This window comes from Phlebotomus papatasi, chromosome 3, assembly GCF_024763615.1.
Source record: "Phlebotomus papatasi isolate M1 chromosome 3, Ppap_2.1, whole genome shotgun sequence".
Lineage (NCBI taxonomy): Eukaryota > Metazoa > Arthropoda > Insecta > Diptera > Psychodidae > Phlebotomus > Phlebotomus papatasi.
In genome coordinates this window covers 51,169,338-51,311,053 of record NC_077224.1, presented here as the reverse complement: position 1 = coordinate 51,311,053, position 141,716 = coordinate 51,169,338, and the positions used below count along the sequence as shown (strand labels likewise).

Here is a 141,716-nt window from a genome sequence, read left to right as displayed (position 1 = left end):
GTAAAAGATTTATGTACATTCCGGTTCGGATTTCGAAATATCGTTTTGAGAAAAATCTACACAATGAGATTCATAATATCAATTGCAACAACTATTTCTCCAACCTTCATTTTCGAAATCCATTTCGAATTTTCGAACATTAAAAACGCTTCGTGCAGCGTTATTACACATATGAATATAACTTGTCTTTCTATTAGTGCTACCTCAAATTTTTGCGTTTAGTATGAAAATATCCTTGAATCATTCTTAATAACGATTTGAGAAGGTCAAAAAAAGGGAAATCTTTCGTGAAGGTACTTTTAAATTCCCGACAAGTCTTAGCGGCCTGAACCGAATCCGACTAGTTATAAATCGATAATTATTTTATATTTAATAAACGTTTATTCCGAGTTTTTTACTTGGAACACTAGTTGGCGCTAGTAGCGCAAATTTCTAACATAACCTTAAAAAATCCTTCAAAAGTTGCAAGGGAATTGGTAAAAATAAATATGAGAAATTCAATAAAAGAATAAATTTGGAACTTTTGTGTGCAGAGAATTAAATCAGAATTACGTCCCTTTGTGTATTTTTGATAGCATCAGTGAATATTGCTATTCTCAAGAGATTACAACTCATCATATTAATCTCTCACACAATTATTCCAAATTATAAAAATTTGATAAATAAACAAGAATCGTTTTCGGAATAAAAGCGAATATTACATTTTCTGGAGAATAGATCAATATTTTTATATTTTACAAAGATATTTTTTTTGACATTTTATAGCAGTATACGAGACCTAGTTCTAGCTGTCTTCCGCTTTTGAAAGTACATCAAAAAGATAAAAGAGAACCCATTTAAAGAGAGTTAAATGGAAATGGACCCTACTTTGCTACTCACAAGTGAGTCATGGAAAATCTCCCCTATTGGTTCATTTCTGAAATAAAATCTGTTATAATCCCTTCACGTGTGTCTCGGCTAAAACAGCAATTTTGTCATTCTTCTTTCGTTTCGAAAGGCTTTGAAATTGTGTGGAGAGTTTTCACACAAAAATTTCAAATTTAAAAATTTAATTGTTTAAATTGCTTGAATTGATAGCAAGTAACTCCTTAAAAAATAGAACTTCTGAATTATTTTTCATACAATGAAATTTAGGTAAAAATTATTCAGATGAAGAGCAGAATCACATTGATACTAAAATGTTCGCCGTATTTCGTTAATTTACGCATTTTCATTGCAATTCATACGCAAATTCTCAATTACCGTATTACCGTAATAAATAAAGCGAAAATGCGATAAACGGTAAGCAAAACAAAAAATTGTACGAATAATTTCTCTTACAGTTTTTTTAGCTCACCGTTTATCGGATTTTCGTTTTAGTTCTTCAATTTTCTTTAATTATTTTCACCTAGTGCCATCGAGTATAAGATAAGGTAATACGGTAATGGAAAATTTGCGTAAGAATTGCAATGAAAATGCGTAAATTAACGAAATACGGTGAGGCTACGGCGAACATTTTATTGTCAATGTGATTCTGCCCCAAAGCTTAGTGGGGATTATTATTTCGAAAAGGACATTTCGAAATAAACTAACTTTATTTAAATGCGTATAGTTGGAAAAAATTGTAGGTAAGTGTGTAAAATTTCGGCATAGTTGAATGCAAGCGTCAGTCTCAAGTTTGAAATGTAATCTTTTTAATATAATTTGTTTTTTTTTAAATTACTTTTTAAGGAGTGTTGCTTGAAACCTTGTAGACAGTTTATCGTCTTTATTTTCTCTAAAATCATTCTTCATAAATTTTAAAATGAATAGAAATGGAGACGTAGCTTTGGTGGCTTATTTCGGACACCTTCATTCTCATAGTTTACGGTCCTTCTAAAGTTCTTCCAATGTCTTTTTCACATCATATCATTTGTCGAAGTGACAATATTTGTTACTTTTTTGCATTGTATTATCTCTAGAGTATGCAAAAACTAGAAATTTATGGAAATTCGAGAGTGTCCGGAATTGCAAGCTAGCCGAAATTTGGTACACTGTTTAGGGGACAGCGCGCTACCTTCGGACGAATCATGCTTGACACAAATCATTTTTTTCACTGTTTTATAAATGAATTTGGCCCATTATAATATTAAATTTTAATAGTCAGTCCAATGGCCCAAATTTCCAGAAAATAGCAATGGGTGAAACCCAAAAGGAACATAGAGAAAAAATTGAATTGTCCGAAGCCTGATTCGTCCGAAGTATAAATATATAAAATAAAAAATTAAAAGTAATAAAATCAGATCTCAAAAAAATTCAAATACCTGAAAATTTATTGGTTAATCACATATTAAAGCCATCAATGTGTATTTTCATCAAAGAGCAAAATCTTTTGTGCAAAAAAATGTGCTTAAAAACAATTTAAAGATTGTTCTTTATGAAGAACAACTGGGAAGTGCTTCAGAAAACCCCTTCAAATAAATTTATTTTATAATATACAAAAATTTATGAGCTGTATTCACTCATGAAGAATTCCAATTCTTCACACGATTTTCTCTCATAGAAGCAATAAATTGTTTATAGAGGCATCCAAAAATGTTCTTCCTCTTCACAAAACAAAAAATCATTAATAAGATTTTGTATATAAAATTCTTATGTACAATAAACCCGTAAATATTTACAGTCACAAGGTGTTAGGAGGGCAAAAGAAAATCGTGTCTTAATATAAGAAGCATTTGAAGACGTTAGTAAAACTTACTTTAACTTTTCTTGTAGTATTTTGCCATTTTTCCCTTGTACCAATTTTACGTGCAACTGGTGGTACATTTGGGATTTTCACAGAAATCTGCTGACCGAATTTTGTGCCATTCTCCAGCTGACCAAATACCCCACCAGCTTTTCTTTTAATATCCTAACACCATTCATACTTCAAGTTAATTATCACACGAATATTTTTAGAGCTTCATTTTCTCTTCTCAAAAAAAGAAGAACCATTTTAATTTTTACCAAAATGGAGGAAGGGGAAGGAAAATAAAAGGGAAACCAAAAAATGTTTGTATAATGTCTCATTAGAATTTACGCTACGAAAAAGAAAAATACAAACGGAAAGGGAAATTAGAGTGAATGAAAATAAACATTGATTTCAAGTCTACCGTTTGAAAGAGTGAAAGAAAAATATATACTCCAAATAAAAAACCCATCGAGTCAATACCATTCAATTGTTAGTTCAAAAAGTCAAACAGAAATAAATAATAAAAATAAAATCCAAAATGCATCAATTAATTCAGTGAAGCATTGCACATTTACCTTTTGTCTCAGTATCATTGTCGATGAGATTGCCAATGTGTAGAAGCACAGAAGAATAATGATTGGATTGAGAATTGCATCAATTGGTGCATCTGTGTTAAATTTTACAATTCGGATATCATTAACGTATGTTCCATTTGAGGTATCATTATTTGAACTATCACATGTTGAATTAAAAAGTGGCACAAATCCCAAGAGTCTGTGACAACAACAACAAAAAATTACCAATCAGTAAACAATTCTTCAATAAATCAATTAGCTAAAATATAGTGAAAATTTCACCTTGGCAATAAATTATCACTTGGAAAAAATTCCTGTGGCCACGGTGTTTGATACATCATAAATGCAATAATATGAATGCTAAGGAAGAGCATCATCACACGGGACACAATGGCAAAACCCCTGCAAAAGATAACAATAACAGGCCATCCTATTAATTTCCCTTTGCTCAATAGTCATTTGATTAATGATTTGACAGACAAAGGGCTAATAATTCACTGCAACTGCAGACCAATTCGATAAATAATTCTAGTAACCTTATTTGATAACATAGTAAACTTTTATTCCGAGTTTTTCACTTGGAACACTAGTTGGCGCTAGTAGCGCAAATTTCTAACATAACCTTAAAAAAATCCTTCAAAAGTTGCGAGCGAATTACTAAAAATAAATATAAAAGTTTCTAAAAAAAGAATAAATTTGGAATTTTTATGTGAAGAGAATTAAATCAGAATTACGTCCCTTTGTGTATTTTTGATAGCATCAGTGAATATTGCTATTCTCAAGAGATTACGACTCATCATATTAATCTCTCACACAATTATTTCAAATATAAAAGTTTGACGAATGAGGAATACATAAATAATTTAATATTTTGCATAGATATTTTTTGATATTTTATTACTGTATACGAGACCTAGTTTAAGTTGTCTTGCTCATTCACTTATGCAGCTTTAATGAAAAAAAATTTAAAAAAAAAAACCTTTTAAAAGGAGCATAATCAAAAAAGTTTAATTTGCTAAGTATAAGTGAGTCTTGGTAAATCTCTAGTGGTTCATTTCTGAAATAAAATCTGTTATAATCCCTCCAAGTGTGTCTCGGCTGAAATATAAAGTCAGGTAAACTTTCTGTATAATATCAGAACGTTTTGGAGGATTTCATACCCCAGAATTTAAATTGAAGCATTGAGGCCATTTACACCACCGCATTGGATTGAGATTGAATTGTTCCAAAATCGGATTTTAGGAAAATTCAGTCTGAATCTAATCGTAAAAGAATCATTCAAAAATCGGTACTTAACCGATTCATTGCCGATAAACATCGATCCAGATGGGTTTGAAATTTCAATACCTTTCCAAAAAATCCAAATTTAACCACATCGGTTGAAAAATGAGCTCTCCAAAGCGATTAACCTTTGACCTTCAATAATTCAACATGGAGAATTTTCCGGTTATACGTAAGTTTGGACGAAGAGTTCGTCTGGACGACCTCTAAAACATAACCGAAAATCATTGAAAAAGCTTGGGCCAATTTTGAGAAAAACTGAAAAAACATGGTTTCGGAGGGATTGGAAAGAAAGTTTGGAGATATTATTTTTTTATTGAGGTTCACCGAAGACTGGCAGTTGATATCTTTTACCGTTTAAGCTCCAAATCGGTGACAAGTTGAAAATAAGAGTCGATCATATAACTGCTCTCTCTTTGACTACGAGCAGTAAAATATGAATTAGAAGGCATATAAAAATTCATTGATATTTCAAGGAAGTAATTCAAATATATTATTCACAAAAAATCTAAAACCAAGATCAAGATCAAAATAAAGGAATATTTCTTATTTTAGTGTTCTGAAATAAATAAATAAATCAAAATAAAAAAAATCTACGAATGTTTTGAACTTTCATATCCAACCAAGACACAAACCACGGATATTTCAAAATTGCATAACGTTAATTTTTTTTTTTTTAAAGTTTGTTTTGAAAGTGAACCTGGAAGACTTAAATTTTGAAAGCAAAATTACTAATATTGTATGTCATCCAAGACGACTGCAAAATTATCATTTGAAATGTTTGAAGCTTGGGGATTTATCAGTGTTTATTAGTTTTCACTGTTTTCATTTTTATTCTCAATATTTAGGATTGCAATTTAATATGACTTTTTTAAAAGAACTTTGGCAATTTTGATAGACAAAAATTCAGCAAAATTCTCACAAAAAAAATTTGTGAGAAGTGACATTTCGCTAAATGCTTCTTTATCTTTACCTTTCACAATCTACGTCAAAAACTGCTTTTTTTCTTCCAATGCATAGAGGTCTTAAGCACGAATAATTTTTTAGCTGAGATACAAACTTGTCGTAGCTAAGACACAAACTTATTGTTGTTAATTTTTTCTTAAAGTAAGTTTTATATGAAAAAAAATCTGTCAAATGGAGAATAACATGCTCTAGACAAAGTTTAAAAAACAATACAGTTTCCCACATTAAAAACATTATTTTTAAAAGTAGGAAATTTACAGTGCTGTCTCTCTATATGCACACTCTCTATATGCACAGCTTTTGTGTCGGTTACATTCAAAATCAATTTGTTTACATTTTGACAAAGTAATAAAGAAAATTATTTTCTTGGTAACTAATTTTTCTTGTTTTTAATTTTCTTAATTTTATTTTTTCTGTTTCATATTATATTTAAAATAACACGGGAAATTCTAGAACAATAAAAAAATGATTTTATTAAAAGAAAGAAAAAAACCGTTGAGAATTTCAAAAAAAAGTTGTGCATATTCAGAGAGAGAACTGTCAAAAAAAGTACCCAAATTGTGCATATAGCGAGACAGCACTGTATTGATAAAGTAATGATTTATTTAAAAATATTTTCTACATTTGAATTAGGCTGAGAAATGCATTAGGACATCTAAAAATTGTGAGAAATTATCAAATTTTAAAATGGACAATTTCATTGAGGATTTCTTATTACGCGAGTGAATTATTTTGAACATCATAACCTCAATATTTTACACATAACCTTGAAAAACAAATCATGCACATTCTTGGAAAGAATTGACATTTCTTTCATTTTAACTTTAAATTCTTTTCACAAGATAAGATATTCTCTAACATTTAACTTTTTAAAAAACGCCAAATTTATTATGGTTTCTTAATTATAACCTGCAATAACCTCAAAGGTCAGAAATCATAAACATATTTTAAGGTATTGAAGTATATTTTTTTGACTTTGACTTCAATTAAACATGATTTTTGGTTTTATGCTGCAAGTTCATGGTTTAGAATATTTAAAAAGGTAGAGCAATCCACAAAACTTTCACTAGATAAAACAATTTAAACCATAACCTCAAAATTTATTACTAAAGTTATATTGTCTCTAGTTTAATTTATTGTTTGATTTTGAAGCTTCTTTGAAATATCATAAATATCTATGCTATTTACCTGACATACTTGAAAGGAAACATCGAAGCATCCCTAAATTAGCCAACAAATTATTGTCATAACCTCAAATTATTATTAAGTCAAATTAAGTTTTTTTTTTGCAATTATTTAACTTAATTTAAAGCCTTTCTTGCTCTATAATTGAAGAGCATTATTTATCTTTGGTAAAACTACTTTAGAAATATTAAAATCGTAAAACAACGCAGAACATAACCCCAAAAAATATCCAAATATTCCAAATTTTAAAATAAAACTGCAATATATTTTTTCATTTTGAACTAAAAACTCTCACATTGAGATTTTTAATTGATAAATAAAATTTGTGATTTGAAAAATTTGAACGCGAAAAATGAAATTACGCGAAAATTCCATTAGTTATCAACCCCTTTGTGGATAATTGATGAATTGAGCTTACCTTTCGAGCTTCCCGTAGCACGCCCACCAAGTTGCCAGAGCCAGAAACATGAGGAAGTAGACGCCACTGGGCACTGATGGACGCATCACAGAAGCCAGAAGGAGTGCCGCCATCGACAGAATCTTGGCCGCTGTACAAATGACATTGTACTTTTCAACAGTGTAAAATGGTTCATCAGTAACCTCCTCATTTTGACCACTGTCATCTGCAGCTTCCTCTGGCGTCGAATGTCCATTGGCCATCATCTTCAGGATGAAGTAGACGCCAATGGACGCCAGAAGAAGCACTAATTCCGGTGCAATCCATACGATCACATTGAGAGCTCTGAGAACATACGGAAATACTTAAAATTTTCCCCCTAAATTCCGGAATTTGTTATTTTTTTTGTGTAAATTCTTCAGGTTTCACAGCTTATTTTTAGTACCACGACATAAAAATAGTCAAAGAAATTTTATCTAGATGTTGCAACATTCTTTAGAAAAGAATGAAAATGAGGGTATATCAAAATAGAATGTTCTGTATTTTTAATTTATCGTAACAATAAAGTGATATAAAATCGTTATTCATTGATTTCTTTCAAAATCAATCTTTTATTTATTGATAAATAAAAAGCTCTGCAATTTTTATGACTAATATACTTCAGAAAAAAATCATTTTCCTTATCTTCAATTGGTATTTAAGTTAATAAAAACAAAACGTAGAAACTTGATAAGAGTATGATTTCATAAAATATTAATAAGCGCAATCGCCAATTAAAAACTGGAACTTTTGCGTGTTTTTGTTCCAAATTCTCTTCTTTTTTTTTGGTTAATCATTTTCCAAACTAAAAGGTCAAATGTTTTATTGAATGTTAGAGCAATAAACCAACTGGATACAAGAAAAAAATGTTGTTTGTAAACTAGTTAAATACTCACGATAAATCACTTAAGCGAATAAATCCTATGTGCCTGAGTATCTTCTCAGTCAATCCACAAAACTCCAATTTGTCGTATCCAATTGATAAGAGAACACTCTCAAACACTCCATGTGATATACTTGTGAGTGTTGACACAAGAATAAGTATTTTAAAGTAGGTGCCAGTGCGACCTAAAAGAGCACATATTTGGTCAGATGAATGTTCCAAAACAGAGAACTTTAACACTTTTTTTTTCAAAGCTAAACTTCTAACCTTTTATCGTGGCTGGAGTTGCGACAGGTACAAAAGGAAGCAAAAAGAGGAAGAGAAGATAGAGCAGCGATAGTGCTACTGGCCTAAATAAACAACCTGGAATTTTAAAGAATAAAAAAAAACATTGGAATTTGTTCGCAAATGGAGCTATTTGTTCAAAGAAATTGATAAACTTCTGAATTACTAGCGGTAGAAATACAATCATCATAAAAATGGTGAAAAATGTTTAAATAAAATTTTGAAATGATAGTGAAAATTTTAATTAAAAAATTCGCAACGTAGGAATTCATTTATGTTTTTATTAGATAAATAACTAATTTATGTTAGGTTTATTATTCTGTTTTTCCTGATAGTTGATTTATTTTTATATCAATTTGCTGAAACGTTAATTTATTCAATAGGGCAATTCCGTAACAATATGACAATGTCACATGACAAATTTTCGTGGGAAATTCGGGAACAGGACAACATTAAAGATCAGTGACTATAGAATTACAAGAAACTCTGCCAAAAATTTTAGTAACTAATATGAATCGGATTTTTGATTAGTTCTTCCGAAGTTACCCCATAAAAAAGTTTAAATTTATCATATGATATTGCCATACAGAATCCTCTACAGGACATACCGTTTTCGACGCTTTTTGGTACTAAACGGATCGTAATTCTAAATCTATTACAGTGATTTTGAAACTTTATATTTGACACTCGGTCAATAGATGAATTCAAATAAAAAGAGACGGATTTTGATCTGGATCCTTTTCTTTCTTTATTACTCCAGCAACGTTTCGGAGCTTGAGGAAAAACCAACAAGCTCCGAACCATTGTTAGAGTAATAAAGGAGAATAATCCAGGCAGAGCCGTAGCTAGAGTTGAATTTAAGATAGGGCATCAGTAGTTAAAGCTAGGGCGGTAGTCAAAATTTTGATTGATCTGCTTTGGTTAATCGATTTCCATCCCACTTAACTTGAATGGAAGTGAATGAGATAAAACAAAAAACATATTCCAAAAGAAGAATTTTTAAAATAGAACATATTACTCTGATTCCTCGACACATATACTTAAGGGGTTACGTGGGTCAAAATTGGCAAAAAAAGCATATTTTGTTCTAATTTCTTTTCAACAAAATAAAAAATATAATTAATTGAAGTTCTTAGGCATATAAAAGTACAACATTCAAAGTCTACTTTCTGAAATTTTTATTTAAAAGTTTATCCTGTGGGACTTGATTTTTGGAGACATTTTTTTTTTTACTAAAAACAGTTTACTTATAATATTATCTTAGTTTCTGGCTTTTAAGGTAGGGACTTGGAAGTTTTAAGGTAGGGCATTGCCCCTTAATGCCTACTCCCCAGCGCTACGGCCCTGGATCCAGGTCAAAATCCGTGTATTTTTATCTGAACCTTCATACACAGAAATTTGAAGGTCTTCAAATGACCACATTAGTGAAGTTAAATTAAGTTAAAACCAAAATTAGTTAAGTTTATTAAAGAGGGAGTGTCAATTGTGAGATCGAAAGTCATTTATATTTTTCTATTGCTTAAATCAACATATAAATTATCTAAGAATATACCATACAAATTTCAGAAGCTAATTAGAATTATTTCCGAAAAGACGAAAGCAAAGGAGGGCCGAGTTTCAAGCGTTTGAGTGAACATCCAAAACTTTGAAGAGTATTTTCTTCCACTTCTCATTTTGATAATTCCTTCGAATTTGCGGGAATATTAAAAAAAAAAACTTATGGGTCGATTGCAATAAATAAAAACTCATTGTCTTCCTTAAGCATCGAATTTTCTTCTAGTTGAACTAAAAGAATTGTTGAGAATCTATTTTTCTATTTTTTACAACATGTCAAAGTCAAGCTTTTGATGGCCTTGTTCCTTCATGGAATGTTGCGCCAGCATTATTATTATTATTAAATGGTCGTTTCCTTCTCTTCCAAAAAAAAAAAAAAAAAAACGCGAAAAAACTGTTAACTTTTGGATTCCAAATTCACCATTTTTAATGTTTAAACGTAAAATAGATTAAGGTTAATCAAACAGTAAAACTGAGGCTAAATTTTAGATTCTCGGTTTAGAAATTCCGACACTTGGCTTGATGAATGAATAAGAAAAATCAAAATGAGCCTATAGATATATTATAGATTATAATCAAATATATATGAAAAGGAAGAGTAAGTAACAATGGTACAACAAATTTAAGTTTCTTTCTAACAAATTTAATAAATAACTGCTCATATTACAATGCCGAAAAAATCATGCCAAATTAAGTACTGTTTTGGACGTTTTGGAATACAGAATTGAAAAAAAAAATGTTAAACCTGGCGACTTTAATTTTGGAATACCGCTAAACAATGGTTCAAACTAAAGCTATACTTTTATTGTAATCCAACCGTAAATGTTTAATTTCAATTTTAAAACAAAGGAAAAATCTGATGATCGTCGGCTGGTAGGAGGTTCAGTCCACAATCATTTTTTTTTCTTTTCAGAATTTTCGGTGTTCTACACACCTTCTCCACTGGCTGAAGTGGTGAATTTATTCAATATTAAACAATTTTCTTTTACAAAAAAAATCTCTTTACTCGATAATGTTAGGTCTTTTCTGGGTCTTCGTCTTGCTTAGGGACAATGATGATGTCTTTCTTCGAGATAACTGAGTTTACACACTTTTCGATACTACAGCAAATTGCAAAAACTTTCTACAACAAAATCAATTTGTTAGGCCAAATATTTTTCTTGGATTATTTCACCTCTTCAGTTACTGAAGGTGCATAGAGTACCGAAAAAAAATTGGGATATAGATCCTCCTCCCATCCGACGATTATCAGATTTTTTCTTTGAATTAATATCGACGACTCCTTATGCAGAAAATAGACCTCTTAAGTTAAATCCTCTAAAATTTCACTAGATCTCGTGAATTTAGAAGCTCAGTTTAATTCCCCAAATTTTGAGCTGATCCCTGAGTGCATTGACATCAATCCTCATTTTTCGAGCTGATCCCTAAGTCGAAACCTGTGTCTATTTCGAGCTTTACATTCTAAATAAATTTTTAAGTTTCACTTTTTCAGATTTAAATTGAAAAATTGTCCACAAATTTATAACGTTCTACGTCCATCTGCATAATCTTATCAAAAAAGGGATAGTCAAGCATCCGAGGTTTTGCAAGCTGCCGCCCGAACTCCCAAGATGAAAATTTGCAAAATTCTTTTTCTTAAATTTTTAGGATGAATATAGGATAAATGTCGATTTCATTTTGTTTATAAATCATCAAAAAGTTCGAGCAGATAAAAATTATTCAGTTATACTTTTCAAAACCTTAATATTAGCCTTTTAAAAACGATTGGAATACTACTCTGGTATCCCAAAACTTTGTTTCTAATGGCCTTCTAAAGTTACGTTTTGCCCCAAGAAGTCAAAAAAGTGATTTTTTCTAACCCCTTTTTGACCCTCTCGTCCTTAAAGCCTTATAACACTCTCCATATCGTGTCAGTCGGACGCAAAGGTTTTATCGGCTAATGAACTTCAGAAGTAAGAATATAGATGTCCTAAAATCCCAAAACAGTTCGACTGTTTCGATCTGCGATGGTTGTTCAAGCCGGTAACGTATAAAATTCAATGCTCAAAGCATATCGATCCCTCAGAATATAATCCGAACAATTCGATTTTTGCAAAATTCGTTTTTTGTTTTTTTGCTTTTCGGATAATACTTGACACCCTGGACACCCTTTAACTTCCCCGTGAATATTATACCGAAAAGTTAATTATTCCCAAAGTTATATGGGTTCCAAATCTTAAAAATTCTATGATCAGCATGTAAAATCTCAGCTTTAAATCGCTCTCCTGAAAAGTTGGCCATTCACGAGTTGTTCGGTTTATATTCTGAGGGCTCAATATAAGGAATTTCTTTTCTAATACAAAAAAAAATCCAAATAAAAGTTAAGAAAAAAATCTTATCAATGTTATAAGGCCTTGTTTTCGTGAACTTTAAATGATAACAAATTTTGCAAAATTTCATTACGAATTTGGCTCAGTAACACTTCAAAAATTGCCGGCAAATTACATTTGGGTTTTGTTGAATACCTCGCCTAATTATCACATTTTCGGTTCAAGCAGATTTCATCGCAACTTTGAATGACTCTTCTGTGTGACATCGTTCTTGTGAGAATTTGAGATTTTACCCAAATGAAAAAAAAAACATTATTCACATCTTCTGCGAAAATTCAGTAAATTTTTCAGTTGAACGAATCACTTTTACTTTGCAAATTCTGACATCAACAAATCAATATAAATTTATCCACGGTGATTCATTGAAATTGATTGAAAGACCTATTTAGACGTTCTGTTTTGTACTACCCTCAGGCCATTGATCCAATTTTATTCGTTTCTTCTTCTTTCTTTTTTTTTGCCCCAAATGAAAAAGTCAAGGCACAGGATCTGTGTCAACGACTTGCAATGTCTCTATCCATTTTCCAAAGGCGAAAAGTAACGTGTTATCACTTTTTATGACCCACTTTCATCACTATCCCTCTTCATTCAAAGCCCATTGTTGATATTTTCGGTTGCACGTGTTTTTTTTCACTTGGTGGGGGTTCTGGGGAATTGTCCATTCTCAAAACACCACAACCACACCTTAATTGGCCATTGGCTCTTGAAACAAGAGAAAAAAAATCCTTTCACGCACATTTTCCCTTCATTCTTAATTTTTCTCTCTTTCTTCTTTCTCGACCACTTGGAAAATCGCACTTGGTAGACGCATAAAAAATTGATTTTTCTTCTAGTTCACAAGAAAGAAGCCAGCAAAAAAAGGTTCATTGAGAACGAGAAATTCCATAAAAAGATAAACTCGTCCAATTTTCTCTTGGACATCAAAATAAAAGGGAAAAGTTTTTTTTTGTCAATTATTTCTTTTTCAGCTATTATGTCCAATATGATTATTAAAATGATTTTTTTTTTGTTGTAACTTACAAGCTGCTAAAAGCGTTGGAAACAGCAAACGCTGCACTAACATACATCCATAGTACTTTGCCATCGTGTCCTTCTTCAATTAATATCTCCCCTTCATGCAAATGAGCCTCTGAAAAAGACACGACACCGACACACACAATAATTAATAAATTTCGCATGAAAACGATAAGAGTCACCAACTAAACTCCAAAAAAAAAAAAAAAAACTAAATGGCAAAACCTTTTTTTCTTCCACAAAGCTTAGAGAAACTCACACATGAAAATTTAAAAGTGATGAGAACTCGCCTTGGAGGCGAGAACAACCTAAACAATTGGAATTGTACAAAGTATTGGGAGGATTTGTGAGATAAACCCAAATAATACAACACACATGTTTAACTGTTTGATATTTAAATTCTCTCTTTTTTTTTACTTTTGCGAAATAATCAAGAGAGAATAGAATTCCGTGGCAATTTTGCCACCCACTTGGCCAAATGCCAACCCAGAGGAAATTCTTGTGGTGCCTTTTTTTTCCTCTAATAAAAACACTAATTTTTAGTTGTTAGAAAAAAAAGGGCAATAGTTCACTAAATTATGACTTCACTCATCACTCAAAATTCTATCCCGAACAAAACACTCTATTGTATTTAAGATAATTTGACTGTTGAGAAATTTGGCACAAAAAAAAACAAGATAATATTCAGATTCACTGATTGAGGTAACTTTTCGCGCCAACGAATCCTACCATGAGTGTATTTCCCGCGAGAGCTCAGACAGAACTGAAAGAACCGCGAGAGAGAGACTCAAGCTCAAAAGGCAACTCCAAGAGCGCGTATTTTATACATAAAATATATAGCTATAGACAGTGCCTATGATTAATTAAGGAACACCTCTATTTTATTTTTTTTTTGAAAAACATTGAGAATCAATGAATTTATTTGTTTGTAAACAGAACTAAAATAAAGCCCTCTCCCGGCTTTATGATAAACTAGAACACGTGATTCTGATGCTATATTCCGGAATGAAGTTTGTAGTGTTAGATCCGTCAGGAAATCTGTGAACACGCCTTAAAGCCATCGTCTTGACGAGCGCCTCAGCCGCCAGAAGGTTCTCCAGAACCTACTGCGTTCCTCCTAACAATATATTCCCGACAACGATCCAAACATGAACTACCTGTCAATGCTAATCCGCTCTACGACACCTCTACTGGAGGGTAACTCACAGGCTAATGTCCTAGACACACTTACGACTTAAGTCGAAGGACTCATTTTTCTAGTGAAAAATGATTCAAATTAAGTTTAACCATTATGTCAAATATAATTACGCTAAGTAGTCTCTCAGATAATCCTCAGGTCTGTCAAGGCCCTAACACTAGAAATGTTCTTATGAGAAATCGACGCCGCTCGGAGAGACAACTATGAGGGGGGTAGCCACTTATTTTTTCTATATGGACTTTCATGAAAAACAGGTCAAAGTACTTCTGAAAGAGAGAAAGACTCTGGAAGACATATCGACCATCTCACTCTCTGTGTAAGATATTGGAAAATTATTTTATTTTATATAAATAAATTATTAATTTTCAAAGCAAAGATTGTGAAAAGTTAGTTAATTGAAAGTATAAATTCGACCATAAGTGCAATAATTTCAGCGGAAAAAACTAGAAAAAATACGATGAAATTGTTGTCCTGAAAGTAAATAATTTTGTATATGTAGAAGTGCTTGAGGATTTTTTCTAAAGAGTTTTGAACCATATAATAAATGTACATTGAAAGTGGCTTTTTTAAGCTTTCTAAAATGGTGTATCTTATGGTATCCCTAGAAATTAAAAAAGAATTTATATCAAATATTTTGTGTGAATCGAAAAGAAAAGTGTAACTCAGCGAAAGTTATTACTTGAAGACAAAGCGTTATCCAATTCAAATCGACCGAATTGAACCGTTTTATTAGACCTTTTTATTTCAATAAGAGACGAGCAAAGAAAATCAACATTTTAACTGTGAAGAGGCGATTACTGTCAGCGGAACTCCATGGTGAATTGCATTGGAAAAACCTTTGTTAAGGCCTCCGAAAAAGATAATGAGACTTATTTGGGCCAAATTACACGTATCATGGACGAAAATTCAGTGGAAAGGGGTTATGATAGACGAGGCAAAGTTTGATATCTTTGGTGCAAACTTCAATGAAATCGGCTGTAAGTTCAGGGACTGTAAGTCACCAACTTCGTATGCTATGTATAGCAGTTATCTTATCGGGTTCAGTTTTCGGTTGCTGAAACCATCAGTTTTCTTGAAAATCTTGATGGCACTCTCAACAGCGCCTTTGGAAACTTTTGATTTTTGTGCAATATTACCGATGGATTCATTTTCTTTGTGCAAATAAACGATGTTACTGCGTTTAGCAGGTGACTGACACCGTTTTATACCCATTTTGAATTAATATTCCATGAAATTTTAAACAAAGTGTTCATGTTTCTTATTTCACTATTCTTTCCCCTAATAACTGTTTTTATTATTATTTTATATAAAAATAAGCAAACGTATGTTGGTATAAACAAAATGAAAATACTTAATGGAATGTTAGTATCTGTTTTTGATGATTTTGGATATAAGTATCTAAACTGGCTACAGTGCGACCAACTGTCAAAAGAAGGTAAAACTAAATTAGATATGGATTTTCAGATGGTGCTAGTTGAAATTTATACTTGTTTTAAAGGTTATGAAGGTTTAAAGGTTATATGATTATGCATATGATTAGATTGTGCAAGTACATAGTACACTTATGCATTTTTGCCTGCCATTAGGAGCTCATTTGTGAAACCATTTTGGGAATACCCCTAAATGTAAATTTGATATGCGTAACTTTATGAATATTTGGCGCTGAAAATAGCCCAAAAAATTGGCGCCAATAATATTTTCCATATTTTACAGCGTTTCTCTAACTTATTCAGAAGAAGTCTCCTGAGAGTATGCAAAAATTCTGCATACATAAAGCATTTTCGCGTGCTTTTTCTCGGTCCCAAAAATATCCATAATCCCGGGACGCCCTGTACTATTTTTTAGTTCTGGTAGCTGCATTTAAAAAAGAATGTTGATTTTTTTCACGTTTGCTAGCGGTTGACGAATGAAGCAAATAAATTCAAATTGGCTGTCGATTTTCTTAGCTATTTTGCAATTTTTTTATATTAATGCATTTTTGTGGAATTTCAGAAATTAATTATGATTATATAAATTTAATATGAGGTTTAAATTAACAAAAAATTGTTGAGTTTTTTGTTTAAAAAAGATCCAAAACGCTAGAAGGGAATGTGTCTCGGATAAAAAAAGAAATGGTGTAGTTTATGAGATAGCTATAGTACGTGGACTCCGTGGCTAACCTCTTTTTTCTATTGAGTTATCGCTGAGAAATTAGACATAGAGGAAACTGGGGCAGTATTAAACACGGAGTAGTTGTAAAAACTGGTATTTCTGTCTGCACTACTTGGACTTATGTCAACTATTTGTTCAGGCAACAAAGATCACTATACTATTTATAAATTCAAATAGGTCTCGTCCTTTGAAATTCAATATTCAATTAAAAATATCGCAGTGTTTACTACTACCCCGTGTTTACTACTGCCCCAATTTGAGCTAGTAGTAATCAGTTACAAACCAGCTTTATATGGGCTTGCGAATTCTACCTTTGATTTATGTAAAAATTTCAATAATAATAAAGGAATGTTCTTATCAGTTCTTTACGTTTGCATATATGAAGTGTTCCTAATCGAATGAAAGGCACTGTAACTAAACCACCAACAACGTTGGACTCTCTCTCTGGCTCTCATGGAAAAATGTGCCAAAAATAGCCCGTGGCTCGCGAGGAGAAAGAAAGGGAGTGATAATCACGCAATCGGTGATGTCCTGAAGGTGCCCCAGAGAGATTTCTACCCCCGATAGCGTCTCTGGAGGAGCGTGAGGAGCCTTTCCCACCGGAAAAGTGCCATTGGCAAATTGACCACTGCCCCAATTCGCGCTCCCCTTTTTTGGATATTCACGCAAAAACCGGCTCTGTCATCAGCAAAAATATTGGCAAATGACTTCAGCGGATTTTTTTAAACTTTTTTTCTGCAATTTACGACCGGCAGATAAAGTGAGCTCCCACTGTTTTTTTTCTTTCATTCTCTTGGCTATCAACGAAAGTGGAGACTACATCAAAATCCGGCTTAAAACGGAGTCTCCAAAGTCTGTTTAGCATTTTGTCGCAATAAAACCCAAATGAATACTTACAGAAGAACAATATTTCCTTCACGCTCAGTGATTTCCTTTGCCTTTTTGCCTGCAAATTTGACTAACACGAGGCGACCATTCGGCTAAAATTTTCAACACAATTTTCACCACTTTTTCACTCGAAAACAATTGTTTTTCCATTGAAAAACCTTTGCAAACACTAGTATTGCCATTCAGGATGAAAATTATTACACTTTCAGGTCATTTTATAAGCTTTTCTAAGAGATATTCCCGTGGAAAAATTGATAACAAACCGAAGCGCACTTATCACACCTTGCACCAACTCGAATTTTCTACAAAACATCTCTACTCAAAGCCGCATATGTTCGACGCACTTTGAAGTTTCAACTGAAAATTTCCTTACAGACTTCGTCGAAAAAATTCCGAAAAAGCTCTTCTTCATTTTGAATTTCGTCTAAAGTTAACGGTTTCGTGATTTTCTTCAAAATAAAATCATTTCTTTTTTATGTTTATGCTCGATAAGCTTGATAATATTTTTCATAAATTTAATAAAATGTTTGTACTGCAGTAAATGAAATTTTATTTTTTGGAGTTCCATCATTTTGTGGTTTAATAAATCTTGATAACCTCTTGCAAATAAATAGCAATTTTAACGATAATTTTCATTTTATGTTTTATAATTTTATTTCTCAGTTACTGGTTTGTAATGTCGGCTTCAGACCGGAGGTTTAGTCCAGTTCCCGAAGATCTCAAAAATCTCAAATAACAAGCAATTTTTTTTTTATTTTTCAAAATCTAATGAATCATTTGCCCTTAATATTCAATCCTAAACAACAATTTCATTAAAAATTATGCTTGATGAGGAATTAGAGGTCTGAAGCCCCTATAACTCTTGTTATCCAAACCAAACCATTTCTATGCTTACGTGTGTTACCTCACTCTTAGAAAAGTTTAGACGTGATTACTAATGAAAATTAGTTGTTCGGGCGATTATTATCAAATCTATTTAAAATAGTTCTTATATTCTTAAAACATTATATTCATAATAAATTTATTAGTAGTGAGAATATAAGATAATATTTACGTGGATAAGTTGCGGCAATTATTTCATAATGCTTTCATACAATTATATTTGCTTGTGTTAATTAAATGAAATCATTATCCCAACTAATATTGGTCACTAATTCCTTTTAGTTCTCACAACCAATGTAAATAGATGGGCCTATATTTTCATAAAGTTATGATTACTTTTCCAATAGTAAAGAGTGGTTTTTATTTTAGTAATGCGTTGAAGCTCTTTCGAATTTTAAGCAACTAATAAGAAATATGCATCACAATGAATGCTATATAGTAACCACAACTAATATAATATAGTTATTACAGCCAATAAGATGGGTATCAACCCCATTTATTTAGTAATTGGAACTAATATGTTATAGTACCCATTACTATTTTGATTTAGTTGTGATAACTAAATGAAAAGGATACTTTAACTAACTGTGGTCAACTATTTCATTTAGTTACCCAAACTAAATATATAGTTGGGTCTATATTTACTATATTTTATAGTTCTAATAACTGCATATGAGCTTGTACGAACTAATTTTTTCTAAGAGTGCTGTAATAGGAAGAATAAACGTTTCTTTGTTTAGTAGAATTAATATTTTGTTCAGTAAACGATTCACAATATAAAAGTTATCAGAAATAACTTTAATTTAAACTTAAGTTGGCAAGATAGTTCATAACTTTTTTAATATCTTCATTACCAAGAACGATATTTCTTTTGCAATGGATTTGGGCCATGACACGCCTGAGCTAAAAGAAAAGCCGAAGAGAATTTGGTGGTGTCAGTTAGGATTCTTCAAAATGCCGCGAAAATTCACGTATAGAAAATAAGAGGTTTTTAATGTGAAAATCGTTTAATTCCTTAGAGTTAAGTCATTTTCACAAGAAAATCCTTTTTATAATTGTGTTGAATACAGTTATTTGAGTTAATTGTGAATAATTGCCGATTTTACAACAAAAACATTGGGATGAAATTTTGAGCTGGAAGACTCATATTCTTTTGAGCTGTCCCAAGATTCAGGATAGGTTTGAGAAAAACCCTTTTGTACAACACTATTTTGGTTAATACGGAATGCAAAAGTACATATTACAAGAAGGGAAACGACCTGCTAATAAGGATAAAATAGAGCAGAAAATATTTTGTCGCATTTCTGAGATTTTTTTGCAACCGCAGCGCCGCCAGGCGTTTGTCAAGTGAGTTATTTGTGTCTCTATCTCTCTCTCACAGTTGAATTGCGCGCGTTTAAGAAACTTTTTTTTGAAGTGATATTTGCATTTAATTTCTTTGTATTTCTTCAAAATTCAAGTAAAAGGATGTGTAGTGAACAGCTATCCGTCTTCCGACAAAGATATCAAGAAGACAATATCATTCTATATGAGTTTTTATTTCTATTATGTATTTTTGGCGCAAAAATATTTATCATGGCACCGTGAATGAGCGGGATTAGTGTTACCAATATGGCTATCTGTAGTTTCCATTAAAATTATCAACACAAAATTTCCGATATTACACGATTTTTAACGAGCACAGGTCTGAGATAACAATTGTCATTTTGATAATTTTAAATAATATTAAAAAAGTATAGAGACATTTACAAGTGAGAGAAAAGCTTTATACAATGCCCGCTCTCTAATCCGGATCGGCGTAATCCGAACGAGTTCTAGACGGTTACATATAAAATAATTTTGAGGTTATGCATGCATGTCTGTTCACCAATGAAAATGAATTATCTTGTGAAGTTTTTGTCTAATAAATGAAGTATAATAGCATAAAATTCTCTAATTATGTCTTTTTAATTTTCTTTAAAACTTTTATACTAATTCTACAAAAAAAACCTTGTATTATATTTTCAAGACGTTGAACAAATTCAAAAAATCCATCCGGATGAAGCGGATATCTGTTATATTATCTCCCAATTATCTGGATTACAAAGCGGGCACTGTATTATAAGTTAACTTCACAATTTTCAAAATAACTTAAAAAATATTCAAAGATAATTGCGACTTTAAAATAATTTTAGTATAATTAAAGATATTTATCAGGAAATACACTCATCAATTTTTTAATGCTCATTTATAGTTCAAATATTAAATATTTGTATAAATATTATCCATATCCAATTACATATTAATTGACCTCATAAAATGTTTTAGTGCTATCGGATTCTGTAATTGGCTAGAGATTAAAAGCTATTCAAAGCATTCAATTGATTACTCCAATTAATGAAACTCAAATATTTTACGAAAAATATATATTTAATTATATGTAAATTGCTTTAATTAAATATGTAATAATATTAATAAAGACTAGAAAAAGATTCCCCAGAAAAGCTATGCAAACCATTGTGAGTAGGCGTCGACCTTGGGGCAGACCTAGAACAAGGTAACTGACTCTAATTCAGGATATTGTCTTGAAGTAAAGGTTATAAAAGGTTGTCAATCAGTTTCGAATCGGTTCATAATCGATAACTAATTTTTATTCGAAATTGAATTATATCAGTCCTAATTTATTTTGGGTAATGTTTTGAGTGATTTATAAATCCGTTCAAAATCTGCTGTGAACTGATAATGAACCGGTTATGAACCGATAAGTAATTTTTGTCCGAAAATCAATTTTATTACTCTTTAAAATTATTTTGTGGGATCTTTCGAGTGATTTACAAATCGGTTTAAATCGGTTGAGAACTGGTAAACGGTAAATGATGCGAAAATACTTTTCAGGGATAGCATCTTAAGTCATGAGTTAGAGCACTTCGCAAAGCCTGGGACGCTTTGCCACCCCTTTTTAATTATAATGTTTTATGCTCCGTGGTGCTAGTTACCCAACAAAGAAGGTAACTCAATAAACGAATATGTCTAAAACGTTTTTTATTAAATAAAATATTATTTTTTTATAATATAAAACTTTACCAATAAGGAACTTAAATATTTAATCCTGAAGTACCTGTCTGCATCTTTTCTGATTAGCTAAGAGTCTAAATGGTTTTAAAGTTTTTAAAGTTAATACTTAAATACATTATAGGCAATGCATTTAACTTACATTGTGGGTCCGAATCGGTTCAAATTCATAAGATTGATTGAAGAAAGATACTTAATAAACGACCAGACAAATAAATAAAATAAACACATTTTTTCTAAAACTCTTTATTATGTTTCATCGGTTGTAATTAAATCCTCGCAAATTGGGAAACTTTCAAAATTTTAAATAATTTTACAGTTTTGTCTCAATTTTCAATTTGACTTTTACGTGTCTAAGTTTTAATTAAGATTCCAACGTTTTTTTTTAAGCATTTTGGCAGGAATTTATTTTTATTCTCCTTTTTTTTATTATAATAAAATTCATATCGATAATTTGAATTATATACGACTTTTTCTCCTGAAATTTTTCATACTACTATTCTCACCTAAAAATCAAGCCTTTTTCCTACCATCTTAATCCCAATTCTTTCAATAATTTCTTCAGCGAGTATTTTCTCATAAATATTATTGACTTTTCTATTCAAGTTCCATCTCTTAAAATCTTGGTATTTTTTTTCATTAAGTACTGTGGATTTTTTAAGCACATGCTGAATTTTTTTTAAAGGATTTACTTTTGAAATATTCTTTCGGATTTTTTTATTAAAGTAATTCCTTCACTCGCTTTTTTTTATCTCAACATACACAACGCATAAAGGCACAGGATATTGGAAGAGTTTCGCATTTCAACAATAAATTTTCTTTTTTTTATATTTGACAATTAATTAGAAAAATAAAATAATTGGTAAATAGGAGTTGATAAATACAGGATATAATATATACGGAAATTCCGTTCTAGAAAAAATGATTACTGTTTTTTTTTCTGATAAACATTAGTATAGAACAACGTTTGGAATTCGATTTTCCGTCTAAATTGAAAAAACATGTCAAGTATAATCGTAAAATACTTAAAAATTCGTATTATGATGTGTTTTATAGTTCATCAAGTTGATATTCTCATTTTTTTTACTGTTTTTAAGTACATTTTCACTCTTTTTTTTATAATGTTATATACATTTTAAGTAATTGGTATTCCTCTTATCTCAATCTCAGTGAAAAGAGCTGCAAAAATTTCTTTTTAATTCTTCATTTACTTCTAATTAAAGATCTAAAATTATTGTCTCATTCAATAGTTCTTTTTTTTTATTTTGTATTTTTCTAATTTGTTTTTCAAGATCCTTCATATTGATTTTCGGTATATTTTTTATAAGTAACAGATCGTTTATAAAGTATATAGTGCTGCGCCTGCGCGGCCTAACATTCTTTTCTACTTATTTTGTAATTCACTCAGCAATTAACCTGTAATTATAATTTTCTAAATACTTTCAATTGAAGTTGTATTTAGAAAATTTCACTACAGATAAGTTTATTTGATTTCTACTTAAAAAAAAACTGTTTTAAAAATTCTCTCTGTTTAAGTCATTTAACATTGATATAAGATTAATGAGTCATAAATTATCCAATTAATATCGGACCTTTCGATTATGCGACTTGTTGATTTTCTTTTATTTATTTTTAGATTTTTTTTCTATAATATTAAACAGTATGATTTTTAAGGGTATATTTCTTTTGCTAATTTCTCTCATTTTGTATGATTTTGTGGTCAAAAACATTGCATTGCAATGAGGATACTTCTTTTAATTAGTTATCTTTTTCTTTGATCTACTATTCAACAAATACTTTTTTATGTTTTAATAATTTGAAGAGGTTTATAAAGGATTAAATAATTTGGCACTTTTATTAGAGATAGAAGAATAAAACTTTGAAAATATAGTTACTCTAATATTCCAACAAAAATATTATTGTAACTTTCCAGGATCACTGACGTTAGAAGGATTTAAAAATTATTTTTCTGCTTTTCTTTTTTTGTAAAAATAGTCACATCTTCATTAATTCATGACAATTTGTCTTATAAATATATTTCCATTTTTTTTTATCTTCACATTTTCGATCTTTTATTCTACGTATAATAATCGTTTATTCGTTTTTAAAGTTATTATTGTCATAAATTTCAACAGCAAATAGATTTTTTTTCTTTATTTTATTGAATATTGTCCCTTTATATTTTCATAATGTAAGTTTTTTTTTTAATTTTTTGTTCATTTAAAAATGAATGTGCTTTATCTCATTTATTTTTCTAATATATTTTCTTGAAATATGCTCCACATGGTTCTGTTATAAATACATTCTCTACCTCAAGTTTCCTCAACATCTAAAGCTATTAGTTTCAATATTTTCATTTTTTTTTTCAATACTTTTTTTTCATCTGCATATTACAACACTTTCTTATAATGCATGTTTTATATGACGATTAATCACTTGGCAAAACTGATTTCTAAAAATTGTACAAATTCTTTCGGATTTGCTTTAGCTACTCCTTTCTCACAATATTGATTTCCATTTTTTCAATTTTTTTTATTCTCATTATTTAATGTTTTATTTATAAAATAATTGAACTTGACATAAGCGTGTTTCACTCTAAAAAAGTCTATTTTGAGTTTCTTTTAGATGCCTAATATTTTCACCGTACGATTTGTTTTTTCTTTTTTTTAGTTAGAAGCTTCTAGTGATTTCTACAACTGCTTTTACTACATTTAAAAAAAAATAGAAGAGAAAGAACACTTTTTAGAATCGTTGCAAGAAAAGAGATTTTTTTTAGACCTAAGAGTTTTTTATCCACAGCATTGGTTTTTTGTAATTTCAATTTTCGAAAAATCAATTTTCGAAATTACAAAATCCAAATATTAAGAGAAGATTTTCTGAAGCTGAGATAAAACTAAAAAAAAACTGCAATCATTCTAATCTCTCGATGTCAAAATTGTAAAGACTGAGCAATGGAAAGAAGACAATATTTCCTTAAGATCTATACTTGAAAGCTATATTTTTGATTCTAAATTTAGAAATATTAGCAAAGCTTGTCAGAATTTTCTTTTCTCACGATAATGCCTAAATCGCAATACTACGCGCTATACTAAATATTCTACGTGGGTACCCATATCTCATCGATTTATAGTCAACGTTTGAACCAATTTGGGGTTCATCTCATCGAGGTCCTTTCCCTTAGTCTCCGGAACGAACGTTACGATGAAGCAAAGGCCGATACAGGAAATGCAAGCGTACAGCCAAAATGCACCATGAAGACCAAAGATTTCCTAATTACCAAAAATTATTGATTAAAAACAACTTTTCTAAACAAACTATTTATCCTATTTATATAAAATGCTAATTACCTGGAAATCTACAAAGGTTTTAACTCCAAGGAAAGCACAGAAGTAACCAAAACTCGTGGCAATTGAGCTTCCGATACCACGAAATTCCAATGGAAATAGTTCACCAACGAGAAGAGAAGATATTGGTGAGATTCCTGCAATAAGAGTCAAAAGTTTCATCATGGAATTCCAGTCAGTTAATGTTGACATTTACTCACCAAGTTGAAATGCAATTGTGAAAACTGAAATGGAAGACAAGATTCTTTAGTCACACATTTAAATTCTAATGTTTCACAGGGAATAATAAAATAAGGAAGAGGAAGACAGAATTTATGGACAGATCTGGAAAGTTTTTTTTATAGAACAAGTAGAATTTAACTAAAAGAATTTGGTTCTTAATTCTAACGGCTTCCAAAAGCCGTTAGAATTTACAACGACAAATTTGATTTTGAATGTTGACGTTTAAAACTAGGCAAAACGTATTTCGCAGTAATTATTCATATTTCAAGTGGATCGGTGGCAGCCAAAATCCCGAAAACCAAAATCTCGAAAGTCAAAATCCCGAACGCCAAAATCTCAAAAAGGCCAAAATCCCGAAAGCCAAAATTGCGAAAGCCAAAATCCCGAATTTTCAAAATCCTGAAAGGGATGAAATTATATGGAGGAAAATGTTTAGAACAATTTCCTAAGACACAGAAGATTTCCCTTTCTCCCGAAAGCCAAATCCCTTTCGAGATTTTGGTTTTCGGGATTTTGGCGTTCGGGATTTCGACCGGGACCCAAATGGATATATTAACTTTAGATACAAGTAAAGATAAAATCACGGAAACTCTAAATATGCAAAATCATCTTTTAGGGAAGTATTACTAAACACAAGATAATATTGAATTTTCCGAGTACGTTCTATCCTTGTATAATTTTAGGTCACGCCCCTTTACTTAATTTGCATATTGAAATTTTTACAATTTTCATATTTGAATATAAGAATGCTAAACCTCATCTAAAATACTACTACCATTATTGCTGCGCGAACTCAAAGAGAGAGCAGTTATATAATCGTTTTTTTTTTAACTTCTCACCGTCCTAAAGCTTAAATGGTTAAAGATATCAACCTCCGATCTTGGATGACCCCCCATAAAAACAACGACAAAACCATGTTTTTTTAGTTTTTCACAAAATTGACCCAAGCGTTCTTAACGATTTTTGGATGTATTTTAGATGTAGTCCAGGAAAACATTTCGTCCAAACATATCTGTAACCGGAAAATTCGCATTTTGAATTATTAAAGGTCAAAGGTTAATCGCTTTGAAGAGCTCATTTTTCAACCAATTTGGTTAAATTTGGATTTTTTGTAAAGGTATTGAAATTTCGAACCCAACAACATCGGACTTAATCGGTCATGAGTCGGTATAGTACTCGAAAATGATTTACCTTTTTCGCATTTACTCTTTGTTTGTTCGAAATCTTGTTACTCATGCTAAAATATTTTGAAACCTGTTTTTGTTAAGAAATTTCTTATTTTGGAACGAGTTTCTTAAATTTATCAATCATGTTAATCGATATACACCCAAAAAGCATGCGAAAAGTTAATACACGAGTAGCACTTTCTCGAGAGTGTGAACACTCCGCAAAACTAGAACGCTTTTCCAAATTTCCGCTTTTTAAAATATGCAATCAGACTTAATGAGAGTGAATATTGTAACCTTGACTACGTCCTGAAGCTTTTGAGAACGAGGAGTCGTCGGTGAGCCAATAAAATAATTTTTCCGCCTATTTAGACGAACAACAATTAATTTTTAAGATTTTTAAATAAAAAATTCAGAAAATATAGTTGAATTATGTAATTTTAAATGCTTAAAATGATAAATAAAAATAAAAATTTATTATATTGGAAAAAACATGCGAGATAATTATGATGTTCTCAGTCTTTTTGGCCCACATAACCCCTTATTGAGCATTTAGAGGTACAACTTTGAAAATATATTTTCTAAAATTTTTATTGAAAAATTTTATAAATTCAGCCGTTAGGACCTGATTTTCAGAGACTTTCTTCGTAAAAACTTTCTTTGCTGTAGTCATGATTACTCAGAGTAGGTTCATTAGAAATTTAAGATGAAAATATTTCCTGTTTGAAGATATGTTAAATTCGTACTTGAGCGACAAATTTTTTATTTCCTTGATTACAACTCATTTTAAAAGGCAAAACGTGATGTAAAATACGACTAATTTTATTTTATAAAAATAATAATATAGGGGAGACTGGGGCAAAAAGTCACAAATCGAAAATTTCAAAATTCAGTATCTTCCAAGATAAATAAGATAACGGCTTAAAATTTTTAACACAGATAGCTTCCGTAAACCTTCTTCGATGTTGTATGTTTCTTAGAATTCGAACAAGGAATTTAGAAAATAAAAGATATCAAAATTTTTGAAATATTTTTCTTGTAGAATATATCAATTATTACCTACTTATTATTCAAAATTTATGCAATAATGGTTATTTCCTAAATGACTTGGATTCGTTGAATACGAAGTCGCTATCTATTTTATAATTTTACAAAGATTCTTCTCTCAAGAAATCTTTTTATTAAAATCGACAACTTGGGGTAAAAAGTAACAAAAGGTATGGAGCAAAAAGTAATAAAAACCGAAACAATTTATAATGTCTCACGGCAAAAAAAAAAACGTCAGTGCCATGTGTCGCCGCTTGTTGTTTGCATCGTTTGCATTGGTCAAACGATTTGCAGTCGTTTGTGTGTTTTTTCTAAAATAGATAAAATAGCTTGAAAAGCGTTTCTATCATTCTGTTAGAAAAAATGGTGTTTTACAAAGGTGTAGAGGAATAAATTTCCTATGAAAATATGTTTTATAGGTATTATTCTAAAATTGCGGAATCCCGTAACAAAGTAAATCAAAATATGATAATATCCCATGCCTGATACTATTTGCCCCAGCATTTTTAAGAATGGTTACAAAATTACCTTTTAGAAAACGGCTCGATAAACGTATTTCCTTACAAAATGGAGGAAAATTACTTCCACAAAGTTGTAGAGCAGTAAATTTCCTAGAAAACTGTGTTAATTAGAAATTTCTGGGGCGTTCGAGTAGTTTGTAAAAAAAATAAAAAATCCGTTTTGTGACTTTTTGCCCCAGTCTCCCCTAATAATTTTGTTTTCTTGATTTATGATGAGGCTATTCTAAGTTATCGTGACTACCGTAAAGTAAGCTTTTTAAAAAAAGCTTTCTGAAAATTAGGTCACAAAGACTGAATTTCTAAAATTCTTATTGAAAATTTCAGAAAATATTTCTTAAATATTGTAGGGGAAAGTAAAATACTCTCTCTTTGATCGTTCATGCCTTCGAATAATGTGAATTTTCTTTTATTTTTCCCAAGAAACTTACACATTTCTAAGAAATATTATTTGGCTTATTATCAATTATTGATAATTATATGAAAATTTTGTGTAAGTCTATTAGGAAAAATAAAAGAAATTCACATTTTTCGAAGGCATGAACGTTCGAAGGGAGAGTACTTTCCCCTACTTTTATATTGTTAAGAGCTTATCTAAAAAACATTTATTCACAAAATAATAAAATCAATGACTTTTTGTGGTATTTTCCGTACAATATAAAAAAAAATCTTTCAGAATGTTTAAAAAATTTTAAATACTGAAATTTTCTTAGTTTTATAAGAAAGGTAGAGTCTTCTAACATAAAATCTGGTTGATATTTTGAATTTTTCCGATTAAGAAACTGTTACAGTTTATTAAAATGAAGTTATTGAAAACTTAAAACAATTATCTTCAGTTGGTTATTGTTCGCAAAATTATAAAGCAAGTGGGCGTGGCTTAAATTCACAAATTTTCGAAGCTTACTCAAAATGTTATATATATTTTTTAATAATTTATATTCCACTATTCTTTTAAATATTTAATTATTGATTTTAATATTTTTCAAAAAAATGCATAATGATTTTTAGTAAGGTAATATCAATATCACCGGTTAAATTTAAGAAGGAAATTATAATTGTTGCTCGTCTTTTCTCTGCAGTTTCAGACTTTTTATAATAACAAGTTAATTAAATAATCCTTTAGAAAAACTCCCATTGCAACAGCTTATATTCAAATTAATCAGCACTCACCTAGAACACATAGGAGAGGGATCCAATCGTTGTTGTATGCAGTGTCGACTTCAAAATTATTCGTAGCAATTAATTTATTCGTTTCTTCATAATACACGTAGGATCCAAAGCTGGCGAGTGCAAGTGACATGAAGACACTGCTCGTAATTAATAGTGGAATTCTGCCCACCCTGTCAATTAATAAGCCGGACAACATCGACGCCAGCAACTGGACAAACCCCACTGACACTGCGCCTCCATGAGGATTCATTCCGGCGAATGTCTTCCTGAAGATTCTCACTGCATAGAAACCGAATGAGTTGGCACCTGGATAAGAAAGAAAAAAACAGAAAGAGCCATTACCATGCAAGATTTTAATCGATAGAAATCTCACGAGATTGTCTCTCACTTCTTATGCTAATCGCTTACAATTCGACAGATTCATTAGGGAATAAATACAGGAAGATTACATTTATGATTTCACACCATTGAGAAGGTTCATTGATCATTTATTTTAGTGCTCTTCCACTCTCTCAGTGTTAGGTCCATGAGCAACAATTAAGAGATGTTGATGCTCATATATCATAACAAGATATATTCAAATTTTATGTAAGGAGGAGGGCCAAAAGGGAAGGATTTTTTGAATAAAATAACAAACAGCTTAATGAATAAATTAGACATTAGAGATTCTCATCGGGTCCATTAACTTTGAGAGGAAGAGCAATTTATACAAGACTTCCAATTTATATCACTTTTCACCAGAAGAATTTGACTTTTTTGACTTAACAGTAACTTTTGAGGAAATTTAAATACGACCATTTTTCTCTTTTTAAGCCCTTTTGGAGTATAAATTAAAGTCAGTCAATAAATAAATTTTTATCAAATTATTCTCAAATTTCCATTGTATTGTTATCCAACCGCTTAATAAAATTTACATGGAATATTGATGGTGAGATTTAATTAAAATTGGTGGTTTGCAGATAATAGCATATTTTATAGCTGCTACTTTTACCAGGAACTTTGTGCGGCCCTAAACTCTAACCTTTTGGGTTTGTAAATCTTCTCTAAAATGTAATGAAGAAATTAGTTGAGGTTTTTTAACAACATCACCTATTGTTATGGTAACAACATTTTATGTCCTCGGATTTATCTCAAACATTGCCATAGCCTTACTCGCAATCTCCAACGAGGAACTATTATGCTTTGAATTCTCGGATAATCCTTTAGAAACTTTTGCAAATCGTCATACTTGCACAATATAGGGTGAGGTGGGGCTACTTTGAGCCGTGCGGCTACATTGTTATACAATTTTTCGCATATGTCACGTACATGTTTCATTTGACGTTTATTCGGTTTCAATGGTTCTTGCACTCCTCTGATTTAAATAAAATAATTGTAAGGCCTAGATTCATTTAGAAATAGGCGAAAAAGTCGTATAACAATCTAGCTCCACACTTAAAAGTAGCCCCACCTCCCAATACTCAAATGAAAAAACTATATAGGTATTCAATGTTTTCCCAATACTAAATTGTATATTAGAGTCTTATATAGATTCATTCAGATAAATAGATAGATAGACACATAGATTCAAGGCCTGTATGGGTCCCTTATGTAAACCTATTTCCAATTAATTAAATACGTTTGCAAAAATCCTCACTGTTATAAAGCGTGTCCACGATAAAATTGTTCCCAAGAATAATGCTTTAATAATGAAGTCTACATAATATTAAAAAAATGAAAAATATTTTTTGAAACTTTAATCCACTGTAGATTTATTAGATATATTAGTTTTTTTTTATTCAAGTATTTGATTGGCGAAATCTCGAATCTTCTTCTTGAGTCCTCTCCCATCAAGTTCTGTACAAGATCATCACCGCGGTTCTTGGTTGTTTCATTCCACTTTTTCTTGAAGTCTTCGATGTTCTCGACGCATTTAGCCTTCTTCTTCAGATCGTATTTGATAATAGCCCAATATCTTTCAACGGGACGAAGATTTAAAGTGTTCGGCGGATTCATCTCATTGGGTACATAACGAACGTCGTTCTCCTCGTACCATTCTTTGGTTGCTTTTGAGTAATGGCACGACGCCAAATCTGGCAAGAAGATCGGGGGTATGTTATGGCATCTGTACAGAGGCCATGACAAGTACAGACGTTTTTGGATGCATTCCGTGAAGTTTATGGACAGTGGTTTCACTGCCGAAGAATCGAAGAATCACCCTCCGGACGGTCTGACGTGAGGTATTTGTGAGTTTTCCAAGGTCTGCGTAATAGATTCCAGTATTTTTTTGATACGTGTACACGATCAGTTCTCTTCTCTTTTCCATTATTATTTCGTATTTCAGTGAAAAATGAATAGAATTTGATGAGAGTTTCACCAAAAGAAAGGTAAAAACACGTGCTACAATGATTACATACAACGAAAATGCGGAGCTAGTGACATCTGTCATAAAAATATCAAATCATTTGGAACAATTTTATCGTGGACACGCTTTAAACGTTACTATTCAAATCCGTTCCTGGGTTGCTTTTAAGCCGTTGCGGTGTCATTGCCTTCTTGGTCTTACTGTACCTATAAGTTGGAAAGCCGAAAGAGGAGTCTGGTCTAGAACGTCAGAGAAGAAAAAGATGTGGACTTGGGTCTCTCTTGCGAATCCGGCTGGATGCTTCCTTCTCAAACCTTCCAATCTAAGAATAGTGACACCGGTGTCCCAAAAAAATGTTTTTGTCCTACAGCCTTCTAAAGTTATGTTCTGCTCTAAGCAAGTTAGAAAAGTGATTTTTTCTGATCCCAGACTTTTGACCCTCTCGTCCTTAAAGGGTTGAACCCCCAATACGGTAAACCTGCTGTATATCACAGTGCTCTGTGTGCGTTTTGTGGAACCAGCCACAGTTTGTGGATCTGGGCAGTGAATTATCCGCTATAGGGGAAACTGAGACACCACCTAGCACTGCCATTTTTTAAATCAGATATTCAACTTCAGAGGACAATACTTATAAAAATTTATAGGCGTTATAGATATGCTTGTCCACTGAAGAAATGGTCGAGTTATTCCAAGTAGTTTAGAAATAAAAATTAATGTTTAGTGCAACCCCATGTTTGGTGGTGCCCCCGTTTACCCTATCACAGTGCTCAGGCACGCAATGTAGTTCGATTTCGCGCAGTTAAGTGAGACCGCTTCTAACATTTTCCGACATTCTAGCACCCGTTAAGAGCAGGGATTGGTTTCTCATTTGAAAAGTAAACAGTGCTGCTATAAATGAATATGTTTATTATCCTGCCAGAAACGCTAGACACAGTTAGGCTCCCAATCCTTAGAATTTTTGTGATCTAGGCCTAGAATGAAGTGGTATACCAACCGAGTGATACTGATCCACTAAGTTCGAGTTCCGGACAGTGGTACCCGGCTCCAGAGGAGCACTTAATGGCTTAATGGAAAATGATGGAAATGAAGTTTAAACATTATTTCGAATATAATTATGCTAAGCTTTCTCTCGGCTAATCCTCAGGTCTGTTAAGGCCCTTATATTTTAAACAAATTATGAAGTATTTTTCTTAATTCAACGACCTCTGGTGTTATTCTTTTATGTTTAGTGATAGGTTTAAGTAACATTTACTTCTGGGTATTAATATTTTAATACCAGGGGCCTCTCGACATTTCATTTTTCTATACGTTTCTGCATAGAGGCACTGAAGACTATTGGCAGGTTTTTTCCTAAGTAGAACTGACATATCAATCTAATATATTTCGAAAACGTGCATTAAAAGCTATCTAAAAATACATATTTCATAATGTTCGCCAAAATAATACAAGAACTACGAGCAAATTTGTTTAAGTCGCGGTGCAATATCTGCAAAATTTTTACAAGGAAAAGTAAAAAATAGCTTCACTTTTCATGAGGCTTGATAGGCCCCTGCTTAATACATTAAATATAACTTTAGTTATAATGGCAGACTTATTAGTTTCGACTAACGCTCTCTATTATTTTTTATATTAAAATTCCGATATTATAAACATGTCGAGCACTATGATGATGTATCCACTGTATCCATATTTGAGATTTTGGTGTATTAATTAAAAGTTATCACAGGTTCTTGAGGGTATATGGGGCTTTGACCTGTGGGGTTCCATTGATATACGTTTTTTCACATATTTCTAAAGGAAACTGGTCTAAAACGTAATGTAATATAGCCTTACATAATTACTATTAAACTATTATATCAAATAATTGTAAGGTCCAGAAAAGAGAATCATTCACACTGACCTACTCCAGCACGACCGAACTATTGTCGCACAAATACGAGAAAACATAAGGCATTGTCCGTTGCAATTAACAGAGACTTAACATATTCTCCATTAATTGAGACTATTTCATCAGCCTGATTTTAATCCCAAAACCGCAGATTTAATATTACTCCGAATTCTTTTACGATATGAATCCTACCTATCAGAAGTTCATATAGCTTTACCATTGATTGTCTCTGGTGCATCTTTAGTTTGTATCTTCCGTATAATGAGACCAATGAGACAAATATTTGAGGTGATATCTTCTATTAATGTCTTACCTGTAAATCGTTGAAAAATCATAAGGCCGCAGGTTATTGAGACAGGTTTTATGAGACGTGCATTCTTCAGAGCTGATTTAATATTGGCCAAGATGATTCTTATAGATGCACTCGACAGTAGATTTGTGGTGTTTACCTTTGGCAGGATTGCAATATTTGTCTTCACTGCCCGTATATTTGACCTGATAGTTTCCAATTCCAATTCTACATTTCTATTTGGACCTCGAAGCCACAGAAGAGATCTATTGAATTATATAGAAAATGATTTTAGAGGAATTCACAATAGGTGAACAATTTTTCGTTCTTTTTTTGTTTGGTATTAGGTATAATCTCACCGATAGGCGTCCTCATCACGTCCCTTCAACACTAAATAACTCGGAGTTTCTGGTACATAAATCACAGTTAGAAAAAGCATAATTGGAGCCACTGACACCAGCATAGCAAGTTGTCGCCAGTCGAGATATGCGCCCAGGGAGAATGATATCAGGAATCCCAAGTGACCGGCTATTTTCTGAATGGCACTCAAAAATCCCCGGATATCAGGTGAAGAAATTTCACTGATGTAGACCTTTTTAGGAAGAAAAACAGAAAAAAAGAGAGGCAGATGCATTTGATTGGAAATATTGGATGTGTAATAAATTCAAATATTACTTGAGTCACCATGGAGATGATGGAGCAGCAGAAGCCCCCGAAAAAAGCAGTCATAAACATCGTTTCCACTGACTTGGCAAACACTGTGATTATCCACGATAGCGAAAAGGGTAGAGACATAAAAGCTAGAATTCTCTTGCGGCCGTACTGCATGGCCAGACCGCCAAATAAGCCACCAAACAGGGCACCTGCACGAAATTATTGTAATTTATTTGCATTAGATTCGGGGGAGATTCAGGACTGACTAAGAAGTTTATGGTTTCCTCCTGCTACCTCCCACACTCAGAAAAATATTTTGTCAAAACAGCAAAAAGTTGTGCTTGAATTAATTCATTAACCCATCAACATCCCGACGTAGGTCTACTTAATATTTTCTATTTTGTTGCAAAAAGTAAGTAAAATTTTGATGATGGTGCTATTGAAATGAAAAATGAACATGTTTTTTTTTAGCATCTACAGTAGAGCCCCGCTATAGGCCATCGCTCTATAGTCCACAATTTATCGATCGTTGATTTCAAAACACTGATTTTAAGTTAGGTTATGTTTTTTAGTACGCGACATGCAATGTTGTCATAATTATTTTAATATTTTTGGCAAACTTTATTGAGTAGTTGTCATAATTGTGATCCATAGTGGACTATAGTGCGACCCAAGAGTCAAATCAGGAATCAAATATGGACTACAGCGAAACTCTACTGTAACTGTTCTTAAGTGCTTCTGAATTATCGAGTTTTCCTTGTATCGATTCCTGTCACGACTATTTGGTGGTTTTAGAACAGCGCAAAGACTGGTTAAAACAGTCGAGACAGGAACCAATACAAGGAAATGTCAATAATTCAGAAGCACTTTAGAACAGTAAAATGCTAAGAAAAATTCATTTTGGATTAGGAACTATTGGATAGGTCCATTTGAATAGAAACATGATACCCTATTAATAACAAATTATTACAAAAGAAAAGTTTGGTAAATTTTCTTTGAAGTAATATTGTAAGATTTCGTGATTTTTTCTAAAATTTCAAAAATGAAAACTTCAAAAGTTAAAATAACATTCTAGAAATGTTAATTTTACCTTGCAGTATTGATCCGAAATCGGTGTAAATATTATGCTTTTTAGGTGTATAAGAACCTAAAGTTACCCTTTTTCATGCTAATTTAACCCTTAAAAAAGTGTAAAATTAAAATTAAAAAATGTTGATATATTTTTACACCTGAAAAGTGTTAAAATTATAAGGAAAAATAGTTAATCGCACTCCCATTTTTTTCTCAGTGTAGTAACCTCTCACTAATTCGGTTATTTAAAGATCGGAAAATTTCTAGTTTTTTTTACACTGAGAAAAAAACGGGGGTGCGATTAACTTTTTTTCCTCATAACTTTAACACTTTTTGGGTGTAAAAATATATCAACATTTTTTAATGTTAATTTTACACCTTTTAAGGGTAAAATTAACACGAAAAAGGATCACTTTTACCCCTAATACACCTAAAAAGGGTAATATTTACACCGATTTCGGATCAATAATGCAGGGTAAAATTAACATTTCCGGAATGTTATTTTGACTTTTTCGGATTTCTCTCAGTGTAGTTTCTCTTGTGATTTTTCATAGGATTCACAATAATATGAGTATTTAAATTTAATATGGACGTAATTGAACAAATATCGTTGGATTTAAAATCGTTCCACGACCGATTTTTTTTATAATTCGGATGACATCTCGGTCCCAAATGCCCGGATTTCAAATAATCTACTGTAGTACTCAAAAATTTAAGAAAAATGTAATAAAAAATCGAAAATTTAGAAATGATAGCCGATCAAACCGTCTGCTAAGATTTTTAAGATAAGCCGTGACACACACCAAAACGTTTTAGATATATTTCACAGCTTATTAATTTTAATAGCTTTACATTAATCAGAACGCATAAAATAATTATTATATCCTGAGGTCAAATTCTTGAACGTAACTAGTCACAACTGATTACTGGGTACCCTCTATTTCGTTTGCCGATTGCCTGTTTAATCGGAAATTGAGCCATAGCCAAAACCAATTATCTCATACAACACTCCACTGTGTATTATCTCAAACACTTTCCCTTATGATTTAGTGAGTTTTAGAATTTGCAAATTAATGAATAAATAATTTTGAATCAGCGACAGAGAATTTATTAAATTTTATCTGAAAATACCTTAGAATCAATACACCTTTTTGGTTTCAAAATTGATCCCATAAAAATATTCCTTAATCTATTTTTCGAGAAATGTTCAAGTCGTAGAGAATAAATTAATGACAATAATTATTTTCTTGCAAAAAATAATGCAAAAAATAATCCCCGAAACTAATTATGAAATTAAACTTATCGTGATTTTATTTAGAGGGAAGTGGGGCACCTTTAAATTGGAGTACCTTTGAAAATGGATTTCCTTCTATTTTTAAATATAACTGAACCTTATTATGATATAATTCAGCACTACAAAATTCTCAATTCGATTTTAAAATAGGAGGAAAAAAAACAATTTCAAAGCTGCCCCATTTCCCCCTATTGATTTTTATCGGGCGTCTTGGCTTATCATATTTTAATTTAGACGGTTAAGGAGTTTTTGTCCTAAAGTGCAGACTATATTTTATAATTTTTTTCTCCTAACTAATTAGTTCAAAATCTATAATGCATTGATATTCCAGAATATCTTTAAATTGGGCTTCAAAGCAAACTAAATGGCTGTTACAAAATATTTTCTCGCAGTGCATCCAAAGAACATCATTCTTAATATCTTTCCCTACCTAGAAGTGTTAGACTGGCCACCCAACTGGCTTGTTGATCGCTGACGGAGAATGTTGTGTAATTTCCTCGGGGTTTGATTTGTAACTCCTGTAGACTGTCGATGGCAGGACTAGCATAACCTTTGCCCAAGCCTGCAGCCAATGGACCCAGAGAGATTGCCAGAGCGGCTACAATCTGAAAGCAAAGACGAGAGACAAATGAGCAATAGATAAAAGGCTGACTTATTCAATCGTTTATCTCGTCAATCGATTTAACTGAACTATTCCTCCGGTATTCCCTCATTTCTCTTATGTCCTCCAATCTTGGTGATTCCACCCCTTTCGCCCTATCAAATATCATGTTATACAAGAAGTTGAACAGTGTTTAAATGACTGATTGGGACAAGTGATAAATGATTTAAAATCTCAGAAGAGAAGAAAACCTCAAGCAGTCATGTGGATAATTTACGTAGGTGTGAAGGATTTGTATGCAAAGCTGCGATTGCCAATAAAGCTGCAAATCTTTAAACGTGTCAGCAACAATAAGATCTCTCACAATGGAGGGTAAAAAATATGGAGTTAAGTGGAGATTTTCTCTTCCCTGGGATTATGAATAGCACACACAATGCATTTTGATCAATTTCACTCCGATTTCTCCCATCAAATAAACCAATTTGCAACAATATGATGGAGATATTGGCGCCAAATGATCGACAAATAACATGCAATTCCTTTTAAAGCCACCTTCTTGGCGAGACGCTCAAGAGGAAATCCAACGTATTGTTTTCATGTTGCAATGCCAAGATTGATAACACAGTCAAGGATTTAATACCGGAATAATATATTTCAGACACTGTCAGGAAAATTTAGTTAGCTCAAATAAATCAGTATAGTTCTCTGTAAAACTCAAGGGTTAAGGGCGAGGTTATAGATGAGTACAATATGAACAAATGAGCGTTTGAATAACGTTTTCTCCGTTTTAAATTTATCTTACCTACTACTATATCACTATAAAAGTTTTAACAAAATTGTTTTGTTCATAGTTTGCACAGATAACATAATATTATAAAGGGCGTGGTCTTTTTATTCTAAGCCAAGACAGTTTAGATCCCGCCCAGAGGTAAATTTCTGATTTTAAATAAAAAAAAATATCAGCTTTAGTGTAATGTAGTATCTGATCCTAAAGTACCACAACAATTAATAGTATTTATCCGATATATAAAGCGATTAAAAGATATTAAATTTGTGGTTTTAATGGAATGTAAAAGGTTTATGGAAAAGAGGAAAATGTCTACCTCGATCATCCGGGTCATCGATTACCAAAAGTTGATATCACATACCGTTTGACCTCTAGCTTATCGAAAAAGATAAAATTATTTCCGTTACTTAATCAACCTGTTACCAATTTGGACTGATGCAGCCGACTTATCAATTTCAAGATATTCTAAAAATAATCCAAAATTAAGCAATTCAATTGAGAATCGAGGTACTAGCCCAAGAAGCAAAATAGCTGCCTTATTGAACCAAGTATTAGACAAGTCTTTTAGTGCACTTTTAAAAGACTTAAAGTGAAAATTTTCTGTTGAAATTCCCAGAGCGTCTCTTAAGATCCTTAAGAGTGCGCCACTTTACTCATAGTAATCTCAGTGATGGAAGCAAGAGCGTTATAAGTAAATAAATAGATTTTTGGTTCTATAGTGCCTTTCTTAGGGATTTCTACAAGACTATTTTAAGAAAAAATTGCTGCTTGGGAGATCTAGAGTAGTCAAATTGTGACCTTAAAATACAAAATTCACTTCCCAACAGCTTTGACAATGCACTCTACATATTAGTGGGATCCAACTGAAACAGCTGGAGAAGTCCAAGTATCTTGGGGTCCTATTTACGAGTGATGATAGGATGGATGCAGAGCTCTGCTCTTAAATTGGTGAAGCTTCTGCAGTAATAAAAAAGCTTGGCAGAAGCGCAGGGCCGTAGCGCTAGGGGGGCATTGAGGGGCAATGCCCTACCTTAAAACTTCCAATGCCCTACCTTAAAAACCAGAAACTAAGATAATGTTCTAAGTAAACTGTTCGTAGTATATGGTTGAGAAGAAATTAATCTCCTATTAAATAGCCTGATACGTCTAATTTAATAGAGTTATAGATTGAAGTGCTTAATGCAATTGGTTAAAATCGTATGGAAAATCGAACGATAGTTTTGTGAAAAATTTAAATATTTTCACAAACATCTTTAAAAAAAATAAAATAGAGTATTTATCCATGAATTTGGCATTGTTATTAATGAGTTGAAATTGCAATTGTTTGATGATTAATTAAATGAAATAAAGTTTTTCAATAAAGTTTTTTTCCTTTTCTTATTTACGCATTCTCAAGATACTTAAGGGGTTACGTGGATCAAGAAGACTGTAAAAATATACATAATTTCTCAACTTTTTTCAGCATATTAAAAAAAAATTAATTTAAGCTCTTAAGCATATAAAAGTACAACATTAACATAACATATATTTTCTAAATTTTTCATTTAAAATTTTTAAAAATTTAGTCATTGAAACCATATTTTGGAGTTTTTTTTGGAAAAAAACATACTTTTCGGTGAAGAAGTTTCCTCGGAATTGGTCCATCTAAAGTCTAAAAATCAAATATTTCCTGTTAGCTGATAAGTCAAACTAATCCTTAAATGAAAGATTTTATGTTCACTTGATTATAACGTATTCTACACAAGACAAAACATTTTTTTTGTTTTACCTCATTCACTTACATTCAAGTGAAGTGGACGGCAATAGACTAACCAAAATAGATCAATGAAACATTTTGATTAATGCTCTACCTTTAACTACTGATGCCCTACCTTAAATTCAATTCTAGCTACGGCCCTGCAGAAGCGTGGTGAGGAAGTCGTTCAAATTATTTGGTCGGTGGTAAAATTATTAATTTGGTCGTTCAAATTATCGGTTTGAAAAGCTGTTTGATTCCTATTCTCAACTATGGTCATGAGATTTGGGTAGTGACCGAAAGAATAGCATCTGTATTGCAAGCTACCGAGCTGAGCGGTTAAGGGTATCATTCGCCAAGATCAAGTGAGGAACATAACCGTTCATAAGAAGAGTCGAGGACCTCCTTCTTCGACTCTTCGAATGAAGAAATATTCAGACCTAGAACAAGGTGGCTGCATGAAATTATGGATCTTGATTTGGAACGCTTTTCGATCGAACACAAACATCATCCTGATGTGGCGAACGATTGGCAGTCGTAGGCTACTAACCTGGATATCCTAGGTCCGCAATAGGGACACAATAGGGATAACCGGTAGAAAATGATAATGATGATGAAGGGGTAATATTTAGGTCATAGATATATATAAAGTATAGACAAAATGTTCGGCTGGCCTACATTTAAAACCTATCCAAAACTTATTGAAAAAACCTACGTCAATTTTGAGAAAAACCATAAAATTGTACTTTTAGAAGGAAACATTAGGGGAAAAGAAAAATCATTTGAATATAATGTTTCTTTTTATGACGGGTCATCGAAGACCCGAAGTCAATATCTCTTACCGTTTGAGCTTAAGATCAGTGACAAATTTGAAAAAAATAAACAGAATATATGGAATGCTTTCTCTTTAAGTTCGAGACAGTAACACGCGACGTTGTTTATCCGTCCATCTGTTTGGTCGGTACTAGAGTTAGAAGCCAGACGGTTAAAGATAGCAACTTGGGATTTTTGGATAACCATCACTTTATAAATGTAATTCTTGAACGATCAATGCTACGTAGATCCTATGGATCAATTTAAAAGGTATTTAGTGAATCTCTGTGATATGTAATTTTTAAGTATATTCATTAGTTTTCCAGAAGTCCGTAATAGGATCGCACGAAAAGGGTAACAAGATTAACTTTGCACGCCTGTCGACCCTTTACAACTTTAGTATGGTTCTCGGAATTGATTCTAAGAGATTTCTGAGTAAGATCCTGAATTGGCTTCAGCTACTTTTGCCTATAAGTCTGGCCCGATGTCAACGTTCTTTCATAATGTTTTACAAAACTTTTGTCAGCAATGTTTTATTTTGTGGTAGAATATCTTGTTGAAGACATTTAGGACATAACAATAAAAATATTAATGGACATTTTATTTTTATGTAACGTGGGTGGTTTATTGTTTTTTCTCAATTAGAGAATATTTTCATCAAGTTCAAGTATGCTATCTCGTTATAATATCATTTCCAACAAAATGTTTTTCTTCTACATCAGTTACTCGGGAAAAAAGATAACGCCCTATTCCAGACATTTCATCCTCTTAAAAGTGTGAACTGAAGGTCTGAAATATGATACAAAACGCCAAGTTAAACATTAATAGTCCGAGATTGTACAATGATGATTGCAACAATAGAATTGTTTAGTGTAACATTCTTCTAGGAAATTTAGTAAATTGCAAATCTGTCTCGCCTTTCATATCATAGGGAAATGGGAGTGGAAGAGAGAATAACATACCCAACATTCCACAAAATATTCTCCTCTCTTTCCCATTTCTCGGAATGACTTGAAATTTACCCTCAATAAAATGATTACGCAATTTAACAACCCTTTCAATTTGGAAAATCAGAGAAAATTCACGAATTCCTCTTTTGCCGAGTCATTTCGCGTCAAAAGAGGAAGAATCAATTAAACTAATGAAATTCTCACATTCATTTCCAAATGAATTTCAAAATTCACTTTTAATATCCGTTCATTATTAATTTACATACGCTGTAAATAAGTTATTTTTAATGGGCATCGCGGGTATTGCCATAGCTCAAATAAAATGAACAAAGAAATTTTATGTATAGAATTAACATGTTATATATTTTGTCAAATATGTCATATATGCGTAAATTTACGAGGTGAATGAAAGACATGCATTTACCATTTTCATTCACATTTTCATCTTTTTGTTTGTTGTGAGAGAAGCATCATCAAATTGTATGAAGCAGACATAAATTTTGAGAAACAAAAACGAATTATTTCCTGAAAGAACAACCATCAAGAACACGCACTTTATATTGTTTTATATTAAATATAATCTTTCAATCTTTAAGTGTTTCACATGTTTCTGTCACCACTAAATTTATTAATTTCCTACGCGAGGGATTTGTCTATGTCTGCTCTTAAGAATCATTCTTTACCAAATTCATTAAATATGCAAGACATTTTACAAGCAAATTTGTCTATTGAAATTAAAATGTAGATATTTTTTGATATAGTCCCAAATTGTTGTACTCCGACAGGAGCATGAACTGTATAATAAATAAATAAATAAAATAAAATAAAAAAAAATATTTTATATCATTTACTCATATTTTAAATTTTTTTTAGAATTAATAAATATAATTTATTACTCTTTCCAATTGCCAAATACAGAAAGTGTTCACAGTCTTGTTGTTTTCATCTTTCTATGTTTATATAAATTAATATAATAATTCAAAATATTTTAAATTTTACTAATCTCCAATATCATCCAAATTCATAAGAAAATATTAAAAAAAAAACGTATAAAGGAAGGGACAATTTGTAATGCTTCCGAAAGTATGAAAAAGGCAAAAATCAAACGAGCAGTAAAAAATTCAAAATGAGCAGTAAAAAATTAAAAATGAACAGTAAAATATCTAATTATCGTCAGTAAAAAACTTAAATGGGGCACTAAATGGGTCAAGCGGTACAGCACTCGCTCTATGATGCAAGTGTCCCGGGTTCGAATCCCCTTTAGGTCACCAGGAATTTTTCTGGCGTTAAAGGTGTTCGGATTGCATCCAGTGAGCTTCACTGCACTTGATTCCACGGGCATGGGACTGATAACCTCATCCCGTACAAGAAAAAAATAATAATGCATGTCATAGAAATCCTCTTGTAGAAAGACCTTGTTCCTTCATGGAATAATGTGTCAGCATTATTATATTATTAATATTTAAAAAAAAAACTTAAATGTTTACAAAAATGGGTTTAATTATTTAACATTTAAAATTGTTGAAGTCCTTTATTTTGCCTTTGCTACAATTTGGACGATAATATCACTGTTTCATTTTTTTTGTTACTGCTTAATTTTAATTGTGCGAATAAGACGACGTTAATTGCAAATCAATAATTGGGAATTCCGGAAGTCGTCGGGAAGTGGCAATCACTCAGGGAAACACATCAACTATTTCCAGAGCTTTCGGCTCGGTCTCCAGTCTCCAAGCCTTTAGCAGTGTGCAAGTCTTGCAATTTTTTCACTGAGACTCGTTCAGGGTTTTGGTCAGGATTACAACAGGGCATGAGAGGGAACGGAGGCACTATTCTTACACTGTCTTTTTTTAATTTTTTGTAATATTTGACACAATTTTTGGGTTTTCTTCTTCATCTTGTGTGTTGCAGGGTCTAACATATTAGGTCCATACAGCCCATTCTCTCCTTGCTCCTGGGGGGTCAATTCTAGTCTGGGGGATTCATTCATTGTGGGAATAAGCCGACGTTAATTGCAATCAATAATAGGAAAATCCGGAAGTCGTCGGGAAGAGACAGACCAAGCAAGACACAAGACGAAGAAGAAAACCCAAAAATTGTGCCAAATATTACAAAAAATTAAAAAGACTGTGTAAGAATAGTGACCCCGTGCCCTCTCATGCTCTGTTGTAATCCTGACCAAAACCCTGAACGAGTCTCAGTGAAAAAATTGCAAGACTTAACCACTGATGAAGGCTTGGAGACCGAGCCGAAAGCTCTGGAGATAGTTGATGTGTTTCCCTGAGTGATTGTCTCTTCCCGACGACTTCGGGATTTCCCTATTATTGCTTAATTTTAACTTTTTACTGCTCATTTCTACAGTCTCTACGAAAAATAGCCTTTTCATAAAATCGTTGAATCGTAAAATTTGCGATTTGATGGCACTTTAATCTAATAACATCGAATGCAAAAAATACAAAACATCGAATTGGATAATACCGATATCGCCTTCATGGGGAAATACTTTATCGCAAAGTAATTTGAATCGAGAAATAAAAAGAGATGGCAAAGCATGCCAGCTTTGCGGAATGCTCAAACTCACGTTAGAAGTCTCCGTGAATTATTTTTTCACATGGTCTTTTGGTGCTTATTGGTCTACTAGCGATTAAATTGATTAATAAATCACAAAAACATTTAAAAATCTAAAATTGGTAAAAAAAACGATCATTCTATATGTTCTGGCTTGATTTACAAGCATAGGTACAAACCAAAAATGTTAATGCGAGAAAGATAAGTCATTCCAAAAAATCCAAATTTAACTAAATCGGTTAAAAAATAGGCCCTCTAGACTGATTAAACTTTGACCTGTTAAAATCCAAGACACGGATTTTTTAGGTCATGGGTAGGTTTAGACGAAATTTTCACCTGAACTACGTCCAAAACATATCCAAAAATAAAATAAAATCATTGGAGCTGTTTTCTAAATAAACCAAAAAATATGTTTTTTTTTAGCAATGGAGGAAGGTGGGGTAAAATAAAACTCATAATAATGATTCTTGGGTCGATTTATGAGGGGGAGGGTATCTCGAAAACCGGATATTCGTATCTCTTACTGTGTAGCCTCTATGGGTTACAAGTTACAAGTTAACAAACAGAAAAAGAAAATTTAAAAAATAGGTCATTTAGAGGGTACTTTAGGGATTGTGATTGATGCTGTCGAGCTGGAAATTTCAAGGCCTTTCTGAAAAATTCAAATTTATCCAAATCGTTTGAAAAATAAACCCTCTAAACTGGTAAAATCAATGGGGTCCGGAAATCGTCGGAAGTGAAAAATGCATCAACTTTTTCCAGAGCTTTCGGCTCAATCTCCAAGCCCTCATCAGTGGTCAAGTCTTTAAGTTCTTCTGTGAGTTTCGTTCAACTTGGTCAGACTTATTTGAACCGGGCACATGTAGAGAATGGTGACACTTTCTTTAAATTTAACAATTTTCACTACTCTAGGCAATAACAAATTTTATATTTTCCTTTTTTCTCGGGATTTTTGTGGTATCAGGGAGTCAATCTTTGTTTGCACAAGTGTTCGCTTAATAAAAATGGATTAAAAGTAATGTATATACGTTAAAGTACCCGTTAATAATGTAGTAATTTTAATTACATCAAAATTAGGGATTTTGTCGAGGCTCTAATTTGGAAGATTACATAATTCTGAGGATTCGTTCTCATTCTCTTAAAAATAACATGACAAACATTCGCAACAACGCACAATAACTTTTGTTTTGTAAACATGTTTTTGACATTTTAATGAGAGCGAGAGAGATCTAGATCTAGTCATCTCGCTCACTCTCATAGGAAATTATGAAAACATGTTTACAAACAAAAGTTATTGTGTTTTGGCCATTATAGCAAAGAAAACATATTTTCCAAATAAATATCAACATAAAATTTGAATTAAATTTTCTTATTAATTTTAATTCTTCTGTGATTAATTTACTTTTGGCTTGGCTTTTGTCACAAATCAAATTCAAATAATACGGATATTGCTCATTTAGCTCTTAAATACGAAATGGAACTAAAACGTATACAAACTTTCACATTGAAAAATCATTTACAATTTAAAGTTTCTGTTTAACTTTCTTTCACCTCAAGAGCAACTAATTGACATCAGAGATCCTAAAATAAATGCCCCGTGCGAAGTAATTTGTTGATGTTGAATAAATCGATCAAGAACCGCCTCGTTCTTTCCCCGTGAAATTTAATATAGTAATTGCGTAGAAATCAGTGAGAAGTAATTTGCAAAAATCAAAACAGGCACAAGATCCTCTTCTCAAGACGTTTTCCTAAATAAATTTAAGTGCAAATAAACAGATGGGAAAAGAAGTGAGAAAAAAATGCCATGGATGAAAATTTTCTGAATTCTTCCCATGGTAAACGAGGATGTTAAAAGTTTGATCTTGCTGTATGAGTTTTGCATATACAAGAGAATCTACACAATTTTAATTTTACAGCAGATATTGTAAATGTGTTATAACAATTGCAACGATCTGTCGTCTGGTATTTACATTTCAGCTCCTCGAGACGCCTTTTGGATGTGGTTTGGGTAAATAAATTGACTTTTCCTTCGGATAGACTCTACTTGGCTAAAAATACACCAATTTTGCACATCTCCTATTTGCATGATCTTTATTCAGCATAAATGGCTTTCGGGACAAAAGGACTGAATGAATATCAAAGGCAATGTCTTGTGGTTAGTAGAAAAAAAAACCATGATTTTCTCACTTTGTCTCCGAGTCAATGCCAAGAAAATCTAGCTCCTTCTGCACATTTTCTCTATCATATTGTGACATGGATATGGCAAAATGCAGACAGGAGAAATGTTGAAAATAAAATAGATGTGATATTATCATAAGTAAATATTAAATAAAATTTTGCAATATTGTAATTAAAATTTGATACACTCGTAATTACATAATTCTTAGTAATCTTCACGATTTTATGTTAATTTCCTTTTAATTCATTTTTATACCGAATGATTTATTATCAATGTAATTATATAAGAAAGATTATCAATATTCATTATTGCGCATTTCATTCTTTTATATACGATAAAATACCTTGAAAAATTGTTAAAGGAATAAATGTCAAGATCCTGTTTTAAGCACTATTTTATCTATTTTTATCTTTCTACAACTATATTACACGGAAGAAAATGAAAATGAAAATTACTTTATCGCGGTTATGACCAGTTTTAACCCTTTATAGACTTATATGATACTATGTTGTTTCTCTTTCTTTTTTTCGAAAGGAATATAGTACTGTAGAACCGCTAATTCAAGGATAGGGCACCTTTGAAATTCGGATTTTTCACCAATTTTTAAATAAAATTGAGCCTTATCGTAATATAATTCAGATGCACAAACAGATTGAGAAGCTAAATTACATTATGATATGGCTCAGTTCCACTTAAACATGGGAGAAAAATCCTAATTTCAAAGGTGCCCCACTTCCCTCTAAATAATTATACTATTCTTGACAAACTGAAAATAATTACCATGATTCTTTTTCATGAAAAAAGATTTTAACAAATGATTCTATGCTCACAGTAAGACCTAATTTTCTCTTATTTACTCCCCTTGTTCCTAAAAGGTCGTACATTCTTCCATATAAAATGTACTAGCAAACGTATGACTTATTTAAGAACGATGTTTAGACTGAATAAAGCACATTAAAATTCTTAAATAGCTGTCAATCGTTATACTGTGGAGGTTGGTCAATACCAATGATAGCGCTGAGTGGTAACTTAATACAGTACGACTCCAAAGTATAGAAATTTTAAACGTAAATTTAAAACAAAAAATATGTAAAATTTCAGCATAAATATAAAATAAAAGAAACTAAGAACATAAGACAGCTTTTAAAAACTGAACTAGTAATTTTAGCAGTTAATATACTTGGAAAACTATGAATATATTAGAACTAAACTCGTTAACACAATTGGAGTCGCACTGTTAACACTAAACCTATCGACCGTTTTTTGTCGATTTTCGTACTGCGCTCGGTCAAATGACAGACCGTGATTAGGTAGCATACTCCACAAATTTTAATTGGAAAAGAAGAAAAATTAAAATTTAAAAACTGAAAAGTATATTACATGCATATTTTAGGAAATTTATAAAGTTTGAATGCGATCTTGTACCGTTTAAATATTTGTTAATTTTAAAAGGTTTTTAAACCGGTCAATTTGACCGGTCTTGGTAAGTTTAGTGTTAAGGTGGAGTCATCACCTATGGACGTTATTCACTTATGGACAGCTTGCAAAAATCTTAAATTCTTGCTCAAAACTGGGGTGACATGATAACTTACTTTCGATACTATCTACTGTCGCTTCTGAAAATTTTAAACGACAGCAGGATCTTCTGTAACTAATATAGATATTTTTTTTTTTTTTGCCCACCCTACCTTAGGTCTTATTGGCGAATGCCTATATATGACCGCAGACTTATGTTTTTAAGACTAACTTTACAAAAAAGGTACAGAAAAAACAACAAGACAATATAGATATTTATCAACAGTCACAATCTTTTAAGAAAATCAAAATGAATGGCCCAACAATGCGTAAAATATTGGCATTCACTTAAACTAACAGATATAGATTTATCGACACTATCGATTCGATAATGTTGAAAAGTTATCATTCCACCCCAGATTTCGAAAAATAACAAAATTTTTAATCACATCATAAAATGTTAATTCTATGATTTTTTGAAATCTGTTTTAGGTAAAAAATCAAGATTTTTGCACGCTGTCCATAAGTGTATAACATCCATAAGTGATGACCCCACCCTATATATAATTCTTCTCATGCTAGCTTTATTACTATTATTATAATTTATTTTTATCAAACTAATAGGGTTCTGCCCTTCTACGACGTTTGTAAAAAAAGAAAAATTTTCTTTTAATTTCAAGGGAACGCTTTTGTAATAAAATTTTGGAATTTTTTAATTTCCTAACTTTCAAATTTTGTAAAGTACTTACGATTTTCATGGAAACAATTTTCATCAAATTTCAGTATAAAAAATCATTAAAATCATAAAAAACTCTTATCTACGCATTATTCGAGTACTTATGACTTAAAAAAAAACAGAATGTCTTTTTTCGTAATTGACTTGTCTGATTCGTTGTTATCAGTGTTTTATCCCGAGTATTTTTTATTTTCAATGTCCTACACAGTAAAAAATAAGTACCACTATAATAGTAGGTAATTTTTGACATCTCTATTATAGTGGTAATTTTGGGAATAGTGTAATTTTTAAAACGTGTAATCTTGTGCGTGTAAACTTTTTTGCGTGTAATTTGGAAAATGTAATATTGAGAAATGTGTAAATTTGAGTGTGTAAAATAGAAAAACATGTAATTTCAAATGTGTAATTTTTATTTCCTTGTAATTTTTTACATTATTTCTATAATTTGTTATTCACATTATTTTTACAATTTGTTTAGTCTTATGGGCATTATTCCTTTATGTAAATGACCTCATCAGGATGGTAAATCTGTAAATAAAAAAAGATATGTCAGTCATTTTAGTAGAGGGAAGAATAAAAGTAAAAATTGACTATTCCGGGAACATATTCGTGATTTAAAAAAAATCAAAGACGAATATAATACCTCTAACTTTGAGGTCTATTTACTCCTTTGCAAATTCCTCTATTCCACCAGTAACTCCTTCATCTCGTTCCTGCTATTTAGCCTTCTGTATCTGAAGCTCTGTTGTATCTGGTTGAGTATCTCCTCTCCTAGATCCAATATGCTCTGTAAATGAAAAGAAACTAAGTTATATAAAACGGGATTGAATTGGAAATCTCCACGGATAGCTGAGTGCCCTATTGACAGCGCCCTGATTGAAATTATCTATTCCCGGAACATCATAACCCTCAATAGTAGGAAGTTCAACAGGGCAAAACGTGCTTTGAAATCTCACTGGCACTTTTGTGGAACATTGAGGGTGTGAAGGATAGATTGGGAATCTAGTGAAAGTACGGAGGGGCCCCGTGCAGCAGAACACTGCGCTAAATTGACTGTTCCGGGAACAGGAGTTATTGCAAAATTTTATGGTAACAATGTGCTAATTTTGACATCACAATGATTCAGAGTTTCCATTGGAACTTTCAATGATCTCTGAAATATCGATTTAGAATGCACAAAGAAACGGCAAAGGGCCCCAAGGCGCAGAACACTGAGAGAAAATCGACTGTTTCAGGAATCACATTCGTAAATCAAGGCCCTTCCAAAATAAATGAAGATTTTCACACAATATTCTTTCTCAATTTCACTGAAAGCTTGATCATCATAAAGGGGGCTACTATGGGGGCCACCACCGATCAAAAACTGCGCTTTGAGACAGAAAACTTAGACAAAAAGACGGACAGAGAAGTTCAAAGTCACGCCACGAGTCACGACAATTTCACAGATGTTTTTTTTTTTTGCAAATTCTCGCAATGAAACTCGAAAACCCACTGTGAGGAGATGCATTTCACTATTTTCCTTTTGGAATTTGGTTATTCTAAACAAATAGGGTGTGAAAAATCAGAAAACAAAGGAAAATACTCACCGAGGTGGATGCTTCCTACAGCTGTCAAACTGTAATGGCGAATTTACATGTTTTCGATTACACGCACAAAATTTTACACGCAGTGGAATATTTACCACTTTTTTAGTGACACTGTTACACTTGAATAGTGGTAAAAATTACATTTTTGAATTACACGCAGAAAATTTTTACACAAATTATTTTTTACACAAAATTTACCATTTTTATAGTGGTAAAAATTAAAATTTACAATTTTTCAAGTGGTAATTTGGAAATTACACGTTATTTTTTTTACACGATTTTTAACTGTGTAGCTGGAATAAGCACAATGTAAAAATGTTTTTCCTTGCGCAAATTTACTAATTTTATAAAAAAAAATAATTTTGATTTTTAAGTAAGGTCTTTGTTGCCTGAATCATGTAATTGGTAATTTAAAAGTTTGAATTAAATTCTGCGAGAGGCTTTATATTTTATTTTTAATCCTTAAAGATAATCCTCACAATCTTCAAAATAATTACTATTAAATTCAATTTTCAGTAAAGGATATTTAAATTTTAACGATATTCGTAAGGACTGAGCACGCCTTCTCACAATGACTTCACACGTTTTTTATTTAATCGAATTACTTACAAATTTTGAGATGAATTTTATAAAAAAGATTAGAGACCAATTTTCAAAACCAACTGTTTAATTTCGCAAGCAAGATAATAGTTCAATTTTTAAAGAATTTCGAATTCTCAAACAATTTCCTTTTCGAATTTCGAAAAATCTCAAGATATGTTAACAATAATAGTCTCAGCGTTGTATTAAGAAAAATCGAAAAGGTTTGAAAGTTTGAAGATATTATAGGTAAAATTTGAATAGTCTGAATTTCACTAAATTGAAAAGGTGTGCCAGCCCAAAGATTGAAAATTTGAAATTCAGTTTGATTTTTCGAATCAATGACTTTTTGTGCAAATAATAAATTGTTTTTGTGCTCACAACCGAAGTTTAATTTTCTAAAAGTATGTGAACAAGCAAAATCTTACCATCCACAAGTAAATCTTGAGAAATTCGAAAATATATTTAAAGATCCAAAAAAGAGACTTTCTTACTTCTTGATAATTCCGCGAGGTGGCTGAAGTACATCCTATTCGAATTTCGAAGAGCTCAAGTGTCAAAATGTGGCGGTCTTCACTTTTTTTTGAGGAAAAACATAAAGCAACGACATTTATTCTTTCTGTCCCATTATTTAATCACTCCATAATCACTGAGTAACTCTTTTGCCAGATTTTTAGTGTGATATTTGATTAATTTTCCCCACTTTGTTTGAAAATTTATTATGAAAATTCGAAATTGAATTTTAATTCTTCGAACATCAACGACTTTTTGTGCAAATAGAGTTCCATTTACCTTTTATCCAAGACACTATTGGAGAATCAAAATCTACTTCTGTTTACACCCAATTTTTATTTTAGCGAAGACACTTTTAGCTAATCCAACTTCAGCTTTGTTAAATAAATTTTCGGATTACTTTTAATTCCGATCAACGAATTTTGAAATATCTCGAGTATTGTTTATTGTAATATTTCCATTTAAAAAATATATGAAAAAATTAGTTTGAGTGTTTAAAATTCATTTCAATTTTTGAATTTCAAGAACGTTTTGTCCAAATAGAATGCCATTAACCTTCACAGAGAGAAATCCGATAAAGTTAAAATAACATTCCGGAAATGTTAATTTTACCCTGTAGTATTGATCCGAAATCGGTGTAAATATTACCCTTTTTAGGTGTATTAGGGGTTAAAGGTACCCTTTTTCATGTTGATTTTACCCTCAAAAGGTGTCAAATTAACATTAAAAAAAGGTTGATATATTTTTACACCCAAAAAGTGTTAAAGTTATGACGAAAAAAAAGTAAATCGTAGCCTCTTTTTTCTCAGTGTTTTATCTACACTGAGAAGAAAAGAGGGTGCGATTAACTTTTTTCTCATAACTTTAACACTTTTTAGGTGTAAAAATATATCAACATTTTTTAATGTTAATTTTACACCTTTTTAAGGGTAAAATTAACATAAAAGAGGGTAACTTTAACTTTCAATGCACCTAAAAAGGGTAATATTTACACCGATTTCGGTTCAATAATGCAGGGTAAAATTAAGATTTCCGGAATGTTGTTTTAACTTTTTCGGATTTCTCTCTCAGTGTACAACTGCAATGCTTTTAATATCTTAAATACGGTTATGAGAAAGTGAAATATATAGATTCGGTAATGTCTACATGGAATCATTTCTTTGTATTGTAATAATTTTATTAAAGAAATTTTGTTATTTAGAAATTTAGAATTATCTAGAAACAGGTTAATAAATTCAATCGGAAGATCGTATAACGAAGCAAATCTGCTTTTGGATAAAATTATATCTCTTTAGGACTTTACAAATAAAATTCTTAAAAGTTTCAATTTATTGTGGTCGTATTATGCAGAAATGGTAAAAGTTTTGAATGAGATATTTCTAAATTTTGAAATATTCTGGAATTATGACCCACACGGTATTCGGTATGAAAGTTTAATTTCATGAAATGAATTCAGGAATCCTCCTCTAATTACCTGAGTGTAGTGATGAGATCTGTACATGAAATTGCCATTAATTCGTGTGGCAGTTGGTGCCTGAATTTCACCATCTCTCACTAATTGGCTGTGCTCTATTATAACTTCTTGGCGTTGCATTATGACTGGTGCATCGAAGTGTGGATAGAAATTGTCGTAGTACTTCCAGCCAATATTATTATCATTTGAATACTGTCTAACTTCGTATGTGAGATGCTCCTCGGGATCGTAGAATCGATGACGATACTGATGTTCCTGATATTTTAATTGTTGCCGCCGAAGATACTCCTGACGTTGGAGGTGGCTGTGATACTGTGCCAACAACTATAAAGATACCAAAGATAGAAAAAGAAAAAAGAGGATGAGTTTAACTTTTATGTACACACCACTCGAGAAAGCAGAAATTCTCCAGTAAATATTCATAAACTAACATGTCATTGAGAATAGAATAAAATTACAATTTATGCTTGTGAAATTTTGTTCTGTATGTCTGGAACATGAACCCCATAGATATGTTTCATCCAAGTTTTGCATGGTGACATTATTTCTGTTAGAGCCATGCCTTTATTCTCTATATTTGAGAAAATCCTCGACAGTTGCAATTTTCTCGAGTGGAAAAACTCTTCATGTTATTTGTGACCTCACTTAACCCAACGCCTCTCACTTCTCACCCTCCCTATTTTCTCCACCAATGTCGAAAAATATTCAAAGGATGTTTTGCTATTTAGTCTGGAGAAGGTCGTTTCCACCAAGAACATCATAAAGTATTCTTAAGTCTATTAATTTTCCTTATATTCCAATTTTTTCAGAAGATATTTTGATGTAAAATAAACTAGAAACTACGCTTGATTTTCCCATAAGAAAAATGACTATAATTTTCATTTCTAATTAAAAGGATTGAAATTAAAAAAGTCATATCTTTTGCAATATCTGAAAATTACCTAGCGCAAAAATATAATTTTTTTTTCGACTTAGGAACAAAATTATAAGTTACTTATTTTCAGTAATTTTAAATAATTCATCTAGGGTAAGTGTGCCAAATTTCAGCATAGTTGCATGCAAGCGTCAAAGTCTCAAGTTTGAAATGTGACATTTTTAATACAAATTCATTTTTTCATTCCTTCTTTTTAAGGCGTATTGCTTGGAACCTTGTAGACTGTTTATCGTCTTTATTTACTCTAAAATCATTCTTAATAAATTTTAAAATGAATAAAAATGTAGACATTGCATTGGTGGCCTATTTCGGCTACCTTCATTCTCATAGTTCCTTGCACTTCGGGAACTCTTCTAATGTCTTTGTCATATCATCTGGTTTGTCAAAGCTACATTTTTTGTTATTCTTTTGTATTGTATAATCTTTAGAGTAAGTAAAAATTAAAAATTCATGGAAATTCGAGGAACAAAATAGGTGGCCGGAATTGCAAGCTGGCCGAAATTTGGCACACTTACCCTACATCATTTTAATAAAATGATATTCATTTAATATTCTAAAATGAAATCAGTTTTAACGATAAAGAATTGCTTAAAAAATTTTCTAATGGCACCAGCGCCCCTTTTAGATTAGGAAAATTTCATGAAGTCGAAATTCACATTTCTTTCATTCTTACAGCTTTGCATGTCTATCTCAATTTTCTTCTTAGTTTTTATGTCACAAGAAATTCAATTTCTCTCAATCGCATTTAGAGTGAGTAAGAATGAGATAGACATATGCTAAAAGTGTGAGAAAGTAAGGCATGCAAAATTTGATTTCATGAAATTTTCCTGACCTAAATGTGTCCCGGAGACATAATGGTTCCAGCACACCTTTTAGATTAGGAAGATTACATAAAATCGAAATTCACATCCTTTTCTTTCTCAAACATTTTCAATGTGTATATTTCAGTCTGTAAAATTTCAAATTAGATTGAACTAAATTGAATTTCGTACGACGTTTAGGAGAAGAGTCCAAAAGTATGGAATAGACTTATCCAAAAGGACTGAGAAAGAAAGGGAAGTGAATTTTGATTTCATGAAATTTTCCTTTTCTAAAAGGTGAACCAGAGCCATAAAAATCGAATTTGCTTCTTTATGCCTCTGGCACATCCATATATTAGATCAGGAACATTTCGTGAAATCCAAATATCCATCCCTTTCTCTCTCAAATATATTGTATAGTCTCTCTCACTTATTTGCACTCTTCTTCTTCTTTTAAACGTCAAAACAAATTCAAATTAGATTTAATTTTGGAAGAGTGGGGTAGATATGAGTAAAATGTTTAAGACAGAAAGAGATGTAAAATTAAATTCACGAAATTTTCTTGATCTAATTGGTATCAGAGGCATTATTGGCTTCAAAATTCTGAAAAATACCGCTCAGTCAGTGTGCTGTAGATTTTTAGCAAAAAAAGCAAATGAACAGTAAAAAAAATTAAATAATGAGGATAATAAAACAATATTTGGTCAATAAAATTTTAATAGATCATTAAAAAGTTTTTTTTCAGTAAAATATTAAATTTCCTTACTACTCAACATTTACTAAAATAGATATAGTTCAATATTTAATAAAATCTATTTTAATAAAAAAATAAAAATGATGAAAATTTCTCAGAAAAATTAGATTTTGTCATTTATGGTTCCAGCACACAGGGTATAATTTCATGAAATCAAAATTCGCGTTCCTTTTTCTGAAAAAAAAATCATAACTAACCCATTCTTTCGACTTTAAAATTAGATTGAACCGAACTGAATTTGATATGATGTTCAACTAAAGAAGAAGAGTGCGAAATAATGAGACATACATATGCAAAGCGTGTGAGAAAGAAAGGGATGTAAATTTTGATAGCATGAAATTTTCCCAATTTAAAAGATGTGCACGTAAAACTATGGCTCCATCACACCTTTTAGATTAGAAAAATTTCATGAACTCAAAATTCATATCCCTTTCTTTCTCACATGTTTTGCATATTTTTATCTCATTCTTTCGCACTTCAAATTCGATTGAACTAAATTGACCTCGTTGTGATGTTTAAAAGAAGAAGAAGAGTTCGAAAGAATGAGATAGATGCAAAGCGCATGAGAAAGAAAGAGATTTGAATTTTTAATTCGTGAAATTTTCCTGATCCAAAAGGTGTGGCAGAGCCATTACAATTTAGAATCTGATACCTTTTGCCATACTTATCATAATTTTGAGGTTCATGAATTTCATATAACGAAAACAATTTTGGGTATATTTTAATTTACAAATTAAAACGAAAATTTAACCAAAGATTATTAACAAAACTAACAATTAAAGTGTAACACGCATAAAATAATTGTTCATATTAGAAGATGTAGAACGAAAAGTCGAAATTTTAATATTTTCAATTAATCTTCCAAGATAAAAGATATCGAAGCAATACTTAAAATTACAAAGGCCTTAAGGCCTCTACACATTGGGAGCAATTTTCGTCAAAAATTGCATTTTTGACAGAATTTTGACGTTTCCACGTACAGCATTGCAAGCAATTTTCTTCAAAAAGGCGATTTTTGACGAAAATTGCTCTCAATGTGTAGAGGCCTTTAAGGAATCCGAGCAAAAATCATGTAGGGTAAGTGTGCCAAATTTCGACATAGTTGCATGCAAGCGCCAAAGTCTCAAGTTTGAAATGTAATATTTTTAGTAGAAATTGAATTTTTTGCTACTTTTTTTATAAGGAGTGTTCCTTGGAAGCTTGTAGACACTCTATCGTCTTTATTTTCTCTAAATTCTTTCCTAATACATTTTAAAATGAATAAAAATGTAGACATAGCATTTGTTGCCTATTCCGGCCACCTTCACTCTCATAGTTTCTTGCCTTTCCGGAATTCTCCAATGTCTTTTTCAGATCATTTTGTTCATGGAATCGACATTTTTTGTTATTTTTTGAATTGTATAATCTCTAGAGTGTGAAAACTAAAAATTCATGGAAATTCGAGTAACAAAAACTGTGGCTGAAATTGCAAGCTGGCCGGATATCTATAAATAGATAAATAGATAGGCCGGATATAGATCTAAATATGCAGAAAAATTCATTTTTGACTCTAATTTTCAGGAGACTTCAATTTTGGTTTCTATTTCCCAAAATTTTTTCACTGGTAAATTTTTACAGAATATTAGATACATGTTCTAATGTGTTCTTGGAAAGGAAAATATTATTGATAGGTGAATAATAATGGAAGGTGGGGCTACATTGAACTGGGGCTACATTGAAAACGTTTTGAAGCTGAATTGTTTTATCAATTTGAATTACACTATGTTAAAGTCTAAATTCCTTTTTGAAATATGGTAAAAATAGTGTTTTCAATGTAACCCAGCTCAGTGTAGCCCCACACCCCCCTACGAAGTCCAGCAAATTAATTTAATTTCAAAAATTCATTAAAATTCAAGTTTTAATTATAATATGTTGCAATATGTATAATATCTCAATGCACGTATCAAACAATCCTGTCTTCCCCTACGAAATACCATGAATCGAAATTATTTTTAATAATTTTTTCAGCAATTAAATTCTTATTGCAGGGCTCATCTGCATTGTGTGGGTGATTTAACAAAAAAAAAAGATACAATATGCGCCCTACCTTAAAATACAAGTTATGAATCAACAAAATTCACCATTCTTATGTTTGAAGATTGAGATAAATAAAGTGAAAACTGAATTTATTATTCTATACAGAGATAGAACCACAAATAAAATAGGAGCAAAAGAATAAGAAGAACTTGAGAATTATTAAATTTTAGTGACTCTCACGCGCACTTGGAAAATTACAAACATTCTTGGGAAAATGAGAAAATTCATCGTGATGATTCATGGGGGGGCTTTCAGTCCAGACCAACTCTCGTGTAGCTAGACCCACGACAAATATAATTAATATTAAATACATATTACTTTTTAATTTGAAAAAGGAAAAATAAATGAATATTTCAGCTCTCATCTGTGATGGTTTGGAAGCAATTATTTATTTGTGGACATGTTCATGGGTGTCATCTGCAAATTGCTGAAAAAATGAGGACAATCTTGGTGATGGGTATTTGCAAGAAAAAGCAGTTTACGCTGAAAAGCTAATAAATTCAAAGCAATCAATCATTTGCGGAGGAGACTATTAAAAGTTTATGGTATCTCTTGGCCCATTCATTTTCAGTCTCCTTTTCATCTTCATTCTGATAGTTATTCTTCTTTTCGATGTGATGAAAAAAAGAAGATAATGATAAGGAGTGAATATTTGTCTTTTATAATTATTGTGCATGATGTTGTCGAAGGCGTCAACAGAAGAAGCATCAACGGTGTGCCCCTTTGGTAACATCTTACACTTTGATCGTAAATACCGATCAACAAATTTGCTCACTCTTCCGCCGTTTTCTCCAATCCCGTGGAATAATTTCATAAATAATATGATAATCGTGCTATTTATTTGAGCAAGTGTGCAAAATGGCTAGTAAATTGTTGCAATTTCATATAAACAAATTAGCGAACTTGTTTCCAGCTGGAGACGAAAATTTGCTGCAACATAGCATTTTTATCCGACTGAAGATAAATTTATTGAACTACTTTTGAACTTTTGACCATAATGCAAAAATTCCTGTATCCCAATGCAAAGAGCTTGAATTTTCTTGTTCAATTTGCTTAACATTCGAAAGAAAATCTCTATCTAGCAACCAGAATAGCCAGTTCAATTGGATAGTAAAAAAAATCATTTAATACTTTTCAGTGGCAAGTACCTCAAAGCATTTCAATTTTATGCATTTATGATCACATTATTGACTATACTTCTTTAGCGCCTATCTTCGTGGTTTATAAATTTTTATTTTTATGATAGTGAAAATATTATGGAAAGACACCTCGTTCAATTGTCATTGGCTTTTTCCTCTTCAGCACCTTCAAAACCTCTTATGGTTGCTCTATATCGCAACCTTAAAGAAGATAAGTGACGTTTTCAGTTAATTCTTGAATACTTTAAATTTCTTATTAAGGATTTTTATTTCTTCTTTGAAAGTTGAGATAATTTCTAATTAATTATTATTTTTTTTAAATAAACAGTGAAGGCTTTCAGGCTTCGCACACACTCTGGCTTCGAATACTTCATATTCTTTCAATATTCTTTTCATGAATCTGACCTATTTTTTCAGGAAATAAGCGACTTAAGACTAGATATTAAGATGGGCAAGATTCATTAAAAGGATGTAAAAAAAAAAATTAAGTGTTCGAAGCCAGAATATGTGCGAAGCCTGAAAGACTTCCCCTACTGATACGTAATTAGGTTCAGCAAAAAAAAGTCAAAATTTTACAAAAATTGATCTAGGGTCGAAGGTACACCTAGGTAGGAACCGGTTCATAACCTATAACTAATTTTTCCTCGTAAGTAAATTATATTATTCCTGGGGTGTATTTTGAGCAATCTTTTGAGTGATTTATATAGTGACTTAGATCGGCTGTGAACCGGTAGGGTAAGTGTGCCAAATTCCGGCCAGCTTACAATTTCGGCCACCTTTTTTGGTCCTCGAATTTCCATGAATTTTCAGTTTTTACATACTCTAGAGATTATACAATGCAAAAGAATAACAAAAAATGTAGCTTCGACAAACGAGATGACGTGAAAAAGGCATTGAAAGAATTCCTAAAGAGCAAAGAACTGTGAGAATGCAGGTGGCCGAAATAGGGCACCAAAGCTATGTCTACATTTTTATTCATTTTAAAATATATTAAGAATATTTTTCAGTGTAAATAAAGACGATAAACTGTCTACAAAGTTCTAAGCAACACTCCTTAAGTAGAAGGAATAAAAAATCAATTTCTATTAAAGATATTACATTTCAAACTTGAGACTTTGGCGCTTGCATGCAACTATGCCGAAATTTGGCACACTTACCCTAAGCGGTAAAAAATAATGCAAAAGTACTTTTGAAAGGTGCAGCATCTAGGTCACGAGTTGGAGCACGTTGCAAAGCCTGTAATGCTTTGCTCTCCATTTTTTCCCTTGATCTCAACGAATTTTACAAGATATAATGTGGTACATGCATAGGGGAAAGTGCCCATGCTTTACACGGTCCCAAGCTTTATAAAGACTGAATTTTTCCTATGTCTCTGAATAAATATGACTCCGCAACATATTTTAAAAGCAGGACACTGTACCCTAGTTCTTAAAATATTAGTGCAATGAATCACATTAATTGGAAAACATAAGAAAAATTTAGTTATTATAAAGCTTGGGTCCGTGTAAAGCATGGGAACTTTCACCTACTACCCCGAAAATTATACTTTTTTGAAGAGGATTCTGTGAAAAATTCAAATTTCATTTTAAAACAAAAATTATCTTTCAAATACGGAGTTTAACTCATCATTTGACAGAAAATATTAAGTTTTTTTTTGACGTGAGATAAATATAAGGGAAGAGCATCAGCGATCGGCAGTGTTTCTCAGATCGTCAGGTTATTATCAGATTGTCGCACCAATTCAAATGAATTTTTAAAAATTATTAACTACTTTTTACCATTTAACTCTCATAAGAATGAAGTACATTAGTTTAGATTTAATTTTTAAAACCAATTTTTAGTAAGACACCTGATTAAATTTGCGATGATCCGAGGTACAGAGTACATGATTACATCTATTTTTTAATAATTTATTCTTTAAATATAAATTCAAATGCGCAGATATAGTTAAATGAATCACTAGTATACCGGTTAGCAGACACAAAAATACCAAATAGTATTTTGAGGCTTATATTTTCAATTAAAAATCGAGCATGTCTCTTAACATTCTGATCCGGGGTACTCTTTCCTTACTCTGAGAAATATTGTCAACCGAAAAGTATGTTTTTTCAAAAATGCTCTCTGAAAATCAGATCTCAACTACTGAACTTTTAAGATTTTTGTAAATGAATATTTCGGAATATATAGTTTAAATGTTGTATTTTAACATGCTTAATAACTTGGATTAATAAAAATATCATGTTGAAAAATCAATTAGAGAAAACATGGTATATTCCTTTTTTGACTCACGTAATCCCTTAAAGAAATTAAAAGTTCAATATCCTAAAACATATACATATATTTTGAGAAATATTTAGTCATAACTATATTACCTTCACGATATTACAATTTCTAAGATTCTTTTGTTAAGGAGATATTATTTGATTTTCAGAGTAAGACCTTTCCATAAATAAATTTAGACAAGGTCTTTTTAGAATTAACGATCAATTAAAGATGAAATTTTTGAATTTTTATTACAGTTCTGTGGATCAGTTAGATAATGCTCAATTGTCCAATATAAATTCCCTTAACTAATCCAATTGGCAAACTAGAGAGAAAATTTGCTATAATAAGCTAGCAAAAGATTTAAAATAGCAATAGGGTAAGTGTACCAAATTTCGGCCAGCTTGCAATTCCGGCCACTTTTTTGTTTCTCGAATTAATATGAATTTTTAGTTTTTGCACTCTTGAGATTATACAATGCAAAAAATAACAAAAAATGTCGCTTCGACTAACGAGATGATGGGAAAAAGACATTGGAAAAATTCCAGAAGAGCAAGGAACTATGAGAACTCAGGTGGCCGAAATATGCTACCAAGCTATGTCTACATTTTTATTCATTTTAAAATGTATTAAGTATGATTTTAGAGAAAATAAAGACGATAAATTGTCTATAAGGTCCAAGCAACGCTCCCCAAACTTGAGACTTTGGCGCTTGCATGCAACTATGCCGAAATTTGGCGCACTTACCCTATAATCTTAAAAATTCATTTAAAAAGCCTGGGACTTAAGCCTGGGACCAAGGTGATACTTGGTAAAGGATTAAAAAATTCAAAGATTTATGTCAATCACCTTACGGAATAAGACAGAGTACAGAGACTAGGGTTAAAGATTTGCTGCGTACCAAAAACTCAAATTGAATAAATGTGTACTTTTTACACAAAAATTACACTTTTTTGTGTAAAAATTAAACGCAATTTTCGTACACAATTCAGACATTAGATTGTTATCTGTATCAATTTCGCACAATACATGTTTGTGTGAAAATACACAAAAAGTTACACAAAAGTGATGCGCTTGTGTACCATAACCGTGGTAATTGTGTAAAAACTTTGTGTAACTGTCAATATTTTTTTCTATTCTCAAAATTTTGATAAATCACATGCAAGATCTTATGAACAGATTAAACTTTCTACAATGAAACAGATCGATCATTCTGCAAATTCTTACACCTTCTAGCATCAATGTCAGCCACTTTCCAGTCTGCATAAATGTTTATTCTGGGGGGATAGTAAAATAAAAAGAGCGCAGGAGAGACATGTCACATCTCCACGATCTCAATAAGCAAATTCATCATGTTTTAGATGTTGTCTGTTTTTATTATACTGCAATCGCTTACTTTTTTTTATCTTCCTCCCATGATCTTGTGTGATGATTTAAAATTTCAGTAACCTGAACCTTTGCAGCATGTTCTCTCACTTTCAGTACCAGATTGGCTTAAAAAATCAATTTTATAACGACTGTCTTGTGGTCTATTTCAACTGAAAACAGCTCTTTTCTTTCGAATATGAATGAGACTCATGGCAAGAAAAACAAGTTCGCAGGTAAGGTACATTATAGAAGTGGTAGATATGGAAAAATGTTCAATGATATATTGCAGAGTGTATTCTGTGGAGATCTCATGAAAGAATCTGTCGCTTGCATCATTTGGCATTCATAAAGTCAGCACTGCGGGAAGTTTCATTTTTGCCTTCTGCCCCAAACTTTTTCTGCCAACCACGAAAATGGATTTTCTCTTAAATCGAAAATTCAGAGCTTTCCCAAATGGTAAAAAAATATATATCTCATTTACACTCCCATTGAGAAAAAAAAAGATTCACAATAAATTCTTATGCTGCGAATACGAAGGATTTTCTGATTGCGGATTTTTCCATTTCCACCCTCAATAGGGGAGAGTGGGGCAATTTTACTAAGAAACAATTTTGATTTTTGTTTTTTTTTTAATTTCTTTTAATGAAGTAACGAAAAAGTCTCATTTTACTGAGACAGTGACTAACTTGTAATTGCTTTAAATATTTAATATAAATAATTTACCTATTGTAGTCTTATAATAATAAATGGAATTGTAACTATTTTTTACTGCTCTAACTCCACGGAGAGAGAAGTATCTATAATCCCTCTAATTCTTCACCCCCCCCCCCCAAACTTCCCCCCTTCCAGCCAACGGAGACCACTTTTGTCAACAAATCTTCACGTTTCAGACGATTTCTTAGAAATCTCGTACGCTGGCTGTTTGTCCGTCTGTCCGCTTGTTCGCCCAGCTGTTGCCAGCTCTAGAGGCCAAACGGATAGAGATAGTGACTTGGGGCCTAAGGCGACCCCCCCCATAAGTCAAGGATCGTTAACATGCCCTTCATTTTCTTTCCACTCCTTACCTTTTTTCCAAAAATATGTTTTTTTTTTAATTGTTGAAAAGCACGTTGTGAAATTTTTTTTCATTTTTGGATATATTTTAGAGATTACCTAATCGGACAATTGACCATGTGTGAAAATACCGTTGAATTATTCCTAATAACGATTTTTCAAGGTCAAGGGTTAATAGAGGCACTAGAGAGCGCATTTATCAGTCAAATGAGGTCATGTTTGCGCTCTTTGGTAAGGTTTTGGAATTTCCTATAAAAGTGAACCGGTTCCAATCTGTTCTGAACCTGTAATGAACCGGTTCGTAGCCGATAAATAATTTTTATCCGTAAATCAATTCTACTGCTTTTTAAACAATTTTGGAAAATCTTTTGAATGATTTATGAATCGGTTCGAATCGATTGGGAACCGTTAAATGGTAAATGATGCGAAAGTAGTTTTAAGGTATATAGCATCTTAGTCACGAGTTCGAGCATTTCGCAAAGTCTAGGACGCTTTGCCACTCCTTTTAGTTATAAAAAGCAATTTTGGGCTTATTACTCATTCAGTTATGACATTCAGTTTATTCAGTTATGACATAACTGAACCGGTTCCAATTGGTTTTGAACCAGTACTGAACCGATTCATAACCGATAACTAATTTTTACTAGAAATTCAAATAAATTGGTCCTAAGTTATTTTGGGCAATTTTCTGAATGATTTATAATTCCGTTCAAATCGGTTATAAACCGGTAATGAACCGGTTGTGGTCCGATAAATAATTTTTATCTGAAAATCAATTTACTACAAATCGGTTTAAATCATTTGAGAACCGGTAAACGGTAAATGATGCGAAAGTACTTTTCAGGGATAGCGTCACGAGTACGAGCACTTCGCAAAGCCTAGGACGCTTTGCTACCCCTTTAGGCAAAAAATATGATAAAAAATTAAATTTTTGGACCAACAAATGTAATTTGATCAGTGGTCTATTCAAGAACTTTAAAAACCAGTTTAAATCATGTCAATTGTAGTTAAAAAAAAAACTTCTTGTACCATCTTAAATAGCTCCATTAAGAAACTTCGAGCTATTTTCATTAAAAAAAATCGGCTTTTAGTCAGCAAAATTCAATAAATTAACCTTTCAATTCTGAGATAAAGAGAGCTTAAATAAATATTTAAATTAAATATTTAGTGCCAATTCTCACAATATTCAGAGGTAAAGGTCAATGATGCTCCTATATATGGACATCTTCTTGACATTTTCATTTCAACTTTTTATTATGAAGCTTGATGCGTTTCAGCTTCGAGCCTCTTGATACTTTTAGTAAATTAAAAATCCCAGTAGGAAAATACGAACTTGATTTTGAAATTTTTTAAAAGAAATATATTTTTAAAAATACAGTAGAGTCTCGCTATAAGCCATCGCTCTATAGTCCACAATTTATCGACCGTTGATTTCAAAACACTGATTTTAAGTTAGGTTATGTTTTTTAGTATGCGACATGCATAATTATTTTAATATTTTTGGCAAACTTTATTAAGTAGTTGTGATAATTGTGATTTATAATGAAGAGAGCAAGGACAAGTACCACAATCGCAAAGAAAGTGGAAGTCGTCGAGCAATTTCAATACTAAAAATCGTTGATAATTTTAAAAAATTACATGGACTATAGTGCGACCCTAGTGTCAAATTTGAAACCAAATATGGACTATAGCGAGACTCTACTGTATATTTTATACTGTTTTATTAGAGCGTTATCCACACAGTAAAAAAAATTACAAGGATAATCGTTGGTTTGCTTTTTTACCACGATTATTTTTGTAAAGTTACAAAAAATAATGTATTTCAGCAAAATGTGTAATATGAAAATGTGTGATTTAAATTTGATGTAATTGTAAACCATGTAATAAATTGCGAATGATTACACAATTGTGTACATTTTCTTACATATTTCGTGTAAAATTACACAATTTTCAAATAAAATGTGTACAAACTACACAGTTTTCAGACAAAATGTGTACAAATTACACAAATGTGTATGAGTGCACACGGTTGCATGTTTAATGTAAAATTTACAATGAACATCATGGTGCTTTACCATGATTTTCATTGTAATTTTTTACTGTGCAACTAAATATATTGACTTATATAAAAGTGTTGCTTTTGTTGAGGTACGCGAAATTACCCCATCTTTCCCTATACGCTCGGGGGATGTTCTCCTAACAAAAACCCATCTCTTTTCGTATTGATGTGGCCCAGTTAGATTAAATTGAGTGATAATAGAATGGTTTTCAGAGCAACAAACACACAAATCTCATATCACACCATCATAACCATTGTAAATATTACATGTGACGATGGATAAAAAAGGGGTTAGATATCGTCTGGAATCTCATTGTCACCCTCCCCAAAAACTCGACCACCGAATGATGCGCATGTTTTCTCCCGCACAAGTCCCTCCGTCAAATAAAATGCAATATCTGTTTGTTGGTTGAACGGAACTAATATCACAACAATATTTCCGCGTCTTTTCATCCCCCATTTCCCATCATCTTCATCACCACGGCTAAAAGGATAAGCAAACACGGCGGTCGCAACCGGAAGTTGAGCTTCTGTTGAGCTTCATTGTCACCCTTCTAAACGAACATCCCATAAAAATGTCGTCCAATCTTTTTCGTCTCGTTTGACAAAATAAATAAATTGACTATCATGAAAATTTGCCAAACATCTTTTCCATTCATCTACCACTATCGAAAGTTTGTAGGAAAAATTCATCTAGAGTTGAGCTTCAGTACACAAAAGCCCTGATGGTATATCTATGTTGGCTCTTCGATTTTCTCAAACTACTATTGGACTTGTGCTTTAGGGGCTTTCCGCTTTCAAAATTGGATAATATGCGTCCATTTCACTAGAACTCACTGATTTGATACCAAGGCTCATATTTAAATTCTCCATACATTCTATATACCCAGATATTCTAATTTTACAAATAGTTTTTGTACTTAAGAACCTTAAGAACATTTAACAAGAGATTTCATTTTTTTCCAGATTCCTCTTGGTCTCAAACTATTAAGGACGAATTTGTGCAAAGATAACAAAAAGCTAAGCAAGTTCTTCTTACCTATTTTGATATTTGAATAGAAACACTTTGTCAACTTTGAGTTAAGACTTCTTGACTGAAAACTTTCTTTATGATAAATTGTCAGGTACCGTCCTTTATTCTTATTTAAACAATGAAGTTCCTAAATCGTCTGCTATATATAATAGTATGACGACAAAAGTTCTGTATGTATAATATTATTCTTCAAGTATTTGAGTGGGAGAGAGAGAGAGAGATTAAGTGAAAGCTAATATCGTTTAGACAAAATTGTGAAAATATTGAGCATAACTTTGTATTCACAGATGGTTCGATAAAATAGGTTTTTATGCAAACTATAACAAAACTTTGGATGTAACCTTCAAACAAGCAAGTCTAATGTATTTTGACGGTATATTTAGAGTAGATAAGTGAAAATTTTATTCCATTGAACGTCATTGTTTTACACATTAGACTGAGAACATTTTAATTCACCTAAAAATATACCAGAAAATTTCTAAAATACACGGGATTAACATAAGTTAAAAGTAAAACAGATAAGATTAGATTCTGAATCTGTATATGTACAAGATTGATTGTAATGAATTTTTACTGTATCGACCTTTTGTTAATCTGACTAATTATTTTATTTAGATCTTTATCGTAATTGTAGCTCCTTTTCAAGCTTAGCACCGTTATTTGTTGTATAGACCAATATGGCTTAATTCGAGAGACAGCTAACGTAATTATAATCAAAATAATGATTAGACTACATTCACATCAGTTTCCCACTAATAAGCTGTTTCTCGGCTTAAGCAGTAAGTCTGTCTAGGGTGTAACTTATTTTTGGCGGTATAACGTATTGCGCTTAGGGGTAAGTGGGCCACCTTTGAAATGGAGCAGCTTTAAATGTGGGTTTTAGAGCATATCATGATGTAATTTATTTTCACAATGGGTTTGTGGAGCTAAATAATATCACAGTAAAGCCCAGTTCCATTTAAAAAAAAACGATTTTTAAAGCTGTCTCATTTCAAAGGTGCCCCAGTTCCAACGAAAAATAGAATCAAAATTAATATTATTAGTAAACATGTAAAGCAATAAGACATAAAAATATGATTTTTTCACTATTCGCAAATAGTCAAATGATATTACTTGATTAATAAATTTTTAAAACCTAAAAAACCTTCTTATTCATTTTTTATAGTAATTATATGGATTATTTTTAATGATTTTAATAAAATGGTACCTAAAAGAATTTGGGATTTGGTATATTTGCAATAATTGCAATGCAAATTTAATATACAGTGATATATAATATTTTCTAATTTTTTTATCATCATTTAATCAGAATTTAAAGCTAAAACAGTGTTTCAAATAAAAGAGTTGATGAAGAATTATTTAACTGTTTTTGTATATTTAAGAAAACCAATTAAAACTCCTGAAGTGCAGGAAAAATTAAGGATTTTGTGTTCTTAATACAAAGGGGTTAAACACAGTACGCAAAGAATTAAGTAAAAATATATATTTTTAAACTTCAATAAAAACGATCATAATTGTGCATAAAACGCGCACAGCTTAAGTTAAAAAAAGGCTGTCATAGAACCGCCACTGCTTCGGCATAAAACGGTTAATATTGTTTTCATATTGCGCGCAATTTAAGCTTAAAATGATTTCACTTGTATGTAAAGCACTCATAGCTTCAACACGAAAAGAATAAATTACAAATAAAAAGCGCACAGCTTCAGCATAAGACGGTTAAAATTGAATATAAAATTGTCACAGCTTCCGAACGAAACCTTTAGCAATTTTGATCGCTTTACTCGGATTCTGTGCAGATTTTGTTAAAATCGATACAATATCGTAATATTTGTATGAATTTTTGTTTAATACATTAGTTTCAGTTTAATAATAAAACACGATGGTTTCTAGAACATTTAAAAAATATTTTTGTAAAGATTCATTACTACAGAATCAGTGTTAGGAAGAAGAGACTGATTCTCTTCATGAACATTGTTTTCTGGGATGTGATGTACTGGATAAGGTATATAGCAAAATCAAAAAAAAATTATCGTTAAGAAGAAAAAAAGAAATAAATCTTAATTTGAATGATTTTCACAATATTGATGAATAACGGAAACCACAGAACAATTGGAAAACGCCCTGAGCATGTAGGTTAAAAACTTAAGTGTGATTTATATGGTTTATATTATATTTATACGGATAGAGGAAAATTTAAAATGGGGTTGCCAGTAAATTTCACCATGCATTTTCGACGACAAGCTTTACGGCAAAAAGCCGCAAAATATTTTACTGATTATAGAGAAATCTTTGATTGAGTGAAAAACAAAATTTTTAATTTTAAATTTGATGCATATAAATCACTTTTACATTTTTTACATTTCAACTTTGCATGTTAAAAGTTTTTTTACTATGTTAAAAATGATGTAAAATGTAAAAAATTCGCCCAACCCTGCTAATTATTTAAATTTCCAAAAATTAATTAAGTTAATGTTTAATAGGCGTTCCTAATGATGAAAAAAGTAAATAATAAGACAAATGAAGCAATTAGAGTTCAACAGACTTGATAGAATTCACCTCTATTGACTTCTCTATTTTAGTTAAACTTTTATTAATACCTTCATTAAATTTTTGCAAATTTGTATAACAGGTTTTTAGAAAATAAATTTAATCCTATCTTTTAGAGGAACCAAAACGATTTGAAAGGATACAAATGAGTAACCAAAAATGTTAAACAACTAATTGAACAGAATCTTTTGTGTTTGATTTTATTTTCAGAAGATATATAAAAATTCTGGGTTTGCAGATTAGCATTTTGAAAATTTAGTAACAATAAATACTTTTCATTGGATTAATATTTCATTTTGTTTGGTAGTAAACCATCACTAAAATATTCTAATGCGGTTCATAAATCATTTAAATATCTTGTAGTACCTAAAATATATTTTTCTATTTCACATCTAATTTTTGATCTTGAAGTAATGGGGGTTAAAAAACAAATCAAAATAAATGAGAAAAGAACAATAAACAACAATTAACTAAATAATTAAGAAATAAATAAATTAATTGAATAAAATAAATAAATAATTAACAATTTCAAACATATTTATATTTTTAAACCAAAAATTATCAATTTTATTTCAAGTTATACTCAGTAATTAATTTAAAGTTCAATATCGAAATTAAACAAATCGTCGCTTGTATCGACTGTTGCGCTATCGTTTTGTATCAGCATTAGGAGCAAACGACAATACATACGTTACCTCTTCCATCAAATCCCGGCATTAAAGAAATACAGATACCACAACGATTGATACAACCGACTAAATAATTTTCTTTTCTAATTAAAAATAAAATTTTTAGTAAAATATAGGAGACACCTTATTTAAGTAAAGAAATCTAAGAAAAAATTCTGTAAGGAAACGCAAAAAAATTAATAAAAACTATGCACTTTATTCAGGAGAATAAGAAGAGTTTGAATTTGCGTCAGGAAATATTCTAAATAAAGTAATAGTTCTATAGTTGGATACCTAATCATTTTATACTGTCCTAAAGTTTTAAAAATGGTTCATAACTTTTTAATTTCTCCTTTACATATTGCTAGTTTATTTTCCATTGGATTATTTATATTTCTACTTTAATAATCTTTTTACAAAATTTGGCTTCTAGGACTTGGCATAGTTCACAATTTCTGTGCCATTTAGTTTCAATGGTTTAAGTAGCAATGGACTATATTCCAGAATGAACCAGAAGTTTTTCGGGCCTTTTGGATGCCGGTTCAACGCTGAAGTATCAGATCATCCGAATTTGATTTTTACTGAAGTAATTTAATTTTTTTTACTGGTCATATCTCTCAAAAATAATGCTTAACCTTTTAGCGACGAGACACTTTTTACGGACTAAAAATCAACAATAAAAATTAAACTGAGAAACATAATCAATGATAAGTCTTACATCTAACCTTGGAAAGTCCAACAGAGTCTGATTCGGTGCATTTTGTGCTTCTATGAACGATAGGGACAAAAATAGCCCAAAAATTTAAGTAATTTTTCTGAAAATACCAATGAATAATAATTTTCGTTTTAATGAAAAATATTACGTATGAGTATTGTAGTTTTTATTGCCAAAAAGGTTTTGTTTTTAAAAAAAATTGGAAATATAAAAAATAAATAAAATCAATTATGAATTTAAGAATTCAAAAATTCGCCATTTTTGAGCTTAAATATTTACTACATAGCAAATAGCTAGGAGCTTGCAAAAAATATTCTAGATTCCTTCAACCTTCTACTTTACAATTATGTACAGACATAAGGAAAAAATATCTTTAGGTAGTCAGGGAAAATTATTTTCTTTATGGAACACCGGTGTTCCAATCGTCCTTAAAGGGTTAATATGCTGCAGACTTTTTTGCCGCCTAAGGCAAAAAAATATTATTTAAAATATTGCACAGTTAAGTGAAACTTTATTAAAACGATAGAGAATAATAAGGAAATTAGCAAGTATGTGCTTTATATTACAGATATCTCTACGTTTTCAATTGGGGGAAAGCGCGATACCTTCGGACGACTCAAGCTTCAAAAAGTTCATTTTTTTTCAATGTGTTTTAAATTAATGTGGCCCATTAAAATAGGATGTTTTAATAGCTAGTCCAATGCCTCATATTCCCAAGAAAGAGCTATAGGTGAAATCCGTAAGGAACATAAAAAAATGAGTTGTCCGAAGTTAGCGTGTTTTCCCCTACTGTTATTCCAGATCCTTTTATTTTCGGAAAAAAATCCGAATTTGATAATCCGTATGCTAATTTTTCAGAGGTTTTCCACAACAATCGTATTGCTTAATTGAATCTCGACAGCATAATCTTACTCATTCACACTCCACAAATAGAATTAGTGAAAATTTGGTACATTAGTTGCTCCGGTTAGTTTATAAACACCATGAACCCTATGCAATTGTACGTACCTAATTAATAAAGTTTCGGCTGAGTTATTTTTGGCTTTTGACGATGTTAAATCCAGTTGTATTGAAATTTTTCCCTCTATTGCTTACAAATAGGAATTCCCAGAAGGAAATTGGAGTAAAGTTTTATTTATACACCATTAATAATATTCACACCCGGAGGATCACACACGATCACTATAATGTTCCTTTTAATAAATTAGGAAAAATATTTATGTGACACAGTAATTAAAGTGAAATGAAAGTTAGTAATTTTCCAAGAAAATTTTCAAAATTATCATTTGCACGAAGGAAGATCGCAAATTCGAACGTATTAGACGTAACTGACGATCCGGGAAAAGAATACGATCATGATCACGGTGCAGTGTCTCGAGTGCGACTGAATTTGGATCGTTGTTGTTACAGGCGTATAAGATTGGACACAGCATTTCACTCTAACTTCACCCTTGTTCTTTCACCTCGTCTCATGCCATCCACGGGCTAGTCAGCCACTCATTCACTCTTTCGCAGTGGAAGATCCACTCGAGGGAAGGAGATGAAAGAAGTGCGTGAGGAGTGAATGATCGATGATGGGATTAAATACACAAGAGAGCATAAGAACTACATTGAATATATGCATTGAGCATAATTTTAAATAGACCACACAATAAACCCATCTGTTCAGCTTAAGTGCTATCTCAATTGTATCGAATTAATTGGACTTGGGATTTTCTCTGGTTAGCAGAAATATAACAACAAATAAAAATCGCGATCAAATTCAGCTTAAAATTACTTCTCACATAAATGAGAAATGTTTTTGGTGACAAGATGGAAAATTGGCGATAACAGCGTTTTTGTCATGTTTCACAATTCCCCTTACGTTAGTTAAATTCTTGTAGGTACATAGCACGGTAACTCATTTAAACATAAATCAAGGCACATGTCAATAAATATGTACCAAAAAACCCACACCATTAGAAGCATTAAATTGCAACTCAATAACTCACAAATTTCTTTCAGCATTAGAGATTAAATGAATTTGTTCGGTTTCAGCAAATCCTCTTGTATCCACTCTCAAAGCTCATTCACTGAATGCCTTCCGCATCACTTATGGCTTGAGATTCCAACATTGGCCACTTCATGATCAATTAAATGGATCAATCAGTTTGGCCTCACTCGCGCTGTTGGGTTCTTTTGAAGAACGAAGGCACTTAAGTGGCGCATATCATGTATTAAACTTTCCATACGCCAAAGTAGCTAAATATGCATCTATTTCTGTTTATTTATCCAAATGAATGCTCTCGAGACATCCCAAAAAAAAAGAAAGGAAAACTTTTCCTCATGATGCAACTCCATTACTTTGGAGGATTATACATATTACATCCCGCAAGATTCACTATAATTTTTCATTAAAAACTCTTCTTCACAACATCCAATAAATCACTCATATGTCTAGCTTATACTCCCTCGCTATTTAGCTTCTTTTGGGCTGAATTATAAACAAATACAATTTTGTAATCAAATTTTGTTGGGTGTACTTTATAAACAGCCAAATACAAAATGTATAAAATAGTTCAATTATCAATAAAATCTCAATATCGACATACTTTTCAAACAAATTTTCAAACAGTACTGTGTAAAGAGGTCAGTACGGCAGTTAACACAGAAATCTAGAAAAGGATTTGCAATGTTTTTATTGTACAAATCTTATTATTGTAAGGTAGGTATGCTCCATGGGGTTACATGGTGGGTTCCGAAAGCTAAAAACAGCATGTTTTTTTCTATTTAAAAAAATACTAACAGACTTCATTTATTGTTTTAAAGTATATAAATAATATTTTAATAATGTTTTCTGAAATGTACATTTTGATGTTTATAAAAATCAAACTTTTGGATTTTATTTTCAAAGATAACTAACTCCGAAAAATTTTCCCTAAAGTGGCCAAAATAATTTTTCACAGATTTAATGAGAATAAAAATAAAAAGCTACTGATTCTACAAATTTTTTGAATTTTCGTCAGGTTATATAGAGTAAGATGGGGTAATTTGAAATCATGCCTAATTTGGAACTTTCAGATTTTTTAACAGTTTTATATGGCAAAAGGATAAAAGCAACGAAGAAGTATTCTCGAATATAAAGTCTTGTACTTCTTCGTGGTTCTCATTTTCTTTTTGGCCATCTTAAAAAGAGAGAAAATCTCAAAATTTCGAAGTAGATATGATTCCAAATTACCCCAACTTACCATGCAATATTGGTCAATTTTCGATAAAATTTACAACACATTTTGCCTTGAACAACAAATTACCTTTTAATAAATCTTCTAGTCTAGTTTATCTTTAGTTATAAGTACGTAGAAAGAATGTGTGTAAAATCGATTTGTGCATGTAATGTAAACGTTTTTTTATATCTCACCTTTCATGCAGCCATCGTCGTCTTAGTGTTAATCCCAACCCTCGAAATCAAACCGTGTGGGAAATCGATTTTGCTTTTCGTTAAAACGTTTCAACCGACGCAAATGTTTTTGAGTTGATTAAAGAAAAGGCAATTCATTGGACAATTCAAAATAAACTCAAATTGCAATAAAAAAATCTAGTTTACTAAAAAACTTCATAGATTAGTAAGATAGTAAAATTCTTTAAGAACTAAAACAAACTGCAGATTATGTCGTGAATCAGCAGTGAGATAAAAAAAACTGTTAAAGAATATAAAGGAAAATGGGCAAAATGGTCCAATGGGTCCAATCTTTTGCCAAGAATGAGACCTGTACCATCAAATAGTTATTCGCAAAGGTAATAACTTTTGTTCCGTGACCAACCCAAAAAATATGTAGGAAAAGCACTAGAACATTATGTATGAAAATTATGACCATATTTTTTTGCAAAACTTCTTTTATACAAAAATGATTCGTCTTATGTTTGTCGTTTCAAGAAACAATTTGTAATAATAAATTCAAAGTAAAAGACATTGCAAAGCGTCCCAGCTTAGCCATGCTTTTTGGATACATATCACTTTATTGCTGATTAAATTGATTGATAAATTTAAAAAGTCATTCCGCAATAAGAAATTCCATAAGAAAAGTATGTCTAAGAAACTTTTAGCATAAGTAACAAGTTTCGAACAAATAAAACTTAAATCCGAGAAAAGTAAATCATTTACTTTACGAGTAGTATACCAACTCATGACCGATTAAGTCCGATGCAGGTTGGAAATTTCAAGATCTTTCAAAAAATTCCCAAAATTAAACAAATCGGTTGAAAAATAGGCCTTCTAAAGTGGTTATACTTTGATCTTAGAAAATTCGATATAGAAATGGTTTTCGAACATACAATGGCGGCCAAAATGAATCAGTTCCGCAAAGACCACTATTTTACCTTTAGTATTTTTAATTATTCCAATTCGTTAAAATAATTTCTATATAGAAAAGTTTAAATAATTACCTTACGTCAAATAAGTATTGTTTTGGCCGTTAGAAGTCTCTGTTTTTCACAGAATACATCAATAGTGAAATTTGATTTGAAGAACACGATAGGACCACTTCCATTTAAATTAAAGAATGTGGTCCATAAATGGAATAAGTTTATATAAAGCCATACTGAGAAACTATAAATTCCAGTTTCCCAATTTTTCTGGTCCAACTGAATTTCACTATCGACGTATTCTGTGTAAAATAGAGACCTCCAGCGGCCAAAACAACCCTTATTCTACGATTCTAATAATTTGAAAATTTCTACTTCAGAACTATGTCAACAAATTGGGAAAAAATATTATACAAAAGTCAAAAAAATATAAGCTTTGCAAAGTGATTGGATTATTTTGGCCGCCACTGTAGGTGATCAAGGACGAAATATTCGCCCTGACTACCTCTAAAACATATTCGAAAATGAAATAAATCGCAGGAGGTGTTTTAGAAATAAATCAAAAAAACATGGTTTTTAGGAGAAGGAGAGTGGTTTGGGGAAAAGAAAAAAAGACTGTTCTAATGTCATCTTATGGGGAATTTGTCGAAGACCGTAAGTCGATATCTCTTGCCGTTTGGCCTCTAGCCGTATCACAAGTTGAAAAAAGTGAATTATATAACTGCTCTCTCTTTGAATTCGAGCAGTAAAATATTTCAATTGAGCCATTATGCTCTGAACCTTTTGTTAAACTTTTTTTTGGCAACGATAGCTTTTCAATCCTATGAATTTCAGAAGTCCTAGCAGCATTTTTAAGGACAATTCTTCTGTAAAGAAGACAAAAAGACGCAATACTTTTAATGGAATTAGAGGAAAATCTGGATTAAAAGGAAAATGAAGAAATAGAGATATGGTTTTTTTCTAGGAGAATGTTTCTTGAGTTCTTCTTCAGAACTAATTCTTTGGCAACAACAACTTACGATACACCGTTATTGAGAAAAAGCAAGTTTCATAAAATAATTCTATTCATTTTTTAAGAACTTTTTACTGTAAGGTACCGTCGTTGCGGGTGACTTTGCACTCGGGGGGTGACTTTGCACTCTGCTGTTTGTGAGACTTTGAATAATTCTAGCACTTATTGATAGTCTTCGCCGATCCGGTCTACCATGTCAAAGTATATAGGGATTTGTTAAGTACCAAGTAAGGTACAATGATCCTCAAAAGGATTCTTGTAGTTTCAGTAATAGTCAATGAAATCCTAGTATAGGTATTTTGTCAAAAAACGACTCCGCGAAAAAGTTATCTGAAGATCCAATTCCAAAATCGATTTTAGAGAAGTAAATTGCCCAAATCTATTCTAAATTTATCTGGCTAGAATAATCCACTTCGATTTTGTTCATTATTTTTATTAAAATACTTTATTTTCACTATAATTTTCCTAAGAACGCATGATTTATATTATAAAATTGCATGTAATGGGCTTTCTTAAGCTTTATTATAGAAGTATTTGGCTAAAAATTATCCAATTTTTTGATAATTTAAGATAAAATGACCGAGATCTACAAGATGGTGTGGTCGCCATCTTGATTTGACGTTTCTGTCCGCCATTTTGAATAACTGTCAAAACAAAAAACTTATCCGATTGAGCTGAAATTTTAGTATGTTTTGGCTGATGTCAAGACCTTTTCAGAACATATATAAAATAAGACCTAGGTCAAGCGATTGTCTGGATACTGGGGCTCTAAGTTCAAATTTTTGACATTTTCATAAATACAGAACTACGGAGAGCTTCTTTTATCGTAACCATCACAATAAAAGAACAAACAAAAAGAAATGTAATATTTCTCTTTATAACAGCATGTTATTTGGAGATCTGAAAAACTTTTTTTTTGCAAATATGAAAAAATAAAATAAATAAATAAATGCACTTTTCATTTTTTTTTAATTATGTAAGGGTAAATAAATATATAAAATAAAAGCCTCAGCCATTTTTAATAGTTATTGAGGCATTTCGTTTAGGTTTTAAAATTCAGGATTAGAAAATAAAGGTCGACAATATATGAATATTTCAAAATTTTAAACTTTGAGCCTCTGTATCTAGGTGAATACTTGACGTAGACTGAAACATAGATACGTTCTGAAAAGGTCTTGATATCACCTACAACATACTAAAATTTCAACCCAATCGGACGAGTTTTAGGTTTTGACAGTTATTCAAAATGGCGGACAGAAACGTCAAATCAAGATGGCGATCATGTCATCTTGTAGATCTCGTGCATCTTAACCTTAGATGTGAAGATTTTCATTGCCGTTTATTATCAGAAATTGTTGATTTTTTAGTATTTATTAAAAAGTGCAAAGTCACCCGCACCTTATCCCCAGTGCAAGCCCTTTTTCTTGATTTTTTTAAACATAGTAAAATTTTATAAAATTAATACTAGTGGCACAAAATCCATTCATTAACAACTGAATACAAATAATTTTACTCAAAAACCCCCCTCCCTTCACTTTAACTATCCACTTTTAGAGGGCAAAGTTGAAAAACAGCGAAAAAACGTGCAAAGTCACCCGCAACGACGGTATCATAAAAACTTAACGTGATGGACTATAAGTTTCTTCGGCAGATATGTTCAAGATACACCAAGGACTCCCAATACACCTGTCGTTTGCCATCACACTAGAAAAGTTTTCATCTTGTTACCCTGGTTTTAAAACACGACTAGTTTTTTTAAATGCTACCAAATTGATTAGTCAGATGGAAAATCTAAAAATATTTATTTAAAGATTAAGTCATGCATCGACTTTGACCCAAATTGATTAAAGATTGGTTAAGCCATTTCTTAATTTTTAGAAGAACATCGTTAATTTCCCAAGGACTGATCGTCCTTTTTGATTTGGGTTTCGGTACTTTTTAAGTCATACACCAAAACTTACAAAATGGGTCCAGTACGATCTGTGGCAAAGGGTTGAACTGGCTTCAATACATTTCTGCCCATTGTCCTTTAATTTAAAATAACAAAAGCGTTTTGAAAAAATAATTGGTATGCAATGAAGACATTCTTAAAAGAAATCAATTGATAAAAAATGTAAAACATTCGAAATTTTATTTTCCAATTAAAAACTCTTTATCTTTAACATACCGAAGGTATTAAGAAAAAATGATTTGTAAATAAATTTCTTTGAAGATATTCGGATAATGGATTTTTAAGCAAAATTTAAGTTTCACAAATTATTGGAAGCATTATTTGGGACACGATCCGGTCGATGATAGATTGAATTTATGACCAAAAGAACTGATTAAATTTTTGAGGACGAGAGGGTCAATGGTTAATAATTTACATTGAAAACATACGTAACTTTCGATGATTGGAGTATCATTTTTGGATCGCTTCTTTAATTTGTATTCTCGGTCTTTTGTGGATAATTTGGAGTCAAGAAACACGGTATAGACCTTTTTTAAAAACTTCTCTATTTCCTCCTTCTACGACGTTTCGGAGATTGGTTGTCTCCTTCCTGAGGTATGAGTAGGTATGGGGAAGCTCTTATCAGGTTTTTGGGGAATCACTGGGACTTCATAAAACACTTTCTGGGATGATGTCACCATGTAATTGTCCAAGTGATTCCCCCAAAAACCTGATAAGAGCTTCCCCATACCTACCCATACCTAAGGAAGGAGGCAACCAATCTCCGAAACGTCGTAGAAGGAGGAAATAGAGAAGTTTTTAAAAAAGGTCTATACCGTGTTTCATGACTCCACTTTTTATTAGATATTAATCGTGTCGTAGCCTAAATTTAAGTTTGTCTTTTCCATACTCAATTTAATCCTCGTGGTGGAAAGATCAATCAGTCCGCGGAGACTGTCCAGGAACATTTAGTTTAGTTCCGATTTAGTCCCAATTAAAGCCTTAAACACGCGTGAAGGTTCCTTCCTTGCTCTCTTTGGGTCACTAATAGTGACCCTTTCAATTAAAGTGATAGTAACAAGAATAATAAAATTTGTTATAAATATGTGTTTTGCGCTCATTCAAGAACCTTAACATTAAAAAATATATAATCAATAAAGATTATAAAAAGATAAAACATTCATTCCATTTTCAAATTACCGAAAAATATTAAAAAAATAATGTAAATGAATTTTCTTTTAAACAAAAGGTGAACTATAAATATTATATTATAAAATTACCCAAGTCTCTCCTATAAAATCATAGAAATTAGCATTTAATCTTCAGTGCAAAAGTTCACATAATTGGAAACTTTGCAACACCCCCAAAAGTCAAAACAATTTAAAGAGAATAATAAGGCAAAACTATTTTATATTGATGAACTTAATTTTCCGAATTAATTTCCATAATCCAAATATAATCACAAAATGTTCTATGGTAGGTTAACTTCTGTCAATCACTGTTCTTCCCAACTTCCTACATAGTTTATTGCCATCGGAGAGAAATGTTGTTAAAATAGAGAAAAAAATGAGATAATAAATATTTACGAAGAGAAGGATATATGAGGATTATGTTTTATGAATAAGAAGTGAGATGGGTAAGGATGGAGGAAAAAATACACTGAAAATATTATAATAGGCTTCAGGATATTGGTTGTTCACATCTGTTTCCAATATGTGTCTCACAACGAGAGAATTGAGGAGAAAATTTGGTTTTAAAATCTCACCATAAATTAGCATATTATTGTATGGAAATTTAATTTAATTGCAATAAATTGTGCTCTCATTTGGGTTGAGGGGGGAGGATGGGATGTACTTTTCGTTAGGAAAGTTCTGTTGAAACAATTCTGTGAACCACATTGAGAATCCTCTTTTCAGTTCAACCACAACTTTTTGGTTTGATGGAGAGAAATGTAGCAATTTTAAAGTTTGCCCCTTTTAAAGTTTTCACTTTCGGAAAATAGTGGGTGTATTGAGGGAAAAAGTCCATAATTTGCACTAACAAAGTGACTCTCGGTGGTGGCACAAAAGTTTTGACTATCAAGAGATTGAGTGTTGACTCTCTCGGAAAAGTTAATTCTATTTCCACGTGGTTTATCAATGGAAAATCATTTCGTGCTTATCCTTGTGATTTTCATCACGTGGAAAATTTCATCTTATGTCATTTATCATGAGCCTCTCATACCACGCCAAAGGATATGCCATTCACGTCTTCGCCATATCTCATCCTCGGCATCTTTTCATCCGTTTTTGAGGAGATAATAAAACAATAAATTTAAATTTTGTACATGACCCTGAACATGGAGAATTTCTCAACATTTCATGAAACTCCCAGAGATATATACAATAATGATTATATTGAGAATTTATGGATTGCTCATGATAATGACTATGAGCAAAATTCTTGTGGAGAGAACCAAAATTAATTTATTCATGGCATCGCACTGGCAATTATCATTGAATTTTAGATTAAGAAACTTTATCATATAAAAATTGATATCTTTCCCTCCTTGGACCAATATGTCTGGCTGTTCTTTTTATTCTCTTAATTCAAACAAGAAAAATACACAAAATTATCATGAAACTCCTCTCACAACTCAATAAATTCTTTCAATATTGAAAAGTTATTTCTTAACTTTCTTCCATAAAACTTCTTTTCACATTATTCGTGGGGTATCTGCACTTCAGAACGATGAAGTGATAATAAATTAATGAAATGTCCCTTCTGACAACTTTTGAGAAATTTTCTTGAGACTTTGAATGGCCTTTTGACGACCAAGAGACATGATGTGGAGTGATAGTAAATGGAATTGTCAAGGAAATTGAGAAGAATGTTGCATGCATAAAATTAAAATATCGTGAATAATGCCATTCATTCTACACGAAAAATTCTCTTTAATTATTCTTCCGTTTTTTTTATTATTCTTCATTTCGGAAAGAATCGTGACCAAATGTAATAGAAAACCACTTAAAATATCTGACAGGCCTATTTTTAACGCAATACACAACAATTCTTGGTTGATTTTACAAGAAATGCAATTGTGGCTTCCCCCGAAAATGCGTGTGAATTTTTTCCCCTTTAATCATCACCCAGCTCTTTGTCTCTAATTTCATCCTTAATTGATGAGAACCAAGTGGTCCAGAGAAATCCAATTTTAGGATGGCACAGACACTGTCTCAGCTTGGGGTTTCCCAAAAAAGAGTCCCACACTTCACATTTCAACCCTCTTCAAATTCATTGAACACGACTTTTTCATTCATTTCAACAAACTATTGACAGTTGTCCGTTATACGATCCCCTTCTCATATTTCCAATAAATTTTGCATCTAATGAAAACAAAGTTGAATAAATCTGAAACAGTTGATTAATTATGAAAAAAGCTTTAAATATTTTGAATGGAACACGAAAGTGATTTCATAAAACTTGTTTTAGAAAAGAACGGAATATGTGCGAGGAAAAGTGAATAGGGTAAATGTGCCAAATTCCGGCCAGCTTGCAATTCCGGCCACCTTCTTTGTTCCTCGAATTTCCATGAATTTTTAGTTTTTACATACTCTAGAGGTTATACAATGAAAAAGAATAACAAAAAATATAGCTTCGACTAACGAGATGACGTGAAAAAGATATTGGAAGAATTCCCGAAGGGCTAGGAACTATGAGAATGAAGGTGGCCGAAATAGAGCACTAAAGCTATGTCTATATTTTTATTCGTTTTAAAATGTATTAAGAATGATTTTAGAGTAAATAAAGACGGTAAACTCTTTACGAAGTTCCAAGCAACACTCTTACAAAAGAAAGAATAAAAAAATCAATTTGTATTTAAAATATTACATTTCAAACTTGAGACTTTGACGCTTGCATGCAACTATGCCGAAATTTGGCACACTTACCCTAACATTTTCATTTTATTTTATTTGTATTCAAAATTTGGCTACTTCATATACAGACAGTACAATACATTTTATTGGAAACTTCTTATCATTAAACAAAAAAAAACAGAAAAAGACAAACAGCAAGATGTCCTTTAAATTGAGCGAAATTAAGACAAAATGTGACTCTACGGAAGCGTGGAGAGTGATATGGATGAAGAAAAGATTATATATCGCACTTCAGCGATTTGAGCGGCATTTTGAGAATTTATCATTTTTTTTTATTTTTACAGAATGAGATAGAGAATTTTGTAAAACTTAAGGATCCAGTTTTATCTTAAAACTTGTATTGAAAATTTTTCGTAATTTTGGAATTTGAAAACCCTTGTCCGCTGTACAATAAACATTTTCAATATTTTCTTTAAAAAAAAAAGTAAAAAAGTACAATTTTTGCATAGTAGGGTGGAATCACCACTTCTCGCCACTTATATTGAAATCGCTATTTTTCGTGATTTGTGAAATAAATGAGCCTCAAAGATCTTTGTATTTTTACTGGTGCTACATATAGAGTCGAAAAATATTAATTATTCTTTTTGGATTTACGATGTTAAAGCATTTTTTAAGACCAATATGTTTAGCAAGTGCATTGAATCCAATATTTCTTACCAAATATAGTATGTGCCATCAAATTTTCACCAAGCAAAAAGTACCTTTTTGGATAAATGATTTGTCTATTGAATATTTAATTACACTTGTGGAATACATAAAATTTATATTTGGTTAATTAATATTTCATTTTATATAATTTTTATATAAAAATGAGGCATGGCGAAAAGCGGTTATTTTCTAGAATAGATTTTACCACCTGTCGCCATCCCTATTCAATATGCGACGCTAACTTCACTTCATAGATTCTCAGTTGTCGGATTTGCATTGTTTACTTTCTGCAATAGACCTATAATTTGATTTCTTAAAGAATAGTGGAAGAAAATCGTTTAAAGTGAGTAAAAATAAGCTGATCACGAGGAAAAAGTAATGCTGAATGTATTCTTTTTATAACATTGCCTAAAATAATCGACTTTGGACCTTTTCAAGTGGGTGGCGAGAAGTGGTTACATAACCGGCGAAAAGTGGTAAAAAGTTGCGACGAAGTGGTTATTTTTGCATTGTTAATAATAATCAGTTTTTTAAGTAGTCCAGCGTTAAATTCTAGGATTATTGTTTTCACAAATCTATAGTCACTACATCTAAGTAGTTTTGTTTTAAATTTGAGTTGTCTTGTAATAAGAGTTCAAATATTATAATAAAATGAATTCCTCTTTTTCCTTAACATGGCAATAAGTGGTTACTCTACCCTATACGACGCAGACGCTGCACACAATTCAAATAATGATAATAATATTATAATTAATCACAAAAATGTATTTCTTATAATAATAATTTATTACTAAAAATTGTTTCAGAATTAATTTATGCAATGCGTCACATTTGCGAAAAATCTGAGTTTGATCCCTTGAAATCTTAAGTGCAATAGTAGAGCGTTTTAAGAATAAGAACTACGTATAAGGCTAGAAAGAGACGTTTTGCCTCAAAATATCCAAGTTTCTCCTTGAAATTTTAAAAATTCTTCAAAATTTTATGTTTCTATACTGCAACAAGTGACTGGAATTAGGTTTACAAATTTAAACGGAAAATAAATATTTCAACACCGAAATTTATGTTAGTTGTTAGAATTTTCAATGTCTTACAACATATTATAAAAAGATACACATAGTACAACAAAATGAAAAAATTAAGATGGAAAACGATGAGTAATTTCCTTTTCTTTAGGTTCTCTTGAACATTTTTTTCCGAAAAAAACTTATAGTCCATAACATCAAAATCCTTAGATAACTTAAAATGGAGATCATCAATTAATTTTCCTAAAGCTAAAGCTAAAGCTAAAAAATTTTGCCACCTATAGTAGGCAATACATGAATTCCGCGACAGTAATACGGTCTTCAGACTTGAGGCTTAATCCAGTTTCCGAAAGACTCAAAGACCTAAACAGCGAAATGTGCTTCATTTTTTTTTAGAATCTAATTTCAATTATTATTATTATTCAACACTAAGTCAAAATTTTCGAAGAAATCTTAACAGAAAAGAATTTAGAGAAGTTAATCCATACAGATAAGCCTTAGGTTTGAAGTTTGAAGCTCTTATAATAGTAGTAGGACTGTTGAGTTAGGAGGAGTTGGAGGGAGAAAGTTCGTCCTGACGAAGACTCTTCTAAGCCAATGGTAGCAATCACTGTTCAGCTGGGGTAGTAGCTTTGAGGGGTACTATAACGATGAGTAACTTCAAGTTACGATATCGCTATAGTTACACTAGGTGGAATTGAGAGTGCTCGACGGGTTATTCCGAAAGCACAATCTAAACGGCTCCTCAGTCGATCTTCATCAGTGAAGCGAGGAGGACGCCAGATTCGCGCCAGATTGGAATGGGCAATGGGGGCTCACTCCTGAAGATAAGCGATGGAGGGTGCTCCAGCATGTTCTGGTGTGAGACCCGTAGCAATCTTACTACAATCATATGTTGTTAACAGGAATGCTCATAGACAGTTTTGTTCAAATTCACAAGCTTAAAGCATGATTACCCGTTGATCCCACCAAACGCAGAAAATTGACTTCTTTCCGAAGCCTTAGGCCATACTGTCAATTTTAATGCTTTGCCACGAAAAATACAAAGTTTTCAGTTTTAAACACGAGAACCACGTCAATTTCTCATCACCTGTACCCCTACATACTAATTTAGTAATAGGAACATTTTCTTTCATACCGGAAAAGAAAAATTTCTGAAGTGGATTTTTGCATTTTTGTTCCTCTTTCATTATTCTGTATGTGGTACCTATTTCCCTTCATTGTGATTTTTCTTAATGTATGTAAATGCTTGAATGTACCCTGACGAGCTAATTTTAATGCTGCTGTAAGTTAATCTTACCACCTTCTTTCAGTAACGCTTGGAGATAGGTACCATCAATTGTTTTTGGTCCTTTTGTTTTGGTCAATTGTTTTGGTCTAAATAAATGTTCTTGAAGCATCTAAAGAAATATTTACAGGTGATTCTCGACGGTGCATATTTGCCGTAAATCTCATCAAGCAAAAGATGTGCTTTAAATAATTTTTTGTTTAAGTTAAAGTGCTAAGTAGCACTTCCTGTAAATACAGTTTTTTTTGGTCCAAAATTCAACATCTTCGTTACAAGGAAAAAAATAGTTTTTTCTAGTGTCATTAGGACCACCTTTGTTTGAAAATCGGAGAATTACTTCATGACTTAGGATATAAGAAATTGGTAAAAATATTTTATGCAACTTGATTTATCTCAATAACGATACATTCTACGATCTCGGCGTCAAAGATCAATATTGTCTTAGAACTCACCCTTATCTCATTATTTTCCTTTAAATTTTTCATACTTTCCTCATACATATATCCCTAAATATCCTTTAAATCTATGAAAAGGATTCCAAGGGCGAATTGCATCTTTTCCAAAAATGTTCACATGGAAAAAAGACATAGGATCACTGAAGATCAGAGAATCGAAAAGGAAGACTGACAATATTTTTCTAATGAAAATTTTGCAGTTTTCTTTATAAATCCATAAATAATATCCCTCAAATCCAGGGTGAGCTGTGTTCTTCACTAAAATATTCTCTTCGAAAAAAAGAGCTAGGGGAAACTGGGGCACCACCAAACACGGGGTACCACCAAACACTGCGATTTTTTAATCGGATATTGGATATCAGAGGATAAGACCGATAGGAATTTATAGGCACTATAGGGATGCTTGTCCACTGAAGGAATGGTCGAGATAGTCCAAGCAGTTTAAAAATAAAAATTAGTGTTTGGTGGTACCCCGTGTTTGGTGGTGCCCCAGTTTCCCCTATGCCACTAAAAGCGCAAGGGTGCGATATGCTTAAATGTTATCGTATCATTGTTTTATTTATGTGATTGTTTTGAAATGTGTAACATATTTCGATTTTTTTTTTTAAAACTTAAAGAAACCTTGATTAAATCTTCATCTCCTTCATAGTTGAATCATAAAATAGTATGAATTAATTATTTCTTGTCTTTCGTACTGATATTTCTTTATAGTTTCTGAAATAAATTAATCAAATTGGTTAGAAATAATATGAAATGTGGTAAATTCAGTGGAATAATTTTATATGAAAAGTTTTTTTTTTGTTAATTTTCAGGAGGTTTAGCATGCAGATTATCCCCTCAATTTATAGGTAAATATTTAAATGTTAAATCATCCATAAAACGGCTTTTAAAAGCTGATTCGTATTTTCCGATAACGATCTTGTTTTTAGAGCGTTAAATTTCTTTCAGCCTTCAAGTTAAAATCTAACAAATACTACAATAATAAAGCTGTAATGTAAATCTTTAAGTCTTTGAGTATTCTTTCATAAAAAAGCTGATCTGTAAAACATTTTATATCTTTAAATACAGAAAATCTTGGGGCAAAAATTAGAATAGTTGAACCATCATTTGGGCTTTAACAGTGAGAGTGAGAGATATGCATTAATTTAATATTTTACAAGTCATGCCCACAATTACCATACATTATTACAATAATAAAACCTTCATAAAAATATTATAATCATTTTGTTTTAAATCGCTGTGTTTTTTAATTCAAATATTATACCCATCTAGAATGTATTTTAATTTAATTTTTCACAAAAAACATAATGTTCTATTATTTTTTTTTGTATTGGATCTTCTAAAAAAATGTAGGCATTTCACAACAGCATTTTGGATTGATGCCAGAGAAATATCACCCCCTAAACACTTTTTATGGATGGTTGCGTGGTATAATTTCTAATCAATATTCCTCACTGGACTCTTCCATTTTGCTTGCGCCTTGGATGCATTAATACCGTGGAAGAGAATAATAATATTCTTCATTTGAAATATGTTTGCTTTTCCAGTGAAATTGTACGGAATATCACTTGAGGCGTCTTTTTGTATATGTGTTAATAAGTATAAGAACAGCAACTTTAAAACAACTTGAAAAACACCTTAACGTTTATTTATTTGCTGCAAATTAATTCATATTAAATTGATTAAATTTCTCACAACATGGTGTTTGTTGCATAAGATGGCAATAAAATAATCTAGTTTATTTTCTGTCTACAAGAGACTTTTATATATATGTATTTAATACCTTCCTTACTACTTAGCAAAATCCATTCATCACGAAAGAGAAGCTTGCAGACGATCCTACAAGTTTTTATGCAATTAAAAAGACTTTTTTATTGGCACAAGTCTAATGAGAATTTCTCCTTCCGTGCCTTTTTGTAAGGTAAAGCTCCATTAAATGCAGTACATTTATTCTCTTTGATTTATTGATCTAATAAAAGAACTACTCTCTAGTTATTCTTCTTCGAATCACCCAAAAGTCTTAACAATTAATTCTCTGCGTGCCATAAAACATCCTGAGAAATTTTTGCTTGATTTGTAATTGAACATGAAAAAGAAACTTGAGGAATGTGAGAAAATGTGCAATGCCTTAACAAGTTGAGTTTTTTTTTCTTGATGACTTTGACTTTAGCTGCGTCTGATATTGAGAAATTAGTAAGAAATGACCAAGAAATTCTCTGTAATTGATCCAATTTTCCCATTAAGTCATTGAACGTTTTTTTGCAATAAACTGAAATATCAGCAGAAATAGAATAAAACCGACATTCTTGTCAAGTGTTGAGGATTTCCAGCACCAATATTTGCTTTTCCCAACTCTCCTTTTCATAACATGAAGATATTATGCAGAATATCTTAGTTTTCTGGAAATTAATGTCTCTCAGAGAAAGACAAACATACATGCAAGAACTGCAAATGCAGCAATTCAAAATTGGTCCCGTTTGATGCATATTTTGCTGAAAGAAACTTGTTCTGACTTTTCCAATAAATACTGTACATGGAAAATCTACATACAGCATTATTGAGGATGAAAAAGTTTGAAGAAACTTTTCATTTGCAGAGAAATTATTGGTTTTCCCACAAAGTTTTTCCAGCTGTGTTTTTTTTAATGTTAAAACATTTCTTTTATTGCATGGGAAATTATATGGTTTCTAAATTACAGTTGGTTGATGACGTTTAACGTCCATATTTCACTATCTAACTTTAAAATATTATTGCGTAGCATATTCAAAAATATTAAAAATGACGACTTGGTCTGTGAAAGATTTAATTAAAATACTTTGAAAATAAAATCAATATTTTGTGCAAAACACGAAAAGATAAAACTAAATATTCATCAATAGTAAAGAAAATTACACATTCATTGATTGGCTCAAGCTTAAAAGCACAGAAAGCTTTCAAAGCATAAGCAATCATTGAAAATGACCATATGAAAATATTTTATTGTGCTAAATATTTTAGAAATCTCTGTAAATAATATTTAGTCAGTAGGGGAAGTGCTTAAAATTTGGGACAGGGTGCATATAAGTAGCAGTTCCCAAAAGAAGTGCTATATTCAATTTTTCTGTTAATCCTTTTGCAGAAGCATTGTTTGGAACCTTGACGAGCAGTTTATCATCCTTGCTTTTTCTAAAATTAATCTTAATACGTTTAAAAGGAATTAAAATGTGGACATGAATTTGATTGTAATTTTGGACACCTTGCTTGTAATTTTGGACAGTTTGCTTGTAAATTTGGACAGTCAATCCATCTCAATTGGATTCACGTTGTTCTCCATTTCAAGAACCTATCTTACCAAGATCTAGCTGTAAGTAACCAACCAAAGTAACCGTAGGATGTCCCAAGGAACACAGAAACTTTCAATTTCAAAAGTTGACAGAAAATCTGTCATATTTCTTGTAATAAATCGCTTACACTGAAGTTTAAACAAAGCAATTTTTATTCAAATCATATTCAAAATTCAACGAATTTAGTGTTTTTATTTTCTAAAGAGAATACATATTCAGATAGAATATATATTATTCAATAGGGGAAACTGGGGCACCAACAAATACGGGGTAGCACCAAATACTGCGATTTTTTAATCAGGTATTCGACTTCAGAGGACAAGACTTATAGAAATTTATAGACATTATATGGATGCTTCTCCACTGATGAAATATTCGAGATAGTTCAAATAGTTGAGAAATAAAAATTAGTGTTTGGTGGTGCCCCAGTTTCCCATAAATATTAGAAGTAAAATCCATAATTTTTATAGATTTATTTATAGTGTCCAACTTTATTCTGAAGCATCAAAGTGTCCAAAATTATAAGATGTCCCAAATTACAAGTAGGGTAAGTGTGCCAAATTTCGGCATAGTTACTTACAAGCATCAATGTTGTAAGTTTTATATGCAATATTTTTTATCAAAATTGATTTTTTTGTTACCTTTTTAAGGAGTATTGCTTGGATCCTATGGACAGTTTATCGTCCTTTTTCTAAAATCATTCTTAATACATTCTAAAATGAATGAAAATGTAGACATAAATCTGGTGGCTTATTTCGGCCAGATTCATTCCTTCAAAGTCTTTTTCACATTATCTCGTTCGTCGAATCGACATTTTTTTGTTATTTTTTATATTGTATAATCTCTAGAGTCTAGAGTATGCAAAAAACTAAAAAAATCATGGAATTTTAAGGAACAAAAGAGGTGGCCGAAATTGCAATCTGTCCGAAATTTGGTACATTTACCCTAGTTACCTTATATAATTAAAAAGAAAATTCTAATTGACGTATAAAATAATTAAATGTTCTAGGTAGATGGAATGGCAAATTATTTTAAATAGGTTTGGGTTGCAAAAGCTTTCTTATAACTCTTAAGTTATTTTTTTTAATAAACTGCGAACTTGCTGTACAATACAATATTTAATTACAATTTGATATTTCAAAACGGACTTGTCTACATTATGTTAAAATAATTTCTATTCTTCCTACTTAATTTTATAGCTCAAAATATTTACTATTTATTCATTCGTTAGATCCAGGCAAAACTTTTGCTACTGATTTTTATTAAATTAAAAAACATAGCTCCATATATACTGAACCAATTTATTTTTTCATTAGGAAAAAGTTATAGAACTTGAAATAGTCGACGATTCTCTCTAGAATAAGAAGCTTGAAAACTCAAAACCGCAGGGGAGTTGTAATCTCAAATGTAAGAATTTATGGAAGAATCGATTTTCTTATAACAACTTTTAAAGGAAAATTCAAAGACCAAAACAGATTTTTACACATTTCCCTTCTACGTATTTGTTGATAATGTTGGCTGAGATTCTTTACGATGTCTAGTTCTAAAACTTTGTCAATACACATTTTGAGGATCGTAGATTACGACAGATATCCGCTAAAAATAGATTTTTGAGCTCGTTTGGTCTATCTATTCGATCGATCTGATATTGACAAGCAATTTGCGACAAAGGTTAAATGTCGATGGCTCCTATTCCAGTTGTAATAGTAATTCCAGAAAGTAATTCTATTCCATTACTTTATATTTAGAACATCCCTAGGTTTTGTATCTGTCTTAATAAAACGTATGACCTATAGTACGGAACCGTCTCAAAATTTAAGACTAAGAGTTTCCAGTCAGAGCAGTGAGTTTTTTTTTTTTTTTGTTAAGAAGGCCACTCTTAAGTCCCTATACATCACACGCTCCTACTTAATTGTCATTTATCCCAAAGACTTCATACCCGTTTACCCACAGCCCCCACAGCACAGGACCCGGCAATCCCGTACTCTGAAATTGGGTAGAGAGGTCTTTAGTTAAAGGGTTACCACCAAGAAGAACCCAAACTTTGTAGAAGGTATGTCTTTAATTAAAGTTGCAATGGTTTATAATTTGAAAGTGAAGAGATAGTTACCCCTATCTAAGAGGGGACGGAAAACAGTGTATTATGGGGAGAGGAGTCAGTCTTGTTTTCGATCGTGAGAACGGGAGCATGAAGGACCGTGTCATATACTATATTTTCAGATTTACGTCCCAAATTTGATTTTGGATTTTGGAAGCTTTTGTGTAAAATACCTCGAAAACTAGATGATCCATTTTAAATAAATTTAAATGTATTGTAGTTGATGTCCCGTTTCCTGGATCATTCCGTAGATCGTCAGGTGGACGGACAGTCTGATAAACCGTTCGTCAGATTATCTGGCATATCGTCCGATGAACCATTCCGAATTATTATCGAAAATTAAAGTTCATAATATTTTTACAAGTTCCTGTTAAGATCCCAAAATCCAAAATTCCGAATTGGTAAAAGCGTCATAGCTTTTCCATGATTGCACCCGCGCCTGTTGAAGGCAAAGGCAAATTTTCTCGTTTTGGAAAATTATTCTATACATTATCCTCCGTGTAATTTCGAGACTTTGAGAATTTTGATCATTCGGGTTTATGGTTATCGAAATTTTGATTTTTGAGACTGTGGGGACCTTTTGGGATTTTGGCATTCTTGATTTTGACTGAATTTTTATTTTAATATACTTTTTAAGATACTTTTTATTTTAATACAAAATGCAACGTTTTGCGTGTTTCATTGGTCTTTTCATGATTAATATCGGTCTTTTCTGTGAAGTAAGTTGTATTAAATTTTTGTGGTGGAAATTTTCCTTTTTTGCCCCTCTTCCTTCCCTTTCCCCTTTTGTAGGTCTAAAGCCATTCGGCTTATTATGACCAAGAACCATTTCTAAAAAAGCTAAAATGCTAAATAAATAAATAACAAATAACAAACAACACAAATAAATTACAATTTGTCTCCTTATAAAATGGACTCTCACACATTTAAGGCTGTCCCTGTAAATTTTCCTTTATTCGAATCTTTAAATGTGCTTTAGTAGCGACTCTTGACTTTTCTGCTACTTGAAATTTAATATAACGTTAGTTTTCTCACGATAAATTTAATTAGTATACTCGATTATGTGGAATAAAATGTCGAAAGCATACTCTACAAGAATTGTGTAGCAATTTTCATTGGATTTCTCTGAGTATTCTCTATTCACATACAACCAGAAGCCTAAAGTAAAGTGTTATGTAAATAGGTGCAAAGGTGATTACATACAATTGTTAAAACAATCAATTATACAAGTTTAATAGTAGATATTTGATTGGATTTTATTACACTGAGCGGTATAATAAACTTGTGCCTACTGGAAAATTGGTACGCCTCCAGTTTCTCATTTTATTTATTGATATTCAATTAACTTTAATAAAATAGTCAATCGATACGGCTCATGTTGAAGGTATAATTTTTCTTGTCTCTATGATCAATGCCTTTTGCTACCGCCTCAACCCATGGATCGATCTATTATTTATCGATATTTCCATATTTAAGCAATTCTTCATCTTTGGTACACCCATCGGTGTGACAGTAAATGTGTCGCTTTTGCATTCTCCCATGTCAAATAAATTGATATCAATTGGCACGTATATATATATATATATATAAAAGGGAGAAAATGCGACACAGATCTCACTTGATAATAATGTTATTAGATTACGTCAGCAGATTGGAGGTTTAGCTCGCAATTTGTGGGAGCAGAAGGATTTTCTCTTCGTATTTTTGGGGAGAGATTGAGCCGTTATTGCTTTTTTATATTTATATCTGCACCATAGCCAAATTTGGTGATATATATTATTATGATTGAGGCCACACATGGTGCCACTCTTCGCAATATCAAATGATGAGAAAAAAAGGGAACAAACAGTTGACCAATCCTTCGTCCTTTTCAAAACCCATTCACAGCAGACACATGGGAAATTCTTCCTTGCTCTTGAAAACTATATTCCTCCATCCGAAATTTCCAACATTGGCCCTTGGTATATTCGTATGAGACAACCCACCCCCGCATTAAACCAGCAAATGGCAACAATTTTCATCCCACCGCTTATTCTAATTTTTATATTAGGGCTGTAAGTAGGCAATTTCAGTTGGGGCTCGCACTTAATGTACCGCAACACATCTCCTCAAGATTATTTTTCCCTGGGAATTTGTCTCAAATTCCCCTAGGAAATGATTAATGAATCATCCTCAGCAGCCACACAATGACCCAAGATGAGGGTGGGGAAAAACAAGTAATCAGTGATAAGTTCTGTAAAGCTTATGGAAGCTGAGATTTTTTTTTATGAAAATTAAATATTTTCTAATTTTTTTAGGGTACATTGGGTCTTTAGAATATAGGAAAGGTATAATGGATATAATTATTATATTAACTCCAAGTTTATTTAAAAAAAAAAGAAGTTTCAGCAAAAAAAAAATCAATTAGGGTAAGTGTGCCGAATTCCGGCCAGCTTGCAATTCCGGCCACCTTTTTTGTTCCTCGAATTTCTATGAATTTTTAGTTTTTACATACTGTAGAGATTATACAATGCAAAAGAATAACAAAAAATGTGGCTTCGACAAACGAGATGACGTGAAAAAGTCATTGGAAGAATTCCCGAAGGGCAAGGAACTATGAGAATGAAGGTGGCCGAAATAGAGCGCCAAAGCTATGTCTACATTTATATTCATTTTAAAATGTATTAAGAATAATTTTGAAGTAAATAAAGACGATAAACTGTCTACAAGGTTCCAAGTAACACTCCTTAAAAAGAAGGAATAAAACATTCAATTTATATTAAAAATATTGGATTTCAAACTTGAGACTTTGGCGCTTGCATGCAACTATGCCGAAATTTGGCACACTTACCCTACCAGAAAAGCAAAAAGAAAAATTTAGAATTATAAAAAAGATAAACGAAAAATTGAATAAATGAATAAATAAATATTTAATGCAGATTTGCATAAATAGTTGAAAAGAAAAGATTTTTTTTTGTCTTTTTACTCTTTTTTTATTTAATAGTTATAACAGGTCAAAAGTTTTTTCGAAAACTTCAAGTATCCTATATAGAACATTCAAGTAAATACAATTAAGTATCCTATATAGAACATTCTCTCTCAGGAGACAGAAACTTTGAAGATATCTTGGCTATTTTGTATCTTTAACTTGAAACTTCTTCTATCAAAAGAGTAATTACTTTAATCAAAATCAATTTTATAAGGTAAGTGAAACATGTAAAGGATACTGGGGCAAAAAGTCACAAATCGAAAATTTTAAAATTCAATATCCTCCAAGATGAAAAGGTAGTGGTCTTAAATTTCTTCCATAGCCTCCAATGTCGTAAATACAAACAAGGAATTCAGAAAATAAAAAAAATATTAAAACTTTTAGCCCTGCTTTTGAAATATTTTCCTTACAGAATATATCAATTTTGACTTATTTATTTTCCAAAATTGATGTAACTGATAAATTCTTCCTAAATAATTTGGATTTTTTGAAATCCGTTTATAAAAAATGACTACTCGGGGAAAAATAAAAGGTATGGGGCAAAAACTAACAAAAACCGAAGTAATTTCTGATGTGTCACGGCGAAAAGAAACGTCATTGTCATGTTCTGTGGGGACACTTCCAGTAATCGCCAGAGGAAATTTATTTCACCTCAAGAAGAAAAACAAATTTTCTGTCTTGCCCAGAGCTTTCGGTCCGGATGTGGACCTTCTTCAGTGGTCGACTAGACTATGTTTTTTGATTTCCTGAAGTTAGTTATTTTTGGAAAATTGGAGGATCATCACCAGCAGTAATCACTTGGGAAGGTTTTTTACTAATAGATAATTAGTTTTCTTGTTACTTTTCTAAATTTTCTTTTTGCAATTGTGGCTTGTGATTTTTTTGATTGGACGCTTTTTCATTGTCATGTCTCGCCGCTTGTTATTGCAGACAGTGATGGTGATAAAGATCCGAAAAAATAAAATAATACGCACAACCCAATTCAAGAGAATAAAAAATCTGTCAATTATTTATTTAGTTTAAAAAAAATAAAGTGCCATTATTTTTTTTTTGTTTTTATTCTGCTTTTAAATGACATTTACTCGGCAACTCTTCGGCACATTTCGTCAAATTCATCTCGACTAATTCGCCATTTTCGCCTCTTCAGAATGGTTGAATAGAATTTTCTTGACAAAAATAGCATTTGGAAAGTAACTTGAAAAACGTTTTTCTTGTCCAGAGAGAGGAAATGATATTATGTAAAGGTGCAAAGGAATAAATTTTAATTTATTGGAGTCTGTAGTAAAGCGAATCATTATGTGATAATTTTGCCCCATGCCTGATACTATTTACCCCAGTATTTTTGAGAATGATCACAAAATTACCTTAAATAATGTGTATTCCTCACAAAAAAGAGGACAATGACTTTCACAAAGTTGTAGACAGGTAAATTTCCTATAAAACTGCGCTAATTATAAATTTCTGGGGCGTTCAGGTAGCTTGTAACAAAACACAATAGCCGTTTTGTGACTTTTTGCCCCAGTATCTCCTACTCTAAGTATAAAATTCTGATAAACTTTGAATTTCAAAAAATTAAAATAAATATTTAAGATAAATTAAAAATAAAACATCTGCAAGTCACCCACATTCTCACAGAAAATATTTATTTTTTGTTTTTAATAAATCTTCTGTTAAATATTCTATTTCAAAGATAGGTTTTCTAAAAGGATCTCACAATACCTGGTCCTTTTAAATAAATTTTTAAAACTTCTAAAAAAGTTTAGAACCAAGTATGGTCAGCGAGTGTACCGTGAGTGGCAGATCGGCAGATCGCGCTATCAGTCAACGAGATCGCGCTTATTTCACGATCAGTCAACGAGATCGCGCTGATTGCACGATCAGTCTCCAAGGTCTCGCTAATCGCACTCAAAGCGTACCGTGAGTGGCAAACTTATTCACCCCCTGTTGAGAACATCATTAGTTTAAATGAAATAAATAATTTATTGAGTTCTAAAAAAAGAGAGAAACCTACCGACCGGTTTTGGTCATTTTTCGGTCAAATGATAAACCGCGGTAGGGTAAGATAGTCAACTAATTTGTCTTGGAAAAGAGCAAAAAATTAAAATTTAACACTGAAAAACATATTAGGGTAAGTGTGCCAAATTTCCGCATAGTGGCATGCAAGCGCCAAAGTCTCAAGTTTGAAATGTAATATCTTCAATAGAAATTGATTTTTTTTATTCCTTCTACTTAAGGAGTGTTGCTTAGAACCTTGTAGACAGTTTATCGTTTTTATTTAATCTAAAATCATTCTTAATAAATTTTAAAATGAATAAAAATGTAGAAATAGCTTTGGTGCCCTATTTCGGCCACCTTCATTCTCATAGTTCCTTGCCCTTCAGGAATTCTTCCAATGCCTTTTTCACGTCATCTCGTTTGTCGAAGCTACATTTTTTGTTATTCTTTTGCATTGTATAATCTCTAGAGTATGTAAAAATTAAAAATTCATGGAAATTCGAGGAACAAAAAAGGTGGCCGAAATTGCAAGCTGGCCGAAATTGCAAGCTGGCCGGAATTTGTCACACTTACCCTACATGCATATCTTAAGAAATTCATAAAGTTCGATAGTGACTAGTGACATTGTACAGTTTAAATTTGTGTTAATTTTAAAATGGTCAATTTGACCGTGTCTTGGTAGGTAGGTTTGGTGTTAACCTATTTTAGTCATTTGAACCTATAAAATCCCTTAAGAGTTGTATATAAATAAGAAGAAATTATTATTATTATTTCTACTTAATATGGGATTATTTTTGAAGTTTATGGAATGATTGAATTACTGACTTATATTAAAATACGAAAGATGTAATTTCGCTTTTCGTTTCACATTATTTATAATAAAGTTGATAATTTATCCCGTAAGTTGTTTAACTTATTTATTGTATTAAATTAAAAAACATCATGATTCGAGCATTTCTTTAAGTTTTTTCTCATTATTTTTAAGTCTTTTCGCCAAAGCTGTCGACGCGACAGTGCGCCTTCTTCAGTGGTCAAAACCGTGATTCTTTGTATCTAAAATTTGTTTTGCTACACTCACCTACTCCTACTAAAGGATAACAGGAAAATTTTAGGATTTTCTTCGGGAGAACCACGGTTTTGACCACTGATGAAGGCGCACTATCGCGTCGAAAGCTTTGGCGAAAACACATTGTTGTTTGGTCTCTGAAAGGATTAGCATCCCTGACGCACCCGGAAGGAAGTCATCTCCCTATTGCATTATACTTATTCTTCGTCAGTTATTCTATAGGCATACCCCGAATAGTTCAAAATAGCGCTGCAAAGATCAACTTTTAAGGCATATCTGGAAGATTTTAAATCACTCTCTTTATTCATTTGATCTGCAACTCTATTGAAGCCGGATAAACAATCAGCGTCATCTGATTCACAAAGATATTTCAAATGAATGTGTCCTTGAAGCATGAAAGGTGTATATTTCGAGGTATTACAAGATCAAGGGATTATAAATATTATTCTCCCCATGGAGGTTGAACAATAAAATTATTGACTTAGCTTATTGTAGGTGTGTTGGAGTGACTGATAAGCTTTGATAAACTGTCTAGAAGTGAAAGATTTGATCCCAGCTTTAAATTCAAGAGAACTATCATATCACAACCACAAGTCATCACTTTATTTCTCCCTCTAGAGCCAGTACAATTTCTGCTGCACTTTTCCCCTTTGTTTCCGGAAGTAGAAAATATGCAAATATAGCCTCAAAGAAACACCATCCGGCAAACAGCCACATGCAACTGTACACTCCTAGAGATTCAGCAATTGGCGCATAATACTGCACGATGAAGAAAGTCTGAGGCCAGGCTGTTGCCATGAAAACTGTGGCTACACTACTCCTGACCTTAACAGGAAGAAGCTCAGCCAGGATGTACACAGGAACATTGAGGACTCCTGCTGCCACGAAAAATGTTCCCGAAAGAAATACCACCGGTAGCCAGGATATACTAGAAAGGTCATACTGCAAATGATTAAGGTAGAAGTAGATCCCCATGACAGAGAGACACAGGCCTGTTAAGAGAAGGGAAGATATCAGAAGGAATCTTCTCCCGGATTTGTCAGTTATATAGGCTGAAAAAGCCGTTCCAGCCAGTTGAATAACTGCCACAATTATTGATGAGATATGAGGATCAAATCCAGTTCCAGCTGCCTCAAAAATTGATACTGTGTAGTTCAGAAGGGGAAAGACCCCGGAGAGATTGCGCCCACTTAATATGATATAGGATATAAGCATAGCTTTCCTCGTACTAGCAGGTTCTGTTTAAAAAAAAATATATCCTTAAACTCAGAAGAAAAACAAATTTAGGCGTAAACTCACTAAAGTCCTCTAAGGTTAAATTTGTTTTCGTATTAGAAGTGGTTACATGTGCTTTGAGTGATTCAAATTCCAGCTTCGTTTGGTCAGTCTTTGAGAAGCCACGGAAGAATTTAAATGATTTTTCAGCTGCTGAATTCTGGCATTTTAGCAGCAGATATTGTGGAGATTCCGGGAAGAAAGTATATAGTGTGAACAAGGACATGATGGCCAGAGCAACATAAGGCACGGAGTAGAATGGCATGTAAGCACATATGATGTACGCAATGATGATACCAATATTGTAAAAGATACCCAAGATTGAGCCTAGCATTCCGCGGATGCTAAAAATGGATAGATTATTGCAAAATAAAATTGAAATAAAGAAATGATGTAGGGTAAGTGTGCCAAATTCCGGCCAGCTTTTAATTTCGGCCACCTTTTTTGTTCCTTGAATTTCCATGAACTTTTAGATTTTACGTACTCTAGAGATCTAGAGATTATACAATGCAAAAGAATAACAAAAAATGTAGCTTCGACAAACGAGATGACGTGAAAAAGATATTGGAAGAATTCCCGAAGGGCAGGAACTATGAGAATGAAGGTGGCCGAAATAGGGCACCAAAGCTATGTCTATATTTTTATTCATTTTAAAATGTATTAAGAATGATTTTAGAGTAAATAAAGACGATAAACGGTGTATAAGGTTCCAAGCAACACTCTTTCAGAAGAAGGAATAAAAAAAAATCAACTTGTATTTAAAATATTACATTTCAAACTTGAGACCTTGACGCTTGCATGCCACTATGCCGAAATTTGGCACACTTACCCTATGAGATTTATGAATGTAATGAGTTGACTTCTTCTATAAAATAAATAATTTATACGAATTTACAATATTTCGATTTTAAAACGAAAATATAAAAGGTTTCGAAAAATGTAAAATGCATTAAAAACAGCAATAATAAAGCTGATTTGCTAATTTTCATGAAAATTTTAAATCTTATTCAAAGAATGACTGTAAGACTCTTCTACTACCAATAATATTTTTCTTATTTTTTTTAATTCTGTAAAATTTGACTTAGAATAAATTTAAATTAAAGCGAACATTTTATACTGTTTTCTCTATAATCCCTCACTGAAAGAAATCCGAAAAAGTTAAAATAACATTCCGGAAATGTTAATTTTACCCTGCAGTATTGATCCGAAATCGATGTAAATATTACCCTTTTTAGGTGTATTAGAGGTAAAAGGTACCCTTTTTTCATGTTGATTTTACCCTCAAAAGGTGTAAAATTAACATTAAAAAATGTTGATATATTTTTACACCTAAAAAGTGTTAAATTTATAAGGAAAAAAAGTTAATCGCACCCTCTTTTTTTTCTCAGTGCTTAATATCGTAAGAATTTTTTTTAATAAATTTCTAAAAAGTTTATAGACTTTATACCAAATCGGACAATGATTTTTTCTTATTGTCGTAAAAATATAATAAATGATTTCCAATTAAATTATTAAGCTTTCCAGAAACGAAATTTTAGACTTAAATAATTATTTTCATAAATTAAGATTATTGGGATTTTATTTCCGAGAAGATTAGTTTAAATTTAAATTTAAAAATGGAAATGAGACTGCAAAATTTAAATCAAATACATTTCCAAATTTTAAAACTTTCCTTATTTTTATTAATTTGAATTTATTCACACATCAATAGAGTGATGATATTTTTGAAAATTCAAAAATATTTTTTTGACCAGCGCACAATAACTTTTGTTTTGTAAACATACTTTTGACAGTTCAATGAGAGTGAATGAAATCTCGATCTAGTCATCTCGCTCACTCACATAGGAAATTTTAAGAACATGTTAACAAACAAAAGTTATTGTGCGTTGGGCATTGTAATCATGGTGCACTTACGAAAAATTTGGTTTATAAAGTTAAACATGTGTTTTAAAGGTTTTAAAAGACTATAAAATCTTAGGTTATTTCTTTATTTGACATATTTATAAAAATATTTTAGGAACTTTTTGCGAAAAAAAAACAAGAATTTGAAGGAAATCCAAAAATCGAAACAAATAAAATTGAATTAGGGTAAAGTGGTACAAGTTGAACAGTGGTACAAGTTGGACAATGGTACAATTTGGACAGGGCTTTTTGTCTTGATAAATTTAGTACTTCATTTTATTTGTATATTTTTAATGCTTTAGTTTTATAATTTGGTTCCTTGTGCTTCAAAACAAATTTTGTACTGTATTTATCAAGAAAAAAGCCATGTCCAACTTGTACCGGCGAATTGTCCAACTTGTAACACTAATTCCAAATTATACATTTTACCCTACGACTTTTAGGACTTTACGACTTTAGGAAAAAGAGGAATTAATACTTAGAAATTGGAGTGGCAAAATGTTCTAGCTTTTTGAAATGTTCGAAATCGGTCATTTTATTGTATATTTAATTTTTTAAATGACGAAAAATAAATTATTGGTTTATAAATGATGGATAACTGGTTGAAGCTAAGTTAAAGTGATTAGGTGTTACAAGACCTTTCAAATTATTCCACATTTAGCTCAATCGGTTGAGTCGGGTGAGTAGTTGACTACTCATAACCTCGATATCTCTGCTCTGGAGCTAAATAATATTTAACTTTGAAGTACCGTAATCAAGAGTGGACTAAAATTCAAGTAAAATTATAAAGTCTCCAGCACACCTTTTAGATCAGGAATATTTCGTGAAATCAAAATTCACATCACTCCTTCTCACGCGTTTTGCATATATCTGTTTAATTCTTTCGTTCTCCAAATTAGATTGAATTAAATTGAATTTGTTTTTATGTTTAAAATAAGAAAAAAATGCGCAAAAGTGAGATAGACATATGTAAAGTGAGAAAGAAAAGGAATTCGAATTTCGATTTCATGAAATTTTCCTAACCTAAAAGGTGTGCCGGAACCATAACAATCCAAAATTATATTTATTTTTGAAGGGGAAAGGTATGGACGGGGAAAAGTATGGACGGGAACAAAATAAAAATAACATTAAAGATGCGAAGGTCGACTTATACAGCGGTTCACCGTAAATCTAAAACCATTATTCTCTAACCATTTGGCCTTCAGCTCAAACAAAGAACGTAACACCATTTTAGGAAAAAAAAATATCCAGTTCGCAACTACAGTAGAGCCCTGCTATAGGCCATATTTGGTTCCAGATTTGACACTTTGATCGCACTATAGTCCATGTCATTTTTTAAAATTATCAACAACTTTTAGTAATGAAATTGCTCGACGGCTTCCACTTTCTTTGCGATTGTGGTACTTGTCCTCGCTCTCTTCATTATGGATCACAATTATCACAACTACTCAATAAAGTTTACCAAAAATATTAAAATAATTATGACAAAATTGCATATCGCGTACCAAAAAACATAACCTAACTTAAAATCAATGTTTTGAAATCAACGGTCGAAAAATTGTGGACTATAGAGCGATGGCCTATAGCGTGGCTCTACTGCAAAAGTAAGTCGCATCTAGAGGTTTTGGCATTCGTAATTTACTCAATAATTTCAACCATCTTCTAGAAAGGTGCATAAATATTTGTTTTTATTATTTAGATAATAATGTAAATCTAAATTAATTCGACGCAGTATCTAAGCGCGTATATAGCATTATCATGGAGGTCAATTAACATGAAATATTCAAAATAATGATAGTAGAGGGAAACGGGGCACTTTTGAATTTGGGCCAGCTTTGTGACATTGGGATTTTTTCCTCTTTTTAAATAAAATTGGGCCTTATCATGATATAATTTAGATCCGCAAATAAATTCAGCAGATTAATTACATTATGGTATGGCTCAGTTCCACTGAAACATAGGAGAAAAATCAAAATTTCAAAGGTGCCCCACTTTCAAAAGTGATCCCACTTCCCCCTCTTAGAAAATGGGAAAATGTGTGAAAACCTGTTTTGCAATTTTTTATTGACTTGGTAGCATTAGGAAGAATATTTCCTTTGAAGAAAAACTATTTCAAGTTCACTTAGAATAGTATAGGGGAAAGTGCTCTCCCTTCGAACGTTCATGCCTTCGAATAATGTGAATTTCTTTTGTTTTTCGTAAGAGATTTACACTAAATTATCATGGAATTATCAATAATTGATGATAAACCAACTAATATTTAATAGAAATGTCTAAGTTTCTTAGGAAAACTAAAAGAAAATTCACGTTATTCGAAAGCATGAGCGTTCGAAGGGAGAGTACTTTCCCCTAACAGAGCCGTCCTTATTTAAGAAAAACAATGATTTATCACGATTATTTTTGAAAGAGGAAAGAAGAATGTTAAATTTCTTTATACTGGTTCTGTTGAAATGACTTTATGAATGATCCAGAGTAAGTAAACCAGTAGAAACCTGTTTTCTGATATTTCTCTGATGTAGATGGGTGCTAGGACAAAGAGTGCTCCTCCAGAGACACCCGAAAGGAATCTCGAAATATAGAGAAACATTGTATTCTGTGCAGTTGCTATGAGGATGAAAGCGATCACTTGTGGGATCATTGCGACTACTAAAGGCCACTTTCGTCCGCAATAATCAGAAATCCATCCGAAGAAAACTGCTCCAACCATTCCTCCAATTGCCAAAATGGAGTTCACGAGAGAGACTTCCTCTGTTGTCAGAGGGCCGGACGGTAGTGGTGAGTCTGTCGAGGATAGGATGGGCATTGTTGCTGATGGCCATCCTCCAGCAATTCCATATGCAATCGTACCAATATTTGCAAAAATTGCACTTAGAAATTGTAACAACTTTCCACTCATTCGAATACTATTGAACACCATATTTGAAGTTTAAAAAAATATATATATTCAAAAATTTCCTTATATACGATGACAGCTATTCCGGAAAGTTTGTGATTCTTCACAGATGCGAATATCAAAGGTAAATGAGCAATAAGTTCCAAGATACAGCATACTTCATTTTCACGAAACACTTCTTAAACTTTCTATGACGACAAAATGTGTAATAAATAACATAAATTTATCTACAAATGTCTTAATGGAGTATAAGCAGAAAATCGTTTAATGAGTGCCGTGGATCACAATATAATCTCTATATAAAAATGATGCTTCATAGTATACTTATTCTTCTTTTTGTATTATTATCACCATGATGTGGAATGGCTTGTAAATAAAATTGCTTATCAGTTGCTCTTAAGTATTTAAGTAACTGTAGCTTTGAGATCAAGATCATGATCAGGAGAATTTTTATTTAACCCATTCAGTCAATGTGCCAGAAATACTTGAGATAGAATGTTCATATTTTGGGATTAGTTTCCTACAGATAAATAGATGAATTTTCAGAAAAAAAAATTTACCTATTATGGGGGCGCGGGGAGCTCCCGCCAAACACACGTCTTAACCGTCTTAACGGTTACTGATTTTAAATTCTGTGCATTAATTCATTACAAACTCTATTTGCTTTAGATAGGGTAATTATCCAAGAAAACTAATTGGCAACAAGAATTCAAATCAGGAAAGAGGAAAGAGGCCAATTTTAACAAATTCGACGGGATGTCGTATTTTCCGTGCGCCGATTTTGATGATTACTTCGACATAACGTCGGTTGCGCTTACTTCTATTTACATTTCTTTTGTGCAAAATAAAACCTTTATTGCCTCAGTAAATGCGATTTTCGTAATGGTACTCTGGAGTGACTCAAAAGCGATAGAGGGTTAAAGATCATAAATTAGGGTGGAGTAATCACTTATAGCCACTTGTAGGAAAAAGTGAAGTTTACTTCATTATAACTTTTGACTCCTTATTATAACATAACTCAAATTTGACACAAAGTTACTTAGATGTATTGGCTCTAGTTTCGCTAAGCAATTAGTCCTTTAATTTAACGCTGAACTACTTTTTGCCACTTTTCGCCAGTTTTGTAACCACTTCTGGCCACCCACTTGAAAATGTCCAAACTCGATTATTTTAGGCAATGTTATGAAAAGAATACATTCAGTATTTCTTTTTGCTCTTGATCACCTTATTATTACTCACTTTAAATAATTTTTCTTAACTTTTATTTGAGAAATCAAATAATTAGACTATTGCAGAAAGTAAACAAAGCAGATTTGACAACTGAGCATCTGTGAAGTGAAGTTAGCGTCGTCTATTAAAAAGCAATGGCGAGGGGTGAAAATCAATTTCAGAATATAACCACTTTCGCCATGGCTCATTTACATAAAAATAATATAAAATGAAATAAAAACCAAATAAATACAAATTTTATGTATTCTTCGAACTTAATTAAATGTTCAATAGACTTATCCAAAATCGTAAATTTTGTTCGATAAAAGTTTCATCACACTTGGCATATTTGGTAAGAAATATAGGCTTTCATGCACTTGATTAAAAATTGCTCTAAAAAATGCTTAAAAATTAGTGTTTTTCGACTCTATAAGCAACAGCAGTAGAGATACAAATAATTTACAGCTAATTTATTTCATAAATAATGGAAAAATTGCGATTTCAATTCGAATTACTAGGGGAAAGTGGGATACCTTTGAATTGGAGCAGCTTTGAAATCGGGCTTTTTCGTTTATTTTTAAATAGAATTCAGCTTTATCATAATATAATTTAATTCCACAATTGTGGATTAAAAATAGAAGAAAAAGGCCCAATTTCAAAGCTGCCCCAATTCAAAGGTGCTCCACTTTCCCCTAACTGTTTTTTCCGTAATCCGAATTTTGTATAGTATTTTGAAGTACGTTATTTTTCTCGTAATGCAACCCTATGCAGCTTTTATGGTATTTTTTCCTTCCTTTTAAACCTTTTAGTTTTAGGATCCGTAAACCAAGTTTCGGCTTTATTCCATTTAATATGTTTAATAAATTGCAAGGCTTATTAATCAGTATCACTGATTTCTCCGTATTCTTCAATAAAACTTTGCAAGTAAATTGTACTTGTGTCATCGTTATGCCAAACACTAAATCGTCAAAATCGGATATTTAAAATCATTTAAAATTTAATTTAAACGTTTTTAAGCTGAACACATTAAACATTTAATCCGATAGAATATTTGAAATTCGGTTCGGTGCGTTTTTGTGACTAGGCAGATATTTCCTACATTCAAAATCGGTTTTGAATTATTTTTGTAAAATCGGTTTTGAAAATAATTAATTAGACTAAATATTTCATTATGCGTAGATGATGGTTATTTTTATATATTATTTTGATTTTTAAATAAAATATCATAGTTTAAATTTTTCAATTTTTCATTTAAACTCAAACGATCCATTAGGATTATATTTTTTTCAATTTTATTCTGATGACTTACAATAAACTAAATTTTAATGGCTCTACTCCTTTTAGATCAGGAAAATTTCATGAAGTCGAAATTCGGTTTCTCTTCTTTCTCACATATTTTGTATATGACTATCTCTTTCTTTCGCATACCAAATTCGATTGAGCTAAATTGAATTTGAGGTGATGACCAAGAGAAGAAGAAGAGTGCGAGAGAATGCGATAGACATATGCAAAAAGGATCCGAAATTCGACTTCATGAAATTTTCCTGATCTAAAAGGTGTGCCGGAACCATAAATTTATAAAATCAATTTTCGAAATATAAATTTTCAAATTTTCCAAAATTGAATTTAACAATATCGTATTATTTAATAATGTTAAATATAAAGTAAATTGTCTCAATTCACATTTCGTCTTGTATAACAGAAGCTGTGATTTAAAGTTGTGGTGCAAAGAATCGCAACCAAAACATTTGGTTTGGGTAGCGATAAGAAAAGAAAATACTCACCAAGGAATTATTTGTGTGGGATTCCATGCTTCCGATGTTTTTGCCTTGTGCCTTGTTTTTGAGCAACTCCTTGTTTTTTGCCTGCCCTTTTGATTGTTAATCTCTTCCTTTTTCTGCTGTGCGTTAACTTGTGCCTTCCCCTAGTCGTATCATTAAGTAATCACTCCTATTTCATGTGCTTTTCTGTCTTTATCACAAAATAACAACTTTTTTCCTACAATTTTTCAATAGAATCACATTAATGGGATTTTTTCACTTGGATTTTTTTTAAAAGCATTATCCGCAAGTAATTAAACATTTAATCCGATAGAATATTTGAAATTTCGATTCGATGGGTTTTTGTGACTAGGTAGATATTTACTACATTCAAAATTTTTGCTCAGAGGACACAATAAGGACAAAATAATTAATTAGATTAAATATTTCATTACGCGTGGACCATGCTTTAGTTTCATATTTTATTTTGATTTTTAAATAAAATATCATAGTTTATTTTTTTTTCTTCACAGTAGAAAACAGATTAGGCACCTGTAACCTGTACAAACTTCAAAAATTCTGATTATGTTTACACACGGTTGGTTTAGATTCGATTAAACAAAATTTCTGAAAAGGGTTAAAAGGCTCAAAAATATTAAAACTATTCTTTTTTTTCATTTTAAGAAGAATAAAATAAGTATAGACTAAAATCCCGATTGTCAAAATCCCGAAACCTAAAATTCCGAATGCCAAAATCTTGAACAGACAAAATCCAGAACGCCAAAAGCTCGACAGTCAAAACCTCGAATAGATCGAAATCACAAAAAGCCAAACACAGATCGAAATCACAAAGCCATATGGGAATAGCTATTACGCTTTCAAAATTCGGGATTTTGGCTTTCGGGACTGTAGCTTTTTGATTATTTACCCATTAGGATTTTGACCCATTCGAGATTTTATTTTTTTTTTTGGATTTTGATCGATTCTTGATTTTCCGGAAATTCAAAAAAACCCGAGTCCGAAAATCTTGTACAGACAATATCCTGAACGCCAAAAGCTCGACAGTCAAAACCTCAGATCGAAATCACAAAACCATAAGGGAGTAGCTATGATGCTTTTAAAAATTCGGGATTTAGGCTTTCGGGACTGTGGCTTTAGGGATATTGACCCATATAGGATTTTGACCCATTCGAGAAATTGTTTTTTTTTTCATTTTGATCGATTCGGAATTTTGACTTTCTGGATTTTAGAGTTTGGGATTTTGGCTTTCCGGGATTTTGACCGATTCGAAATTTCAACTCGTTCAGGATTTTGAATTTCAACCCATTCCGGATTTCGACGTATTTGGACTTTGGCTTTTGAGCTTTTGGTTTTTCTGGATTTTGCTACGTTCGAGATTTCGGTAAATTCGGGATTTTAGCCTATTCCTGATTTTGGTTTTTTTGTTATTTTGACTCATTGAGATTTAGACCCATTCGAGATTTTATCCCATTCGAGAAATTGTTTTTTTTTTTCATTTTGATCGATTCGGGATTTTGACTTTCTGGATTTTAGAGTTTGGGATTTTGGCTTTCCGGGATTTTGACCGATTCGAAATTTCAACTCGTTCGGGATTTTGAATTTCAACCCATTCCGGATTTCGACTTATTTGGACTTTGGCTAAGCTTTTGGTTTTCCGGGATTTTGCTACATTTGGAATTTCGGTAAATTTGGGATTTTAGCCTATTCCTGATTTTGGTTTTATTTGTTATTTTGACTCATTGAGATTTCAACTCATTCGGGATTTTGTCTTTCGAGATTTTGGTGTTCGGGATTTTAAGTATCGGAATTTTAAATTCCAGAATTTGACTTTCGGAATTTTTACCGGATTCCAAATTTTGAATTTGGTTTTGCAGAAGTTTTGTTTTTTCGAAATATTATTACTGAATAGACTGGTTGTATTTCGAAATTCTGTTTAAATTTTCAGGACATCAAGGACATTTTATGCCAATAGAAAGCTCTTTACATTTTGACCAAAACATTTTTAAGGAACGAAACTCCGAAACTCCGGTTATGTAGACACCGAAATATTATCTCTTAATCATCAGCTATTCTCTGGATTAGTTTAATCCAACCTGCGCGTGTCAATAGCCTTTATATTTTTTACAAAAAGAACTTGTAAAAATATTTCTAATATTTCTATTTATTCAGTGCGTAGTTTTTGGCAAAATGAGCACTGTTAGGGGAACTGAACGTAGGGGATGTCATCACCCTAGGGCCTAAAAATCAATATCCTGGGGAAAATCTGAGAAAGCGATATAAGTGTTCGCATTTTTCCCGCATAAAGTCTAGTGACGTTGAAGTGGATGAAAAGGTATAAAACGTTTCTCCTTAAATTTCCAAGAGGATTTCTTTCGCTTTTCCAAGGCACGTATGTGTGGCTGTTTGATAAAAAAAGGGACTTTGCAGAAAGGAACATGAGGAAGAAGACATTCCGATAAGAGAAAGATCTTCATGAAGCACTGACTTTTCCTCCGCTGAAATCCCATGTTACAGAGCATGATTGTCACTTTAAAGTGCAAAAGCCTCGGGGCGAGTTGGAATTTATGCAAAATCATGCGGAGGGTGATTCTGGGTGGAAAACTACATCATTCATCTCCCCCCCTGACTCACATTATTGGGGGATTGGCACGGAAGCTGATGAGAGAGGACATTTGGGGGGGAAATTTAATCCATGTTGATCGGGAAAACACGATAAAAGTTCACAATTTTCACTATTGAAAGAAAAGCGTTGGTGATTGTGAGCGGGAACTGCAGCAGGAAGTACTCAAATATTGTGAACAGCTGCTGGTTTCTCTTCCCCATTCAACCCCATTCAAACACACACATACACATTCACATTGTGGGGATACAATGCAGGGTGAAATTTAGAGACGCGGGTTTCCACAATCCCAAACCATTTTCCCCCAGGAGAAGAGTGAAGAGAAAACCTTCATCTGCACTCCTCACATTGTGCTCCCCTCAAATGGGGAAACTATAGTGGGTGAGTGAGAGGGAAAAAATTAAATTCCTGCCTCAATTGTTTGCTTTTGCCATATGAAGAAAAGCGAGCATATCGGAGCTTTTGGGTAGCCAACCAGAAATTTTCAACTGTTTCACAAACACCCCCTCAATTCTCCCCATTTTGGGCCAACATTTCATCTCTGGGGCCAACATAACTCTCCAAATACTGGTAAAACGCACATCACGACTTTTTATTTTTCTTTAAGGGGCTAAAAGTAACTTGTTTTATTGTAAGAAATTTTTAGGTGAAAATCCTGTTGTTTTTCTCTTAATTTAAAAAAAAAATTAAATATAATAAATTATATTGATGATAAACAAAAATAGGATTACAGTTGTACTTTAACATTTTAAGGATTACTAGAAATTTTCCGAAACACACTAGCTAAATAGTTACGGTTTTTCATGGTCATAGGTTAAATTGGTTATAGAAAGCGCCTTTCTACACTGAATGGGATCATGTTTGAGATCATTGAAAAGGTCTTGGAATTTCTAATAAGACTGAATCGATTTCAAGTGGTATTGAACCTGTATAGGTGGGGTATCAGATGGAATATATTGGATTCAGATCTTCTGTTCGTCAGGGCCAGCTTTTTCCTCAGTTAAAAACTCAAAATTTTACTCCAAAGCTTTCGACCCTTGGTATGGGTTTAATCAGTAGGTCAATTCAGAATTTTTATAGTCAACTGGGAAACGTCTAACGTCTGCTTATAACTACACATTACCACTAGAACTTTTCAACTTCCTGAGATTTTGAATATTATTTTCTTGATTTTCTTGAAAATTTTTGTTTTGCTCTTGGCTATTGGTAATCGCTTTGTCTAGGTATTAAACCGGTTATGGACCGAAAACCGATTTTTACCCAATTTTCAATTGTAGTTTTCGTAGTACTTCTTAAATATTTTGCGCGATATTTTAAGTGATACATAAATCGGTGCGATCCGGTTATGAACCGTCAATTTAAAAAAAAATGAGTACATTTTAAAAAAGTGAGACACTTTGCTACCCCTTTTCATCTGCATTGCGACTTTAATGGAATTTAAAGAAAAATCGTGTCCAGGACTTTCGAGTACCTGTACTGAACCATCAATTGATCACCACCTTCTCTTCCTAAAAATAAACTTTAATGAAGATCCTCCAACTCTATCTAATGCCTTAAAACCATTTACGACTTAAGCCAAGAGACGTCTTAATTTAATTTAATTTAATAATACAAATTTAATTATTTTTTTATATAATACAATTAAAATCAAAATAATGATTAGACTTCTATGGGGACACCTTCGATAATCGCCAGCGGAAATTTATTTCACCTCAAGAAGAAAAACAAATTTTCTATTTTGCCCAGAGCTTTCGGTCTGGATGTAGACCTTCTTCAGTGGTCGAGTAGACTTAAGTACTTAAGTACTTACTACTGAATCCTTAATGGCTTTCATTGTGTTTTTGCATTATTTGCTAATTCATTCTACAATGACAGAATACAGATAATAAACTCAAAAGTTTTTTCGGCATGATAGAAACATATGGGAAACATAGGAAAAGTCATGCTGCCCCTTGCCAGGGCCAAATCTGTAGAGAAAAAAATTGGTGGTGCTACAAAATAGCATAGTAGAGGGTGGAGAATGAAAAATATAGTTAAGTCAGTCCTAATAACGGGTTTTCAAGGTCACAGGTTGAAAAGGCTCTGGAGGAGGTACTTCTCAACCAAATGATATCATGTTTGGATCCCTTGGAAAGTTCTTAGTATTTATGACAAGACTGAACTGGTGCTAATAGTATCTAGATTGGTAAGAATGGCGTAGTGAGGAAGAGAAAGAGGAAGAGATGGTACGTTGCTCCCCCCGCCCTACATGATATTCAATAAATAAAAAAAATATATTAAAGGTAATTTTAAAACTCTAAAAAGGACCTTTACGGCTTCAAAGATCTTTTGTTAAATCTTATGAAACTTACCTTATAAAACCCAAAATCTTTCAATTTAGTTAAAAAGAAATTCATGGTGAATTTCTGTAAAGAAACATTGGAAAGAATCTAATATCAAAAAAAATCAATTAGATTTTTTAAAGGACTTTTGATCACTTTTTAGGAAAATCAAAATCGGTTCAGTAATGAATGAATTATTGAGTTTGTAAAAAGCTTTAGAAACTCGAAAAAGCATTTTGATTAAATTTTTCAACAATTTCCCGGAATTTTTGAGCCTAAATCCGTCCGATTGTTTAAATCATCGAATAAGTAGATCAAAAAACAGTTTCTATGTGTTGTTTTCTTTTTTCAAAAAGTCCCAGTAAAGGACTTTATGTAAGATTTTTTAAAAAGTTCAAATTCATAAAGAATCTATTACAATTAAATTTTTGAGATTTTATTCGGGAAACTTGGTTCTTTGTGTTAGAAAAAAAAACGAAATAATTCTCCAAAGGTCTAAAAATATTTTTCATCAAATATTTTCAAATCTGACCCGGCTCTTACTATCCTGGCTACCCACTTGAGCAGTAATGAATCGGTCCTAAATCGAAAACTAATTTTAATCAGAAAATCAATTGTATAATTTCTATGGTATTATCGAACACTTTCTGAGTGATTTAATAATCAGTTGTGAATCGGTAAACGGTAAATTACTTTTATTTTTATAATTTTACGTCAAATATGCTAATATCAAAATTCATGTTAAAATTATTGCAGTGGAAACTATTCATATACATAACTCCAATTCTCCAAAGGTCTAAAAATATTTTTCTCAAATATTTTCAAATCTGGCCCGGTTCTTACTATCCTGGCAACGCCCTTAACCGGTAATGCATCGATTCTAAACCAAAAAATATTTTTTATCAGAAAATCAATTATGTATATTATTCCCATGCTATTTTGGGGGATTTTTTGATTGATTTATAAATCGGTTGTGAACTGATAAACGGTAAATTTCTTTTATCTTTATAATTTTACGTCAAATACGCCAATATCAAAATTCATGTTAAAATTATTGCAGTTGAAACTATTCATATACATAACTCCAATACAGATTGAATGCAATCCAGAAGGATAATTCTGTAACGGTATGACAATGTCATATGACAAATTTAAATATTTTTATGCGGTAAATTCGGATATATTAATCGAAAATAAGATTCATATCAGTTACTAAGAGCTTTATGGAGCTCCTTGCGTTGCCAATTCGATGGTCAATGGACTATATAACAGAGGTGTGCAAGAACCATTGAAAACCGAATAAACGTCAAAATAAGTTTGTTCTGGTAGCGTTTTGGCCATTGACGTACATGTTTCATTTGACGTTTATTCGGTTTCAACGGTTCTTGCACGCCTCTGGACTATAATAATGTCCCGCTTCTGAATTCGCCATGAAAACTTGTCAATGACATTGTCATATCATTACAGAATTCCCCTATAGGGTAGAGATTCTGTAAGTGATATAAGCTCGGTTCAGATAGATTTTTAAAGCTATGATGACATTTTTTTCGGTTAAAGAATGCATTATACTATTTTTACCAACTTGGTGATCGTTCATTTTTCGGTAAATCCGTCTCTTCACTTAGACCGTCTTCAGACTAGAGGTTTAGCCTAGTTTTCGAAGGTCTTAAAATCCTAATTAGCAACCAAGTTAATTTGTTCTTCTGATCCACATAGATTAATTCCCCCTAATACAGTAGACTCTCTTAAAATCGGGTATTTGGAACCGAAATGTCACCCGAATTATAGAGAAATTTGAGCGTTAAATTATTTGAAATTCAAAAATTTTTTAAATTCATCTGCATGAACATTGCACATTATCAAGTTTACAAATTACAAACTCATATTTATTGTAAATTTCATGAAAACCCCTCAATAATGCAAAATCACATCATAACTAAGACAAACTATGGCAAATTTAAGGATATTTGCTTCATTTGATAATTATAATCAAATTCGGTCAATAAGCTTTTTTCGAATTTAACTGCCGCCCAAATTAAAAAGCAGCCCGATCTTGAAAAGGCCGAATTAGCGAGAGTCTACTGTAGTCTATTTCTTAAGACAAAATTTTCTAAAAAATTTTGACCGATAAGAAATTAGAGAAGTTAAGCCTTATGGGTAAGCCTTATGCCCTAGACACACGACTTAAGCCGAGAGACGACTTAGTGGAAAATAACGGAAACGTAGTTTGACAATTATTTCTATTATAATTATGCTAAGCCATCTCTCGGCTAATCTTTAAGTCTGTCGAGGCCCTTAGGTCCTTGACATACTTAGGACTTAAGCCGAGAAACGGCTTAGTGGAAAATGATATACAGTACCCAAGAAGCATTTTTTTCTTAATATAGTCTTGTAGGATTCCTTAAGTAAGGTACTATAGAACCAAAAATCTTTTTATTTGCTTATAACGCTCTTGGTTCCATCACTGAGATTACTAAGAGTACAGTGGCGCACTCTTAAGGATCTTAAGAGCTTCTATAGGAATTCCAAAAGAAAATTCTCACTTTAAGTCTTTTAAAAGTGCACTAAAAGACTTGTTTAATACTTGGTTCTATAAGGCAGCTATTTTGCTTCTTGGGTAGACTCTTAGATATCCGGCTGACTGGGGGACAAAATGACATTTAGGTTTTTTGAATGATAAACGGTTTTTCTATTTTGTGCAGTGTGAATTTATTATCTGTCTGACAAAGAAAAAGAGAATTTTCTTCATGGTGTGCTTATGTTTCATTTTTTATCACAATTATGTATTAAAAACTTCGATACAATGTTAATAATACTTTAATTCACTCTGGACAAACTTCATGTTTAGTGAAAATAATTTTGAATATATCAACCGCCAGTGTTTGGCAGCTGTCACCCGGATATCGAGGTGCTGGATATCGAAGAGTCTACTGTAAATGTGGCTAAACCATTATTTTGAATATAATTACGCTAAGCCGTCTCTCGGCTAAACCTTAAGTCTGTCAAGGCCCTTAGGTCTGAAGCTCGTATTACAGAATCTCTACCCACGATTCTCAAGTGCAAACCCTCTTGCACCTGCAGTTCTACTTTGAAAAAAAAAATGAAGATTCAAGAAGGGAAATTCTTTCAAGTAAATAATTCTTTTTCGTAATAAAAGTGTTGGAATTTATCTACTTGGGGAGGTTAAGGCCCTTTCTGAGGTTTCAATTTTAATTTTCGCAAGTGAAAGCAAATTTAATACCACAATACAGCAATTTTAATCGCAAACGCTTGAACATTTCAAAATGCAAACGCAATCACTTTCAGAAGTTATTCACCCCTCGTTTCATTCACTGACAAATTCTCGCAAATTCTTCTGTGTATCTCTTATTTTTTTTTTCAACTCAAAGTGAAATATACTTTTTTTGGGGGGAGGTTTTCAGTCCACTCCCCGGTCTTCCCATGGAAAATTTGAGGATAAAGAACTTTTCTCTGGGGTTGAGTGATGATGCTAAAAGAAAAATCCATTGACAAAATCTGCACACAAGAGATGAAGATGGATGTTCAATATGGTAAAGTTTTGCAATTATTGACCAAATTGTTCGTGAGACAGATGAGAATGTTTTTGTGGCAAAAGAGGAAAGTTGGATAAATTGAGAGGTTAATTTTAATTTGATTTTCCGGGGTTGAAGAGTATAGAAGTGTCTCAAATTGGGAGAATTAAGAGCTGAGGAATGCCAAAACTTCTCTTAAGGGGGATTATTTTTCCATGGACTGAGAAAAAGGGCCCGCAATAATTTTTTTCTTGGTCTTCTTTTGGAAAAAAAGCACACCATCGCTCACACATCACGTGAAATGGGAAATTATGACAGGAAATTGCCACCCTCCCCCCTTTGAAGCCCATCAGTGAGACAACATCCCCATGGGGAATGGGTAGAAATATGAAGCAATTATTGATTTTTTCCATTCTTATTTCTATTATTTTTGTCCTATTTCGAGATGATTTTTCCAATGGAAAACACGGAACTTCTTTTGGGTTAACACTGTGAACTCTTGGGGCCACTTGAGAAAAATCCCCCACTGAAATTTGCACGGTCCAGCAGATCTCAGAGTTAAAGTACAAATGATAAATTTCACTTACTAAAATATCATGGAACACTTTTACCCTAATCGACCCACATCACGACTGGACGTTGTACGCCAAATAGACTGGGGTTGTGCTCTTCTTGAGAGAGGTGGCATCCCCAGAGAATTCCTGGCCATGGAGTGCGCAGGCTTGGGAGAAAGTGTGTGATCTTTGTTTAATGATTACGAAAGGGAGGAAAACCCGCATCGGCATCATTTTTCTCACACGCTCCAAGTCCCCTCTTGTCCACCCCCAGCGACAAAACACAGATAAATGTTTAGACACAATTTTCAGGTGCAAAAAAAGGCAGCCCTTACATTTGAGGGGGCGGTTTGAGGGGTTTGGGTGGGATTGAATATATTCCAAGCCAAAAACTTTCCCACACTTTGCCTTTTTAGCACCAAGAACTTTTCTTCATGAATATTTTCTTATGGCTCAAGATTATATTTTATTTTCTCTGTCGAATGTTTAATTTTTTTTTATTTAGTCCATTTCCTATATTTGTTCCTCTTTTTTTTCTACCTCGAAACATTTTTCATTCCATTGAAAATTCTACATAATTGGATTATTTCCATTTAAGTAATTTTTATGGTTGAACCCCAAAGGATGGACAATTGCTTCATCCGCAAATTTTCCGCAACACAGGAGGTGAATACAAAAGAAAAAGGAATTGAATAAAATAAATACTTGAGTTTCAAAATAAGTTTTCTAGATCTTGACTTAAGAGAGACGCCATAAATTCTTCATTTCTGAGGAAAATAAAACTAGAAATAGTTCTTTGTAATTTTTTTCAAGAAAGACAGAGATCAATTCCAGTAAAGTTTTGGACTTTTATCATTTATGAGCTGGCTAAATTTTCTATAATATATCTAGATGGGAGTGAAATTTAAATCTTTTGTACAGTAGTTGTAATGCAGGCAAAAAATAGTTATAATGTAGTCAAAATAGGGGTGTAACATTTCCTATTTTTACGCTTCTCACAGAGTCAAAAAAACTTTTAAATTCATTCATTTAATTTGGAAATTGTATGATGGATTACTAAAAAATATCAATAGAAAATAAAAGCGTAATTAACATCGAATAGTTTACCATAGAAATCCTCAATTGTCGTAATGTAATTTAATGTGGTCAAAATTACATTTTAATGTAAGAAAAAAGTGTCATTGTTCTCATATTTTGCGAAATGCTCGAACTCGTCACTTGGATGCTTTACAGTCAAGTTCCTCAAATATGCACTCATCAAATACGAGTGACGGAATTAAAAATGTAAAATTTGAGGTTATGAACAAAGTTTTGCATGGATCATCGTATTAAATTAACTGCTTCAACAAAATCCATTTATTTAACAACGAATTATATTGATACATTTTTTAAAGTTATTTTTCCTAATTTAGGGAAAGCGCAAGGGGTAAATAAGTGGCTCTCACAGAGTGAACCGAAATCGACAAATCGGCAAAATTTGGCCACAGATAGGCAGATTGGCACAATTTGGCCAGAGATCGATAGATCTGCATGAGACCGGCCTGAGATCGGCTGATCGGCACTATTTTTGGACGAAATCGACAGATCGACACTTGAGTGAACCGTGAGCGGCACAGTTACCTACCCCTTGGGTAAACGTATTTCACATGAATTCCGTTACGTTTTTGAAAATATTGTTCACATTTGAGAAGTGAGAAATGTCAGCAATGCCCCCCAAAACCCCCAAATGTTCATACTTGCGGAATTTTACTGTACTCCAAATGTAACTGAAAATATGCTGGAAAAAAACAACGTTTTCTGTATATTTTTGCTGAGTCCATAAGCAAAAATTATTCTCTCGGAAACTATGAGGGATAGAGGCCTCAAACTTTACGTCCATTTAGAGCCTCTTTCAGGCTTGATATGTGCAAAATTTCACTTAAAAATGAAAAAAAAAATTGTATGAGAAATGCATAAAAGTGTCTGAAAATCTTTAAAGTCGATTATCTCGGAAACTATGAGAGATAGAGGCCTCAAACTTTACATTAATTGAGAACCTCTGTCAGTGACCCGACAAAATCGCGCCCCGCGAAAATCCGCGAAACAATTCGCACCCCGCGAAAATTTGCGAAAAAATACGAGCACCGCGAAAATCCGGGAAAAATTCGCGCCCCACAAAAATCAGGGAAAAAATTCCCGCCTCGCGAAAATTCGCGAAAAAATACGCGACCTGCGAAACTCCGCGAAAAATTACGCGTAACGCGAATATCCGCGGAAAAAATTCGCGCCCAACGAAAATCCGCGAACATTTTCGAAAAATACGTGACCCGCGAAGCTCCGCGAAAAATTACGCGTCCCGTGAAAATCTGCGAAAAAATTCGTGCCCAGCGAAATTTCGTGAAAAATTACGCTACTCGCGAAAAATTTCACGCCCTGAGAAAATCCGCGAAAAATTCATGCCCCGTAATCATCAAAAAAATTCGCGCCCTTTGAAACTCCGCGAAAAATTACGCGCCCAGCGAAAATCTGAGAAAAAATTCGCGCCTCGCGAAGATCCACGAAAGACATCGCAGATCGTAGGTGTATATGCCATCTTACAAATCTTCGAATATAGAGTCACTATGTAGAGAGGGAGAGTGGGAAAGGGAGAGTGAGAGAGTGCTATATATATGGGGAAAGCTTGTCCGACGCCGCTTCTCCCGCTTTTTTTCCCGCCAAGCAAATTTTCTTAAAATTGAAATCTTTAAAGTGAAACATCTCGAGAACTGCTCGACGAATGTCTTAAATTTTTTTTTAATTGGTCCAAATTTTCTGGACTACAACATAAACATAAAAAATTCAAAATCGCATACCTAGATTTCGAGATAAACTACAAAACGTGATTTTTAACCGGTGTTTCAAAACACTAATAGCACAGAAATCGTCGTACGCGCGCGTAGATATATTAAAAAAAAATTTATGAAGATATCTCTATGCAAACCAGAGATATTGCGTAGTACGGACGGCCGGACGGCCGGTCGGACGGCAGCCGGATTCGAAATTGCCGGCTTATGATTTTCGGCGTCAGGGATGTTCAAAACATATACCCTGTGAATTTCAGCTCGATCGGAGGACTTTGAGAAAATCCGAGGATTCGAGGATTACAATAGGTGTGATTAGAAGGAATCACACCTAAAATGGGCGTAGAATATCAAATTGGTGTAAAATGCCACCATTTTTATATGGAGTTGGCATCAGAAATGGACATTTGAATGGCTTATACTACATAACCTAAAAAATGTCAAGACTTTTTGAGTTTTGTCACGAATCAGAAAGATCGCAAAAAATACGTGAAAACCGTGAAAATGTTAAAATAATGATTAAATAATATAAAACCCAGAATTGTTGTAAAGTAGTACTGTAGAGAAAACTAAGGTGAAAATTCATTTTACGCCTTGTTTTTCTCTTACGAATTCCTGTTGGAATTTCCCATAAAATTTTCTTAAAAAAAGAACAAACTATATGAGAATTTGAAAATTTTTAAAATCCTTGCCAAATTGCTAGGAAAAAGGAAATTCAAAGGAAAGTGGGTTTTTGCTACGAAAATCTGTAAAAATTCACTTGGACATTTTTGTCAATTTTCAGAAAATGCATATAAAAATCACAAGAAAATGGGAAAATATTTATTGAAAAATGAATTTATGAGTCCTAGAACTGCCGTGGTAGTCTTACAGATTGAAAAATTGCTTTTATGTTGAGATTATCTGCACTGGCATTTTATGCAAGTTTGGTATTTTACGTGATTTTTTGGTTCGAGTTTTAAGTGTTATGTCACTTCTGACAATTTCACAAATAATGGCAATGTCATGACTACAGAATCACATTTTCGAAAAAGCTCTCCTGAGATTCGAATGCAAATTTTCATATGGCATTGTCAGATGTTGCAGAATACACTTACTGGTCAAGTTACTAACTTTGTTTTAGTACGTTTCTTAATTGCAATTTTCACACTTTTTTACTATTTTAAATAGGAAAAACTATTAAAAAAAAAAATACTTTTGATTGCGAGGCTTGGTACCTTCGAAAGCTTCGAGCTTTTCTTTTGCTCTTTGCTTACCTGAAAAATTGAGGAAATTTGAAATATTAAAATTAGAAATGATTGCAAAATACCTCATTTTACTCTTCTCAAAATAATAAATAAAAGGAAAAATAAGATTTGTAAAAAAATCTAGTTAGTGTTTCGAGAAATATTTTTATACTTAAAAAAGCTATTTTTAATTTTTTCTCTCAGTGTTTATAACGGAAAAAGTTCATTTTCAAACCAACGAGGAAATACAGGAAATACAGCGGGAACATGCTTGATAGTGGATTTGTCCGGAAAAGTCTACTGGCATGGCAATTGCTGCTGACTGACATTCCGGAAAGCTCAGAAGGCACGTCATGTCGTAGAGAAAAGTGCGATTTCGTGGGAAAAAAGTGAAAATTACCCAAGAAAAATCGATTAAATGAGAATTCTATCCCGTGGAAGACCAAGTAGAGCCTCTCCCGGACTCCCTTCGTGTGAAATGCGTGTGTGATAGCGTGGATGTGAGGTGGTTTTCCTGTCCGACAAAAAATTTCTTTTGACAGCACCGTAAGAAAAGGGGGCGAAAAAAGTGTCTTGTCTTTTTTTTTCTGGGGCGGATGCAGAAGAAAACCCCGGAAATTTTCATTATTTGTCCAAGTATCTGTGCATTTGGGGTGTGAATTGGGTTTGTGACTTGTGAAATTGTGGATCAAAGTGGGTTTTAGTGGTGTTTGAGGGGGTCGCCCTTGAAAATTTCCGCAGCGCAAAAAGAAAAGGTGGCGGACGCGTCCGGAAGTCCGGAGACATGAAGAAGATTTTCTCCAAGTTCGAGAAGAATGAGAAATTGGAAAATGCCACCACCAAGGAGTCCAGTAACTACATCGGGAAGGTGTTTGTCGTGGGCAGATCAACTGTCACCGTGGAAGACATTCTCGCGGAAGGTGAGTGATCTCTTTCTGGCCAGGGTGGCATGGGAAAATCAATAGGCCTGGGTCTAGGGGAAACGTCTGGAGTGACTGGATCATCTTCCTCCCTCTTTCCAGGTGGATTTGCGATGGTCTTCTTGGTGAAGTCCAACAATGGATCTGCGCGATACGCATTGAAGCGAATGTATGTCAACAATGACTATGACCTCAATGTGGCTAAACGAGAAATCCAAATAGCTGTGAGTGCCTTTACTTCTTCTTTTTTTCTTCTCTCTCTCTGAACCACATCATCAGCTTCCAATCGCTAGACTCTGTGCACTTGCCGATAAAACATGCCAATCTCTGCGGAAGCTTTTCTGATTCATTTTTGGGAATCCTCCCAGATTCTCGATTTTTGGGAAGATTTCCCTGGTTCTGGTTTCTGACGGAAAGCACACAGGGTCTTGCAAACCTAAACAACTCCCGAGGTCACACTGTGTTTTGTCTCAAGAGCACGTAGTATTTATTTTATGCAAACCGCAAAATAAAAAGCTGAAAACTTCGCTAGAATTCCTCTTTTTTGAAAGCATTAAAAGACTTAGACTTATTTTTTTTTTGCTAGAAATTTAAGAAATAACGAGGATCTTTATTTAAATTTTTCCTCGATTTTGATTAAGGAACTAGGGTAAGTGTGCCAAATTCCGGCCAGATTGCAATTCCGACCACCTTTTTGTTCCTCGAATTTTCATGAATTTTTAGTTTTTACATAGGGTAAGTGTGCCAAATTCCGGCCAGCTTGCAATTTCGGCCACCTTTTTTGTTCCTTGAATTTCCATGAACTTTTAGATTTTACGTACTCTAGAGATTATACAATGCAAAAGAATAACAAAAAATGTATCTTCGACAAACGAGATTACGTGAAAAAGGCATTTGAAGAATACCCGAAGGGCAAGGAACTATGAGAATAAAGGTGGCCGAAATAGGGCACCAAAGCTATGCCTAAATTTTTATTCATTTTAAAATGTATTAAGAATGATTTTAAAGTAAATAAACACGATAAACTGTCTACAAGGTTCTAAGCAACACTCCTTAAGTAGAAGGAATGAAAAGAATCAATTTCTATTAAATATATTTCAAACTTGAGACTTTGGCGCTTGCATGCAATTATGCCGAAATTTGGCACACTTACCCTATAAAAACTAAAAAAAAAATACCATTTCTAAAATTTTCGTCTCCAGTTCTCCTTTTCTGCCTTTGATAAGTTAACAGAGACACTTCGATAACTTTTAGAAAAGGCACACATTTTAGATCAGGAAAGCTGGGTGGACCGTCCGAGATAATATCCACTTATGGGGGGTGTTATCGAAGACCGGAAGACGATATCTCTTACCGTTTGACCTCTAGCTCGGGAACAAACGTAAGGTCAAGAAAAAAATCCGAAAAAAATTATTCAAAAATCGCCCGTCAAATCATTGCTCTACCTGCCGATTTTACTCGGAGGTTATTTGAATTGTAACGGTGTATTCTAGTACATTTAGAGAAATTCTGTAGATTTTCGGCAGAATTTCGACGTAGAAAATCTGTAGATTTTCGGCAGAATTTCTACGTAGAAAATGTGTAGATTTTCGGCAGAATTTCTACGTAGAAAATCTGCAGATTCTCGGCAGAATTTCTACGTAGAAAATCTGCAGATTCTCGGCAGAATTTCTGCATTGGAAATCTGCATAGTCTCCATTGTCTCAACAAAAATATTGTTGATTTATCAAAAAACTGTAGAAGTTACAAAGAAAATGGTATGCTCTGCTTAACAAGCATTACCGATTAAACATTTTAGATAACTAGAAAGATGCGAGCAAAAATACTAATTTCTTAAAAATCGCCAATAGAATGATACAAAAACACAAAATTTAGGTCGACACTCTGTTTAAATATATCATTTCACTATTCTCTACTTATAAAACAGCGTTGCAGAGTTCTTTATTTTATATAAACACTGTGATATCACCAAGAATAACTACTGAATTTTGCAAACTTCAGTGAAAAATATTCCATATTTTCAGACACAGCTGTCTGGAAAGTCTGGAATGTAGAAAAATCTACAGAAAATCGGCAAAATATCCACAGAAATTCGTCAGAGTATGCACCAGGATTCGTCAGAAAATCTGCAAAAATTTCTGACGAATTTTGTCCCAAGCCCAAATAAAATTCGTAGGAATATCTACAGATTTCTCGGCAGATTTTCGGCAGAGGTGTAGATTTTTTCTGCAGAAATCTTAAAGATATCTGACGAAATTAATTGACGGAGTAAATTTGAAATACATCTTTTGTTAACCGTTGGCGCTGAAAATAGGCTAAAAAATTCGTGCCGAAAATTTTTGCATTCATCACGGCGTTTCCGTAGATTGTTCCAAAGACCTCTTCTGTGGGTACGCAATTTTTCCGTATCATTCTGGAGTGAATTTGTGGGTTTTTTTTCGGTCCAGAGAATTTCTTTGAAAGCGGAACTCCCTGTTGTAATTGTAATGGTATAATACTTTTTTTTCACGAAAACTTCAAGGATCTATCAAAACTAAGTACTAAGTATTATAAAATATGCTTTTTGTTTTATTGTACGCAAAAGTAATTATGGAATATGGGGTTATGTCGTCTCTAACCTCAAATAAAATTTTGTTATATTTGGCAAGAAATACTTTTAATTGAATTCTTCTCATCACTTAAATATTTAGTTATTTGATTCTCTAATTTTATTTTATATAATTTGAAAATTGGAAAACTTTTTATAGTTTTTATCTAAAAACGTAATTAAAATTCAAAATAAACAAAAATAAATGTGACACATTTTATCGCACTCTTGCGATTTTAGTGGCGTTAGAAAATGTTTTATACTTTTCAAGTTCAGTTTTATTAATTTTATGGAAACTGCGCGAATTTTTGAATTGTAACTGTACAAAACTGAAATAACGACATTTAAGCGAAGAATGATTAATTTTTAATAATAAATGAATTAAATATTTTTGAATGAATAAATTATTCTATTTTATACCTTTCTCATTTTAAATTAAATTAATTTTAAATTAAATTTTTGAGAGCTTCAATTCGAAAAAAAATCTCAAATCCTCAATTTGTCACTAAAATAGCCTCAGTGCGATATAACATATTATGATAATAATAATGAAACTTTAATACTATCAAATTTCTTAAACGTATTTGTACGATTTTATGTTAATAATTTTGTGCAGATGGTGAATTGTTATGGCTCTAAATTAAATAATTAAAAGAGAATATTAATTTACTATCACCATTGCTATAGCATAATATCGATATGCTCAAGACATTTCAATTTTATCTCAAGAGATTAGATAAAACACAACATTCAAATGTAATGTGCCAATTGACCTGAATAGGCTCTATCTGTTTAAAATTCTCTCCAAGACAATTCAATTCTCAATTAAGGAGACAATTTACAAGAAGAGAAAATTCTTTTGCAAGTGAACAATTTCTTGAATTAAATCGATAAGACATTTTCCAACGTGGCACAATACCGTGTACCTTAACTTCCGTAGTTTTATTGCAGTTCAAGTATTTTATCACGCTTCCAAATCAACTGAGAAATTATTTTCGGAATTCAAGGTGGTGCAAAAATTTCTAAAAACAACACACAATCGTACAAAAGTATGGGAAATTCAATGAATTCAGCAATTTAGAATAATTTGTTTTGACGAAAATGTTGAAAAATGCTATTTTGATCAATATTTTTGAATCGATTTCAGATTTGAATATTGAATTTCAATATTGTTACTATTTAGGTATGATGGGGAAAAATTTGTTTTTTTTTTTTAATGATAATGCTAAACGCATAATAATTTTTGTTTGTAAACATGTTTTCAAAATTTCTTATGAGAGTGAGCGAGATGACTAGATCAAGATCTCACTCACTCATTGGAATGTCAAAAATATGTTTAGTAAACAAAAGTTATTGTACGTTGGGCATAAGACGATTAATAACAAAAGATATTTGATATGTATTTTTTTTTCAAAACAAAATGGAATTCTTATTTTTAAAAATTCAGAATTCATTTTATTTGTTGCCTAATTAAGTTAAATCGCTTTTTGTATCGAAGAAGCACACAGATTTTATATTCCTCGACAATTTTTCGAGGGAGAGTTTTTTAGGATATCAATTTTTTTTAGAATACAGGGGAACATGTGACAAGTAGGAAATGTCAAAATATGATAGCTTTCAAGATAAATAAGATTGACGTTTAAAATTTTTCTCACAAAAAACTGTTATGAACATTCTTAAACGTTCAATGTTTTTAAGAATCCATGGAAAGAAAAAAAACATCTAAGTGTCTTAACCTTAATTCCTTTATTTTTTAAATAATTTTATTACTAGAAACATCAATTTTCTTTACATTATTATTCAAAATTTATGATCTAGGAAATGTTAATAGAATAATTTGGATTCGCTGATGAATTCTTCGTCTGTTTTGAATATTGCGGACAAATTTATTTGTCAAATTTGACCACTCGGGGTAAAAAGTAACAAAAATCTGCTTTTACAAATTGCATTTGCTCTTTCAACTCTATTTTCAGTTAGCTTTTCTGCTCTTTATAAATCAGCGAGAAAATTCCCAGCTGCAAAAAACAACAGCGTTTTCAGTATATTTTTGTTGAATCGATCAGCAAAAATATGCTAACTGGTCAGCAGTTGTTGAACAAAAAGTGCTAACCAAATATATGGAAATGACACTGCCTCGCGAGTATCGTGTTAACGTTTACAGAATTCAGCTTAAAATACATATGGTTTCAGATGAATTGAAATCGGTTTACCAACCAAAAATAGGTTTTAGAACTGGACTTAAAAGACGTATTTCTTTTTAAGATAGAGGAAGAAAAGTTCTATAATAAAAAATTGCAAAGGAATACATTTCCTAGGATTCATTAGAGTAATTTTGAAGAGAATCTAATCTTGGACTGTTTCAGATGAGCAATCAACATTAGAAGACAATGCTTTGCGAAACACTAGAACTCGTTACTTCCATGCTATATCTCAAAGGTACTTTCGCATTGTAGAGAGTCCCTCTTTGGAAGTATTTTTCGGAATTGAAAAACCGCCTGCGAATTCACTCCAGTGACACAGTAAAATTGCATACCTACAGGAGATATCTTTGGAATGATTTACAAAAATGCCGTGATGTATGCAAAGCATTTCCGACGACAATTTTTCAGTGTATTTTCTGTGCCAACGGTTCATAAGAAGGGCATTTCAAATTTACCGCGCGAAAGAAATTTGGATACATTTAGGAGAATTAAAAAAATGATTTTTATAAATTAGCTCCCAATAACTAGTAGGTAATTCATGTCAAATTCTTTCAGTCCGTTTTCTCTTAAGCCGGAACTCCCTGTATTTACCGTTTACTGGATAACAACCAATTTCAATCAATTCATAAATCACTCAAAAGAACGCTCAATCGTTCATAACCGATTCATTACCAGTTAATAAGGGATTTGGACCGGTTCAGACTTGTCAAAAATTCCAAGACCTTTCTAATAAACCCAAATATAATCCCATTTGGTTGAGAAATACTCTCTCTAGAGCTTTTTTAAGCTTTGACCTTGAAAAACCGTTATTAGGAATGATTCAAAGGTATTTTGTTATTTGAACGAAATGTCTGCCTATAGGGTAAGATGGTGTAATTCCAAGGGGGTGACATTAGCTCTGAAGAATGCGACCGGTTTTAGTGTAATTTTTTCCCTGTTTTCTTACACATTTCACGAGATATCTACAAAATTACGTAGGTTTCCAATTTAGGGTTTTCTGTTGCCTCTCCGCTCTTAAATTCGCTTTTATTTTGTATTAGTATTTTTTGCTAATTCATTCTAGGGTGGATGGACCATTCAATGCCACTTTTAGAATGCACTTGCTAATAATTTTCACAGTTGTCAACCAAAAAGAATAAAATTTTGGTTGAATATACCTTGAAGCTATGTCTTTCAATATATCTAGGTGATTTCCCTAGGATTTATTGCAAAAGCACCTAAAGAAGGCATTGTTTGTGACTATGCAAAAGTCTCCATTTGATGCCACTTTTCCACATTCAATGCCGCCTTAGGATACATTTGTTGCCACCTTTTTAAAATGCATATTTTGAGTCAATATGCTATAAATTATATAAAGAAAATGAATAGTTAATTAATTATATTATTTTAAAACGAATTAAGCTATTTATTGACTCGTCTTCCTAATTTTTAACACTTTTTTTATTCGAAAATCCTAGAATTTCATGTTGCACAGTTGTCAGAGCTTTCTACTGGAAATCCACGTCAGGATCCATTTCAGTATCACTCCCTTGATTCTCTTATCCAAACAGCACGATCTGCCTTTTTTGCTGAAATCTTATAGTATTTTCCCTATTTTCCCTGATTTTTTCCGAGAATGCACTTGTCCGGGGAATTTCAATTAAAAATTTCCAACAGAGATCCCATAAAATAATTCTTTTATTTGCAGGGCAGAATAACTTTACTGGCTTTTCGTTCCGCTTAGAAGTCATCTGAAGGAAATTTTAATCTGAAATAGAGAAAGATATTAAGTAAAAAGTATTCGCGAAAGTCATAACAAGATTAGAAAACATTTCTTGAACAAAAAATTCTTTCCGGATAACCTCACTTTTACCAACTCATTTAAATTCTTCTTAATAATTTTTTTTTGTTTTATTTTAAGCATTTTCATCACACATTAATATAATAAGTGTATTATTTGATATTTTTCTAGCACTTACCGGCCCATTTCATGATGTTTCACTAAAAGTTTTATACACAAAACACAGTTTTAAATACCATAATTCTAATTGTCAAGTAAAATTTTGCCATAGATCGCATGGTGGCACCACTTGTCAAAAGGTGGTGGCACAAAATGTAGACATATATTAAAAAAGACTACATTTAATGCCACCCTAAAATTTTAATGAAATAAAATACTAAAATACGAAATATTGACATCTAAGACAAGCTTAGTTATCCGCAATTACAAATATTGATAACAATAATAAAATATCTCGAGTGAGTACGTGAAATGAAGTAATGAAAAAAGTTGGAAACCTTAACAGAATTCTCTACATTTACGGCCATTTTTGACACATCGTTCACATAATATAAAAATATTTTGAAAATGTACAATAAACAGAGAAAATATACAATTAAACCAGTTCAGAAGTATCCTTTGGTATTAGCACTCACAATTGTTATATATTTGATAATTTTTAAATATCATAATGTTCAGAAAAATACAATTTTATTCAAGGTGGCATCAAATGGGGTAGTGGCATCATTCGGGGTATCCACCCCACAATGACAGAAAACAGCTAATAAACTCAAAAGTTTTTTCGGCTCGCTAGAAACATATGGGAAATATAGGAAATGTCATGCCCCTGAGTAATTCGGAATCATGTCTATTTTGAGATTTTCTCACTGTTTCAGATGGTTAACGAGAAAAAGAAAACCACGAAAAAGTACAAGACTTTACATTCGAGAGTACTTCGTTGTTTTTTTCCTTTTTTCTATATTAACCTTTGATATTTAAAATATAATTCAATTCAATTCAAGACGGACAGGCGAGGTGGACTAACAGTGTGACGTCAAAAAAAAAAAAAAACTCTAAAAAAAAAGTGTACTAAAATATAACATCTTAGGTGATAAGGAGTCGAAATACGTAAGAGGAGTTTATTATGAAAATGGAACATAGCGTAGAGGATAGTACTCTCCCTTCGAACGTTCATGCCTTCGAATAATGTGAATTTTCTTTTGGTTTTCCTAAGCGACGTACACATTTCTATTAAATATTAGTTGGCTTATCATCAATTGTTGATAATTCCGTGATAATTTAGTGTAAATCTCTTACGAAAAACAAAATAAATTCACATTATTCGAAGGCATGAACGTTCGAAGGGAGAGCACTTTACCCTATGCTTTTAGCATAGGATATGTTTCATTTTCAGCCTAAGCTTCATATGTCAAAATCGAGGAATTCTAAATTTTGTTCTATCTGTGGATTTCAAGTAGTTACAGTAGACTCTCTCTCAATCGTGAATATGGGGCAAAATGTCATCCGGTTTAGCGGTAGAATTGAGCGTCAAAGCCTTTGTAAATTCCACAAAAAGCGCTCAATTATAAAGAATCACGATAAAATAGGAAGAACTGCAGCGAATTTGAGCGAATTAACTTCATAATTAAATGTGAAAATTGTCAACAAAATTTGTCGCCCGATTGAAAAAGAGCCGATTGAGTGAGAGTCTCTACTGTATAAAATGTCGATTTTGACATATTTTTCATCATGTTTCCAGGTTGTTTTAGGTTATGTCCTAACATTTTTTTGAAGTATTTTCTTTAAGAATGACACATACTTTTCCTTTTAAATCGTATTTCATGTTTTTTAAGCTACTTATAAAAAATATAACTAGATAAAAGATTTAGCTTGCAAATATTGTTGACAAAGTGAGGTTATGTTGAGCATAATTTTTAAAAAAAGTAATCAAATTGCATAGAATACACTTATTTCCAGAAAGTTTTTTTCATTAGAGATGCACAAAGATTTTGAAATATTCCATTTACAAGGTAAGTGTGCCAAATTCCGGCCAGCTTGCAATTCCGGCCAGCTTGCAATTCCGACCACCTTTTTGTTCCTCGAATTTTCATGAATTTTTAGTTTTTATATACTCTAGAGATAATACAATGCAAAAGAATAGCAAAAAATGTAGCTTCGACAAACGAGATGACGTGAAAAAGATATTGGAAGAATTGCCGAAGGGCAAGGAACTATGGTAATGAAGGTGGCCGAAATAGAGCACCAAAGCTATGTCTATATTTTTATTCATTTTAATATGTTCACTTAGAATGATTTTAGAGAAAATATAAAGACGATAAACTGTCTACAAGGTTTCAAGCAACACTCCTTAAGAAGAATGAATAAAAAATTGAATTTTGTACGAAAAATATTACATTTAAAACTTGAGACTTTGCTGCATGCATGTAACTATGCCGAAATTTGGCACACTTACCGAACTGTTTTAAATTAACTGTCTTTTCTTAAAAATTGGAGAATGGAAAGAATGAAGCCCATTTTATTTATTAAATTTAAACGATAAATCCTTTGGGTAATTTGATGTTCCTTTTCTCTCTTTCTCTGCTGTGCATTGTGACAGAGTAACCTCAATGGCCACAAAAATATAATTGGGTACATCGATTCAAGTATCAGTCATACGGGAAATGGGGTTTATGAGGTGCTGCTGCTTATGCCATTTTGCAAAACTCACATGCTGGCCATGATGAATGCCCGGCTGCAGAGTGGCTTCACTGAAACGGAAGTTCTGCAGATATTCTGTGATATTTGCGAAGCTGTCTCACGATTGCATCACTGTCAAACCCCAATAATCCATCGGGATATCAAAGTTGAGAATATACTGCAGAATGATGCTGGAAATTATGTTCTGTGTGATTTTGGATCGGCCACAGCAAAAATTCTCAATCCCAATGTTCAGGGTGTGACGGCTGTTGAGGAGGAAATCAAAAAGTATACAACATTGTCCTACCGAGCCCCTGAAATGGTTGATCTCTATCAGGGGCGCAATATAACCACCAAAGCTGACATTTGGGCACTTGGGTGCTGCTTATACAAAATGTGCTTCTTCTCATTGCCCTTCGGGGAGAGCACTCTGGCCATTCAGAGTGGAAATTTTGTCATTCCCGATAGCTCAAAGTATTCCCGGGGGCTACATAGGCTCATCCGTTACATGCTGGAGCCGGACTTTGAGAAGCGGCCCAATATCTATCAAGTTAGTCAGATTGCCTTTGCGCTGGTGGGGAAGGAGAATCCTGTGCAGAATCTTCATGTAAGTACCAAAGTTTTTTTTTATTTTTACAATCTTTTTTTATTGATTTTCTTTGACGATAAATTTTATTTGATTGAATTATTGAGGCACCAGAAGGAGCAATGAAATAGTTTTGAGCGAATGCCAAAAGCTTGGAAACAATTGAGCTGTTTAACGAAGTTTTTTTTGGCACGAACATTTATACCTTTTCAAGGGTAAAATTAAGATGAAAAAAAGCTAATTTTAACTCCTAATGCATCTAAAAAGTGTAATACACCGATTTCAGATCAATATTGCGGGGTTAAATTAACATTTCCGGAATGTTAATTTAAATTTTCGGATTTCTCTCATCAGTGTTAGAGCTTTCGATCAGTTCCAAATTTAAGGTCCCCCGATCCCCCTGATCCGAGCTACAGGGTCCAATTTTTTCTAATGGCCATAATTCCGGTTCAAATTGTCCGAATTTATAAAGTGAGAGCGTTTTAGAAAGCTTTCGTGAAATGCCACTTCCCCTTCTAACATCATAAGTTCTTAAAACCACCGCTTAAAAACATCACAACAAATTCAATTTTGATCAATCGATTTTGGAGTGCAAAAGAATGAGATAGAGATATGCCAAACGTGTGAAAAAGAAAGCGATGGGGAATTTTGATTTCATGAAATTTCCCTGATCTAAAAAAGGTATGCCGATAATAATGGGCCAATCCATCTCAAGACGACCGAAAAAATCGCAAATCACGGGTTCCCTTCGTGGTCTCAGATGTTTCTGAATTTTACATATGTTAAAATACACGATCAAATAATATACTCCTATTTTTTTTTCGCCCAAAAAAAATTTCTGGCCGGAGATACATGGCGCCAAAGATGGCGTCTCGCGCTTCATTCGTCAATGGAGATTTTTAGTAAATATTTCAAAATGCTCTATCTCGCAAACGGGTTGAGATTTTTTCTTACTCTTTTTTTTATTTGAAAGATAATTTTATACTCTTTAAAACGATATACTAGTTTTCGTATTATCTGGTCAAGTTTTTTTTGTAACCGTCTTTTAAATTTTTTTGAAAAAATTTAAAAATTAATTTTTCTCAAAAACCCCATTCTCAAAAATTTTCATTTTTTTTTACTGTTGATCAGTAACATTGAGTACTACATTCCCTGAAAAGGTCAGCTTCCACTTTTGCGCTTACTTTTTTTTTAAAAAATATTCAAATTTTAACAACATTTTCAAAAAAGGAAAAATACCAGTTAAACCGTTAAACTCAAAATTTTGAGTTCAATTTTTCAGGAAATACAGTACTCCACATCCACAATATTTATAAACAGTTGACAAATCAAAATTTTTCGATTTCCCGTTTGTGAAATTTTTTTTTGATTTTCAAATAAAAGTGCCTTTTTATGACAAATTTACAACTTGAAGATACATTTAGAGTTAAATTTTTTTTTTAATTTTTCAAAATAAAACAAAAATTTTCAAAAAAAATTTTTTTGAGAAACTTAAAGAAAACAAAAAAAAACATAATTAGTACATTTATTAAATATGATTTAAAGCTTTATTTTTGTCAATAAAAGGCATTTTTATTTGAAAATAAAAAAAGATCAAAAACAGGAGATCGAAAATTTTTTAACTTTAGATTTTTTCACTGTTTATAAGTATTGTGGAGTACTGTATTCCCTGAAAAATTGAACTCAAAATTTTGAGTTTAACTGGTATTTTTTCTGTTTTGAAAATCTTAAAATTTAAATATTTTTTTTTTAAAAAAATAAGCGCAAAAGTGGAAGCTCGCCTTTTCAGGGAAAGTAGTACTCAATGTTACTGATCAATAGTAAAAAAATGAAAATTTTTGAGAATGGGGTTTTTGAGAACAAATAATTTTTAAATTTTTTCAAAAAAAAAAAATCAAAAACCCGTACAAAAAAAACTTGACCAGATAATGTGTAAACTCGTATATCGTTTTAAAGAGTATAAAATTATCTTTCAAATAAAAAAAAGAGTAAGAAAAAATCTCAACCCGTTCGCGAGATAGAGCATTTTGAAATATTTGCTAAAAATCGCAATTGAGGAATGAAGCGAGAGACGCCATCTTTGGCGCCATGTATTTCCGGCCAGAAATTTTTTTGGGCGAAAAAAATAAGGGTATATTATTTGATCGTGTATTTTAACATATGCAAAATTCAGAAACATCTGAGACCATGAAGGGTAGCCCTATGGTCGTCTTGAGATGGGTTGGCCCTAATGGTTTTTCAAAGTCAAAGGTTGAAAAGAAATTAGAGAGCGCATTTATCAAGCAAATGGGGTTATGTTCGGGCTCGTTGGAAAGATCTTTTAGTAGTTTCCTACAAAACTGAACCGATTCCAATCGGTTTTGAATCGGTAATGAACCAGTTCATAAATAATAAATATTTTTTATCTGAAAATCAATTCTATTACGTTTAAAACTATTTTGGATGATCTTTTGAATGATTTTTGAATCGGTTCAAATCGGTTGAGAACCGGTAAACGGTAAATGATGCGAAAGTACACAGAAAGAAAAGAGGCTGCGATTAACTTTTTTTCGTCATAACTTTAACAGTTTTTGGGTGTAAAAATATATCAACATTTTTTAATGTTAATTTTACACATTTTAAGGGTAAAATCAACATGAAAGAAGAGTAACTTTAACCCCCAATATACCTAAAAAGGGTAATATTTACACCGTTTTTGGATCAATGTTGCAGAGTAAAATTAACATTTCCGAAATGTTATTTTAAATTTTTCGGATTTCTCTCAGTGTACTTTTGAGATATAGAATCTAAGTCACGAGTTCGAGCATTTTGTAAAACCTGAGACGCTTTTCGACCCCTATTACATATATAATAGTAAATAAATATATAAAAGCCTCAACGATTTTATTGCTTACTGAGACATTTCGTTAAGTTCTCAAATATTCAATATTAAAAAATAAAGACCGTAAAAATATGAATACAGTGCCCGCTCTCTAATCCGGATCGGCGTAATCTGGACGAGTTATCGACTGTTACATTTAAAATAATTTTTAGAGGTCATGTATGCATGTGTCTTCAACAATGAAAATGAATTATTATGAAGTATAATAGCATAGAATTCTCTTATTATGTCTTTTTAATCTTCTTTAAAACTTTTATTCTAGGGTTGAGTAACCACTTATCGCCACTTTTAGGAAAATTGAAATTAATTGTATTACAACTTTTGAAACCTATTATTATTAAATAACTCAAATTTGACACGAAGCTACTTAGATGTATTGGCTGCAGATTTTTTAAAACAATTGTCCTACAATTTAACTCGGGAGTACATAAAAAATGTTTTTTATTAACAATGCAAAAATAACCACTTCTTCGCCACTTTTTACCACTTTTCGCCGGTTATGTAACCACTTCTCGCTACCCACTTGGAAAAGTTCAATCTCGATTATTTTGAGCAATATTATGCAAAGAATACATTCAGCATTTCTTTTTCCTCATGATCACCTTATTATTACTCACATTAAATGATTTTTCTTCATTTTTTTTTGAGAAATCAAACTGTTAGACTATTGCAGAAAGTCAAACAAAGTAGATTTGACAACTGAGCATCTGTGAAGTGAAATTAGCGTCGCCTATTGAAAAGCTATGGCGACAGGTGGTGAATCAATTTTAGAATATTACCACTTTCCGCCATGGCTCATTTTTACATAAAAATAATATGAAGTGAAATATTAACTAACTAAATACAAATTTTATGTATTCGTCGAATGCAATTAAATGTTCAATAGACAAATTATTTATTCAAAATCGGAACTTGTGTTTGATAAAAGTTTCACGACACTTACAATATTTGGTAAGAAATATTGGATTCGATGCACTTGCTTAAAATATTCCTCTAAAAAATGCTCAAACATTAAAATTCAAAACAAAAAATGAGTGTTTTTCGACTCTATACGTAGCAGCAATAAAAATACAAGTAGCTTTACTGTTCATTTATTTTATAATCGTGAAAAATAGCGATTTCAATATAAGTGGCGAGAAGTGGTGATTCCACCCTAATTCTACAAGAAAATCTTGTATTATATTTCCGAGATGTTGAAAAATTCAAAAAAAAAATCCATCCGGATAACGAAGCGAACATCTGTCATATTGTCTCCCAATTATCCGGATTACAAAACGGGCACTTTATTTCAAAATTCTAAATTTAAAGACTCTGTATCTAGATAAATACGTGACGTAGACTGGAACATAGATACGTTCTGAAAAGGTCTTGACATCAACTACAACATACTAAAATTTTAAACCAATCGGACGATTTTTAGATTTTGACAGTTATTCAAAATGACGGACAGAAACGTCAAATCAAGATGGCGACTACGCCATTCCTTTCATATTAACCTCCATGACTCTTTTTTAGACGGTACAAACTTTTACGAACTTTTTTGTAGCTTATACATCTTACGAGCATTTCGTAAGTCACAAACATTTACGAACATTTTACAAAATATTTATTTCAGTGTATAATAAGATAATTTAGATTTAAGAATGCTTTTGAGTGCTCTAAAATGGCTATAAAAATTAGAATATCATTAACTCATGCATCACAATGAGTCAAGTTCATTACCGAGGTATACTGTAATAATAAAAATGCTATGTGAATATTCACAAAAAAAAAACACTTCAATAAAAAAATATCTCCGTTTATCAAATCTTATCTCACTTTCATTTATTTTATTAGTGTTAATATTCGCAACATCTGTTTGCATCTTGGCACTTTTAGAAACTCCCAGCACCGTCTTTGGACAGTCTTCCGGATCCGCAATTTGAGGCGGACCAGAAACGTAGTGCGGCCGTTCAGTCAGCGGCAAAGACACCAAAGACAAGTTCAGTCCTGGCACCGGAAAGTGGAACGAGTGTAGCACCGCGGCAAAGGCCAAAGGCCAGTGCTACGCATGCTGCTGCTGCTGTTGCTCCTGGACAACTTCCCATTGCCCTGCCACCAAGTCCATCACCACGTAACACCCTGTCCTCTCCCATCCCGTCGGCTCCTCCGTCGGCTGCTGCTCCAGAGCCAAATGAGGCCTTTCAGGCGCAATTCAGTGCCGCCTTTCCGCCGCCCGATGAGAAGCAGCAACAGCAGAAGGCCAACACGGGCGGTGGGAGTACGGTGGAGCCAAAGGCAGAGCACCTAGATAGCCTATTCCAAACGAATTATCCTGATCCCTTTAGGGAACCCGTGGCCAAGGAGACGAAGGATGTTGGAGGGGGATCGGGAGGAAGTAGCAGCAATCCGGCGGCCAGCTGCGAGAGTCTCCCAATGGTATCAACGTCCAGTCAAGATGTCATGGGACCTCTGGTTGGTACTCCAACGAAACCACCACAGATGCTAGTCACTCCCAAAGTTGGACATCGGCGCAACATGAGTGACACGTCAGCCTTCAACAAGTGAGTCTCTTCTTTTTTTTGTGTTTCTTCTATCTTTTTATTTTATTTTCTTGCTCAAAAATCCAGACAGTTGACTCAGCATAACCGTCTGGAGGGAGAGAATTGCTTTTTAAGACTTTGGGATTATTACTGATAACAAAAAAACCGCATGAATATTGTACGTGAATTTACTCCAAATGCGATAAATAGGAAGTGCTTGGAATAATCACGAAATTTGTTTTTCTTTTTTTTTTTGGGGAATTATAAGCAAAGTGATTTTACAGAGAGTTGCGAATTTGTAGACGACAAAAATATAATTATTAAGGAAAATGATTGAATTTTGATATCAAAATAAACATCAAAATAAAAGAAATTTGAAGGGTATGGAATTTCTACTGGATTTCTCATCCTTGTACTCGAATCCCAAAAGGCAGAAACCCGAGGAGTAAAAATCCTAAATGGAGAGAATACTCGAAAGTCAATGTCCGGAATAGTCAAAATACAGAATATGCGTATGCGTCAAAATCGCGAACGGTCAAAATTCCGAATGGCTTAAAATATGAAGAAGACTAAATTTATAAATGGACCGAAAGCCAAGACCCTTAAAGGTCGAAATTCCGAAAGCCAAACTTCCGAAAGCTAAAAGTCCGAATAGTCAAAAGCTTGAATTGGTTAAAATCTCGAATGTATTGAAATCTTGAAAAGAAAAAAATGTCTAGTGGTCCAAAAGCTCGACAACCAAAATTATTAACAAGTCGAAATTTCGGAAGGAAAAATCGCGAACAACAAAATCCCGGAAAATCAAAATCCTAAATCGGTCAAGATCAAGAATTTGTCGAATTCTCGAATACGTCAAAATATAGAATGGTCGAAATTTTGAATGGGTTGAAATCTAGAGAAGACTAAATTCACGAATGCTTGGGCCAAAATCTTGAAAGTTTAAGTCTAGATAGCTGAAATTCCGAAAGCCAAAATCCCGAACGCTGAGAGCCAGAATAGGCAAAATCATGAATCGGTCAAAATCCAGAATGGGTTAAATTCGAGAAAAGCCAAAATTCATATTGGGTCGAAATTTCGCAAGCGAAAATCCCGAACCGAAGAGAAAAGATCAAATTCACGAATTCTTGGGCCAAAATTTCGAAAATTCAAATTCCGAAAGCCAAAATTTCGAAGATATAAAATTCCGAAAGCCAAAATTCTCACGTCAAAAGCTCGGATAGACAAAATCCCGAAGAGTCAAAATCCAGAATCGGTCAAAATCCCAAATGGGCCGATGTCCCGAATGGTTCGAATTCCCGATTGGTTTGAAATCTAAAATATTCAAAATTAACGAATGGACCAAAAGCTCGACAGCCAAAATTCTTAATAACGTCGAAATTCCGAAAGCTAAAATTCCAAACGCTAAAAGTCCGAGTGGTCAAAAGCCTGTATCGGTCAAAATCCTGAATGTGTTGAAGCCTTGAAAAGATAAAATTTTTTAATGATCCAAAAGCCCGATAGCCAAAATCGTCAAAATTATTAATAGGTCGAAATTTCGAAAGTAAAAATCCCGAATCGGTCTAGATCAAAAATATGTTGAAATCTCGAATGGTCAAAATTCCGAATGGGTTAAAATCTAGACAAGATTATATTCATGAATGCATGGGCCAAAACCTCGAAAATTAGTATTCAGAAAGCCAAAATTTAGAACGTCAAGAGCCCGAATAGGCAAAATCCGGAATCGATCAAAATCCCGAATGAGCCGGAATCCAAAATGTACCAAAAGCTCGACAACCAAAATTCTTTATAGGTCGGAATTCCGAAAGCCAAAATTCCGAACGTTGAAAGCTCGCATAGTCAAAATCCCGAACGTGGCAAAAATTCACGAGTGCTTGGGCCAAAATTTCTAAATTTAAACTAGAAATCTGAAATTCCGAAAACCAAAATCCCGAACGCTACAAGCCCAAATCTATTAAAATCCCGAATGCTTCCAAATTCCGAATTGGTCGAAATTAAGAGAAAAGACCAAATTCTCGAATGCTTGGGCAAAAACCTCGAGAATTAAAATCCAGAAACCAGAATTCAGAACGTCAAAAGCCCGAATAGACAAAATCCCGTATCGATCACAATCTCGAATGAGTCACAATCCAGAATGTGCCAAAAACTCGACAGCCAAAATTCTTTATAGATCGGAATTCCAAACGGTTAAAGTCCGCATAGTCAAAATCCAAAATCAGTCAAAATCTCGAATGTGTTAAAATATCAAATAGTCAAAATTCCGAATGGTTTGAAATCTAGAGAAGACTAAATTCACGAATGCTTGGGCTAAAATTTCGAAATTTAAAATCTAGAAAGATGAAATTCTGAAAGGCAAAAGTCAGAAGAAAATAAATCCCAATTAGGCCAAAATTTCGAATAATCAAAATCCTGGCTTGAGCGAAATCCCGAATTGGTCGAAATCCCAAATAGATTAAAATCTACGAATGACAAAATTCACAAACGGGCCAAACGCTCAACAAATAAAATTCTTGCAAATAGAGAAAAGACGGAATTTCAACCCGGTTCTTCTTCTCCTTTATTCCAAAATTCTAAATAAGGTCGAAATTCCGAAAGCCAAAATTCCGAATGTCAAAATTCCGAATAAACAATATCTTGAAGAGACACGATCCTGAATCGATCAAAATCCCGAATATGTCGAAATCCAGAATGAGTTGAAATTTTGAAAAGACGAAATTTACGAATAGGCCAAAAGCTCGACACCTAATTCGGTGTTGAATTCCGAAAACCAGAATCTCGAACACTTGAATCTCGAATAGTCAAAATCCTGAATCGGCCAAAGTCGGAAATTAGTTTAAATTCAGAGAAAAAGATTTGAGGAATTTGTCAAATTCTCGATAGCCAAAATTCGGAATAGATCGAAATTTCAAATATCAAAATCCCGAATGGGCTAGAATTTCGAAAGCTATTGCAAGGAGCTTTATGAAGCTCTTTTAGGATCTAATGCACATCTGGTAATTTTCGATCAATTTTTCCGAATTTGCCACATAAAAATATAAATTTTGTCATATGACTTTGTCATAGGACATTGTCATATTGCTACAGAATTCCCCCACAGGAATCGAAAACTACAAGTCGTTATCTCTTACCGTTCGTTCTCTAGAAAGAGCTATGTTACGGAAAAACAAACGTTCACAATTTAACTATTAACATTATCTGTTGTACGTTATATCTTGTACAGTAGACTCTCTCAAATTCGGGCATATAGGACCGAAATGTCAGCCGAATGAGACAGAAATTCGGGCGACATGTGCATATAGATATTGAGTTTACACACTGATATATATCGTAAATTGCATGAAAATGCCTCAATAATGCAAAATCACATCAAAACTAAGACAAACCATGCCAAATTTGAGCATATTTGATTAATTTGATAATCATAATCACACTTGAAAAATGACAACAAACTTTTTTCAAATATAACCGCTGCCCGAATTAAAAAGTAGCCCGATCTTAAAAGAGCCGAATTTGCGAGAGTCTACTGTAATATTTCAATGTTTTCTGTTCTTAATATCCGATCATAAATTCGGGCGACACTTGACATGGCAAACAAACATAATTTTTTTCAATAGCCTCTTTGATGATGTTAGAAGACAAAGAAAAAATCTTGGGCAAAACTTGGGTGCGGATAAATGAAATGGAAAAACATTCTTTATTGATTGAATGACCCATGTCCTGCACACTAAGCTGAATATTGATTAATTTGACGTAATTAAAGAAATATTGTGTTTCCTTTGTGCTCAGTAATCTTCCACAGGGAAAAAAGCTTGTAATGCGTTTCTTGTCCTTGAAAGTTCAAAGAGTCCATTTACTTGTTGGATAGTGGTATTTTATTTTTTCAGGTTATTCTAGATATATGTCTTTTTTTTGTGTATTTTACAGGGTTTATGCTTCTGAAACATCTCAATTTCTTGCTCCTTTTGACACCTCTGGCAAGGGTCGCCAGGATTCAACATCTCCCATTGCTGCTGGTGTTAATTTTTCCTCCGAACAAAATATGCATTTCACAGCGAATGTCATCACGACAACGACCAAACAGCATCCAACAGACTTGACCCTCTCGTCGCCAATCACAGAGACAGGCAAAATTGTTGGAAGTGAGAAAATTGCTAAGAATATCGCAACTTGGAATCCCTTTGAGGATTCTTTCAGCCAAATGTCCGAAGATCACATTTTCGGGGCAGAATTCGATAAGATTCGCCACCAAGGCAGCCAGAGTAGTGAGTATTGAGAAAGGTTTTAATTCCTCTATTATTTGCTTTCTTTAAATTTTAACTTTTCGTTTATTTCGAAAAATATTAAAAACAAAAACAGAAATTCGGTTCAAAGTTTGTCTAATAAGGTGTGAGTCTTCACTACTACAGAAACATGGAATAATTATCTAAATAAATATTGGGTTTTGCAAGATTAAAAAATAATCTCAATCTCCTTTTCGACATTAAATACAGAATGCCGAAAAATAGAATGTGCTCCCGGGATTTATGTTACACTCACGCCCCATTAAGACCTACAATCTAGGAATATTGAAATTTTTAATTTGGTTCATCACTTTGGTTAAAAGTTGTAAAAGATTTACGGGAAATGGCGGTATATTGTTCCCTAAATTTCGAGACGTTTTAGATCTTGCGATTCCGGAATTTTCCTACATTGGAACCTAGTTTTTTCCTGGGATCCCAAAATCATAAACAAGTGGAAAGATTTAGGACTATCGAGAACCCAAGATTTTTGGAACGCTGGGATATTTAGGTTCCTGGAATATTTTGGTTCTTGGAATATTTAAAGTTTCGGGATGCATGGGACCAGAGAGACTGGGACCAGGATGTCAGGATTTTCGGTATCAAAAACTTCTAGGTCTGGGGATTTTGAAGATCAAAGAATACTCAGGGTCCCGGGATTTACGAGGCCCCGGGATTTTTAAAATTTCCGAGGTCCGGGGATTTTCAAGATCCCGGGAAGATATTCAAGCTTCTGGGATTTTCGGGGTTTTGGAATTTCCAAAATTTCGAAATTCTTTCTGGGGATTTTCAAGATTCTGAAATACTCCGGGCTCCGGAATTTACGAGGTGCCGGGATTTTCGGGGTTTCGGAATTTTAAAAATTTCCGAATCCTGGGAATTTTTAACATTCCTGTATATTCAAAGTTCCAGGATCTTCGAGGTACCGGGATCCGGGATTTTCGGAGACTTCAAAATTTCCGTGGTCTAGGGTTTTTCAAGAACCCGGAATATTCAATTTTCCGAGTTTTTCGGGGTTTGGGGATCCTCAAAAATTTCCGAGTTCTGGAAATTTTGAAGATCTCGGGATATTCAAGGTTCCTGGATTTACAAGGTACGGGATTTGGAAATTTGCAAAGTTTCCCAGGTCTAGGGATTTTCAAGATCTCTGGATATTTAAGGTTTCGGGATTATCGGGTTCTCGGAATTCCCAAAAATTTTCCAGGTCTGGAGATTTTGAAAATCCCGGGATATTCAAAGTTTCTGGATTTACGAGGTACTGGCATTTTCGGGATTTCGAAATTTTCAAAATTTTCGAGGTCTAGGGATTTTCAAGACACCGGGATATTCAAGGTTCCAGGATTTTCGGGGTTTCGGGATTCCCAAAATTTCCGAGGTCTGGGGAGTTTTAAGATCCTTGAATATTCAAGGTTCCGGAATTTACGAGGTGCCGGGATTTTCGGGGTTTCGGAATTTTAAAAATTTCCGAATCCTGGGGATTGTTAAGATTCCTGAATATTCAAGGTTCCGGGATTTACGAGGTACCGAGATTTTTGAAGTTTCGGAATCTTCAAAATTTCCGTAGTCTAGGGACTTTCAAGATCCCTGAATATTCAATTTACCGAGATTTTCAGGATTTTAGGAAATTTAGGATTTTAGGAAATTTTCAAAATTTCCCAGGTCTAGGAATTTTCAAGATCTCGGGACATTTAAGGTTCCGGGATTATTGGGGTTTCGGGATTCCCAAAATTTGCGAGGTCTGGGGAGTTTTAAGATCCTTGAATATTCAAGGTTCCGGAATTTACGATGTACCGGGATTTTCAGAGTTTCAAAATTTTCAAAATTTCCGAGGTCTGGAGATTTCCAAGATTCTGGAACATTCAGCGTTACGGGATATACGAAGTCACGGGATTTTCAGGGTTTTTGGATTTTCAGAACCTCTAAATATTACGGGTCCCGCCCGGTATATTCAGTGTTCCGGGATTTATCGTATAACACAAATGCTAAGTAAAAAGGCAAAGTGTAGAAAAGTGTTTATACTAGAATTTTATCTTTTGAGGCAGATAATTGAATTTGAGCAAATAATTTCCAATATTTCAGTCGCTAATAAAATAGACGACATCCACGAAAAACTGTGTATTGTAACAAATTATCAAGCTCGAATGGGCATGGTGTAACCTAGGACGTTGCAGTAGGATCTTTTATTTTATTATTTTAATCTCTTCCGTTTACTTCTAAAATGCGTTAAACTCTTTAGGCCACGCCTACTGTTGTCAGGAGTGGTGACTCGTCCGAGAACTGCCATAGTATATCCCTATTGATATTGTTTTGAGCTAAAATAAGATTATTTTTCACAAAAATGATATTTTTGTCCTTACTATTATGCCCGCTCTTTAAGAATTTTTGGCCACGCCCCTTTAGTACCGCTGTCACTCATAATTTTATGGATTTATGTTTCTTAAAGTGATATACATCTATGGCAGGTTATTTTTAATACTTTATTAATGCTGGAAAACTTGAAATTTTCTGTAATATTTCTGATTTCAAAAGCGATCAAGAGCATCATAAATTATTTCGCTTCTCTGCACTACTAATACTGTGCATAATAGTAATACTTTGCAGAAGTAGTTAGTGCTCAGTTTTGACAAATTGTAAATAGTTTCTTGCTGTGAAGCCACGCCTATCTAGAATTGCACGCCCACTTTAAGTATTTTTCCCAGAAAAATCTCAATTTTTGGTGCGTTTTAGAAGGCTTTTCGATGCATCAAATTGAAGGAGATTTTGTAGAAAAAAATATTGCGAGAAGAATCGTATTTTATTGAAAGTTTCGTAGGGGCCGTGGCCTATTTTTGCACAACCCAGAAAAATCAAAAGATCAAAATCAAAATCTGTCAAATGTTTAAATTTATGGTTCGTTCTGAAGGTGTGTAAGTGTCCTTTTCAATTGAATCTTGAATATTTAATACCTTGTACTCCGGTGATCATTTTCCCTTAAAGGGGCGTGGCTAGAAAATGGCTAGAAAATTCGTTAAATAAATTTTTTAAAAAATGTTGCTTTTTCATGGAAATTTGTGGGATTTTTCTCTGTTTTCTTTTCTGTATTCGAAGGTCTCAATAATCAAGTAAAAACCCCACCGGGTCAGAACAATCCTGTGGCGATTTCTGGAACATCTGGGGCTACTCCAAGTGGATCAGGTGCGATTAGCAGGGTGGAAAGTGAGGAAAAGTGCGGTATGGAAGATGACCCCTTCGGATCGGC

At 32.4% G+C, this 141,716-nt stretch overlaps 3 protein-coding genes across 12 annotated transcripts in view; all 3 read right to left on the bottom strand.

Moving 5' to 3' along the window:
• The window catches only part of LOC129807216 (piezo-type mechanosensitive ion channel component), a 71,895-nt gene extending 54,118 nt beyond the window's left edge, over positions 1 to 17,777 (bottom strand). For 6 of the 9 annotated variants that reach the window (XM_055856326.1, XM_055856327.1, XM_055856329.1 and 3 more), the window contains exons 1-7: positions 17,484 to 17,771; positions 13,244 to 13,352; positions 8,283 to 8,378; positions 8,029 to 8,200; positions 7,115 to 7,438; positions 3,547 to 3,666; positions 3,265 to 3,463 (exon numbers count right to left, since the gene is read on the bottom strand). In XM_055856326.1, coding sequence (XP_055712301.1) covers positions 3,265 to 3,463; positions 3,547 to 3,666; positions 7,115 to 7,438; positions 8,029 to 8,200; positions 8,283 to 8,378; positions 13,244 to 13,307 — 975 coding nt within the window. In that variant the 5' untranslated portion in view covers positions 13,308 to 13,352; positions 17,484 to 17,771. Of the gene's footprint in view, positions 1 to 3,264; positions 3,464 to 3,546; positions 3,667 to 7,114; positions 7,439 to 8,028; positions 8,201 to 8,282; positions 8,379 to 13,243; positions 13,353 to 13,496; positions 13,998 to 17,483 lie in introns of those variants that run through there. The other 3 variants (XM_055856321.1, XM_055856323.1, XM_055856322.1) reach the window with 2 other exon arrangements.
• A 4,444-nt stretch (positions 17,778 to 22,221) lies between these two features.
• LOC129807214 (facilitated trehalose transporter Tret1-like) lies at positions 22,222 to 114,109 on the bottom strand. Of its 2 annotated transcripts, XM_055856318.1 has the most exons (11): positions 114,040 to 114,109; positions 104,982 to 105,195; positions 52,448 to 52,771; positions 36,845 to 37,019; positions 34,071 to 34,258; positions 33,755 to 33,987; positions 33,420 to 33,661; positions 28,875 to 29,180; positions 24,952 to 24,975; positions 24,755 to 24,888; positions 22,222 to 24,676 (listed from the first exon to the last, which is right to left on the bottom strand). In XM_055856318.1, the coding sequence occupies exons 2-11, from the start codon at positions 105,006 to 105,008 to the stop codon at positions 24,524 to 24,526; spliced, it is 1,806 nt and encodes a 601-aa protein (XP_055712293.1). In that variant the 5' UTR covers positions 105,009 to 105,195; positions 114,040 to 114,109; the 3' UTR covers positions 22,222 to 24,523. The 2 variants fall into 2 exon arrangements, with proteins under 2 accessions (XP_055712293.1, XP_055712294.1); XM_055856319.1 differs by lacking the exons at positions 104,982 to 105,195; positions 114,040 to 114,109 and adding an exon at positions 70,864 to 71,251.
• LOC129807215 (facilitated trehalose transporter Tret1-like) lies at positions 96,196 to 102,175 on the bottom strand. The gene is made up of 3 exons (XM_055856320.1): positions 101,588 to 102,175; positions 97,218 to 97,537; positions 96,196 to 97,156 (listed from the first exon to the last, which is right to left on the bottom strand). The coding sequence occupies exons 1-3, from the start codon at positions 102,010 to 102,012 to the stop codon at positions 96,516 to 96,518; spliced, it is 1,386 nt and encodes a 461-aa protein (XP_055712295.1). The 5' UTR covers positions 102,013 to 102,175; the 3' UTR covers positions 96,196 to 96,515.
• Positions 114,110 to 141,716: the final 27,607 nt, after the last annotated feature.

What these genes read in the sequence shown, in the direction of transcription:
- LOC129807215 (XM_055856320.1), bottom strand. Translation starts at nt 102,012, where the DNA reads ATGGTGTTCAATAGTATTCGAATGAGTGGAAAGTTGTTACAATTTCTA. An exon ending in AGAGAAATATCAGAAAACAG is followed by an intron (nt 97,538 to 101,587) that starts GTTTCTACTGGT and finishes ATCCATTTTTAG; the next exon opens with CATCCGCGGAATGCTAGGCT. An exon ending in TTTAACCTTAGAGGACTTTA is followed by an intron (nt 97,157 to 97,217) that starts GTGAGTTTACGC and finishes TTTTTTAAACAG; the next exon opens with AACCTGCTAGTACGAGGAAA.
- LOC129807214 (XM_055856318.1), bottom strand. Translation starts at nt 105,008, where the DNA reads ATGGAATCCCACACAAATAATTCCTTG. An exon ending in GGCCAGTCTAACACTTCTAG is followed by an intron (nt 34,259 to 36,844) that starts GTAGGGAAAGAT and finishes AATTTCGTGCAG; the next exon opens with GTGCCCTGTTTGGTGGCTTA. An exon ending in CACAATTGCATTTCAACTTG is followed by an intron (nt 24,889 to 24,951) that starts GTGAGTAAATGT and finishes CTCTTATTGCAG; the next exon opens with GAATCTCACCAATATCTTCT.